At 40.3% G+C, this 143574-nt stretch overlaps 8 protein-coding genes across 11 annotated transcripts in view; 6 read left to right on the top strand and 2 right to left on the bottom strand.

The window, feature by feature from the left end:
• The window catches only part of pou6f1 (POU class 6 homeobox 1), a 9855-nt gene extending 4786 nt beyond the window's left edge, over positions 1-5069 (top strand). For 2 of the 3 annotated variants that reach the window (XM_053317444.1, XM_053317446.1), the window contains 6 exons: positions 269-525; positions 649-777; positions 1352-1633; positions 1794-1950; positions 2036-2204; positions 4003-5069. In XM_053317444.1, coding sequence (XP_053173419.1) covers positions 269-525; positions 649-777; positions 1352-1633; positions 1794-1950; positions 2036-2204; positions 4003-4348 — 1340 coding nt within the window. In that variant the 3' untranslated portion in view covers positions 4349-5069. The remainder of the gene's footprint in view (positions 1-268; positions 526-648; positions 778-1351; positions 1634-1793; positions 1951-2035; positions 2205-4002) is intronic. The other variant, XM_053317445.1, reaches the window with a different exon arrangement.
• A 2208-nt stretch (positions 5070-7277) lies between these two features.
• On the top strand, positions 7278-17215 carry tfcp2 (transcription factor CP2). The gene is made up of 16 exons (XM_053317330.1): positions 7278-7565; positions 7909-8103; positions 9581-9732; positions 10493-10569; positions 10672-10777; positions 11029-11135; positions 11379-11531; positions 11643-11753; positions 12166-12254; positions 12452-12500; positions 13470-13563; positions 13931-14021; positions 14144-14250; positions 15140-15282; positions 15435-15486; positions 15615-17215. Exons 2-16 carry the CDS (start codon positions 7982-7984, stop codon positions 15650-15652), a joined length of 1491 nt encoding a protein of 496 aa, XP_053173305.1. The 5' UTR covers positions 7278-7565; positions 7909-7981; the 3' UTR covers positions 15653-17215.
• Positions 17216-17773: 558 nt separating this feature from the next.
• On the top strand, positions 17774-27479 carry csrnp2 (cysteine-serine-rich nuclear protein 2). Its single transcript, XM_053317329.1, has 6 exons — positions 17774-18568; positions 21123-21295; positions 21436-21698; positions 23448-23744; positions 25172-25322; positions 25404-27479. Exons 2-6 carry the CDS (start codon positions 21136-21138, stop codon positions 26141-26143), a joined length of 1611 nt encoding a protein of 536 aa, XP_053173304.1. The 5' UTR covers positions 17774-18568; positions 21123-21135; the 3' UTR covers positions 26144-27479.
• Positions 27480-59462: 31983 nt separating this feature from the next.
• Positions 59463-97699, top strand: itga5 (integrin, alpha 5 (fibronectin receptor, alpha polypeptide)). Its single transcript, XM_053317337.1, has 30 exons — positions 59463-59851; positions 68603-68733; positions 74034-74128; positions 74665-74788; positions 74928-74989; positions 75083-75128; positions 75241-75366; positions 75453-75497; positions 75739-75782; positions 76019-76075; positions 76682-76734; positions 80404-80612; positions 81070-81261; positions 81346-81391; positions 81701-81814; positions 83123-83178; positions 83568-83725; positions 83963-84100; positions 86589-86656; positions 88141-88291; positions 88402-88494; positions 89335-89414; positions 89546-89626; positions 89731-89836; positions 90217-90375; positions 91057-91164; positions 93375-93488; positions 94145-94246; positions 94563-94685; positions 94813-97699. Exons 1-30 carry the CDS (start codon positions 59643-59645, stop codon positions 94894-94896), a joined length of 3174 nt encoding a protein of 1057 aa, XP_053173312.1. The 5' UTR covers positions 59463-59642; the 3' UTR covers positions 94897-97699.
• A 91-nt stretch (positions 97700-97790) lies between these two features.
• On the bottom strand, positions 97791-120759 carry rapgef3 (Rap guanine nucleotide exchange factor (GEF) 3). 2 transcript variants are annotated; one of them, XM_053317325.1, is made up of 28 exons: positions 120711-120759; positions 118406-118488; positions 113623-113667; positions 109516-109622; positions 109297-109418; positions 108356-108533; positions 107962-108046; positions 107604-107664; positions 107126-107202; positions 106890-107036; positions 106648-106754; positions 105535-105623; positions 105357-105435; positions 104226-104376; positions 102619-102701; positions 102468-102498; positions 102250-102325; positions 101984-102121; positions 101676-101773; positions 101305-101430; positions 100789-100970; positions 99766-99856; positions 99595-99645; positions 99369-99456; positions 99195-99259; positions 99050-99104; positions 98815-98886; positions 97791-98514 (listed from the first exon to the last, which is right to left on the bottom strand). In XM_053317325.1, the coding sequence occupies exons 2-28, from the start codon at positions 118463-118465 to the stop codon at positions 98396-98398; spliced, it is 2583 nt and encodes an 860-aa protein (XP_053173300.1). In that variant the 5' UTR covers positions 118466-118488; positions 120711-120759; the 3' UTR covers positions 97791-98395. The 2 variants fall into 2 exon arrangements, with proteins under 2 accessions (XP_053173300.1, XP_053173299.1); XM_053317324.1 differs by lacking the exons at positions 118406-118488; positions 120711-120759 and adding an exon at positions 116656-117000.
• A 1071-nt stretch (positions 120760-121830) lies between these two features.
• On the top strand, positions 121831-124604 carry slc48a1a (solute carrier family 48 member 1a). Its single transcript, XM_053317336.1, has 3 exons — positions 121831-122277; positions 122939-123106; positions 123222-124604. The coding sequence occupies exons 1-3, from the start codon at positions 122148-122150 to the stop codon at positions 123356-123358; spliced, it is 435 nt and encodes a 144-aa protein (XP_053173311.1). The 5' UTR covers positions 121831-122147; the 3' UTR covers positions 123359-124604.
• Positions 124605-126190: 1586 nt separating this feature from the next.
• Positions 126191-134143, top strand: LOC128357634 (solute carrier family 26 member 9-like). The gene is made up of 21 exons (XM_053318000.1): positions 126191-126315; positions 126532-126671; positions 126837-126947; positions 127102-127277; positions 127366-127530; positions 127630-127782; positions 127907-127989; positions 128089-128236; positions 128320-128433; positions 128568-128645; positions 128763-128858; positions 128956-129062; positions 129176-129245; positions 129337-129429; positions 129536-129679; positions 130609-130848; positions 131370-131424; positions 131646-131782; positions 133524-133583; positions 133871-133946; positions 134076-134143. The coding sequence occupies exons 1-21, from the start codon at positions 126191-126193 to the stop codon at positions 134141-134143; spliced, it is 2439 nt and encodes an 812-aa protein (XP_053173975.1).
• Positions 134144-141190: 7047 nt separating this feature from the next.
• The window catches only part of LOC128357633 (transmembrane and death domain protein 1-like), an 8120-nt gene continuing 5736 nt past the window's right edge, over positions 141191-143574 (bottom strand). The window contains exons 6-9 of the mRNA XM_053317999.1: positions 143394-143574; positions 142978-143097; positions 141949-142101; positions 141191-141480 (exon numbers count right to left, since the gene is read on the bottom strand). The exon at positions 143394-143574 is cut by the window's right edge and continues 11 nt beyond it. Coding sequence (XP_053173974.1) covers positions 141191-141480; positions 141949-142101; positions 142978-143097; positions 143394-143574 — 744 coding nt within the window. The remainder of the gene's footprint in view (positions 141481-141948; positions 142102-142977; positions 143098-143393) is intronic.

Here is a 143574-nt window from a genome sequence, read left to right as displayed (position 1 = left end):
GTGTTTATACTAATGATCACATTTTACAATGCTAACATATTAAACTTAGATGGTGCATATAGAAAACATTATATCTGAGGAATATGCTAAGTTTGAGTATGCTAACATTGTCATTGTGAACGTCACTATGCTAACCTTAGCTCAAAGCACTGAGTCTCAGTACAGCCTCACAGAAGTGCTCATGTGACTTGTCTTGTTAAAATGTTTTCTAACAATGAATAACTGAACAGAACAATAACATGTTGCATACTTTTATATTTTCTCTCAGCTGCAACAGTCCTGAACTCAGTCCAGCCCCAGCTGCAGACAAATGCACAAGTGTTCCAGCCTCAAGCAGCTTCCTTACAGCAAGTGCAGGCTGCTATGCAGCAGGTGACGTCTCAGCCAACACAGGTGACCAATACTCAAGTAACTGCTGCTCAGGTGGCGGCAGCGCAGGCTACACCGATCACCACCCCCGTCTCTCAGTCCAACATATCTATAGCAGCACTTCAGACTGCAGGACTCTCCATCAATCCTGCCATTGTAAGAGTGCCAATTCAAATATTTACTTCTGTTCCTGCAACTCTGCTCTGTGTACATCTAACGTGTGAGTCATGTGTCTTTATTTACCTGTGCTCTATGCTTATGTTGCAATTTTCTGTTCAGATCAATGCGGCTTCCCTGGGAGCGCAGCCCCAGTTCCTCAGTTCCCTCACCTCTACTCCCATCATCACAAGTGCCATGTCCAACATGGCTGGCATCACCAGTCAGATTATCACAAATGCCCAGGGGCAGGTGGGTAACCTTAAATTATTTTATTGTATTGTATTGTATTGTATTGTATTGTATTGTATTGTATTATATAGACTTGACTTATGATCTGCCTCTTTTGCACCACCCATGATTGCCTGCTTTCTCTCTGTATACTTCCAGCTAAAGGAAATGTGCCTTACATAGAATGAAAGATCTGGAAAAATCATCATCCTTGTCCTTGTAGTAGTGTATCATTAGGCCAGAAGTCATAATATTTTCATGCATAGTTTCTGTTTTTCTTAAAACAAGCGCCAGTCTCCAGTGAACATTAATCGGCAGTGCTATTTCAAATCACTGGAGCATAAGACGTTCTCTGTGAAAACTGATTGTCCTCTCCAACAGTTCCATTACTCAATCTTATCATTATTGCAGCTCATTGGGGTTAGTAGTGCTGTGTTTAATCTTGAAAGACATGATTTCCTTCCAAGTTAATTGCTAATAGGATCTACTTATTTCACAGACGCAAAAATACTGCCATGACTGGTCCTTTAGTGTCCTTGAAGTGGGTTTGGTAAATGAATACTATGACGAATTCAAACATTTCATACGTTCATAGGTCATAGGAACCCTCCCGCTCTTGTTGAATCCAGCTTCTCTGGCTGGAGGGGCTGCAACTCCCACCCTCCAGGGTCTCCAGGGTCTCCAGGGTCTTCAGGGTCTTCAGGGTCTCCAGGGTCTCCAGGGTCTCCAGGTTCAGACTGTTGCCCCACAGTTACTTTTCAACACCCAAGGCCAGATAATTGCCACTGTAGGCAACGGACCCGCCACAGTCACAACTTCTGCTTCAGTTCTGACCAAAGCTGCTGCTACGCCAACACTTTCCAAACCAAGCACGCAGGTAGGCAAACAAAATCTATCTGAAATGTCTTTTGAGGTTTAGAAAGCACGCAGCTACACTTGAAAGCTGAAAGAGACAAATAAATTACTCCATGAACTGTAAATAGACACAGCTGGCAGGTAATGAATTCCTGAAGATATTTAATTATTATTATTGTTAGGATTTATTCCTTCCCTTTCAGGCTTCAGTAACGGCTGCCACTCAGTCACCAGTTGTCATCGCCCCACAGCCCTCTGTACTGAAGACAGCCACAACGCTCTCCTCTACAGTACCAATAACCTGTGGAGACATGGCAAAAGTGGGCCAGCTTGTCAACAGTAAGTACACCTGCTTCTCCTACCAAGACATAGATCTATTTTAAGGAGGTAGATATATTTTTAACCAGACTCTTCACAATCATAGAACCCCAGCAGGTAGTCAGCAGCGAGGAAGGCATTAATCTGGAGGAGATTCGAGAGTTTGCCAAGAACTTCAAGATCCGTCGGCTGTCCTTGGGCCTTACGCAGACACAAGTAGGGCAGGCCCTGACTGCAACTGAGGGTCCGGCCTACAGCCAGTCTGCCATTTGCAGGTAAATACAGCCCTTCTCATGTGACCTCTAATTTGAAAGCTTTTCCTCCCTCAGAAATAAACTGTAAAACATATTTATTTATTTCTCTTCATAAAGCATCAGTGTTGCATCAATGACAGGTGTAAAGAGTACATTTGATATTTGCAAATATTAACCATGTTTGCCTATGATAAATTTCCATTGCAATGCAAGTAAAATATTAACTACACTGATTATGTTGGCACAGTCATGCTTAGCGGGTTAAGTGCAATCTCAGTAACATAATTGTAACAGATTATCATATTAAACCCTTAAAGCCATAGCTAGACATTTTAGAAATACGCCTATACTCTTTCAATAAATAGCACTCTCACGTCTCGTTACATATGAGGTTACAGCAAGTAGCCAGTTTGCTTAGCTTAGCATTAAGACTGGAAACAGGAAGAAACAGCTGCCAACCAGCGCTGCCAACGTTTGACCTCAGCTTTGAGTGAGATTTGTTCCCTGGGGTGAAGGGATTGGTCATTCATGGTAAATTGACCCACTTGACCGCTGTCTGGCCTTGTTTAGTGCTGCAATAACTTTATTTAGGCCAGCTCTACCATGTTACACTGACAGATCCTGTCTAACACCCAACAAATTCATATAATTAGACAAATGACCATTTCGTATCTGTCAGGTTAACATGACTGAAATCCACAAGGTCAGTGATTGAAATCCCCACTGCCCACACACACACACACACACACACACACACACACACACACATACACACACATAAAAAAAGACAGCATGTGCAAGCATGGACGCGTGATTACGTGCGCATTAGTTAGATTGAGGGTTCTTTGAAAACCAAAATTGCATTAAAAACAGTTAATCATTGGGTGGATCAGGACAGGAAATATTAGAAGAGTGGATATTTCTTATTTTAAATTATATTTACAAAAACAATATGTAGCCTAAGATGGTAAAAGCTATTATTGGGAATCATGAGAAAGTTTCAGAGTGACAAAGCATCCCTGTTGCCATAGTAACTCACTGTCATTCTTACCTGCATGGTGCAAGAGAAGATGGAGCTGCATGCATTGAAATACATCACAACATAATCTCTCCTGCTTTCTCCCCTCTCCATCTGTAAGCACTTATATACCATTAATGCACATTACTGACTTGGTATCTTTCCCATAGTTTTGGAGAGAGAGCAAGCTCAAATAGTGGTCAAGGCAGATGGCCGCCCACCTAGAGCCCGGTTCTGCTCGAGGTTTCTCCTCATTAAAGTGGAGCTTTTCCTTGACGCCGTTGCCAAGTGCTTGATCATGGGGGAATGTTAGATCTCTTGGAAATGTTAGTGCTATATAAATAAAATTGACTTGAATAGAAATGTGTTTCTCACTTTCCCCCTGGTGGTCTGAATAACTTGCTTCCCTTGTGCTGTGCTGCTCTGTCTGATCGGTCTGTGCGCCACAGTGTTACGGGTTATGGATTTGTTTTTCACTGTGTGAGAAAACAGACATGTGGTGGGAGAGTATGTAAAAAATGCCAATTGTGTGACTCTCACAGTCAATGCGTGAGAGTTTGCAGCCCTATATATATTATACAGAGCAAAGCAGCAGCTGTTAAACTAACTGGCTGCCATTTTTACCACATTTATAAATGCATAAATATGGATGTTATTAGCAAACGTAACAGTAACCTTCAACATTTTCCTTCCTGAGACTTCAGTCTACATAGAAATGAAGTAGTCAGTGAAGATGAAATGAAACAAAATGTCATCCATCATTATATTCAGATTGAACTGGTTTTTCTTTTTGTCTCACAGGTTTGAAAAGCTGGATATCACCCCAAAAAGCGCTCAGAAGTTGAAGCCAGTGTTGGAGAAGTGGCTTGCTGAAGCTGAGCATTGGAACCAGAAAGGCCAACAGAACCTGATGGAGTTTGTTGGCGGTGAACCGTCAAAAAAACGCAAGCGGCGCACCAGTTTCACACCACAGGCAATAGAAGTCCTTAACTCCTACTTTGAGAAGAACGCTCTGCCAACAGGTCAAGAGATTACAGAAATTGCAAGGGAGTTAAACTATGACCGAGAGGTTGTGCGAGTATGGTTCTGCAACCGGCGACAGACGCTGAAAAACACAAGCAAGATCAATGTCTTCCAGGTCCAGTAGCGACCTAGTTCTGAGAGACTCTGCCACAAATCTTTTGTCCTGTAGGGAAGTTGAACTTTGAAGTCTGTCTGTAATACGACTCAAACTCTTATGAGATTGAAAGAAAATCAGAAAATGAAGGAAATAACACATATTTCAAGCCTTATGGAAGAGTACTGAAATAAGTTATTGTGTTTTTAAGGCTGTATATGTGTTCACTACTTGTGTGTGGTGGGTACTAAGTCAAACTGCATGGTCCTCTTATCATAAACAGTGATAATACATTGATAATAACATACACATTTGTTGAACTTTTATACAAGTGGTTTTCTAGGCTAGCCCTCTGGTTTACATTAAGTCATGTTCATTTTAGTTACATAAATGTTACTTTGACACAATGACTGACATCACCCTGATATTTGAATAATGTGCTTTTGCCAGCATGGATGTTTTGAAAATTTGCTGCTCATTTATTTTATATTCACATGACATTTGTACTGCAGGAGCAACGCTCCTAAAATAAACATAGAATATATTAAATTAAGCAGAAATTCTGTAGGCAACATGTAGGCAGTAACCTCTAAGCTAGCTATATTTTAATTAGAATTAGTTGTCTAAGGAACACCAAAAACGTAACTCTCCATGGACTCTTGACTCTGCAATAAGTGTTTTGGGACAATCATCATTTTGATATTTCTTATTGATAATCACAAAGATGAAGTTAAACGTTTTAGTCATCTCATCTTTGTTTGGTTTTGATACTTTGAATGTCATACTTCAGCAGTGTGAAGTGTGTCCATAGAGAGAGTCATTTCTGACGTTCATGGACAATGAGTTCTTTTTAAAATCAAGTTGTAGTTTAGGCTATTGCCTATGATGCCACAAATGTAAACATTTCAATTTTTCTAATATAGTTTGTTTCATTTGTGAGTTACTGACACATACTGTATGTGGGGTGACACAAATGAATGTGAAGTCTCCACAGTCTGTCCTGTTTTTACACATTCTGTTTATTGTGCTTATGATACTCTGAGAGTATTCTGTGTTTTTTCTGTTCGTTGTTGTAACTGTTCCCTTAATGGCCTGCTTCTGCTGCACTTTTCATCCCAAGGTAGATACAGTATATCTTTTAAAATAGGAGCTTAATTGGCCTGGTCAACTTATTATAGTCTTGCATTGCCTCATACATTAGTGCCAGATTTTTTAAATATCCTTAATAAGCCTTATATAAATCAAATTGATTAATTGAATTTACATTTGTTTGAATAACTGTTCAGCCAAGGAAGGGGTATTATGGTTTAACGTGCTATGATTTTCAAGTTGAATGAGTTAGATGGGTGTGTTTGCATGTGCAGTATGGAGTTATTTACTGTAGGAACAATATAATGGTTATTTTTACCTTTGGCAATTCTTCAAGGATTCTTTGCACTTTAGTGACAGCAGGAGGAGTAAAAGGGTTGCAGTGAGTTTGTACAGTTCAAATTTCCAATTATGAATGCAAGAGAATTTAACTTCTGTGTTTCAGTGTTCTTGGACAGCAAAAAGCTTTGCAAAATGTAGCAGTGCTCTCAAATTTGCAATCATCACCATGACAAGCAACATCGATCGTTATGATTAATGTACTTTTTATGCAGATGAAATATAAAACCGCAGATGAAATATTAATGCTAATATGCATAAATCACATCTTTAAAAGACTTTTGGTTGCAGTGACACATTGAATGGTTCATTTTATGTTCAAACTCATATTTGACTTTTGAGAGGGGCTACTTTTCAGTGGACATACACTTAAATGTACGAATACTTAATAATGAAAAGCTCTTTCTTTAACATGTGTCATACTTTCATGCTCAACATGGGAAGACAATATATAATATTGTTTAATAGCCGATACTAAGTTATGAAATAGAGAAAAGATGAGCCAAATTAGAATAATAAGATATCATTTATTAGGCATTTGACTCTGCAAAGCACACACAAAGGTCAGGTCTTTGCAAGATACAGGGGAAAGCAAAAGTTTTCATGTTTTTGTCAAATAATAAAATAAATCCTGTCTTTATTAATTACTCTTTGTTGTCGTGTGTTGATACAACTTTTTTATAACTCTTAGAGTAACTGATAGTAGCCAATTATTATTATAAAATGGAGAAACTGGGGAAAAAAGTTATTAAGACTCAAACCATACACTGTAATCCTTTAGTGAGAAAAAGACCTATGAAAAAATATTGATTAGAAAGGGGGTACATCTGAAGTCAGAAGATTTTGCTCAGGAGGAGGGGTTTCTCTTCATTTTTTAATGTTTCACATGCTACGTAATACATATATTGCTGTTTTTAATTCTTTTAAATCAATATGTTTTTATATTTTGTAAATAAATCATGGCATGCACCTTATTTGGAGCACACAGGCTTAAATGGTGTCACAATACCAATTATACCCATGCCAGACTTTTGACTTTTTTCATAAAATCTACATGAACTAATGAATACATATTCAAATGAGAGATAAATCTTTTTATTTATTTTTTTAGTTTTATAAGAAATGATCTCCCTTATAAATCATGTCAGTATCCATGAAAAACACCTGAATATAGATTTTGGTGCTTAATGGGTACACTTACCCTAACAGCTGAAAACATGTGTTAGAAAATTTGAAAAGTAATCAAAAAGTAATAAAATATAAAGAGTTTGATTAAGTAATTGAAATAGTTACATTACTTATTACATTTTAAATAAGGTAACTAGTAATCTGTAACCTATTACATTTCCAAAGTAACCTTCCCAACTCTGTTATATCTCAGGAACATTCACTAAACTATGGGAATCCCTCATGTTGTATCATGTAGGAGCTGCTGGTGGCGGTAATGAGCCCGCATGTTCATTACTACTACCACAAAATGTCACCAACGAAGAAGACGAAACGGAAATTACGGCAGCTCCTTTTCCTGACGAGGCTACATAAACAAACAAAAGCAAGATATTATATTACATTAATTTCGTAGTCTTAAGATATATTTGACGCTTTAATTTTTTTAAAAACATGTATATCAGGAAGTCATTTGTTCCAGTGAAGCTCTAAAATAACAAAAACTATAAAAAAGCAGGGCTAGCTAAGTTAGCTTGCGGGCTAAAGTAGTGTTTAGCTCGACATGTTTATTTTAGTGCTGGACGAAGGAGCGCGACATGATGGCATGAAACTGTCGCAGTGATAGCAAGTGGCTGCACTTCTTTCACTGAAGGTAAGCTCTATATGTGTATGTACTTTTATAACACAGGGCTTAGCTAAAAAAAATAAAAATAAAGACATGTAATAATAGTGATAATAATATGATTTAATAAGTTGTATGCATGTAATCAGTGCACGGCTGCTTAAAAACGTGAGTACAGACTGTCGCTACAGCTCTGTATTGTTCAGCATGATAACATGCTACTGTCAACCATATAAACTACTAATTTAATCTTTTTTTAAAAATTGTGCATATGTGGGTTAAACACATAGTTATTGCTTTATTTTTAAATGTATTAAAGTTGCAGCTTGATTTCCAATGATGGCACTTTTTATTTCTCTCCACTGACTTGAAGGTTGGTGGGAAAACAGGTGAAACTTGGCTCCAGTTTTTTTTAACCGGAACTGCACTCCCTAAGATCGTAAGCCATGGCGTGGGCTCTGAAGTTGCCCCTCACGGATGAAGTGATTGAGTCCGGACTGGTCCAGGACTTTGATGCCAGTCTGTCGGGCATTGGTCAGGAGCTGGGTGCTGGTGCATACAGCATGAGGTACAGTATGAGTGTAGCCTCTCTGTGTCTGCTGCACATTCATATTTATTGATATCTATATATCTAAATTAAATGCAGTCAAAACTTGTTTGTATATATGTGTGTTTTTTTGGGAGGTGTAAGTTGTAAAAGATAGTGGTAGTAACGTGACCCACAAAGTGACATATGTCCTCCTGTTGTCACTTTCTAAAGTTAGTGAAGCTGTGTCACCGGCTTGACCTTAAATGTCAGCAGTTTGTGTTTTTACTTGACCCCCCCTGAGCTTTAACTTTACAATCTTATGACTTTTGACCTCAACTTGTAGTGTGTCTTCCTCCCCTTTTTTATTTTCAAAGTCATTTGGCAGAATATATTTTTGTAGCGTGCACTTGTTGATCTTTTTTAAAATTTGTGATCAAATTTATATATGTGCTATTTTAATTTGAAGTCACGACTTTTGCTATCAGGGCCTCTCGGTTTTGGAAAGACCTGCCTGAGGAGATAAGGCTAACAGAATCTGTGACTTCTCTTAAATCACTTCTTAAAACCTATTTTTATAGACTTGTTTTATGTGATGTGATCTTTTTATTGCTTTTATTCCTGGTTTTTATTTATATTTATATATTTTAATGTTTTTATTTATTGTCTTTAATCTCTTTTACCATATTTATCTGTCATTGTTTTCTCTCTACTGTGTTTTTGTGTCTTCTTGATTTAACTTTATCATAACTTTACCTACTTTTTGTCTTCCTTTGAGAATCCTGCTTTTGCCTTATCTCTTAAAACACTTTGTAAACAGGCTAGGTTTTGTGTCCACGTCAGCATATTGTTTGAGCTCAGAAATCTCCCTACAGTTTGAATTTGAACATGAAGAGGAGAAAATTGATCACCAAATGGAGATGAATTGCAGAGCAGTACACCTCTTGGAGACAGTCAAATGAAAGATGAAATGTGAATTTGAGCTGTGCCCCCTTTTTAGATGACTCACTCGAGACTTTAATGTCCAAACAAATATTAATGATCCCCGTTGCTTGAGTCCTCCTCATGCAGAGAATGAGAAGTTATGTAAAATGACTTTAAGTTTTGCTGACTTCTCTGCTTGAGAACGATCCCTGCTCTCTTTTGTGTCCCGTTTCTAGCTGGTTAAGTGCTACGTTATATGATACTGTACAAGCTGCAAAGTGCCCACTTGTTCCTGAAATTCTTCTGTTGAGAGGAATGATGAGACGCAGACTCGATACCTTGGTATTTGGTAGTGCTGCCCTAGTTGCCTCCATTATAATTAATGAACTGCAAAGCAGAGGGAACACAATAAGCAGCCATTCAGCCTCGAGTGGTACTTGGTGATAATGGATAGTGTAAGAGTCTCCTTTTGATTAAACGGTATTGAATTGTTAAGATTAATATTGTGTAGAATTGTTTTATGAAAAGGAAAGGGTCAATTTTGTCACAGCTGTGGCATTTTATTAACAGATTTGTTCCTTTGCCTGTTCTCCAGCGATGTACTCGCCCTCCCCATCTTCAAGCAGGAGGAGTCCAACCTTCCGCCAGACTCCGACAACAAGATCCTTCCCTTCCAGTATGTTCTGTGCGCAGCTACCTCGCCAGCCGTTAAACTGCATGATGAAACACTCACCTACCTCAACCAAGGTCAGCATGTGGATCCCAGCCAGAGTGTTCAGTAAATCTTTCAATATCCAAACCAAGTTATAAGCGCTTTGAAGCAGCTGCCCCTTGACCCGGCTTTATGGATAATCTATCACCTTAAAGACTGTGAATGTGTTTTTCATACATTGTCTCCAATATAGCAGCATTTTCTTTTCTGCCAGTCAAGCTTGTAAATAGTTCATGAGATATCTTTTTCTCCTCTGTAACACAGATGTATTATAAATGATAACCTGCTGGCAGTGTACTGTATGGGGTATTATAAAGTTGGCTGTATAGTGATGCCACAGTTACCATGGGCAACATATCATCACGACAGTAGGGTTTTTTTTATAGGTTACTTTGTGGCTCCCAGCTCAAGTGAAATAAATAACCAAGCAAGTTAGCATTACTAACTGGTTAGTTAGACTACCAAGGTTAGATATCAGCTGTGAATATTTGGTGTTTTGTTTCAAGTTTATTTTATTTATATAGCAATTTAAAAAGCAACAGATTTTGCACAAAGTGCTTGACAAAGGCAGGCATATGTACATGCCATCATAAAAGGAGCAAAATTAAAATAAAGCACAAATTAAAAACACAAAGAAATCAGATAACAAAAAAAAGAAAAAAAACAGTTAAAGGCAAGAGAATAAAAGTGAGCCTTTAGATGAATCTTAACAAGACTCATTTGACTCTATTTGGTGTTTTGTGACAACCTTCTATGAATTGAGTTATTTATTCACGTGTGGATTCGTCATTGCAGGGCAGTCCTATGAAATTATAATGCTTGACAATCGGAAAATTGGGGAACTTCCAGAAATCACTGGCAAAATGGTTAAGGTGAGATTCTGACATGACATTACAATATTATAGCACAGGTCCCTGCAGTATTAGCTTCAGTCGCATTAACATCTGCCTTAAATCCTTTCTTCTTAATTTTAGAGCATTATCCGTGTGGTGTTTCATGACAGAAGACTACAGTACACAGAGCACCAGCAGCTGGAAGGCTGGCGCTGGAACAGGCCTGGGGATCGTATTCTTGACCTGGGTGAGCACTGAATGGAAAAATGTCTCATCTACTCTGATTGTTCCTGAAAGTGTGCGCTTCTCATGTATCATATTAAATTAATGTGGAAAGAATGTCGCTGTGCAGCTTTGTATTAACCATCCAATAGCGTTTGGATATTGACTGTTAAACTGTAATGTAAGGTTGAGATGACACTGGTAATATTGTGGAGAAGATGCTGTGCATTTAGAAACTCTTTTGATAACAGCTTGTCTCACATTGATCCATTGCAGATATCCCCATGTCTGTTGGCATAATCGACCCCAGGGCTAACCCTACTCAGCTTAACACTGTGGAGTTCCTTTGGGAACCATCAAAAAGAACCTCAGTTTTTATCCAGGTAGCATGATGGACAACACTGTTCCTGAATTACTTTGATTCATTAAAAGCAATGAAGGTAACCTGAGGCAGTTTAGCGCACTCTGACATTAAACAGCTCAGCTTGTCATTATTAAGTGAAATCATGTCATTCTGCAGGCAAGAATTACTAATACAGTTTGGTACTCGTTTCACTGATCTATATTTGGTTTTGTGTCATCGTTCCTGTATGTATTTCAATTTTATGTCGCTTTTCTTTTTTCAGGTTCACTGCATCAGCACAGAATTCACTATGCGCAAGCACGGGGGGGAAAAGGGTGTTCCTTTTCGCGTCCAGATCGACACATTCAAAGAGAATGAGAGCGGAGAGTACACAGAACATACCCACTCAGCCTCTTGCCAGGTCAAAGTCTTTAAGGTGAGAGCAGGATGACAAAAAACATCTGTATGTACTGCAGTGGAAATATTTGTTTTGATTGTCCTTGATGGTGATGTGCCACTTGCATGACTTCTGCATGACCTGCTTCAGCCTAAAGGTGCAGACAGGAAGCAGAAGACGGACAGGGAGAAGATGGAGAAGAGGGCGCCACAGGAGAAGGAGAAATATCAGCCATCGTATGAAACCACAATCCTTACAGAGGTTAGCATATTATTTAAAGCTTGAAAGGGTCATCCTTATCTACCCAAGTCTACCCCTCAATAAAGATTAAAATGTTAGTATGATAGGCAGTGGGTCAACATCAAAAGTCAATATTCATTCCATCTAGAGCTTCAACTAACAATTATTTTCATTATCAATAGATCGACTATTTACTCCATCTGTGACATGTCAAAACTCCTCAAATTGAGTGTTTGCTTGCTGCTCTGTTGATCAAATCATTGATTAATTGTCTTATTGTTTCAGTTTAACAAATGATTTAAAACTTGAAATAAAAGCAATGAAACACATGAGAATGATACACATACAGGCTGAGGAACAAACTGCAGCTTATAACTATTTCTGAGGTTATTTAAATGTCATAATAATAATTAAAAGTGTTGGTTTTTGGCAGTGCTCTCCTTGGCCTGAGATCACATATGTCAACAACTCCCCATCTCCAGGCTTCAACAGCACACCAAACAGCTTCCCAGTCGCAGAAGGGTGAGTTTCCATCAATGCTTCATGATGAATGCTGGTTGCTAAAGGTTAATGTAATTTACCATAAAACCCACTTTGTGGCTGTAAGCAGTTACTGAGGAAATACACGATGTTTAGTTTCTTCAAATGAACGTAAATGATCATGAGGAGTAGAAACCATTATGATCTCAGTAACATGATCACATTTCCATCCTTTTTAGAAATGGATCACCAAGCCATCAGCCCGAGCCTGTTGTTCAGGTAGCAGACGTGAGTACGAGAGTATTTTCACTTTGTGGATTTATTGCCTGGTTACCTCCCGCCTCACTGAACCACTGAATATTAACAGTCACCAGTACAAAGCTGACATCTTGGTGTTAAACCTCTGCCTCCCTTAAAGATTCACTAAAGCACCAAAGAAAACCTAAAAAGAGCAAAAAAGTAAGCCTGTTCTTGCCTCTAGGTGTGATAACATTTGTTAATGATAAATCACAAATACAAGGGTCATGTTCAACTTCCATGTAAGGCATGCTGCTGGAGCAGTTCTTAATGCGTTAAACTAGCCGATGATTCAAGGCTTCTGGTTTGAAACTGAAAGCAGCTGCCTGACTCATGCTGTTATGTTTTAGCCTGACTTTATTATTAAGCAATGATGGTAAGATGAAATAACACAAGTAGGATGAATAAATGCTTAATTTGTTGCATTATCTTGCCGTAGAAGCAGAGTAGAGGTTTCTGGCACAACTTCACCTACTTCCATGGTGCATGGAGAGGAGAAAAAAGACAAAGCTCCAGCTCCAGCTACACTTGTAGTATATAGAACAACTTTATTTTATTAGATGACCCTGATGAAGGACGCAGGCCGAAACACATTGGTCTAATATTAAAGTTGCTGAAGCTTTGACTTTTTTTGCATTATTTTGCCTACATTATAAATGAAGTCAAGGTTAAATCAGTGGTACAGAGATTGGTTGACAAGTTGAGGCTGATTAATCTACCATCTACCATTTCTGTATTTAAAATAAACCTTATAAAATTGCAGCTGTAGTCAAATCTACTAATCATCTTTGTGCAAAAAAAAAAAAAGAAGTTCAGGACATGTGTGACATAAGGCAGCTGTAAAAACATCCCAGTCATTTCACACGACCTCTGCGAGTAGACTCTTGACATAGATCTTTGAGATTTTTGTTGTTGTTTTGACTCGAATCCTATCTTCTTTTTTTTTTCTTTTTTTCTCAGAATTTGTTACCCACAGCCACACCGCAGGATGCACAACAGTGGCTTCTTAGAAACCGCTTCTCACCTTTCTGTCGTCTCTTCACTAACTTCTCAGGTAAGATGACCTCTGAATACAGAATTATTATTACAAATTCAGCATTTAGCTTGGTGACACTTGAGTGAAGGCCTTATTGGAGCTGCTGGTGCTGTGTAACAGAGCTGAGATAGAGGAGAAATTAGATATTATTTTAGGTGTTAAGGTGTTGTAGATTTGCATAGTGAGGATCAAGGCCTCAACCCTGCATTACTCAAATGATCAATTGTGCTAAAGTGTCCTTCAGCAAGACATTGAATCTATTAGAACTGTTAGTAAACTGCACTCCCTCTAAACAAACTTGTATAATTCAGGCTCACATGTATAAGAAGAGTTTTACCATATCAATGTTGAGCCATGTCTTTTTGTGTGTGTTTGTGTGTACCAGGGGCAGACCTGTTAAAGCTGACCAGGGAGGATGTCATACAGATCTGTGGTCCAGCTGATGGTATTAGACTCTTCAACGCTCTGAAGGGGCGGTGGGTCTTTTTTTGTAACCCTGTCTTAAAACATTTAGCTTACCTCTCATATCAAGCTAGGCTGAATTTATGGGCCATTGACATTTTTATTGTGTGTGTCTCTGTGGTGTCGCCGTGTGCAGGGTGGTACGTCCGAGGCTGACCATCTATGTATGCCAGGAGTCTCAGCAGTCACGCGAACAGCAACCGAAGCATGAAAACGGAGACGGTGCCGCCAACACTTTTTTTGGTGAGCGCATGTTTGGGTAGCAAAGCGAATAAATGAATGTTTGATGGTCAATGAGGCAGAGTGTTTTAGCAGCTAGGAGACACTGTCAGGCATGTCACCACAGTGTCATAAAAAACTGTAAAAGTGGTGATCCACATAAAGTATTTTGAGGATTATGTTAGGTTAAATTTTGGCAGCATCTTTTTGCTGAGATGCAGTAGAGCTGAAAACAATTAGTTAATGATTCCAAGAAGATTCTCACAATTGAGAAGCTGCAAATGGAGAATGTAATAATTATTGTTTTGTGAGTAGATCATTTTGATATACTAAGAGATTAATCTTTTGACATTCTCCAGTCTCAGTTTCTCAATTGTGATAATCTGCTGCTTATTATTTCATAGTAAACTGAATATTTATGGAGATTTGGAAAGTGGAAAGGGAAAGCAAGTGATTTGATGACAGCAACTCAGGCTTATGGTCATTTTCAGTAATTTCTGACACTGTATAATCTAAATGATTAATCAAGTAATAGACATCCAGAAAACCACAAACATATTAAACCAATAAGATATCATGTTATTGTTACCATTTGACAGAACCCGGCTAGCTGTTTTCCCCTCCTTACAGTCTATGCTAACTTATGCTAAGCAGCTTGTTTTTAGTGTACTGACATGGTATCAATCTTTCCCAAATTATGAACTATTACTTTATATTATTATATTATATTAATGTATCTCTAGTGTATCTTTTTATTCAGCTGTGGTTGCTGCTTTTGCTTATGACTCATACCCAGATTATGAATTTACATCAAACAAGTTGCTGTCAGTGTAGTTTTAAAAGTAAAATCTATCACTTGCTGTTCATATTAGGCAAAAAAAATGAATGACCTGTGTCTTCTGCCTGCCTGCAGTATATCACGCCATTTACCTGGAGGACCTCACAGCCGGGGAGTTGACAGAAAAGATCGCTCAGCTCTTCAACATCTCACCCAGACAGATAAACCAGATCTTTAAACAGGGCCCCACTGGCATCCATGTGCTCGTTAGTGATGAGGTAAGATCATCTGCTTTCTGCCTCCATGGAGACGACCCTTTGACATATGAGATGACACTTATAGAGAGGGGTTGTCTTAATACTCTATTTAATGAAATGATTGACTATGTGTTTCCTTTCTGCATTTTTAACATTTGCTCTTTTCTTCATAGATGATTCAAAACTTTCAAGATGAAGTATGTTTTGTTTTGGACACAATGAAAGGTATTTGAACATGATCTGTTTGTATATTTAACACTGAGCCATGATTAACTTTTTTTTAAAAATTGCTTTTCCAATCAAGCTTATTTAAAAAATTCTCTCTGTTTTTTTTTTCTCCCTTTTCTTACCAGACGAGTCAAATGACGGCTACCACATCATCTTGAAGTGAATACTGGACAATAGGACAGTAGCGTAGCCTCGTTCTCCTTAGACCCGATCCAGTCAGCCCCTCTAGAGCTTCATACTCCTCGATGTTCCTGGAATATGTGAAGACGCCCCAAGAAGCCCATTTTCGAGGCTGTTAGGAGGAACATGCGACTGAAGCACCTGGCCTCTTCTCACTTACTGTCTTACGTTTTTGAGGGAGTGACCGTGTTACCACAAGTGAAGTAACATTCTCCTTCTTGCCCCCTTCCCGCCCGCCACCGATCGTCCCCCCCCTCCACCCCCCGTAAATGGTTGCATTTTTCCTCTTGTCGTTTATGTCTCATGATGAAAGAGGTTAGTGGCACCACAGCTGCTATCGCTGGTAGTCTGCTGAGCATCTGGTGTGCCAAAGCTCTGTGCTTTCAGAATCAAGTTTGTTGTCTCTTTTTATAAAAACAACAACCAAAAAAGGGAAAAAAAAAACCAACATATCAAAGCGACGAAATAGAGAGACAGTTACACAGTTCACAGCATTTGGCCTTACTGGGATTTAGGTAAGCCAGTCTGCAAGAAACACGGTTATAGCTCATACAATCACATATTTACATGAAAGCACCACAAGAGGCATCAACAATCAGGACATGAAGCGAAACTGTTAGGAAACTAGCTGTCCTGTGGTTCCTCGAAAAGTTAAGTGTCTTTTTTTTTTTTTTTGTTTTTTCAGACTCCCAAACACTGCTTGTAGTGATCTTGTAGTTAGTGTACTATTGACACTCATGGTTGTTACATATGAATCTTGAATGACGATAAAACACTGCCTATGTTAGCGATCACAATGGCAACACCAGCAAATTGTCCCTTCCTTATCCTCCATATCAGCTTTTTTTTTTAGCACATCAGCATTTCACGACGTTTGTCTTTTGTGGCATTTTTTTAAAAAGTAGATCATCATTTTAAATGTTTGTTTTTTTGCAATGAATCATGCACTATGTTGGCAGATTTTATAATCTTTTTAACATACTTACATTTTCTCTGTCATTGTTTTTTTCTTCTTTTTTTTTTTGGGATATTACCACTTACAAATATTAGTACATGTTAATGGGTTGTCGTCAGGCACACCAGAGCTGCATGTTGAAAAGATATGGTTAGTTTATGTTCAATCCATTGTAACCGCTTACATGAAATCGATAGCTTGACATTTTAGATATCTTTGCCCCATCTCATCAGCCTTATTAAAAATACTTACCCATGTACTGCCCGCCATCTGTTGTCTCTGTCCTCGTAATGTTTGCTAAAAAAATAAAATAAAATGTGGTTTTTAACAACGTCCTAAATGTTATTAAGCCCCTTGGAAAAATGCTTAGAGGTGATATATGATTTCATATACATACAGTAGATTATTTTCCTTTGGTTGACAGATGTGGAGGGTTACTTCTAGGACCTGACCAATACTGGGTTTTTGGGGCCAATGCTGATACCGATATTATGGTGTAAAAAACTTCCAATATGGATATGTCTGCTGATTATTTTACAGATAAAGAATATATACATAAACATACAATATTTTTTTTGCAGTGATCAAACACTTGTGATATCTGAATGGAGGCATGATTTTTTTTTTTTTTTACAGTTTGACAATAAACTTTATTGTATAAAATGACCAATGCACTGAAACAGTAAACTACACTGTGAATGTAATCATTATAAGTAACTATAGTAACTAACTAAATAACAGAAAAAACTATAAACGATATCAGCACATATTGGACAACATACTGGTAGATAATATCGGTCAGACTTAACTTACTACAAACATGCACAGTCATTTTGTTACCATGGAGACCAGCTTTTTACAAGACACAATCGTGATGATAGCTAATAATATCGTGTACTGTATATCAGGTTGAGTGAGGGCGATAATGGTTAGTGTTATCTGATATCTGTGTCGTTAAAATGTATTTTTTAAAATTGTATGCTTTGGTTTTTCTGCAACAACAAAAGAAAAGAGGAAGAAAAAAAAAACCTACATTTCCCAGCATGCTGCGGCACCGGGCATGCCTGTGATGTCACAATAAGTATATATACGGCTACGGGGAAGAATTTCTTCCTCCATTGTTACATTGTAACAAACGGGGCAGGGGGCGAAACAGGGGAGAGAGGCGTCTTCTCGTTTAGATTTAAGTAACAAAAAAACCCTGCAACATTTCTTAACGCCAAACGAAACTAGGGAGGCTAAATCCGCGTTAATGCGAGAAGACACCGAAGTAAAGCCTAGTCGACTGAACCCGCCCCGGTGAGCCAAAAAAAAAAGAAAGAAAGAAAGAAAGAAAAAAAAAAAGAAAAGAAAGGATAAACGAACACAGATGTCAGCGGATTTCTCCATTGCAAGCATTTCAAGGCTCCCATCAGGAAGATAAGACATTCGACTGTTTACATTATTCATGCTGTAACCGAAAATGTTGGGAAATAAATCGCAGCGACTCATATGACGTCCCTCTTTTTTCCTTTTTTTCCCTTTTTTCTCTTCCCCCTTGCCGTCTGTCCTTTTTTTTTAGTAGATAGGCATGCAACATTTAAATGAAACCCGTAGGTCTCACAGAAAGCCCCTGCTCTCTTCGTGATCTCTCTCTCTCCCTCTCTCTCTCTCTTTCTCTGTGTGTGTGTCTCTAGTTGTGCAGAACAATGAGCATGGGAGCTTAAGTAGCCCATTATAGTCAGATAGATGTGTAAGTGTCACAAATTGACAATCAAACGCGAAAAGCTTTCAAGGCGAATCACTTCGGGTTGCAGTGTTGTGGATATACTCGGTTCAGGGATTATTTTTTGGCACAAAAAGGCATCTGATAGGGCGTTAAAAGATTGATGTGCAGCCTGCGTTGGAAAAAAGGGGAAACGACCTACGAGCTGGTTGGAAAAAGGGTCCCTGATTCTGCCCCAGGTAAGAGGGTTTAGTATTTCATTAACCGGGCGGTTTGCCATTGTGTGTGTCTTTCTATGTGTGTGTATGTGTGTGTGTGTAAAAACTAGGCTTTATACTGTAGAGAGAGAGAGAGAAAGAAAGAAAGAGAGAGGGCGGTTGTCTTTGCCTGTCAGCCTGATAAACATCCAACCTCCCCCCACCTCAGTTTGGTCTGGTCAGTTGCTGCATCTGCTAAAGGTGTACCCAGTTAAACAAATACCTCATCCACACTGTGCATGTAAATACCCCATCAAGTCACAATTGTCTGCAAACACCACTGTAGCCTCCCAACAGTCCCAACTACTGTAAGTCCTTAAAGGGACAGCGTTGGACGGTTTGACTCTTGATTTTCATAAGGGAAATAAGCCCACTATCAAAAAACTCAGCCTCTGCTCTATTTTGCTCTATTTATACTGGAGTCCCAGTTTTGCAAAAAAAAAAAAAAAAAAAGATTCATTTTGGGATCAGCAGGAACCTTTTAAGACCAGGCCGGTGTTCGTCACAGCCTCTTCAGTCTTCAGGGGTTAAATTTAGTTCAGGACCTCATTCCAAATGGCAACAAAAAAAGGGGAAAATCCACATTAAAGGTGAATTTCAGTGCTTGGTGTGAACACATAGAGAGCATCTCAGACACAAGACAGCTGCAGCATCTCTCCAAGCATGAAGACATGAATCTGTAAGAGTTGGTTCATTGGATTACTGACACACACACACACACACACACAGGTATTAAATCAGATTTTACTTTTTTTTCCCCTTCCTTCCTTCCTTCCTCCACAGAAACTGTCCTATTATTCCAGTAAAATTACTACGACAGCAGTTGTTTCGTCATTCACTGTCTGACAGAGCAGCTCCAGGATGTGCAGCTCTGTGTGACATCATTGCTACAGTCTTTGCTGTTTAGCTTAAGGACAAACTTCACTACAATACAATATTATAGTAATAACCTTTAATAACCTTTTTTTAAAATAAAGGATATGTCCACAGTTCTTTAAGCCTGTCCTAAAACAGCAGTCAGGCGCCCAAATGAACACTGACGCAGGTTTTCTTTCTTTCTTGCTGTAATCATTCTTCCTTTTCATAATGACCATTAATAGATCCTCTCATGATCCACTTACAATGGAAGTAACGAGAGACAAAATCCACAAGCCTTCTTCCGTGCAAAAATGTGTTTTAAAGTTTATCTGAAGCTAATGTGAAGCTTCGGCTATCCAAATTTAGTCAAATCAAGTCAATATCAAGTCTTTTTAGTGCCAAATATCCTTTTATGATCCTTCCACTGCAGCTGAACAGGAAACACTGTCCTGGAAAACACAAAGAGGGATTTTTTTTTTTTTACTAAAATAACTGTAACTGTGGAATATATCCTCTTTATTTGAATAGCTCATATGACTCAAGTCTCATATTATCTGCAGAGTAACTTTTAAATCCATTTTTTGCTCCAAACGAGGACTGTGGATTTTGGCCCCCATCACTTACATTGTAAGCACATTTTGGAGTGGGATCTTCTACTGGTTGGTATGAAGAGGAGGAATGATTACAGCCAGGAAAACCTCTTTCAATATTCATTTTGGCACCTGACTGTTGTTTTTTTTAAGACAGACTTGGAAAAATTGCTAACCTGTCCTTTAAGGCTGCGTTTTCTCTTCCATGACTGTACCAGAATGGATAACGGAGGCTCGTTTGACATCCCATGTAGGAATGAAGATGTATCATGTGACATGTTAATGCAGGCCTGGTTAAAAATTTGTACAGATATAGTAAATCATTAATTACAGTTAGGGTTAGTCTCTCACTCATCCTCATAAGATAAGCTAAAGGTAAAGTCTTTATGGAGAGTCAGTGTGAGTATTTATTCATTTGCATTGATCATTCTTTAAAATACAAAACTTTGCAAGATGCTTTTTGACCACAAACCTGCAGGACATCACATAACCTAATATATAATATATTCATTCACCTTGTTTGACCTCCCCCCCCCCCTGCTGATATGATTGATTAGCTTTCAGGTTCATTCATATTTACCCCCATAGCGCTTGTTTACAGCTGAATTAAGAGCAAAAAAAAAAAAAAAAAAAGAAATGAATGTGAAGCCATACACATAATTTGCTTCAAGGCTGTTCGCATAAACCGTGCTTGCCTAGTTGCCATGGTGACGTTTCTAGACTTGATGATTTCAAAGTGGGGAGGGAGGGTGAGGGTGAGGGTGGTGTTGGTGGTGGTGGTGGTGGTGGGGGGCACAGAGACAGGAAATGATGGAGCTGGAATACAGATGAAAGCAGACAGGGCCAAAAGCTGTCAAGATGTCACTTCTTTTTTTTTCTTCTTTTTTTTCTGTGTGACCTCAGACAGGAACAGTTTGTGTTTAAGCTGTTCAGTTAGTAAACAAGTAAACACAGTGCCACAAATTAATGTCTACTCAGTTTCTCTCTAATCCAATTAGAATCATCCCTTTATCATCATCTTCGTCATCATTTTGGTTCACATTTATACACTCTTGACGCTGACTGCGGCTCGACTCTGTGCCCCTCAGACACCGAGTTTCCATGGAGGCAAGTTCGTCCCTCAGCCTCAAACGAAGATATGAAGAGGTGGACAACAGCTCTCCATTCTCTACACCTAAGGACTCTGACGATGACATCTCCAGCAGTGACAGCGCTGACAGCTGTGACAGCCTCAACCCTCCTTCCAGTACTGCATTTACCCGTAAGGAACAACAGAAGACACACAAAGCAATATATAACCAGCTCAGAATCAAACAGTTAGCACACATATTTGATATTACTCATGTGTAATATTGCCATCCCAAAATCTCTTCTCCCTTTTTTTTTTCTGCCAAACATCAGCCACTTCCATCCTTAGACAGCACAAGCCGTCACCTGGAGGAAAGCGGGTACGTTTCGACGTTGTGACGGTGTATTACTTCCCCCGGCGGCAGGGCTTCACCAGCGTGCCCAGCCAAGGGGGCAGCTCCCTGGGTATGGCCCGTCATCACTCCTCCATCAGACGTTACACGCTGGGGGAGTTCGCCCGGGAACAGGAAACCAGCCACCGCCACACTTTACGCCAGCACCTGCGCCAAGAGAAGCTCAATGCCCGCAAGATGAAGGTAGACTTAGACATTTCATCTCGTGCCTTTCTTTCTTTGGGTCAAGTATACAGTATATTTGTTGCACGTGATGTCTTACAGAAGGTTTTGTTCTCTTGATTGATCAGAATTTTGATGCCATGTGCCTTGTTTTACCTGCCATGTAGAACATCTTAAAAAAATGAGGGTACATCACTGTTTGTAACTGTAAATAGAGATTTAGTAGGGAATTGGGTCAAGTGTCTTGACAAAACTTGGCCCAATCAGTGGTCTCTTTTGAAAAGCAGATGTTTCCTTTCGCAGTGGTGCAAAGCAGCTAGGCATACTTACTCAACTATAATTTAGGAGATACATTTCAGAGGGGAAGTTTGTACTTTTCATCCCACAACATTTATCTGACAGTTCCACCTTTTGAACTTGGTGGTGTCATGTAAAAAGAGATTAGACTCTCTAATATTTCACAAAAATAACAAAGATTAGAGAAGAATCGAAAAACTGAATACATGCATGTGTGGCAGAACATTTTTCTTCTTTCATACCTCATTAATCATCTCACCACCACTCAGGTTTATCTTTGGAGAGAGCCAAAACCCTACTGAGGAAATACAATACCTACATTTCTATGTAGCAGCAGTAGTAGTAATAGTAAAAGTAGTAGTAATAGTAGTAGTTATAGTAGTAGATGAGGTAGTAATAGTAGTTATAGTAGTAGTAGCAGTAGTAGTAGCAGTGGTAGTAATAGAACTAGTAGAAGTAGTGGTATTAATAGTAGTTATAGTAGAAGCAGCAGCAGTAGCAGTAGTTGTAGCAGTAGTGGTAGTAGTAGTAGTAGTAGTTATAGTAGTAGTATTGGTAGTAGTAGTATTAGTATTAGTAGTAGTTATAGTAGTAGTATTAGTATTAGTAGTAGTATTAGTATTAGTATTAGTAGTAGTAATAGTAGTTATAGTATTAGTAGTAGTAGTATTAGTAGTAGTAGTAGTATTAGTAGTAGTAATAGTAGTTATAGTAGTAGTAGTAGTAGTAGTAGTAGTAGTAGTAGTAGTAGTCATAGCAGTAGTGGTAGTAATAGTAGTACTAGTAGTAGCAGTAGTGGAAGTCGTAGTAGTAGTAGCAGTATTAGTAGTAGTAGTAGTAGTCATAGCAGTAGTGGTAGTAATAGTAGTAGTAGTAGTAGTTATAGTAGTAGTAGCAGTAGTAGTAGCAGTATTAGTATTAGTGGTAGTAGTAGTAGTAGTAGTAGTCATAGCAGTAGTGGTAGTAGTAGTAGTAGTAGTAGTAGTTATAGTAGTAGTAGCAGTAGTAGTAGCAGTATTAGTATTAGTGGTAGTAGTAGTAGTAGTAGTAGTAGTCATAGCAGTAGTGGTAGTAGTAGTAGTATTAGTAGTGCAACTGTAAAATGCTGCTCACATATGAAGGCAACAGTATTAACAATCTTATAATGTAATACACATTTATAATGTGTCAACCAAAGAGGCACATTTCCTGCAGAATAAATATTTTTAAAGTAAATTGTGTTGATAATACTGCTCTACTTTTGTAAGTAGGATTTTGAATGCTGGACTTGTACTTAAAAAGGAGTATTTTTATAAACCAGTATTTGTTCTGAGTAATTGCTCCACCATTGTCTGTTGTTAGTGATTAAGCTGCTCATGAAGCTGTTTTTGAAGTATCAGTATTCAGGATAATTATCAACCACTCGTGCTTTCAATAAGGAATCAGTCTCGTATTGTCTTCAGCTCACACTTCTACACTATCTGTCATCTGCAGCTGACAAGAAACGGCACCGTGGAGTGCGCTCAGGCAGACCTGCTGACTCTGGAGGACGTATCAGACGAGGACCTCGATGTTGACGGGGTGGAGGTGGACGACTGTTTCTTCCTCCAGCCTCTGCCCACTAAACGCCGCAGAGCCCTCCTGCGAGCTTCTGGCATCGCCCGCATTGACGCGCGGGAGAAAGCCGAGCTCAGAGCCATCCGACTCTCACGGGAGGAATGTGGCTGCGACTGCCGTTTGTACTGTGACCCTCGCCACTGTGGCTGCAGCCAGGCTGGCATTAAGTGCCAGGTAAGGATTGCACGGCTTATCTGGTGTGCATGTGCAGGAAGAAGAACGCTGAATGAGTCATTCTTCACTGCTCAATAAAATAGTCCCCTCTGTTTACTGTACTTGAAGTCATTTAAATTTGAAGTCATTTGCACAAACATTTATTTTCCCATTTATTTCATTTGACGAGGAAATGTTTTGGTTGAATTGTAAGCCAGTATTGGATATGCATGAAATAAACACGCTCACTTATTCCATTTTAGACTCTCCGTACTGTTTCAAACGTAACGCGGTGTCGCCTTACAAAGTGGTCGCATAGATCTCCTGCAGTAGTTCATTATAAGTTTGCTAAATTTACACACTGCATATGTTTTATATAGATGACTGTGATATTTTTGGAAGCCGCACACTGCTGCTTGCCGTCAACTGAAATTGTCCAGATCTGTCTCTCTCTCTCTGTCTGCGACTGGCATTGAAATCCAGTTTCCGTGCTGTGGTTTTACCCCTCTGCACATGCACAGAGTAGTCGTGGCAGATTTGACTGTGTGTTATTTTCTTGCTTTTTTCCTTACTTTTTGTCTTCACTTGATAGCAACAGTAGAAGCTACAGACAAGGGATGCATAGGGCCTATTATATTCAAAGCATTTCAAGTATGATACAGGTTTGCTGCCAGATTGATTGACTGAGATTGAAATGCATCCGTTGTTTATTGATCAGTGCAGTGAGCTCGGAAGTAAAGCATTTCTAAATCAATGCACGGATGTATGGAATCCATCATCAATCTATTTATTAACCTCGTCTCTCTTATTACAGTACAGTGTTCTTCACTGAAATAAAAAATTATGAATAAAACTGCAAGACAAGACAGTGTTGATACACTACAGTCAGAATATTAAGATAATTTAACCTTTTGTTGTGTGTAAATTTATGAAGGATCAGAGTTGCTGTATAATTTGGTTCCTTCTCCCACACAATATGAATTAATACAGTGTGTGATCGTGTGTGTATGAAATAAAAATATACATAATATTGCCTTGCCTTGCCTAAAAAGAAAGAGTAAAGTATTAATAAAGGCAGTGTTTGTGTTTGGTTCCCCGGGTTACGACATACCAGGAAATATTTTGCCTGAGCTTTTACTTCTCCAGTTAGTTTGATTAGCCATGTGTTTAACTTTTAACTTCATGAATGGCCCTGTTCTTAGTTGGTTGGGTTTTCAGTTATTAGTAGAAAGGTGCACCTCTGTTTCATTCTCACTTATTACACAGTAACCAGATTATCTCTCACTTTCATTGATTTTTCTTTAACACAGCATGCACTGTGTCATCTATCAGGCTGCTCAACAGTAAACACTTATACAACCTACATAACACTTAAGTTATAAGTCAATAAGTATTTGCTGATGAATTAAAACACAAGTAAAGCTGAAATAACTTCTTTTTTTCTCTAGGTGGATCGAATGTCTTTCCCATGTGGCTGCTCGAGGGACGGCTGTGGTAACATAGCGGGCCGCATTGAGTTCAACCCCCTCCGTGTCAGAACTCACTACCTGCACACCATCATGAAGCTGGACCTGGAGAAGAGGAGGATGCTGATACAAGGTACTGGGGACCAATATGCTGAATCTGACCCAACATCCTCTCCTTCTTCTACTTGCCCCACATCCCCGGACCTATCCTCAGTCACTGGCCTGGACTCTGAGCTGGAGGAGAGCGAGGTGCAGACGGTCATGGAGGTACAGGATCTCCTGGCAGAGCAGGACATACTGGAGCGAGAGAACGAGACAGCTGTGTTGCACCTGCAGAGTGCCGAGGAGCAGGAGAGAAGGGAGAGGGAGGAGGCCGAAGGGGAAGCGGTGCAGCAGGAGCTGGGCACTGGAGGCCTCACGGAGCAGCCTCTCTGCCTTCTGCCTGCTGCTTTGGGAGGGGAGCTGCCCGAGCAGACGGAGGTGCCAGGTGTAGATCAGGTTCTCCTGCAGGGGCCATTCCCCACAGGGGCCACAGTGCTCTGCATCACTGACAACCAGGAGGAGAGCCCCTCTGACCTCCTTAAAGACTCCTCTTCTTTGCTCTACTACCAGCTCAGTCCCATAGAGCCTGTAGCCTTTGAAACCCTGCCCAGAGCAGTGGAGGTGGAACAGGAGGAGCGCTTGGTGAGAGAACAAGATGCGAATGGAGGAGGAGGCGAGAGTGTGGAGAGCAAACTAGAAAAAGGAGAGAAGTTGAAGGATGAAAGTCCTGAAGAGGTCAACTGCAAGCAGAGTTTGGGCAAGTCTTTGACCAATGTGATTCTGCGCTCAGAGCAATGTGAGGAAGTAGTGGAGGAGAAGCCCTTGAGTCTGCAGCAGAGCCTCCCCGAAGAGCAGTGCCGTGTGGAGTCCTGCTTGGAGGGAGAAGGTGATCCACTGCCTCCTGAAGTTTAGTACTAGCGACTCTGCAGATATTTTGCACAATAGCTTCATCTAAGATGAATAAATTACACATTTCACATTTATTACTGCTATCATCAAGAATGATTACAGGTTGCAATCTCTAATAGTGACTGTCATTGAGTTAAGCGGAGAATGAATATTACAATACATGAGGGAGGGGGGATGCTGAAAGCACATGGAGATCACTCCCCAGAGGTAAAATGGATGCAGTTACAGGGCAACGTTGTATGTTATTCTGTCGGGGGTGATGAATGCGGCCTTAATGGAAAAAAATAAAACACTCGTGTGTAGGAGTCATTTGTCGACGAGAACGTACAGCTTTGTTAATTTCCAACGCAGCAAACAGAAAACACAGTGTGTGAATGCTGACATAAGCCTTTAGTTTGGTGATGTATAAAGCTATCAACACTAAACACAAATTGTTTTGCAGTGTGCAAGAAGCTGAAGTAGTTAGATACTTACTGGCTCACTTTCCATTACAGCCAACTTGTGTGCTGTAGTCAAGCCAAATGAAGGCCTCTGATAGTATCCTCTGCTGAAAATAGACCTAATAATCCTGGAAATACTTGTTTTTGTGTACTGTATATGCATTTACAATGTGCAAGACAGAGCCGAGGTTGCTGCTTTTTTGATCTGTATGCACATTGTGAACAGAGGGCAGCGAGTGTTGTGGCTCTGCTGCAGTGAGACATGAAGGTAAACCCAAACAGAGCAGCAGACGAGCACTGGCCTTAGCTGATGCAGTCGATTTGTCAGAAAGAAAAAAAAAACCTAGTTTACCTGTTATAGTTGCAATGCCTATGATATTACTTATTATTTCTTTTGAGTAACGTGTCTTTTTGTGGATTAGATACTGTTGGTTTTGAGCAAACTGAGGTCCTCGCAGTCTTTGCTTTTATTATTATTTTTGAGTGAAAGGAAAGGTGATTACTTTAATTCCTCTAGACTGTAACACCATGTAGTCAGTCATGTCATGTTATGGTGAAATGCCAGAATAGATCTTCCTTCGTCTTCACCTCTTTTAATGAGTTGTGCTGAAAGGAAGAGCTTATTCTGAACCAAGTCAAATTCCTTATGAAGACAACAGCATTTAAAGAGTCAAAGATAATTGTGAAAGTAGTTCTACGAAATGATGTGACGTAACTAATTTATGGAGCAGATTGACAACACCCTGAATTTGTATATTTTTTGTTCAATCTGTATGTGTGTGCGAATGTGTGTGCGTGTGTGTGTGTGTGTGTATGTGTGTGTGTGTGTGCGTGTGTGTGTGTGTGTGTGCCTGTATGAGAGAGAAAGATGTGTATGCATCTGTGTGTGCATGTACATGTGTATGTACTGTATTAGGGGGAATGGGAGGGGGGAGTATATTAGTGAGGATACATATTTTATTCCTGAAAGGTGCTGATGTTACAGATTTACAATTCACTGACTTTTCTCCCTACCATCAAGAGAAATATGATATGAATAGGAGATGTTTCTCGATGACTGACATTAAGAAGTGAAAGAGTTGGAGAACCTCTCCTAGGAACGCAATAGCTACTGCACTGCAAATCATTAATGTGGTGATTATGGAATGAGGTGTTTTGTCATTGAGTATGTAAATGCAATCGTATAACATTTCTGGTCTTTTAAATGTCTTTTTTAAGCTATGTCTGATTAATACTGATCTGCGTAAGTGTGCCGACTCTTCTTACACAAAATCAGTCCTTTGTTTTGTTGCCTATAATTACAGCTGTCGCTTTTTTTTGCAATGGCTTGCCTAACACGGGATGTGCTGCTGTGTATGAGATGTCTGATGTTTTTTTTTTTTGTCTTTTTTTATTGTCTTAATATAAACCCGCTTAAGAGTTGCACCAAAGCAGTGGTTTCAAACCTAATGAAACAATGCATTCATCCATCACATTTTAACAAAGCAGTCTCCTGTTGTTGTTGTGAGGCTGTAGATTGTGGCCCTTTGTGTTCGCGTGACTTGCCTTGACATAGTACCATCTTTGAAGTGATGATGATTACAAGCTGCCTACCGTTGAGCTATTGTCCTTTGCTTTCTACTAATAGACTTAGGTTTGGGATCACTGCATCAAAATTAACTCCAGTACACTATGTGATTGTGTGTTTCTCTGTGTGAAAGGGGTGTGTGTGTGCGATTGTTGAAAGGACTGATACGTTTAGACTTCATCTAAAAGCTGTGGGAAGTACTCTCATGCTAACTGTTGCCTAAAGTGGACAAAAAGGTTTTTATACAAAATAAAAACAATAAAGTACTCATTTCAAAAAGGAAAAAAAAGATTCATGTGTGTGGTGTTGATTTCAGTTGGTGCTAAATCTTCATTTCTGAGTGAGCACAGGACTGAAAGGTTACAGGGATATGCTGCCTTTGATCACCTTTTGCTATGACCTGGATTTGGCAGGGTTACAAATACACAGAAGTAACTGACTATAAGTAAAACTCAATATTATATGTTAGATAAAGTGCGCAGGTTATGATATATAAAGTGTATTTCCATAATGATTATCTATTTTTGTGATTTTACCGTTCTCAATATACCACACTAACAGCGGTCTTTGAATCTAATAATTTTCCAGATAGCATGTGGCTAATGTGCATAGTCAATCAAATGAAAGACTTTTTCCAATACAAATATCCTTTCATATACTAGATACATATTTTTATATACTGTCTATATACTATTAATAATAAGGCTTAATGTTGTTGTTGCTGGCATAATGTTTGTTTTTATCGTCATTACAATAACTGGAAGTGACACGATTGACCTAATAATGTCTCAGATCTGTAAGTTAATTTTAGTACCACTAAAGGGAAAATAGAAATGAAAAGCCTTTGTCCTCATTCAGACACTGGAGGTCATGACAATGACTGTCTGTCAGGTGCAGCACCGTTATAGACCACTAGATGGCAGCATAAACTCAGTAAATCCCTGCCAAGTACAACCTGCTCTCTGGGTGTAGCTGCATGTTGTGTTCATTCATTCCAGTTGTTCTTCTGAAATCTGAGGCTCTATGTTATCCATGCCACTGAATTATAGTGCTACTGGAGATATGCACATAGCCAGCAATAGGCCTTTAAAGTGTCTCCTTTACCTATGTGATGCAAACATTCTCCTCTTTCACAACACAGTTTTCCACTCTCATTAGCCTGCCTGTAATTCTTCAAAATGATTAGTGCCTGTAAGTAAACTTTTTTTTTTTAGTGCCACCCCTGAACAAGCAGACCACCAAGAGGAGCCTCTCGCTTTTCACTGGGTACAACAACTGATTGCAGAAGCCAAAATATTTGCTCTCTCTTTCTCCTCAATTGCAGGAAGTTGCTAGCTGGGTAAAGTGACACAATGCCTCCCTCTCTCTTACCCACGCTCACAAGCCAGAAGTGACTTCCTATGGACGGCCTTCTGCCAGTTTACCACACGGCTGTGAAGTTTCTGCTCTTGGATGCAGGATGCAGACTCACTGACTTCCTTTCAACTAGGTTTGCAAAACAAATAGATAACCTAGTACAAATAACATAAACACCAGTGATTTTGGGGCTTCCTGAGAGATTGCTATTATCTTAAAGAGGATGCTCTTATTGTTTTATTAAAGGCAACTGCACTGACTTTACTCATGAAGTTCAGTTTATTTGCCCTAAGTATTACTCAGCCTGTAAAAACAGTTGTATAATGTCTTCTGTGGCTCTGGAGGAGCTTTCTAAAGTCTGATAAAATAATCCTGATGACCTCATTATTATTGATGTCATCAGGTTATCTTAATTTGGGGTTATCTTAGTTTTGAAAATCCACATATTTTTAAGAGAAACCTCTTTTACAAGCTGGGAATGAGGAAGCTGTGGGTTTTTTCTCTCAGGGTCTAACTAAATATGCTACTGACTTGCATTATGGGAAATGCAGGACCAGGTCAGCATATCTCAGCCTGTTTCCCAATATTATGGCATTGCAACACTAAATTTCTGGACGAAGTAAACCTTTAAGTGTTATGGTTAAAATTTACCATCTCTGACTCTCTTTTCAAGTGTGTTTGTGTTTGTGTGGTCACCATTATTCAGTTATCCACTGAGAATAGGCTTACACAAACACACACACACACACACAAACAAATACCACAAACACGCCGAAACAAATTACCTCTGGAACCTCTGGAACAATTGTGGCAGCGGTCCACAGCTCTGAGAACCATGCATCATCTGTTTAACCTTTCCGGCCTCTAGCTTTCTATTGTTGTACCTTCCCAATGGCCGGAAGAAGTGAGGCGGGTCCGATAGCTTCACAGCTGATGACAGAGCCCATCATGAGACTGTGGAAAGAGTCTGAGAAGACATTAAAAAAACATCATAATTAGGGGAGAGAATTGCTCCCACAGTCATTTTAAAGCTGACCAGAAGTCCCGGTGCTGACAGATGTGCAAAATCACCAGCTCTATCTGGGCTTTAGTTTTACTGTTGTGACTGGACAGAGACACAGAGAGCAACTGGGCATTAGGAGTGACGTATGTGAAATGGAAAGTTGCCAGACCACCTCACTCCAGTCTACCAGTCTGAAAGTGCTGCTCCAGCGCCTGGAAAGAATGCTCTTTCTTTCCCTCTCACTCTGTGACGCCAGCACTATGGCATCATTAAGTCTTCACCGAAACCAGTCGCTTTTAAATGGCACTATTCATAAAACTGACCCCTGGTATTTTCACTAGTCTGCGTTGCTCCTCACATGCTGGCTGAACTGAGGAGGGAAATCCAGACCCTCCAGCACAAAGTTCACTCTGTGTGCTCAGGAGAGAGGATCCAAATATTCTCCTGAAACCAGGAAGAAGGAAACAATGAGGGCAGTAAAGGTCAGTAAAACAAAACCTGTAGCTGCTGAAACTTTCTCTCTGGCAATAAATACCCTTAAGCTTCTGAACATATTTGATGCTTCTATTATGCTAAAATATACTAAAGTAAATGCTTTTACAGTCTCATTTCTCTAATACAATACCAGTAAAAGGTTTGCACAGCTCTCACAGAAAATGTGTCTGGTAAAGTGTCACATTTGACTGGAACTGCTGATTATATGCACTGTTTATTGTAAAGAGCCTTAAAGCAGTGGTTCTCAACCTTTTTAGCTCAACCCCAAGCTAAACTGAGTCATTTTTAGGCCTGAAGAGGTGAAATGATTCAGTACTTCACAAGAAAAAAACCAAAAACTTGCAGAAAAATATGAATATATGATATATGATCTAATGATCTGTGAGATTTGTCTTGCAGCCCCTTGTGAAGGCATTGACCCCCAATCTTGGGAACCGTTTCCGTGAAGAATTGGTTCACAGATGCAGATAGTTTTATTCGTCCAAGATTTAAATGAATGGATTTTTCCCTTTTTTCCTGTTTTTGCAGTACAGAGGATTACAGATGTCATGACAATGTTACAGAGCATTATATGAATTGATTTATAATTGGAGAATAAAACAGGATTTAATAATAAGAGAAAAAAAAGAATGAAAATAATTTACATATAAATATATAAATCTATCCATCAACAGGTCCTGTATGAGAAACTACATTTTAAAAGGAGAAATAAATAGCTGAATTCACAAACTGAATTAGGGTCATCAGGTCATCAGTGGTTGCAGGTGGGCATGTGGTGCAGAAGACCTGTATTACTGTTATAATACAGGTCTTCTTACTATTATTATTGTGGTGATCTGCCTGCAGAAGAGTGTTTCCCCTGCAAGTTTTTTTTCTTTTTCTTTTTTTTTTAACAGATTGGAGCCGTCTCTCCCCCTGCATGCCTGTTACAGGTGCGTGGTTAGATGTTACATTTTCTGTTTCATGTGTGTTCAACTATGTGACATAAAGAGTTTTGCTGATCAACTTTTTTCTTGCTTCGATTTTTAATTGAAGTATTTATTCATTGTTTTTTGTGTATAAACCCCCTTAATTTGATCAATTCATTCATTTATTAATATAATAGTTTGTATATTAATAATATAATAGCCTTCTTATTGAATAGTTGTTTTTATACATTGTTTCCAATTTCAGCAACTCATGATTTAGAAGAATTTGTAACAGAAAAGGCAAACAAAACAATTCAATTAGGATTTCAATGTGCCTCTATAAGATGGCACTGCCAGAACAAGTAAAAAAAAAATAAAAGAAAGCAAAACACAACAGCACAGGCGAGTGACTCCCAGCCGAACCAGAAAAACAGCTGTGTGTCCACAGCTGCTTGAAATATGGTGTGTCTCGCTCTGCCTTCTGGTCTCCAAGGACATGTCCGTCATGCTACATCCGAGTTCCCTAACAACAGCAACAGCTCTACTCTACTCTACTGCGGACGAATATGTTGCTGAATATCTGACCACTTCCTGTAATTACCATGTACGCTCAGGCATATATATCTGTATATGAGGAAACATGCACATATTTATATATAGCCTATATGTAAATCTATTTAATGTAGCTTGCATAACTGTGTAGAGTATCTGTGTAGACTAACCCTAACCCTAACAACAAAAAAGACAACGACTCTAAAGCACGGTACACCCGAGAAGTTACTGTAAAAAAAAGTCTGCATGTAGTCTCTGTTCTGTGTGTGTTTTTCTAAATGTTGCACGTTCTTTCTTTCTTTCTTTCAGTACTGTAATAAAAACCATCCCATTAGCTAAGCAACTGGCTGTGTGCCCAGCTTTCCTCGAGGTGGAAGCTTAAATATCTATATGCTTACATAGCCTCTTAACAACAACCAGTGGATAACCTCATCTGAATGTTTTCTATCTTACCCGTGGAGAGAAAAGAAGTGACTTCATATCAGAGGCATCTGGAGAAAGAGGAATCCGCATATATTGCCTAACCTAACCCTCGAAGTTTTGAGGATGCTTTTAATCTATGTAAACACAAAAACAGTCTTTACAAATTGGCGCTTTTGAATTTGGTGAAAGTAGGGTGTAATTATGGTCTTTGCCTGTTTAAGGATTTGTTCATGGTTACCTCTGTTTTTTTAAGGTCACAGACGGCACGTCAACAGTCACAGTGAATGACGTTAAACGTGATAAAAATGCCTGGAGGTTCAGGGACTGATGTATGGAACATGATATCATCCCTCCAGTATGTCATTAAAATAATGTTGTTGCAATATTATATGACAATACTGTTCATGCTCTTACACCCCAAACCACACTTTAGTTACACTAGCAGTGAGGCTCTAGAGATGGAAATGTCGTTAAGTCAGTCAGTCAACCAAAGTTTAAACTTTTTCAATGAACTATCTCCACATATACTAATTGGAGAGCCACAATATTTGGTACATTTGGATTATGTTGGTGATCCCTCGACTTTTCCTCTAGAGCAACCATTAGACTGACATATGTGGTTTTGAGTGAAATGTCTTGACAGCTATTGCACGGATTGCCATCAAACTCAAGCTCCCCTCAAGATGAATTGTAATAACTTTGGATATCTAGATTCTTATTTGTCTAATACTTTGATTAATGATCAAATACATCAGCCACAGCTGTACTTTGTGTTCAGTGTTAATTTGCAAATGTTAGCACACTAGCTAACACATTAAACTAAGATGGTAAATATTAGGTAATGTTAGTATGCAGATGTTAGCATTTAGCTCAAAGCACTGCTGTGTTTAGCCCCAGCTTGTGCCTCTCATGTACTAGAATTAGTGTTATATTGAAATTACAGAGCTAAGCATCTGTTCCTCTTATAAACAAATTACCAATGTTGTTTGAAAAATCTTTATCTGTAAGAGGAATTAATGTTCAGTGCTGTGATGTGAGTGTAACATAATAAATGACAAGTCCAAACTAGGGCTTAAGAACAGCCTCATACAGCTGTTAGTGTGGCTGTGTACTCTTGTTTTTACAGAAATTCCCTAAAAACACTGAAGTCTGAAGATGTGAAACAATGTGTTGATATTGTGTTTCAACAGATGAGCCTTTGTCTAAATGCACTTTCTAACAATGCTGTTGTAGCTGTGTTTTGCTGCTGTCGCCTCGGGCTCACGTGATCAATCGCATGTTTGTGGGGGTCAGACTTTGTGTTGAGGAAACGATGGGAATAAGTGGGATATGTGTTTGTGCAAATCTGGGAAAGGAAGTAGAATCACTTCCTGTCCATGTGTCGTATTCCCTAATGGACAATTAAGTGAATCATGTAAAAGTCCCTGCTTGTGGCAAATGTCTAACCCCCATCACAGCGGGCAAATCGCTCTTTAATTAATGCCATATTCCTACAGTAGGCTACTTTTTGTGTCTCCCATGGTGCAAAACTGGCAGTCATAGTCACTCTCAGCAAGAGGTCAGACTGTGCTGATGTTTATGGTAGCTCAGGTTTCAGTAGCGGTCGTGTATATTGATTGTTTTATCCAAATAACCTCATTTCCTGATACAAAGGGGTTCACTGATCTACCTGTAAAAACAATACTTTGCCCTGTCGTCTCTGCGGTTAAGAGTTTCCACACTGTGTACACTGGGCTACGACTGTTTTTCCCTCTCATTGCCTGTGGTGTCATGGAAACATGTATGCAGGAGCAGGCAGTGGCGTGTGTGTATGTGTGTGTGTGTGTGTGTGTGTGTGTGTGTGTGTGTGTGTGTGTGTGTGTGTGTGTGTGTGTGGGCTTTCCATTTGTGGAATAATCTGAAAGGGTGGAGTTTATGCAGGAAACGTGACGCTTAAGGTTACAGGTGCAGTTAAGTTTGAAGCTGATAACAAATCTTGTATTTTGGCTGGCTGACTCTTATTCCTTTCAAAGCAGTGATTATGGTGATTAAAGCGTGTGTGATAAAATATAAACTTTAATCACAGATTTCTGGTAAACCCTAAGTAAGTTTGCTGAACTAATCCTAATTGCAGAGCCCTGTTACACGCTGGCTTGTTTATGGAGTACTGCCACATGCTTCCTGCTTTGGGGAATTTATGTTTTTGTGGTGAAAGTTTGCATTGGTCATGTGGTGTAATGGTACTCCGTAGCTCAAAATATGCATTAAACGCAGAGGATTTTATATAATGAAAATATTTCATGAGTTTCTCACGACATATTTTAGTAATAGAGGGTAATTATTGCATATTAAGGCCTTTTAAATATGAAGTGCATATGTGTGTGTTGATCTGTGAAGATTCTGCTGCTTGTGTCTTGTTTTTATATAACATTATATTGTACATACCACTCAGGGAACATACTAAATTCATTGTACAGTGCTGAAATGATAATAAAGACATTTTATTCTATTTTATTCTACTCTGTATTTAAAATATATGTTTTATGTCCTTAATGTAAGGATACGCTGTCATACACTAAATCTATTTTTTACTTGCTGTCTCATTGGTGTCGAATTGTGCTGGGTGGGAATCAGGGCCTGCGCTCAGGTTACTGCTGGAAAAACAGGCGTAGCGTGAGGCCAACAGGTGATGGGTTTGATGGAGGGGCTTGTCATAACACTGCAGCGCTTCATCGGTAGGGAACTACTGCTGGAAATTAATTACACATCAGGGATGACTTCAGAAGATTATTTATAGCCTCTCTCTAGGGTTTTAGTGGAAAGGGGATCCCCTCTGAGAGAATGGAAGTATCACAGGCCTCTCTACGGAGAAAAAAATTGCTCATCCGGACACTGAGCGATGTCCCTTCGACTTGTGTGCTAAAAAAAGTAATGCGAGGTCATTTGGAGTTTGGATGTTTAAAGATCTGCAATGCATCTGTGAGCTGATGTCAAGTTTTAAGTGTTGGCAATCAGTAACAGATAACAGATCGGTTCGACCAAATGAACGTGAGGTTAAGCTCTCGAATGCTTTGGAATGCTGAGTTGGTTTCTGTTTACACTGCTTCTCCATTCCTCTGAATCATTTTTAACATTAAGGTTCAGAAATAAATCATTGAAAACTTAACCAGGCGCAACATAAAGACTACAGATTAGAAAAATCCTATTTCTCTGCTACACAGTGTGCTTTGCTCAAAAAACGACCTGCTCTAGAAGAAGAAGTTGCAAGTGTCCATGTCTGCAGGATTCAAAAGATAGCAGCGCTGGCATACAGAGTCACCTGAGCTGGTTATAGTGGTAAAGAGGGGAGATTATACAGCGGCAAGAGGGTAAAGTAACAGGGTCATGACACTGCTGAATGTCAATTTGATCTCCTTCTTCTCTTTGACCAGACACACCCAGCTGCTCCCAGAGAAAAACGTCATGGTTCATGGCTTTCCCACCAAGCCTCAAAGGGAATCAAAAAAGAAATCTGGTTACTGAAGATCATCATTTGTCTGGGTTTTTTAAAGAGTTAACAGAGACTGACGAGGCGTTCCTGAAAAACATCTCAGGATTCTTTCTGTGATCTTGCTACAGATTTACTTGACTCCCATGTCAGACAGCATCCTGTGAACTGATAAAATATTTCAATAGAAACCCAAAACGCCCTCCCTGAGATTAAACTCCAGTGGAGAGAGAGAGAGAGAGAGAGAGAGAGAGAGAGAGGGAGAGAGAGAGAGAGAGGGAGAGAGAGAGAGAGAGAGAGAGAGAGGGGAGGAGGAGAGAGAGAGACCTGAGGAGTTAAAACTGCCATAAATTCTTGGAGACATAATGTGAACTGGTTAATGATTAGAATATGTCCTGATCCGCCTCATTTCACCCTGTGCTGTTGTTTCCCACGGGCCTCCACTTTTTCCATCATGTTGTAGCTTGAGCACTGAAAAGACATTGTTCGGTGTGGCACAAAGACTTAAAAATAGGTGCAATTAGCGTTCTCCCCCTGGACAGATGAAGCACTCACGTGAAAAATTTGCTTGTGTAGACTCTGTGTTGCAGGATCTTGGGAATGTGGATCTTTAGGGGTGGGCGCAGACTTCTTAGGGATGTTTTGACTATGTGAATGGATACACTTAAATTTATACTCACCCTTTTCTGAGCCGACAATATGGCTTACATCCCAGTGAGAAATGGGTAATCCCCATATTTCATGTCCTTAGCTGAATTCTTTTTTTCCCCTACTGAGCCACTATTAAAGTACTTTCCCTCTGTAACAGGTTTCCGTGTGATTTAACTTTTGTGCCTTTTCAAGGTTTGGTTGACTCAAATTACGAAAGCATATTTTTTCACTTACCTCGAGAGCTATACCCATGCATAAAGTAGTTACTCTACAACTGAGCAAACTCTACTGATGAAGATCATGTTGTATAATTGGATGAAATGGACCTAGAGATGAAATTGCTTTTGCCAACAAACAGTTTTGGTTTTATTTGTTCAGAGATTTTCATCAAGAGCAGCACGAGGGTCGAGGGAAGTGAGTGAAATTCTATTTTTGGTGTTGATAACACTGAAAAATTACCAAATCAAAAGCAACATTTCTTTCCTTAAACAGCTTACTTTAATTGGTGCTTTCTCTCTACCCACTAAGAACTTTTAAAGGGGACATAATGTGTTTTTCTGGTTTCTCTTATTTATGTACGGTTATTACGTCAAATGTCGTCGTTAAACATGGTCAAAGTTCCCAAATTTGAGGCAAGTGTATGTAGAAATACTCCCTGCAAAGTCAAACTCCAGGGCGTGAACCTGTGCTGAACCCTTCGTTTGTGAAGGTTTTTTTTACCTTGTAATTGAGCTGATGTCAACTTGTCACACATGCCCATAAGTTACCCTCTGTTCCTTTATCTTGGTTGCTAAAATTGTTGCTACAGCTCTGACTGTTATTTATGTGTTTTTCTGGGTAAAGAAATTGTTCAAGCTCATAGTGTAACCCACCAAAAAACTACTATTTGTTATTATTACTATTATAATGCTTTTTTATTTATGGATGCCTTTCAATGAACCCAAGGACACCTCACAAGACACACATAAAAACAATAACAGTGCATCACACATAATAAAATCAGCAGCCAGTGTGAGCCAGAATATGCCAATCGGAATAAGTGTGTTTTCAAGCGGAATTTAAAGGTGGAGACAGAATCAGAAGTGCGAATGATCGGCTGAAGGCTCTTGACCCCCGAGGTGTTTAAGCTGGCAGATGGATGGCAGAACGCTGGATGGCAGAAAAAGGATCGAAGAGTGCAGGAGGGTGTAAAGATAAGAACAAGTACAGAGAGATATGATGATGCCAGGTTGTGAAGGACTGTAAAAGTGAGGAGCAGAATCTTAAAATCAATACATGATTTCACAGGGAGCCAATGAAGTTGCGGCAGGGCAGGAGTGATGTCTTCTATAGAGGGAGATCTGGTGATGATAATACTAGGCTAAGCTAAATCCCTGCTGGCTCTAACTTGGTATTTAACTGACAGTCAGTAAGGTCTCATTTAACTCACAGCAAGAATGTGAAAAAGCTCATTTATCCTTTAACAGTCTGTGTTGTGGCTGAACAAGAGTAGTATGTATACTGTGTTTGAAAAGTTGCTGTAATTGTTTTAACTGATTTTTTGCAATGCTGTGAGCACTATATACAGAATACTATTCACATCTATTTTATTTGGACTGGAGGCAAAAATCTGAGACCGATATCTCAAAATCTGGACCAATAAAACTAAAACTATCTCAATGGCCAGATGCCACTGGAGTGAGAGAGAATTTTTTTTTTTTTTTTTTTTTTAAGTTTAAAGAACCCTTCGGCTGAATCATATGTTCACATACGCACACACACAAACACGTGTCTGGTCCTCTGTGCCCTGTGTTTGGTGTCACCAGATTAGAGGTTTCTGTAGTTACTCACTGACATCAGACTCTGACCCTGCAGGCATTTCTGTGCATTCAGGCCCCTTCATTAGGCTCCTGCAGAGTGTGGCCAATCACCCAGGGAGGAGAGGTCATCTCTCAGCCTTTACTAATCACAACCTCCCCTCCTGTGCAGCCAGACCCCCTCACCCGCAGCTGGCAGGTGAATCAACGAACTCTTTGTCGAATCACCTGAAGGTCTGCTTTCTACCCGACTTTTTTTTCTTTCTTTCTTTCTGTCTGTCTTTCTTTCTTCCTTTTTTTTGCTGATTACGGGGTAAAAGCCGGTGAGTCAGAGAAGTACCACTGTTGAGTTTGAACTAACAGCTGCTCCTCATTCATTACCTTAATGTTTCCTTTCTTTTGTGGCCATCTATGCTTGCATGCTTAGAGTCAGACCGAGCAATAAAGACAAGATTTCTCTCTGTCTGTGTAATCTGTAATTTATGCCTCACAAATCGACGTATGGAAGAAAAGTTAAGGCAGACTGGAAAATAATGAGTCATACAATATAGAGGAGAGGGATAAAGGAGGAATGGTGAAGTTGAGGGAGGGGGAAGCAGGAGGAAGGAGAGTGATAAGAGGTCAGAAGGAGGAGAGGTGATATATGAATGTGGAAGGTTTAGCAACCCTGGCCGTTAATGCTTGGCTTTAAATCACTGTTGGAGCAGGGTGTGTCACTATTACAGAATAAGGGAAGTTGGAGCCCCATGCTGTGTTAATGAAGGTACCCGGTGCCTTAACCCCAGCATGGGTGCTACTGCATGAGGAGGGGGTTGCGGGAAAATTGAGCTGTAGAGTGAGAAAATGTACAGGATATGGGCAGGGATCATTTCTTTACCAGAAACACTGAGAGAAATGTTCCACGCTCTTATAGAAAGTCAACATAAGGACACTTTGATCTGGTCAGCAAACAGTATTTATGGACATTAAAAACTTAATTTGTTAAAGAAGTGGTCCAACATTTTGGGGAAAATGATTCATACGCTTCACAACTATGAATTTGAAGATTCAGCCAGGGTAACTTAGCGCGAAGACTGAAAACAGGAGGAAACAACTAGTCAGGCTTGGTTAGAGAGTAACACATTTCTCAATCAGCACCTTTCAAACTGTTCTGACCCTTGATTTCTTCAGCTACTCTGTGTGTACATATATAGAGTATATACACTGTAGGAGACCTGAGGAAAACTGGCGTCATACATTAGTCTGCGTTCTTACAATAGCACACTTAAGATAAGCATGATTGCATCTTGGTTTACAGAGCCTTTAGTATAGTGCATTAAATCTGTGTAAGTCTCCTTTATCCCTTGAAAGGAAAATAAAGACATGGACTTAAAATGAAGACAGCACTCTCTTAAAGACTTGAAGAAGTCCTGGCAAGAGAAAAAAAACACCTTTCTGATTTAATAATGCTGCTTTACAGCTTTTACTTTACATAATAATTCAAATTGTGTATCTTTATAAATAAAACTGGGTGTTAAATGGAAGTTACCAGCAACATAACATAACATAGGCTATTTACTGACTGATGCAAATGACTGTGTCAAAAGTGGCAACCACATAGATATGATCATAGATGTGTTAATGAAAAACAGGAAGAAACACACCCTAAATTCTATCTTTGCTTGGTGTTGCTGTGTTTGAAACAGTCTTGATGTGACAGTACATCAGGTTTTTAGTCTTTCTCTTGATTTTCATCCATCTACCAGATTAAATTACATTGCTATGAAGTTGGTTCAAAAAGTGCATAAAATATCTAAAATATGTACAATATAACATTCTTTGTAAAATAGGTAATCTTTTTTTCCCACATTTTGGGAAATCCTTTAATCACATGTTGAGAGTTAGATGAAAAGATTGATCCTGCTCTCATGTCTGTTATAAATGAAGCTGGAGTCAGGAGAAGTCTAGTTTACCACAAAGACTTGAGATAGTTGGGTCCTATTCAGAATTTACTAATCCACCTACCAGTACCTCTAAAGGTCATTATTTAATTAAATGTATTTTGTTTGTTTAATACACAGGAGTATGCCGTCTACACTGGTTGCCTGGCAACCTCACAGCGACAACAAGACTCCAGGAAGTCTCTGTGCCCTGCAGATATTTAGAGCGTAATGTAACTCCCCGAAAAACCACAACTTGTCGTTTTTACATATTTGTACAGATTAATCAAACAGGACGCTGAAATTAAATTTCCCAAAATGATCTACTATTCCCGTAACATTTTTTTAAAGGCTTCCCATTATAATTATCTCTAATTAACTATTTTTTCAGAGAGAATAGATGATCTTTGGGGCTCTAATGTTGTTTATTTATTTCATTATTTATGACCCTGCCAGGTTTCTATTTCGGGAACTGTGAAATCGCTCTCTCTCAACACTCTGTGAGCAAGCAAGTCAACAAATGTACAGCTATTCTGTTATTCAGTCTGTCAAGTGTGTTTGAAAAGCAACCACAGACAGAGTCAGCACAGTACGTCTTTGTGTTGCGTAACTAGTGACGAACAGACGTCTCTTGAGTTCAGATCTCAGACGGTGGAAGTGAGTAGGAGCAGAGTCACAGACTGAGGATACAGATGAGGGTCTTATATCAACAGTTTCTCATCTGTTAGACTCTCTCAGTGGCCAAACCCCTTTTAACATTATACTAAATTGTGTTATTAACAGATGATCTGAGTGTTTTTTATGTGGTAAACACTGGCAAAGAAAGTAGAGCCACCCTCAGATCTGTGGTAATGTGGTGAATGAAGAAACTCCAGATTCTTGGAGTAGGGAACAATTGGTTGCTGTTCTCATGAAGTTACTGTTACAACTTGTTTCTCTGTGATGTGGGATGAAAAATAGGTTGGTATCAGTTAATTAATTCAGTCGTCAGTGCCTTTTCTTTTTTGATCCTCAAGAAGGGAGCATATGTTTGTCCTGGTGTCACCTTAAATCTGCTCTTTATCAAAGGGCATCTTCAGAGAAATGGGAACACCTGGCAGACGGAGGACCAGATCTCACCTGTTGATGGAATTCAGCCTCCTCACCTGCTGTCAGGGTGCGGAGCGTCCAAACACCTGGATACAGTCTGGACTCTGAGTTCATTCTGACAGCCTGTCTGTCTGTGGTTTTATCAGCTGGACATGTGTCGATAAGTTAAAAAAAAAACTTCAGAAGCTTCTGCACATTTCCACGGATCAAAAAGACTTTAACTAGAAGCATAATACTAAAGACACTCTTTTCAATGTGTTTCAAATCTGAATATCTCCACGTCACATCTGAAGATCTCTCCCAAAAAAACTTGAAGGTTTTCATCTGCTGAATTTACCTCATTCCTCCTTTGCTAAGCGTGTGGTAACTTTAATTGGCTGTAGGAGGTTGCGGTTGAAGACGTGAGGACGCCTACGACATGACTGCCACGGAAATAGCACGTTCTGAGGAAAGGAAAGCCTTACTCATACAGCACACACAGACAGGTCTGCATAGCCGTGTCATCAATGTGCAGGACTCTCAGCTGAGAGAATGGGCTCTCCACAGCCAGCAAATGACCCCACCCAGCTGGGTTCTGCTGTCCTCATCCAAAACCTCCCCTCTCCACCTCTCACTAACATCATCAGCATGGCCTGCACCACAACTGAGAGACATGGAAGCAATTATAGCAGCATGCACGGGAACATACAGTATAAGCAGGGTGAAGACAAATCTGAGCGAGTTAAGAAAATCATCAGGAAGAGTGGTGTTATGAGAAGAGAAACTTACTTTTTTCTTAATGTCCTAAATCAGAAAATGAGGAGATTTGAGCATATGTTAGTTGTTAGTTAGCAGCTATTTTCCTCATGAGGTTCAGTTTATTTATCACACAGAATAATCAGCCTGTGAAAACTTGTATAATCTTCTGTGGAAAAGCTTTGAAAAGTTTGATAAAAATAACCCTGGTGATGAAATCTAAGTGATCTCAACTTGGGCTTGGTGACTTTCAGTTTTTCAAAAGGAAAATTACATTACAAACTGGGGTGTGGAGTTTTAAAGACATGGGCATTTACCAGACAGGGAGGTATAATGAAAGATGCTATCAAGTTACATTTTGGGTAAGTGTAGTTTACAGAGTACAGGTCATGATATCTCTGCCTCTGCTGCACTGATTTTCTTCTTATAAAAAAAAAAAAAATGTATGTACTTCAAAAAACTTACCAAACATGGACATCATGTTTGTTTCCTTATCCCCAAACCTGGCCCTTCCCCTGGAGAGGTGCAATACAAACACTTATGAAACACACAAACAACACAGTAGAAAGAAAAATAATCACATAAATAATAAAAAGCTATAAGACCAACAGCAAAGGACAAAGTTATCGCCCATTAATTCCGTATGTGAAAGAGGTTCAAAGAGTGTTCAAAGGTTATGATGAATTGGGTCAAGGGAGATGCAACTTGAAGTTTAATTCAGTGAGATTGTAGTTGGGTATTTGTATTTTAATTGTTATACATTATACATGATCTTGCAGCTAAAAGTGAAATATCATTACATTTCTTTTAAAATCTCATCCCAAGCATCTTTCACTTGTTTGTGCAGAGTAAGTGACAGGTGAAACTAAATAAAACAGAACTCCAAAAGGGTTGTTTAAAAAGTGCAGGGCGATGACATATGAGGAAAAATATGCTTCTGCTTTTTATAACTCACACTTAAAAGTTAATTCTAGGGAATTTTTCCTGTTGTGTAATATATATTCTTTGTACAGTTTTGAGTTGAGAGAGTTCACACCTAACTTTATATTATAGGAACAATCCTGAGTATTTAAACAGAAAAAGACCAGTCCTTGTTACTTAAGGTCTAAGTTTCTTTCCTACTTTTGTTTTACAGCATCTGTGTCTGCTGCATTGATTTTGACACATATTTTATAAATGTAAATGTTTCTTTCAAGTCTCCAAATTGTATGAAAATCTACATATCTGTATTTTTCTGTAATTTTTCTATGTTTTATCCCATGAACTACAAACTACTTTACATCACCTTCAATACTTTACATTTGTAGATTGACTCTTATTCATTCTAGTACAATATGTATATCAGACAACAAAGAATGTAAACTTGAGATTTATGTATTCATAAAAAAAAAAAAACACATGGAGAATATTCCAGTGTCCAAAATGATAGATGAAAGATTTGTCTTCCTTTTTTAATGCCAAATTAACACGATCTTCTTCGTAGGCGGTGTCCATGTTTCATTGTTTATCTCTTCTTGGCTTGATTTCCCAATAAAACATATGCAATGTGCAGCTGATTCTCATTTTTAGATGTCAGAGACAGCCAAGACCTTTTAAAACTGTCCCCTCTATTATTTTCAGTGCCATACAACAATATTTTAACATTGACATAATTACAGCAGCTGAAAATGATTGAATACCCAAATCTAATTCATACTGTAATGACTTGATGAAGGCATTTAAAATCAGGAATTTATGTTATGCTTTGAAAATGGTCAGCAGTAATGTCAAGTATATGCAATTTGTTCTTAATGGGCTTAAAAAAATGCAGGACCAATGATATGGTCCTTGAAATCACTATTTGTTTCTTGGATTCACACCAGCGGCTTTGATTCTCACACAGTCCGTGTAATCATTTCCGAATCCAGGCGATAATTTTTACTCACCACTGACTTCTGACAGGCTCATCTAACATTTTCTCTGATCCTCCCATCATATCATTACTATTTTTTTCCTCCCAGGCAGAGGTCATTATCGTTCACATCACATGGAGAATTATAAAAAAAAAAAAAAAGGTATTTCTTCCAAGACTAACCCAACTCCTCAGTGGCTGTGTTTTGGCCAGATCATGACGAATTGAGGAGGGTCTGTCCAAAAAAGCTGGACGCACCCATGACAGCAGCTCTTCGGGGAGTCCACCCCTCCTTGTTTCCAATGGAAACCAATGCACACACGTTTTGTGGGAGACTCAGATGTTCCATGTTGTTCCTGTCCACTGGTGCAGGGTTGGGACAGTGTGTGTGTGTAGGGGGGGCAACTGTGGATTTACACTTCATATACACTGCATGTGCATATATATGTGTGTGTGAGAGACAAACTGACTGAAGGATAGGGGCTGTGTTGTAAAAGGGAAATTTCTGCCTTAACAGCTCCCGTACCTAGGCAGAACGCACGCAGAGGCCTTTCGCCAAATCACTAATAGAAACCAGACGCATGAGGAGTGAGGCTTTCAATACACAGCTCCAGAGGGAACCACTGGAGGAGTGACGGAAGAGAGGAGGAGGAGTAGGTGGGAAGGGTAAGTCAAGGAGGCAAAGAAAGAAAGAGAGAAAGAAAGAAAGAACCTGAACCAGATAACAAACTTTAAACCATGACTTGCCCCCGGAGGTTGGCTGAGATGGGAGTTTTAACTCCCTTTCATACATCAGAGATTTCTTCATCCTCTTGCAAGATGAGCACTATTGACTGATAAGAAGGAAGCCAGCACAGCACTTAACCGAGATAATTCTTTAAAACTAAGCCCACTGAATATGTGAGAAAATACTCCTCTGCTTGACATCTTTTTGATTCGGCCTAACAGATAAATCACCTAAACTACAACCACATGCACACACATACACACACACACACACACAGATAACCACCGAGCTTCAACTTTGAACTTACTGACAGAATATTGAAATGTAGCCAACAGTATGATGGAAGACAAACACTGACTGAGAAAATGTGTAGTTGAGTATGGTGTAATTGTGCTTTTTCATGAAATGAGCTAATCTATATCTGATATGGGAATAGAGGGGGAAGAATTTAAGCACTTGTGTAATTTGGGACATTGGGAGGTCAGATCAGATGACTCATCATCACAATTTTGTGAATTAGATGCTTTCTCAAGACCATCAGACCTTTACCCTCCTTATAGCAGCTCCTCTCCTCTCCTCTCCTCTTCATTCTACCATATAAAACAGGCTTTCACTTCATATTTTGTGCTATCTTCCCTCTCTCTCTCTCTCTCTTTGCCTCCTGGAGAAGCTCCATGGTGGTCATGTGTGAGCCATCCGCTGTGCAAGAACAGAGGCCCCACTTCAGTCTTTTTCTGCCTGCTTGTACTGTTAGTCAGGTCATAAGCAGGGACAGTGAGTACTAGTGAGTGGGGAACGTGCTGATAAACCGAGAAGTACACTGCCTTATTTAGAATCACAGTTGGATGGCGGTTTGAGTCACAAGGCATCGGCAGCATAATCTCTCCCAAGGGAATTCATTAGGCAGAATGAATCAGCATTTTAGGACAAACATGAGGTGTTGGTGTTTATGCTCTGCATACTCTACGTGATATGTTTATGACCATGAATGGTCAATTCTTCCCGGGAGTGAGACTTTTAGTCTCCAGGTGGCGGAGATGAATCAGCATCCAGAGCAATGCTGTCATTTCCTGAATGAGTCTTAAAAACTGGAAACCTAATGGTGATATATTATTTCACTTTTGTTTTAAAAAGTCTGCAATGTAGTGGTGATGACAAGAGGAGCTTTAAGTTGCTCATAAATACTTTACTGTGTCAATGGCATCCATTCAAGATGATGTGTCATGTTCATTTCTATTTTGGGGGATCTACTGGTATATCTTTGGATGATTTACAGCTGAAACAGCTCACAGCTTACTTATCGTTTACTGTCTCTGGATGCAGCTCCTCAGATCAGTCTCTGTCTGAAACAGACAGTTTCAGCTCCTGTCTCATTAGCTCTCTGGTCCGGAGGCTACATAAATAAACAATAATATAATAATAATTCACTTCATTTTCTTGTTCTTTATTCAAAATATAAACTTCCCAAATACATCTGTACATGTTCAAGCCTGAATCTGACCTAAAATATACAAGTGAACAATGTGAACAACCGGTAGAACAATATTAGAATTAAATGCTACTTAATGGACGGCTGTTTATAGCCTGCATTGAAAATCTGACATCATCACAAGAGGAGAGGTAACTTTGCACATGAAGTGTTCAAAGCAGGCTGAAGCCCTGACTTTTGGCTGTCAAGCAGCATTTATACTTTGACTGTGTTAAAATAGACATCATATGTAAATGATGAATGTAAAAAAAAATAACCTGGTAAGAGAGATAGAAAATAATTTCTATAGATATCCCAAAAAATGTAATTCAATACTTTTTGGCACATCACAGTCTTATTGTTTGGTTTTATCTGATCTTAATGAATAATAGGTCAAATAAACCTTCCGTCTCCTGTTGTAGTTTTACAGGAAATGATCTACTGGCAGGATGATGCTTTCCTGTTGTTGTCTACCTGGGTGTTCCATGATTGAAATTTGTTTTGAGGGAAATAAGAGGAGGCTTTGTTGTTGAAAATGCATATTTTGATATTTTAAAGACGCCACTGTAGCTCCAGTGTGTAGGTGGTCCTTTACTAAGCCTTAAACCATGTTATATTACATTACCAATTATACCCGTTATACTATTTGCGGTCAGGAAAATGCATTTTGTAAATGCTATAACCATAATGCATTTAATACAATTACAGCAGTATTGCATTCACGGCAGATTAAAGTTAAGTGGGTGAGATCGTCATGTTTAGATGTTATGGACTCAGAAAAAGCAGTCACACATACAGATGTCAATATTTTTGTCCTGAACAACATGTGATATCAAATAAACTGTGAAATTAGTCTCTTTTCCTTTGAAGGGCAGACGATTCCCCAGCAGCAAAACATTCCTGAACACAAACACAGGAAATCTTGGATTGTTTAACCGCAGTACTGAGCTGTGGCACAGGGTACCTCCCTGATGATGCAGCATGTATTCCTTGATGAAATCAGGGCTAAACAGAGGTGAACAGGACTTCTCTCTTTGCTTGGGCTGCTAGTTTGGATACCTTTACTGAGCAAAATATAAGGCAAGATGGATAAGCTATTTTTAGTCCACAGCAGGCTGTTTGAATTATGGATTTCTTAAAGCCAGGAGAGCAGTCGTACAAGCTGTAGCAGATTCAGAATTAACGACTGTCCCAAAAGCAAACGGCCTACTAAAAAGATTTTCCATGGAGATGTGCCAGAGCTCGATTCAGCAACAATAAAAATACCTGCCTGTTCTCCCTGTTGGCTATCGTTAGAAGAATTTCAACAATGAATTTATGTTCATCTTTTCTCCTCTGTGCATATGGTGCCGCAACACTGCATAAAAGAACAGATGATGTTTTTTTGGAACTGGAAAACTTTAAAAAAAAGAGATGCTGACATGGTCAGCAAAAAAGATTGTGTTATATTAATGAAACAGGCAAAAATGAAGTAATGAGTAATTCTACAAATGTAAATCAAGCTAAAAGAAAAAAAAGACCTCAACAACATTTACAGCATCACAGAAAACTGCCACCCACCCTCTATTCCCTTACTCATCCCTTACTGACCAGTGACTTGCATTTTATCTTCTCAGCCAACAGGGATGTACCATCTTCTCAGGTTACCACTGGTGGAGGGAGCAAAACTAATACTTTCTAAATGCTTTACAGTGCTCACCGACTTGCTGCTTTGGGCACTTAATGATCCACACCTGTTACCACTATCACTGATTTAGCAGACGCTCCACGCTATCATCACACAACACTGAAAAAAAGAAACACATCGCCCCGAAACTGAAGCCCTTCCACAAAAAACTGACACTGTGAAAGACAAATTACTCAACTGAAGCTTGTATGTGTTATTTGTGCAGCATAACTGATAAATGAATAGATTAACTGAGATATTGGACTGAAATGTGTGATTTAACACACACACACACACACACACACACACACACACACACACACACACACACACGCATACACAAAAGCATTAGTCATGTTACACACATAGAGCTTTAGTAATGTTGGGAACCAGAGCCCTGTGAATGGGAGAGGAGCAGCCTTTTCACAATATATATCATACTGTTGAACAAATAAATTCTTGGAGTTAAACCAAAAAGTGGGCTCAGAGAACAGGTGGAGATTTATAGATACTTAGTGCATGAACCTGGGGGATGTTTCAGATTACAAGTGGAGGAAAAAAAACTGGAGTTACACTATAATAATGCTACTGACCTCACACTCTTTCATTAGTGAGGACACTTCACTTCCCCTCTGTGCTGTTTGCTTGTGTGTGCATGCTTTTGTTTGTTTTGGGATGTAACCCTATCCAAGCAGAGGACACGCTATACATGCCAAGTCTGCTGACTCCCTCATTCATCTGAGACCCCACAAAAACTGGTATTATCATGCCAATCATATCCCAGGACCCCTTGGTGGGTGCTAAGGGGGCGAAGGACTTGTACAAGGGAAGTGTATGAGCTCTTTCTAAACAGCTTTACCAGACCACCACTGTGTGACCTCGCTGTGACTTATACATTAGCAAAGTGACAGAATACCCTCCTGCATGTTGGTTCACACCAGCTGATATGACTAATGCACTGATCATAAACCCCTGATGGCTTCTATATAAGGCTGTGCAAATGTGCATGACACCTTGGTGGTCTGGACAGCATTAACATCAACATTGACTTATAAGGAGGAGCAAGACAGATTAAGGGGAGTCAGGGGGGTAGGTGTAACATTTTAACGGCCATTGTGACTCACCATCCTAAACATTGTTTTTTAATGTTTACAGTAGGTGACAAAGCTGAAATAGGGAGCATTCTTTCGAGACCTCGGCTGTGCGTAGTCTGAACAGGACACACCACACAATAGATCAGGAAGTAGTCAGATGAAAGATAATGGAAAAATGATTGAAATTTCTAAGCTATGAGTCCCCAGAACATGATGTTCAAGGTTTTGGATTCTGTTTTTCTACATGAATCAAAAAGGGAAACAGTGAAATACCGTATATAAGCATTTGGCAGACTGTGTTGAATAATTCGTCAATACACAACTGCCTGAGAAAAAAATCAAAGTGATAAATATGAACTTCCACCACAGGAAGGAAGATACAAATTGAATGTGTTAAACAGAAACATTCAGGAAACTGAAGTCTAATCTGTTATAATGTTCAGGTGGATGATACATGCCGATAATAAATATAAAGACAGGAACTTGCTCTATTGTCCAACTGTCTTATTGCAAACACGTGGAGGAGCCATTATGGAGAGCTTTTGTTTCTGCCGTCATTGTTGTTACATAAGTCTCACCTAGAAATGTCTCCATCAGTGGAGGAAAAACAACTGAGTCAAAGTCAGGAACATGTTGTTGTGCCTACTGGTGCCATCAATAATTCATTATGATGAGATTTCTCAAGTAAGTAAGTAAATGAGTAAACTACACAGAAAACCACAATACCATAGAATATGAGAACATTCAGGGAGTGATAAAACATTGAGAAATGAAATAAAATTGAAAAGAATTGAAGCAAACATTATAAAGATGTCACGTGGGGTTTTTTGAAAGATTTTTCCTTAAATGAGGCACAAACTCCGCTGATCTAATACTGAGGGGGAGTTTGTTCCACACAAGTGTAAATGAATGATCCCTGTTTGTTTCAAGCCTGGAACTTCAAGCAACATTTCTGATCTGAGGGGTCTTGGTCTCGGTTTAACCACTTAACGCACGCTGTTCCGTCTACGGAACGGGACGGATGTTAGGAGGTAGCCACAAGTTCTTCTGAATGTTTTAAACACCAACCCTTAAACATATATATTCATGCCGTACATCGTTGGAAAGCTTAGATTGTACTGATTCATTCAAGACCACTCACGACTTATATGGTTGCTCACAGCCGTAATAGTATTAGCGATTAGCTTGGCTAGCCACTCAGCTAAGTAAGAAAAGCTATAATGCCTACATACCTTCAAAGTCTTCCCTTTATCCACAACGTTCATCTTATGACACAGGACTTTATGTACAGCTCGCCAAGTATCAATTCTGCTGAAATATGAAATCCGTTTCCATAAAACCGAAATACTTTCCTCAATGTGTTCATGTATTTAGTCCAAGACGTAACGTAATAACACAAATAACAAACCATATACGGTCCGTTTACGCCATTTCCTGACCTGCGCGTCCATCTCAGAGTACACGTGACTATGTTTACGACCGTGAGCCTCTTCTGCTTCTGACGACACCACACACAAGCCAATCGGTGTTTAGGATTAGGCAGTACATGTCTCCAAAGCCAATGAGGACATGTGACCGACAACAATGACGACATGGCTTTGATTGACTGCTGTTCTAGCCTATGGAAATATTCGGTGAAATGACGTTGATAACCTTTTAGCCAATAGTCAGAGGTTTCCAACGGCGTATGACACTAAGCTATTAAGTTTGGCTGTCCATAAACAAACTCCAAGCGTAACCAGCGTGCGCCCTGTGCGTAAAAGAGTTGAACCATATATCATTACGCACACGGCATTTTGGTACACGGTTGGTTCTTCTTCGACTTAACATATGACTTATACCAAAATAAACAGATAGATAGATAGATAGATATGGCCAAACAAAAAATATGGTTATATGTAATAATAATAATAATAATAATAATAATAATAATAATGATAATAATAATAATAATAATAATAATATGGCGTCAGCTTTCATTAGAGACCAAGATTTTGATTGTAGGCAAAGGGGTTGTGAAGTTATAGGTGTTTGATTGCGGTTATACAGCTTTGGTAACCAAGTGTCCATTTGGAGTCTCCAAAAAGGACCTGAGGAAAACGCATGGACATACCTGTTGAAAAATAATAAAATTCATCTTTTGGTCTTTTGACTCCAAATTTGGACTTCATGAAGCCAAGACTTGTGGCTGTGGCCTCATTGTGTCTATATCCTGCTGAGAGGTCCCTGAATGTCTGTACACATGTCATTGTAAAGGCAAACCTATGGGCGAGTAAACAACCCATCATTGTAACCTCTGCCACTCTTTGTCAGTAAGTCACAGAATCACACAGACACTTTTACAAGAATCCTGAGAGTGTTTCCTTTCCAATGATACCAGACACATCTCTGAGTCTCAAACTATGTGGGATCTGTGCTGCTCACAACTTGGGCATGTCATTTAGGCTAACAGCATAAAAAACAGGGGCGTGTGTTAAGTGGTTAAAAGAAATGAATAAAATTGAATTGAATCATGAAACAATTATACAGCCAATGCAATTCGGCCACGACTGGAGAAGTATGTTCTCTATGTCTAGTGTTTGTATCAACTGTAGGCAGGCAACTGTTTCACACAAGTAAATAACGAATTGCATTGGTCTAGGCAAGAGGACATGATGGTGCGGAAGATGTTCAACTATAGTCTTTTTTTGAGAACATGTTTTTGTTTTGGCGATTGTTGTCTAGTCACAATACAAAGGTCTTTTTAAGGTTGTTGTGTCCTCTTCAATCTTATATCTACAAATACACATGTGCGTGAGTCTGTCTTTGTAGAACGAGGCTCTAAAAATGAGGAACTGGACATGTTTATGTTTATGTCTGTGAATATAAGAAGAAGCAGTAGCTATACTTATCTATTTTCACTTTTAGTGCGGCTTGTTTTTGTCATGGGAAGCCGGGTGCGACTGTTTCCATATGCATTGTGTCAGACATGTTTGGCCAAGAGTGTGGGTGTGGGAAAGCAACAGCAGCAAATTGGAGGGAATGTGTGAATGGTTATACGTGCGTGTGTGGGTATATTTGCGTGTGAAACAATACCCCGAGGCACTCCAGTGATCACACTGATTCACTGCCCTCTCCTGCTGTACCCCCAGATACACACATTTTATAGCCGCATTCCTGCACTCCGTGGCCTGTCGGCGGCCCTGCGGCATGGCCGCTCCAATAGGAAAACACAGGAGGGGGTCAGGGGGCACACCATTACTCTAAGAGACAAATAGGCCATCCAAATAAAACATGACACCCTGAACATGGGACCTGAATGCGAAACTGCACGGCAGGCTGTGCACACGTCGTGTTCATCGCTATCTTCCAGGTCAAACATTCCTGTTTGAGTTTTCACTACGATGGGGGTTTGACCTGGTTTTGGAATCCTTGTGGTTTATTTCGTGGTTTCGTTATGATAACCTTCAAATATTGAAGGCTGTGATCCAGTTTCACGTTTCACTGTTTATTCTGGCATTTAAAAGGATTTTCTCACAAGCCAACCTTGTAGCGTATTTTGCAGCCAAGCTCCTGCATCTAGTCTCGGTTTGCCACTCTGCCTCAGTGACCTCTCATTAAACGATGTCAAGCATTTTATACAACCTCTTAAAAAGTTGTGTTTTTAAGCAAACAAGTTCAGTGAGGTATAAGACAGAGACTGAACACTGCATGAAGTGCATCGCCGGCAGTAAATGTTGACTGTTTCGGAACACTTGTGTCTGTTATGGGCTGTAGGATGAGGCTGGAGGCGCTGGTAGCAGGGTCGTTTCCCCCCCCAGCAGCTCGCATGCTGCTGCTTTACTGCTCCGTTCCCTCAGACTGATTAGCAGATGTGCATAAAAAACACAACTGCTCATTTCCAAGCGTTTTGTGGCCGTTTTAACAAGGCCACTAAACAATGGACGCTGTTTGGATCATCTTGCTCCCCACACACGTTGTCTCAATTTGTTTGGATTGACAGTAAAAGCTCACAAGAGGAAACCATAATGCAGAAGGGCGGGTGATCTTCGCCTTGTAAGGAGCCTCCTGGATGATTTCTCTGTCTAAAACAATCATATGATTCACTCAGCCACTACGTTGCTAAGAGCTTGTATTGAAAACAATGGACCGTCCACTCAGCAACACTGGCCAGCTCAGGACTTCCACCCCTTCATGACAAATCTGTCATCCAGTATGAAATGTCTCAGACTAGCTGGAGTAATCAGCAACACCTCACCACCCTTTCCTCCTTGTATATGGGGAATGTTACAGGACACAGAGGAGGATAAGAGTTGTTAGCGTATGTAAGTGTGTGTGTGTGTGTGTGTGTGTGTGTGTGTGTGTGTTTGTGTATGTGTGAGTGTAACAGAGACGCAAAGAGTAGGAGCTCGTTGAAACAGGAAGCCCAGGCTGCCTTTTACATTGGAGGAATTTCCTGCCTGTAAGATGTGTATCACAGCGTTTCTACAGTTGAAGAGAGACGAGGAGAGAGGAAGAAGGAGGAGGAAGGAGGAGGAAGGAAAAACCCTCTCTGTGTGTTTGAAAGACATTTCAATACAGGTTTCTGGCTTAAGATTTAGATCAAGAGCAGGTTTGAATCTAAGCCACAGTAGCCCATTCTTCCTAAAGATTTATATGATTAAGAGCTGACTTCCGTTCATCACAACAATATAGCCCTCTGTTTGCCACACATTTTCATTCATTCATCATTACCCCCAACTTCCAGTGCATCCGAAAGGAGCTGGTAAACTGCTTAAAGGAACAAACAGAAGTGAAATCCTCCCAATTGTTGTGACTAGTGACTTGTGCGTACAAACTACTGAGTTGCCTGTTATGGTCTTTATTTGCTGTCTGTTCCCGAGTGGTAAAATGGTGTTTATTCTGTGACTTAAAAGGCTAACAGTTGCCTAATGGCAGCCATCAGGGTGTCTCTTCACCCCCGCCCCCCCATGCATCCGTTTGTGCCAGAAAGAGAAATGGGATGATGGGGTGTAGGCTGTGGCCTCAAGGGATTACCATCATTTTAAAGTGGTGGATAAATGTGGTGACTGTTTATTGAAGGCTTGAGTCATAAAACTTCCGCTTAAGTAATAATTCAACATTTTGGGCTCCACTAAAATGCCTCTTAGTGCCTTTATCTTCACACAGTTACATCAAGATATGGAGGTGCCAGCCCTGCGTTTAAACAGCTGCTTACAAATCTGAATGAGATGAGTGAATATAACAGATTTGGCTAAACATGAAAAGAAATGTCACTTATCACCAGTCTGCTATCTACTTTTTAAAGGAACAGTTCATAACTTTTTGGAAAACTTGTCTGCATGTCTGTGTTTGTGCTTGTTTTGCATGTGTTTGTTTTTTGCTTTTTAATTTCCTCCTTGTAAACCACTTTTTATTAGCTCATCTTGCAGAGTTAGATGAGAAGACTGATATAGATCATAGCTGTTTGTTTGTTTGGTAGTGAAAAACTATACATCACATAAACGCCTATAAAACCACAACTTGTTTTTGCACTTTGGGTTTTGTGCAGATTAAATGAAATGAAATGTGTTAATTAGTGGACTTTAAAGCTGCAGATTTTGTTACCTTTTTTATAGTTTATCTGTTTCCCCCCTGTCTCCAAGTCTCTTATAGGTCCAGCGTCATATTTACCAAACACATATGAGAGTGGTATCAATCTCTCTCATTTAAGCCCCCTGCAAAAAAGCAAAGTGTACTTCTTTCAAATGCATTTCTTTAAATGATATTGCAGATGACAGACACGTGACGATTATGTTTCCTTTGCTTTGGGGGACAAAAAGTGTTCTGTCATGCTATGTAAAGAACTGAGAAGTAAAAGAATAAAAATAAGAATAAAATACTGAGAAGTAGTTCCATGACAACAATGACTCCGCACCCTCATATCTTGATACAACTGTGTAAAGACAATGTCATCGTAAGTGGCCCTCTGCTAGTTCTAATAATAATTAGTCTCACTTTATGTGAAAACGTATGCTCGGTTACCAGAGAGGATGAATGTCATGTGAATGTGTGTGTTCATGACTGTGTGTGTCTGTGTGCACGTATGTATAATATATATATGCGCCTGGCCTTGCACAAGTGCCAATGTGTCAGGTCTATATTTAAAATAGTTGGCCAGCTGTGTAGAGTCCTATGAAATGTTCCATAAGTGTTTTGCTGCACTTCAGATCTGTTGCCATAGCGGCCAAGAGGTGATGTCAAAGCTGAGGCACTGGAATAAAAACCACACCCCCTTTTTTCAACGGAAATCACAGTTGGAGCGAGATGGAAAATACTGTTCACTTAGCCAGACTCAATTACGAATCACCAAAGAGCAGAACAGGCTTTGGCTTCACACACAAAATATGCAAACCGTTGGAAAACAATTTTATATACACTGGCTTGTAGGTTAAGTTGCTACTGAATGACACACAGACACACACACACACACACAGGGGGTAAAACACTTCAAAGGAATATTTCTCTTGTCAAATCACAATGCTTTAAAGGGTCAAATAAGATAATTGTGTGTGTAGATAACACAAGAGCTGTGCAGTACAAGGCAGACAGTTGATACCAGTATTATCTGTTTCCAAAGTATTTGCTTGTCCCCTCTGACTGACCTCATACATGAGGTCATGGTACTCTGTGTACATGACTATGTAGGCCGCCTATGGCTTCAGACCTCCAGCATATCCAGAAACACAAATCAAATTGACATGAGGTGACTAACTTACTATTTTAAATTCATCAGTGTGTTTGTGGGAGATGCACAAACATCTTCTCATGCTTAGTCTGAAACACCAAATCATGGTTCCAGTGGGAAAGTTTGAACTGATTTCGATGACTTCAAACCACGCCTTGAAGTCCGGCTCTACTTCATCTTCATCATTTAGACCTAAAAACAGAGTGAGAGAATGAGACCACTCTAGGATTAGGGCTTTGAACCATCAAGTGGCCCCAACAGCTGTGGACTGCCACCCCCTTCCCTTCTACCCCCCAGACACTCAGGATTACCCCCACCAGGCTGTATGTTCCCTGTGTCGGGGTGCTTCAGTTTAGTTATAAATACGAGCAGCACTTGACAGAGAGTTCATGTTGCTACTGCCACACAGCCAAATTTGGCCCCTGTGTTCAATCCCTGAGGCTTCCAGTGAATCAGCTAAACCAACAGTCACTAATTCCAGCCTGCCTGGATAGGTTTATTAAAGGTCCCATTTCAGTGAGTAGTTGCTTCTCGCAGCCTAACCACTTTCCTCGCTCTCGTGTGACTCAGAACCAGGAATACGAAATCTTCCCACATACCCCTCACAGCATCAGAAAAAATCATACGCCTAAATCAGAACTGTGCTGTAATTAGATAGAAATGCATATGGATCACACATTCACTTGCAAGGGTGTGTGGTAAAGGTATAATTAGTGTGGGGCTGTGCTAATTAGTTATTACTTGAACATTTTGGGAAGTTTACGTGACTAGTGGAGCCTTGGGTGTGTTTATTTATCAAAAAGATACACACTTAAAGAAACTGTTACATAATGTTTGCTAAATACAACATTGCTAAATAAAGTTTGGGTTTAAGAGAGATGAAGTGATGCTTCATAACAGCATTGCTGTCTTATCTGTGAAAACCTCAATAGATAAAGATTAAAGAGATTATCATGTAATAGGGAGCAGACACATGTCACTAGCAGACCATATATTAGTTGGACATTTGAAGTTTCATTGACCTTTCCATCACCTATCAGGTTGTCTTGTCTGACAGCAACTTCAGCCTCAAAAGGTGAAGATAACTCTGAGATAAAGTCAAGAAGAAGGGTTTTTGATCCATTGTTCTTTTGGTTAATTAGTGTCGTTGATAAGAAAGTCTCAGGCGCAAAATTGCAAAAGTGACCGCATTTTTACCACACTGGTAAACAAATAATTCGAGATAGGTTGTGGATGAGAGGAGCCCTGTCCAAAGTGTTTCTTTTGGGGAATCACAGGCTCCTCCTCTTCCAAAACTTTAGTCACTGCTGTGGGAACTCCCTGCTCTATGGCTGTGTCTCAATTTGGACCCAACTGCGAGGCTGCATCCTCGAAGGACGCGGCCTTTGCGGCCTTCGAAGGATGCATCCTTGAGGAACCTCCGAAGGACGCATCAACCGTTGTGAAATGAGACGGTCTAGCCTTCGAGGCATTTCCTGGTTGCGTCACCAGCTGTTCCCGCCCATAAGACGAGAAAGACGTCTCGACCGAAAAGACGGAGAAAAAGCTGACAAAATTATAAGAGAGAAGAAAGGAGAAGAATAAAGGAAAGGAGAAGAAAGAAGGAAAACACACAAGAAAGAAAGAAAGAAAGAAAGAAAGAAAGAAGGAAAACACACAAGAGAAAGAGTAATAAAATAATAATAATCTCTAAATAGTTATTTCTGATGTAATTTTTGTAAATAGTGAAATGTTTCATCACTTGATAATAAAAGAAAATATTTAATCCCTTGTTCTTCCTGAACAGTAGCACTTTATGCAACCCTGTTATAAATTGTACTGAAGTTGTAAATACTAAATGGAATAGACGTGTAACAATGAACAATATTTTTTATTTAATAACAACATAAAACATCAAAATCTTCACAATCAAATAAAAAATAAAGAAAAATCATAAATAAACACAGTTCATAAATAAAATCAAATTAAACACATCTATATAGATGTATATTTATTTTTCTATTACTTTTCCAGGAGAGAGAAGAGCCTCTTCATCCTGTCTTTCCCCTCCTGCTCCCTCCTCTCCTCTGCCTCATTTTGCCTTCTCATGTCCTCCTTTATGAGGTCAAGGAGGTCATCCTCCCTCCTCCTCTTCCTCCTGGGCCCTGGCTGGTCCCCCTCCTCCTCCTCCTCCTCCTCCTCCTCCTCTTCACTCTCCTGCTCACCCACTGCGGCACTTGGCCCTGGTGTGTCCTCACGGATGGAGGCAATGAGGACAGGGGGGGCAATAGATGGCCTCTGCCCCAGTACCTCATCCATGAGGACAAACCACGGCCAAGTGCCAGCAGTGGACTTGCCGCTGGCCCCCTCCCCTGTCCCTGGATATTTGCAATCCTAAGGCAGTGGAAATCAATCATGTCAGCAATTTTCAGCAAAAGTATTTAGTAACAGTAAAACTAATCCAAACCTGTAGGCTACTTTATATATATTTTTTTAAATTGTCCCATTTTTTTTTGGCCTGGTAGGGCTGGACCTTCCCCTCCAGCCCAGTCTTTCCCAGTATTGCTCTAAACACAGAGGGAAGCAAGAGAAAAGGTAAACACAAGATCACATCAACACAGGGATGCAAAGATGTACAAAAATGGACATCAGCCTTGCCTCCATCCCGCCGTGGCGGAGTTTTTGCCCCCCGTGAATAGATGGTCATTTTCCCCTCTTTGTTTAATCAGGAGCTCGGTTTGCTCCTTGCTCCCTAAAACAAAAATAAAACAAAATGTAATGTAAAACATGTTTTTTCTTTACTATGTCAACAGACAAAAGGGTTCTAATATAGCAAAAAATTATCATAATAATGATAATAATGAAGTATAACATATAATAGTGATAATCCCAAACGTAGCTCTTTATTAAAATCTAAATTTGTTCATCTTAGTCCATTTATATATATATAAATAAAGATATAAGTCAAGTAATAAAATATAAGTAATTAGTAAAAGTATAAAAGTATTAGTAGTAATAAGTACAAATAATTAAATAAAACAAACCAATACATACACTTGAATGAAAAGTCTTCACCTGTTGGTGTCGCCATTGTTGTGTTTTCGCGGCACTGAACAGCGCCGCGCAAAGGATCTTGGGATTTGGGAGGCCGCGAAGGATAGTAGCGATGCATCCTCGAAAAAGAGGGAAAAGAAGGCCGCATTTCAAGGCTGCATTTGAAGGACTCTTCGAATTGGGACAGCCTTCGCGCGGCGTTGTGACGTAATCGGCCTCGAAATGCGCACTTCGAGGATGCAGCCTCGCAATTTGGACCAAATTGGGACACAGCCTATGTATCATGATTAGGTGAGCAGAGAAGGCGTGGGCCTGGAGAGAGTCACAGAGAGGAGCGAGGACGCACAGAGAGGCTGACGGAGCATTAATGAGATACTGGCCGGTTAGAGTTACAGGGATGCAGTTTTAGCCATATTCCAGCACTGTCTTTACGTTTACTCTGTGGACTTGAAATCACGAACATTGGGACGATTTCGCCATTGAAAAGAAACTTTCGTGGACTTATTTATTCGTAAAAATGGGCTTGGAACGATTTCGCGCAAAGACGCCGGGGACAGTAGCCCTTCTCGCCCGTTCACTCCTTTGTATTCTCGGGCTATTACTCACTTTTTCCCAGCCTGTCTGCGAGGCGTTCAACTTGGACGTGGAGAACCCAGCTGTTTACAGCGGACCTAATGGGAGCTACTTCGGATATGCGGTTGACTTTTATTTGGCAGATTCTGCCAGGTGAGTTTCATTAAGAGATTAATAATCAATTTTTCCTAATTTCTCATCGTAAAAAAGGAAAGAGAATGGTCTTTTCACCATTAAACAACATTTGTTTATAATTGTATCTGGGCACTGGGCAAATCTCAGTTGTACACAAATATGTTGCGCGCAGCGTGTAAACTTTCCATTGCACTTTATCGGAGATTTTTGCCAAAGTTCAGAACATTTACAACTCCCCTGGTAAAGTTACACAGTGCGTTTCCAATAGGAGAAAGACACGAATTTCATTTGTGGGATGTTGTTTTGCCTCAGACGTTAAATCGAGTTTTTTCTGTATATACTGTGCTCTCTGGGCACATGCTTTACGCACAGCGCGTCACTTTAAGTCACAGTAATTGAATTTACCAGGAAATTGCATTTGTGCTCTAAATGACTCTTATATGTTAAAACCCGATTGGTACCATCATAAAAGTGGTTATTTCATCATAAAAAATCATTGGAATCACCCTCAAATCCTAATCTTATTGTCCTACAAAATTGCATTTAATTCTGACCTTTTAATCTGCCCTGCTTTTAAATGCCAGAAAAAGCCTGTTAACTGCTTAGCCATCACATCATATTGGTCTGAAATGCTGCAGCTGATTGTGATGCTTCCTGGCTCAGTGGGGATGTGATCTCTGTGACACTCAGCATGCTGCCACTGTCTCAGCATTCTTCCACAGGAGCCTTTGGCATCAGTCATAGTGAGGGAGATAAACTCATGCAAGAGATGCCTGTGGTTGAGTCTAGTCTGTGGAGAATATATTATAATCTTGTGCCATCCTGATTGTCCTATAGGAACATAAGAGTCTTTGTATCAACAGGGATGAATGAAAAAAAACAAGGCATGGGTTAATCCAGTTGCTGACAGATCTACATTTGAGTTGCTAAGCCTTCAGTACATTCTGGTGAATCTAGTACCCAACCCTGTAATCGTAATAATCATTAACAAAAGGTTGTGCAGATGTAGTCAAGGTTTCACTCAGACATAATCAGACTTCCTGGCTGAGTCTGTGTCTGCTGAGCACCAGCAGTGTCTCGGCCGAATGTTCAACCAGCCAGTGTGCTGGGATTTAAGAAAGGGCTTTGTGCCGAGTGGGCCGCCCGCAGCAGCTCTAGTTTCCCTGTTTCTCCTCCCAACTTCCCTGGACGGCAGACAGTCAGACAAGGGGAGATTTCCCCCCTTCCCCTCCCAACCCTCTCTTTAAAAGCCTGCCGCTATTGGTCTTTATTTCTCTGTCTGCATGAGAAGCAGGGGCTTCAACAGAGCGGTATGATTTAGGACGTGAAGCTTGTATGCACGGACAAGGTCTCTCTCCAACATCCCCCTCCTTACTTCCTCCAGTGCTGATGTCATTCTGCAGGGCTTTTTAATTCATCCATCCCCTAGACCTTCCCCCATCGTCTAGCCTCTCTCCCCATCATCTCTCCTTGTCTCATTAAGTATGAGACAGAGTAGACGTCATCTTACTGATGACTTAATCTGAATCTTTCTCCAGTTGGGATACCATGTTTATGGTGGAGGAGATGAGATGATAGTTTGAATTTGCAGAGCAGGAATAATATTTAAGTGTAGCTTCCTACAACCTCACTGCCCTGTAATTTTCCTTTGGCTAAGTGTTGACAGGTCAAATGTCAAGCAAAATAAAGTATGAGAGAGCAGATTTAAGATCACGAGTCAGATCCATGTTCATCTGCAAACCACATATATCTGCCACTAGTCTCTTAGAAGTTGACACATTTAAAATATATCAGTAAAGCTGTGAATTAAGTTTCTGTTATCTCTTGTGCTTTGCCATCACGTCATCATCGCCAATGCTGTGGAGACACGGTGAGTGGGGGAGTAAGCTGGAATCTCGGGGTGAGGTCAGTTGAGGGTTGAATGGGGAGTTTTTTCTTGTCAGGATGAGATGAACAAAGCTTAGCTCGGAACTTGTGAGTAAAATTATTGCTGCTTTTGAAAAACATTGCCAAATGGTGTTCATCACTCCAGGACTACAGTGGTGTATTGGTAGAAAATGAAAATTATGACAAATTTAGATGCAGCGACAGGGGAGGAAGATGCTGTCAGGCCTACCAACAAACACAAAGGCTTACTTTCTCCCAATGTGACGCTGATCCTTTGACAATGAGTTTATATATGCGGGTCTGTCATGCCCTTCGGCCTGGCGTAATAAAATTAAGTTTGGACACTGGCAGGCGGCCCACCATGGAAGAACGCCTGAGGATAATGTCTGTGAACTGTGTTTGACAGCTTTTGCCAGATACACACAGGAAGGGCAAGAGGATATATGGTCCCCTGTTGTGTGTGTATGTTATTCCATGTTGAGTTAAGTTGAACTCTTCAAAGTCTGCTGCAGTGTGTGTATGTCATACCCCATGCTCACCCACCTCTACATCATGGGAAGGACCTCTTAGGGATGACTCTCTCCTCCAACACTTAATAATCAAACACAAACTGACTCTTCGTTGACTTTCTCTGGTGCCAGGCGGAGATGAGGGAGTGGATCATACTGAGATAGAAAGAGTCAAAGGTCAGGGGCTGTAAATAATAACAGACCCGACCTGGAGTGTGTGAAAGGGAGCCTCTGATGCCTTTCCACAAGTGAAGGCAGTGACTGTTAAATAAGAAATATCTCAAGATAGACTTTTTTGATAGCACTGAGTGAGATAAGTGTCATACGAAAGCTATGTCAGTGCTCAATGATGGAAGACTCTCTGATGGAGACCGTAATATGTTCCAGTCCATACATATGCTTCATTGGCGTGTCGGTGATGTGCATTAGCTCACGGATGGTTTGGCCATGACGAGCACATGCAGAGGTCAGCCGGTCCATGTAGGTCACTCTCCTGGAGTTTACCCCCTCAAACAGGGTAAGAGTTGAACTAATATTGACATTGGATTGGGGTTCTCTTGTGGCCACTAAAGCAGCTATGTTTTCTCTGTGTCTACGCCAATGTCCCTCTCCATATATGATCAGTCTAATTTCTGTTAATGTTTTCACTGGTGTCCTTTTCTATGGACCTGTTGCTAAATCAAGCCAGTGTTTCATTTGCAGGAACACAGCTTGTATATTTGGGCTGCCAAGCTTTTCGTCATCCAGGTTCTTCATCAGATGCAGACAATAGGACTCTTTGTCTGACAACAGAATTTGTTTACTGTTTTCCATCGGGGGAACTATAACTATGATTCATATCTTTCTTAATTTATTGGCCCGCTAAAATTTTGTACACACCTAAAACAATCAGGGCAGTAGGTTGGGAACGTCATTGTCTGTGGCTCTAAAAGTCAATTGGGATATACTTACCCTGGCTATACAGCAGTCTGACTCAAACAAAAAGTGTCTGTCTAGATTTTAGTCAGTGGGGATAATATAATGAGCCTGTGTGTTTCACTGATAAATGATGTTGGTGTAAATGGTTATGATGTCAAGGGTTTCAGACATAAAGCAGTTTTAAATCCATATAATACTTAATTCAATACATTGTACACACTTCTTCCTGGACACTTTTTGTTGCTTTAATCCCTGCTTTAAACACTAAGGTTGGGAATGCCCCCAGGACGTCATGTCTTCTTTGGAGTTGGCTGCTGTTCAGGGTCGTCCTGACTCATACTTGACTAGATTTAATCTCTGACTGCCTACGGGCCTGGTTTGTTTTAACCCTTAGGTCACAAAATGATTTACATCTATGGTAACTTGATAAAGACAATCCTTTATATAGCAATGAGTAAATGATGCCATCTTACAACAATCTACTTGATGAAATTCAAATTAGCATCAGTTCTCATATTTGACATGGAAATTAGATGTAATCTATGGCCTTTACTGTCTATGGATGTGTGTGTGTGTGTGTGTAAGCATGTGTGGGTGCATCTGCGTTGGGGGTGTACAGACAAAGTGTTTCAACAGCTGCTCCACCCCCCCCATCCACACGTTTAATACAACAGCCTCTCTATCCCGAGGTGAGAGGACTGGACCCCCTGACGTGGGCATTGTGGAGAGGTGTGAAGCACCAGCAGTTAAACTCTCTGCAGGAGGATTTTAGGGCAGTTGGGCTGTGGTAGTAAGAGGTGGTGTGTATTTGGGGGTGGGGTTGGGAAACAGTTTGCAATCACAAAATGCATAGGCTTGACCACAAGTCATTTTGATGTTTTTTTAAATGGCAGGGTGTCTCAAATTTCTTGCTTGCCACAACTGTTTTCTCACTGACTTTACATGGTTGGTGGTTTTGACACAACAGCTGCTGGTTTTTACACATTAACTGTAAAAACACTCATAAGAATGGAAGAATATGGTTTAAGAATGATTACTGCTTGTTGAAAGGTCGGAAATAAAAACAATGATTGCTAAATCAGCTTGGTGTCAACTTGCTGATTCAGTTTCCAGACTTTTAACTCCTACCCATCGGCAAAATGAAATCCTAAACTGTGATCTCCGGTTGCCTTAGCATGTCCACGCAATTTTTTGTATGACAATAAACAACATTTTTTGGCTACTTTGGCTATCAGTACATGATATTTGTAGTCCACCTGTCGCCCAATACTATTATCCTTTTGTGGATAGTGAGGAAATGGTTGTGGTGATGGTGAGATCAGATCCTTGACAGACTGGACTGTTTATCTTATCAACATTGCTTGGTGCGGGTTAAGATCTCAATGGCTCTGTTTCAAGTTCATCCTGGGATGTGGAGTTGTCTATGAATTGCTATAAAAGACATGTCTTTCTCCAGGCTTGTTGAGTAAGATACAGATCCTTTATCTGTGACTTACAGTACCATCTGACCATTTGCAAAAAAAAGTGGCTTCAGGAAAGCACAGTAGACTCTCTGTACTCACACGCCATCCCAGCAGGCACTGCTACTCTCATCATCTGCAAGCTCCTGGATAGCAGCACTGAGAACACGTGTGTATGTTGTGTGTGCGCCTGTGTGTGTGTGTGAATAGACCATCGTCCATATGGCAGCCGTAAGGATTCAAACAGCTACTGTCTGGCCTTGGCTAGGACGTGAGACTATTTGTATGGCTCCATGTGGTCTAGAATAAGTCATCACACACTTCTTGTGCTTCTCCTTTTTTTGTCATTCAATTGATGTAACTCACCCACGCATTCTTTGGAAAGTCAAAATTGATGTTGTGTGACATCATACAATTATTCACTTCATTTGCTGATCATGAGCCGCCCCCGCTCTATATTTCTGTCTCTGTCGTTCCAGATGTAATTTAATGTTGGTGAGATGATTCTTCAGAGTGGGAGGGAGAGAGATGTTTGTTGTATTTTGGCATGCTACATTTCTCCACTGCAGGAATGTGAGCAGAGAAGGTCAAGAGCTGCCACCGGCTCAGATCAGGTCACTGCTTGAGTTCTTTTACTGATATGAACCTCACTCCAGTGTTTAAGCATGTGTTGATAGCTCAGTGCGTAAACTCCATGGTTCACTGTTCATGTTTTGCTCAGGTGTTGCTGAAGCTTGTGAAGACCAGCTCCTTTTTCTCGCTCCACCCGCTCCCCGGGCATCTTTGCCATAGCGCTCGTTGAGCCGTGTTTATGACTGCAGATGGTGACTACAGCCAGCACTAGCAGGCTTAACAAATGGTCTACTTCTCTCTTGCTTAAATCTGTTATAATAGCGTTCAAGTGACATCAGTTTTGCAGCTGTGTAGAAGACAATTAAATGTGGAATGGGGGGGAAATGTTTGGGCTGGGGAGGAGAGAGCAGTAGAGGAATTTGCCCTCTGACAACGTCCTTCTATAACCTCATCATAAAATGCATTAGCCATGGCTACGCATGATAGTGTCACATCAGCAAGTTCCAGCACTTTGCATTGCCCCTAATTTCTCAACCCCACATAAAATAGTGGTTACAGTCTGGCAATTATGGTATGTTGAGATTTTTTTGTAGAACGTCCTCAGATTGCTTGGGCTTCAAATGAGACAAACCCTGTCCTTGGTTACAGTGAAGTTGTTGTTTATGCATTCCTCACTTGCAGCCAGAGTCACTTACAGTAGTTTAATTAACGCTTAATTGTCAACTTAGAGGTGGAGGTCATTAGTGGCTGCTGTATTGCAGCTGGTGGGGTTGACTATGCTAGACATGGTGAAGCTGCCAGCTCCTTATTCACCTACTCCCCCACAAGGGCATTTCTCAACTCTTTCAATTATGAAATGGATTTTGTGTTTTTCCCATTGCAACTTGAAGCTGACAAAAGAGCAAATTAAGATTGGCTTATTTCTCCAGTAGCCAAAACAGTTCAGTGAGTGTCACTAAAGGCTGGTCATGGCTCTTTAAATGCATGCTGAGATACATCTGTCAGCATGCTGTGATCCCTATCAAACGTGTGATGGTGCTGATTTCAATCCCACAAAGAACAGTCTAGACGAACTTCATTCACTGTTGCTCAAAACAGAAAGAGCATGTCTGCTGAACAGCTGATGGTCACTTGCCCTCAACCAATTACATACATTTGCATACCCATCCCAAGAGCCGGTAAACACTCCCCTACCTTCACAAAGAAATGTATTATGCAACAACAAGCCGGTCGCAGATAGAGCTTCATTAAATGCTAATGCTACAAAATCTTCACCTTTCGAGCACATAGCAGATAAGGTTTAGGGGCGGGGAAATGCTAGTTAGAAGTAGACTGATCCTTGCCAGATAAAGACCCATTAAATGCTAATTCCTCCTCATTTACAGTACTTTCAGATCACTATCAATCTGTGTTTGTGTGAAAATGTATGTCCACACACACATGTGTGTGTGTCTGTGCAAGGTAGTGAAAACACGCCTCAGCTGCCAAAATGCTGATTAAAGCGCGATCTGCCTGTTTTGTTATTTCCTGTATTTTTCCCTTTGAAAAGCAGCCACGAGCGATGATGGCGGGTCTCTGTTCAAATCTGATTCAACAAAAGATGCTGCTGCTTCCAATTTCCTTGGCCTTTTTTATTGTGTATATGCTCCTCCAGTGGTGTCGTTTATAGCATGCATGTGCTTGCATTCAGATTATTTCTAAAAGGTTTTTGCCATTGAAACATCAGTTGAACTCTACTTTTCTGCCTGCTAGGAAAGTTTTACTGCCTTGTTGCCTAGGGGAATTTGTCTTAAAAGTAAGTTTATCTTTTAAAATGTATGTTCCTCAATATGACTTGCAGGACTTGCAGGTGACAGGCGTACTGACTCCTTGATGAATGTTGAAGTGTTGTCCTTTTGTGTTACATATTTACTGACTGCTTGCATATTTTTGTGAGTGTAAAGACAGGGAGATCCTCAGCTGTCTCAAAATCTGTAACCAGGAAGGCTCTGTGATTTAGATTATTGTACAGGTGGAGCTCTGCTGCTCTAGTGGGATATTCCTGTGTCTGCACATGTGGTCAGAAATAAAGGGGGGCACAATTTCTTGTTCTCCAAGTTGAATTGGTTTGTTTCTTTTTCTCTCGTCCAACACAAACTGGGAATTTCTGCTCCACATTTGGAATTGGCGATGTACTGTACCTCTTCTGAGATATTAAGACCCGGTAATGCTGAAATATTAAACTGAGTGTGTGTGTGTGTGTGTGTGTGACCTTCCCTTTCTTCTACCACAGTTGAGTGTTTTCAAAACCATAGCTTTGTACTGACCACCAACACACCCTGCTGGCTCACTTCTGAGTTTTTCCATAAGCTATCCCATAACTTTCATCTGAGGTAATAGATAGGTTTAATGGGATTAATTAGCAAGGATTACGAGACCTTGGAATATTGCACGGTTAAACTGCTTTTTGACTCATACTGGAACTTCCGTCTTCCTCTAGACCTTGCTGAGTAGTTATCCTTGGGGGCAGGATGCTAACTTTAGACAAAATGTAAACGTTCATGCACTATTGGGAGATCTAGGGCAGGAAAGGGTGCGCTCTTCCTGTTTTGGACCCCCCTAGGCACCGTCTGCCCTCAGTGGTCTCATGCCCCCTTTACCCACATCAATGTCGGCAAACTATCTGTGATGCTTGTCAGGTCAAGTGTGTCCAGAATGAGGTAATGGGTTAGCCATCCACTTAAGACACATTATCTATTTTTCCCCCCAACCTAAACATGACAATTTCTTGGTTTTCGTCATTGATGTGTCATCGTCTCTGTCTTTTCTCCCTCTCTTTCATCTCTGTTCGTCGTGTTCTTAGCTGGAGTCACCTGCAAACTCAGTGATTCTTAATGTCTGTTGAAGTGGTCGGCTACCCCTCCTGTAGTTGTACGATGTAACTTCAAGGACATGAATGTTTGGTGTCACAGCTGTGGAAACAAGAGTGTGACTCCACTTAGCCTGTCTGCTTTCTTGTTTTCCAATTGAATGTGCCCCACAGGGATGCATGTGTGACCGTGCAAGTGTTTCTCCTTGTGAGTCTGACTGCACACAAGCACATAAGTGAGTGTGTCCCAGAACATCACGTGTACACATGCATGCCATAGCAGCAATTTCCCCTGGTTGTAGAGGATTATGTAAAACTGTGCTGCAACCTGTTAAAATGTTTTGCTCCTGAGTCAGAATACAGCCTGCTAAGCGGTAAAATGTGCACACTGCATCGTTTTTAAAGCTGTCGAGTGGGAGGTCTAGAATGCAATTTTTAATTGAGGCCAGGCTAAGAGCTAAAGATTACAAACCTTTACAGCACTTTGGTGAAGAAACTCAGGTTTCACCTATAAGGATTCTGACCTATCTTTGACTTACAGCAAGTTGTCTCTCTTTCTGTCTTTCCTTTGCAGTGCAAGTGTGGTGATAGGAGCTCCCAAGGCCAACACAAACCAGGTCAATGTTAAAGAGGGAGGTTCTGTCTTCTACTGTCCATGGGGCCTCAGCCAATCAGATTGTCACGCAATTGAGTTTGATACCGAAGGTAAGCCTTATGACTGACACAAATACAGACTTGGCCAAAATTAATGGTATCCTTGCATTTTATTAAAATAATGCACCATTCACCCTAAAGAGTGTTTAAATTAAAAGATATTTTATTATCAGTGCATGTCTGTTTTTAGTTTGCTGTGAAACAAAACAAAAAGATGTGTGTTTTCAGTCTTAAAATCACGCAGTCAGTTAAAAAGGAGAAAATTACTCACTCTGCTGTGTGCATCACACTGAACATGGAAAACAGAAGAAAAACTCGAGCATGGTCTACAGACATTAGAAAAAAAGGTAATAGCCAAGCATGTCAACATAAAGGTTACAAGAACATCTTCAAAGAGCTTGATGTTCCTATGACCACTGTTGCCAGTATCATTAAGAAGTTTAAGGTCCGTGGAACTGTAGCCAACATCTCTGGACGTGGTCGTAAGAGGAAAATTGGCCAGAGGATTGCTCAAATGGTTGAGCAAGAACCAAGGAAAACTTCAATACATATCCAAGCTGATGTTCAAGGTACATTAGTTTCAAGTCTCATCATCTGTCGTTGTCTGAATGAAAATGGGCTCCATAATAGAAGACCCAGGAAGACCTCACTTCTAAGAGGAAGACGCAAAAAAGCCAGACTGGACTTTGCCACAATGCATGGTGAGAAGCCACAGTCCCTCTGCTAGAATGTGCTTTAGACAGATGAAACAAAATTAGAGCTTTTTGGTAAATCACACCAACCCTATATTTATTGAAGAAAAAAACGAAGCTTTCAAAGAAAATAACACCATGCCTACAGAGAAACATGAAGGAGGCTCAGTGGTGTTTTGGGGTCACTTTGCTGCCTCAGGCACTGGGTGCTTTGGATTTATGCAGGTCACAATGAAATCACAAGACTATTGAGCCATTTGGGAGAAAAATATCCAGACCAGCATCACAATGCTGTCTTAGTTGTGGACCATTGGTCTTCCAGCAGGATAATGACCCCAAACATATATCAAAAATCCCTCAAGAGTGGATGAGAAGAAAACGTTGGACCGTTCTGAAGTGGCTGGCTATGAGTCCTGATCTGAATCCCATTAAACAGTTGTGGAAAGAGCTGAAACATGCAGTTGGAAAACTGCACACATCAAACCTGAGAGAACAAGATGAGTGGGCCAAACTATCAGTGGAGAAGTGTTGAAAACCTCAGAGTTACAGAAAGTTGCATCCAAAGGCTGTGCTACAAAATATTAAGTATACCAATATTTTTGGCCAAGCTATTTTCATTGTTTTTATTGTGTTAAATATGTTAAGTTGTAAATCAAAAGCAAAGTTTCAGTTATATTTAATGTGAAATTAAGACTGATGGATACCTTTTTATACGTCTGTCAGTTTCATCTTAATACAGAAAAAAGGTGCAAAGGTACCAATATTTTCATCCATGTCTGTACAGGTGTTGTGTTCACATGCTGTTTGGAAGGCTGGAGATCTGGGACTTTTAATTAGCTGCCAAAGAAAAATGTGTTCACCTATTATTTTGCTTGAGGTGAAATGCTAAACAAATACTCTGTAAATTTTAACTGTGCCGATTTACCAATACTGCCCTTTGTCTTACTGCATGGTTGTCTGAGAAGTTGAGTAACCGTTTGCTGTTTAAGCTTCTCAGTCCCCTTTTCAAGCCAGCAGAGCATTTCCTTTCTGCTTCTGTTGTCAGCATTACGTCTGGATCAGGCGTCAGCGTTCCACTCCACTGAACTGTTGTTGGCTACGTTGGTTCCTGGACACGGGATGAGCCCTTTTTTCCTGTTTGTGTCCTCTCTTTGGGGATGAAAAGGATAATGGGGTGTTGAAGAGGTTTTTGAAGGATAGTCCTTCCTTCCTCCAGGTCGTGTTTGTGTTGCCCTGCCCCAGGAGCTATAGGGAGATAAGAAACCAATAAACAAATAGGTCAGACAAAGAAATCTTCTGTTTGTATTACAGGTAAAGTAGACACCATCAGTCGTGACAAAAGGTCTCCAGTTATTAGGTAAAGTGGTTTGGGAGAACATAAGGAAGTCCATGAAGTCGTCTAATGAATGGATTCATGTTTCGGTGTGCTGACAGAATAGCCACCAGCCTTTTTTACACAATGGAGACACAGCAAAGTGAGGAAAGGGACAGCTGGACTAAAAAGAGTGTGTAATTAAAAAGCTTTTAGATTAAACCTTTCAAACACACACAAACAGTATGAATCACACATGTAGAAGGACTGTTACCACAACACTTTTGGCTTCTTTCCTGAGAAATCAAAGCTCAGCACTGCGAGCCAGCCTAAATTTACCGTCCATAATGCACAATAGGGAGAAATATTCCACTGAGTGTTTCACAAGCCCGTTTTAACAACATTGTTTTATTGGACCCCGCTGCTTGGTACCCTTTTCTCTACTATTTTTACACTGTTTTTCTTGCAACATAAAATGTGTTGCACATCCCGGGTGCTGGCTGGAGGCCACGGCGAGTGATGTCATGTGCAAGCAGCGAGGCTTCACAGTGAAGGTTAGTCCCCTGGGCTGTCAGTGAGTGTCCTTCATATTTTGACAGGGGCTTTGAAGGCGTGCCAGAGCCGGTTCCGACACATCTGGATCACAGCAGAGTCGTCATATAGTGGAGGATTACTCGATACATGGACATCTGTATGCAGAGGTGTCTGTGCCAAACAGCTGTTACATAGATGACATTTATTGTTGCAATTAATATATTGTAGCTACGACTGTGTTTTCTTTGCCAGTTCTGATAGTAAAGGCTACAGCGAGTCAATGGTGACGCTGCCAATCAGAACCTTCTTTTTAAAGACTTTCACTAGGAATGCTTGAATGAAGGACCACTACTATATTATATTTTATCTTCCACTAGAAAATTGGTACCTTGTGTACTCTTATAACAAAGTGGTGTCAGTGGGTCTCCTCTGTCTCTTGGTGCATTTGAGCCCTGACCCACAGGCCAAAGATCTTCTTAATTAGCCTAACTAATTGGGTCAAAGTGTCCAGAGGCACCCTCCCATCCACTTCCTCTTCCATTGAGATAAGAGCTCTATGGAGTCTGTGGATCTGAGAGGAGGAGAGGGGAGCAAGGGCAGCAGGAGAGGGTGTGATAGGGGCACATGCAGGATGGGAGGAAGGGAGGGGAGGTGAGGAGGCCAGAGGGAGTGAGGCGACAGAGGGAAGCGGGAGAAACCAGAGCTCTGTTCCTCCGCTCTGTCCCCCTCTGTTCTCCTGCTGTCGGTACTCCCACAGGGACAGCTGATGTGATGAGTGAATTTGGCCATTTGTCTTCTACCCCACTGACACACACAAAAATACACACACACACACATACACATACACTCTCACAGTAAGAGGCCATAGCCCCACTAATGGCTGTCCTCTCACACACAGTTCAAAGGCACAAACGAGTCTATGGACGCACTCCAGACCCCCACGCTCCTCTGCTGGTCCCAGGAGAGACTGGGCCGGTCACATAGCGCTAACCAGCCTCCCAGGGGGACTTCAGTCAGATGACATGTTGTTTTGTCCCGTCTCTGGGTTTCCCTTTATCGCCCCTCTGAATCTCCCCTATTTTCATCTGAGAGCATTTCACGTGACTCCAGCTGGCTGCCTTCAGCCGCCTCGCAGACAACAAACAACTTTTCATTACTCATTATAGTGACACAGAACTAATGCTGGAGCGAATGCTGCCATGTGAGAACTTTGCTTAGCATGTGAAAACTTTATTTACTGCTTCTTAAAGCTGTGACGTTGATGTACTTCCTCGTTTTTTTTTGTATGCCCAGATAACTGATTGAAATGATGTGCTATGAGTCACAAGAGGACTTTTTTTTGCTCCTAATCCTGGTTGCCTTGGTAACATGACTCAAACATACACAATCCTGCTCAGCTACTACCGTCTCCGTTGTGGTTTTGCGTTTGCCTTATCCAAACAGAGACCCCTGAGTTATGAAAATATTAAGGTGTATCCTTTAAAAGAAAAGGACCATGCAGCTAAGGCAGATTAGTTAAAGTAACAATCTCATAAGTAGCTGTTTGAAGAGTGGGTCATGTTATTGCCTGTATGGCTAAAGCACTTCTTTTCACACATAGAATCCTGCACACTTAACACAGTGGGGCCAGGGTTGCATGCTGTTGGCCCATGATGAATGATGTTAGCAGGAAAGCCCAGTGATCGAGATTAAGCAGAAATACAGTTGGGTTATTAAAAACTCTAATCTCTATGCTTCCAGTCTTGGGTGAGGGGAGGCAGCACTCCCTGTAAGCAAAGGGTGGAAAGGGCTGTATAGACATGGAGACTTGGATGAGATAGTGTAAAGAAAAAATGAATAGGAAGATGGAGATAATATTGAAAATGAAAACAGAGAAACTGAGAGAGAAGTGTGTGCCTAAACAGAGATGATTGGGAGGTTGCTATGAGGAAGCTGGGCTAGAGTGTGTATGTTTTCCTTGGACCCCGGCCCCTTCGCTGTTTCCACAAAGACACAGAGCAGGCCTTCACCCCCAGCTCCAGGCTGCCTAGTTGGCTGGGAAGAAGGAGTAGAGGCGGACAGGCATGGATAGAGAGGCTGACATACAGCCTACTTTCTTCACATCCGCATAGGTCATAATCTCTTGCATTATCAATCATTCCTGGAGAGACGTTGCTTTGCTCTTTTGCAACATGCTGTGGTTTGACACAGTATAAAGGGGAAATGAATCTGAAAACTGTAAGGGAGTTAGGGTGGAGTGGTTCTTCAGCTTACATTTGCACTTCCGTTACAGATGTCAGCTCTTACATACCAGAATGTCAGCCTTCTGTGTGTGAACTAAAGGATGGTGCTGTGACTTCCTTGCCTAATCGATTTGTTTGCATTTCATTCTCCATCGCAGCACAGATGTAACATCTGTCTCACAATAAAGTTGTGTTTAAATCTGACTCCCTGGACCATCTGTCATGTCACCTGCTGCTGTCAAAGTGTTGAAGTGGGAGATCAGCGCTAGTAGCCAGGTGGCCAAACAGAGCCAAGGGTCAATGAGGTTAAGCTAGGCCAGACTAGTCCATACCCGGCCAAGCTAAGAGAACTGCTATCTCCTGATCCCCTGAACAGTGGCCGTATAGCACATACCATTCTCTTCAAATTCTCACCCTGATCGTCTTTGCATGAAAAATAGTGTAACTGGAGTCCTAAAGCCTGCTGTTTGCCAGTTGTCCAGATGTTTCCAAGGACCTGGGAGGGGAAGGCTACTTGAGGTCCAGCTGAAGGAATTAATGTTTGTCATACTGCTATCACTCAGTGTCATTTTCCTTTGTTTTTTTCTCCAGGGGAACGCACTTCCTCGGTCAACAACGAACAGATTGATTTCAAGTCCCACCAATGGTTCGGTGCCACTGTGCGATCTCATGGTGATGCAATTCTGGTAAGGTGACCTCTTAAAGGTGATTTTGGGGGTTGGGCAGGGAAGGACTAGAGTTTCAGCTCTGCTTCTCTCCATTTGTGCTCTCCACTGTTATGATTAGGGCTTTCAGTGAAGCTTGTTCTGGCCACATGGCTGTGAGAAACTTTCTTCTTCTAGTGATGTCTCACTCAGGGGGAATGTGTATATTCTTTGGTAGAAATTTGTCTTCCAGATTACTGGCCATTAAGTTGTTGTCATTCAGATCCAATTTTCACCTCCATTCTCGACACAACGTAAAGAAATGTTTTGTGCCCCTCCTATGACATCAAAGTTGAGCCGCCTGTTGTTTGGTCTGATAGTACGGGTTGTGACCTGGGTTGAGTTACGTGGTTACGCTGCTCCAGATGTACCGCTGACCTCAGCCTGGGTCTCCCCCTGAGTTCACCCAGGTGTTGTTGCAACTGGAAAAACATCTCCCAACCTAAAAGCTCACCCCATTCATCACCACATCTCCTCCCCACCAATCCCCATCTTTCTTTACCTCCTCTCTATACCAGGCTTGCGCCCCTCTCTACTCCTGGCGTACTGAAAAGGAAGTTGCCCATTCTGACCCTACAGGAAGCTGCTACCTCTCACTTCAGAATTTCACCAAATTTGTGGAGTATGCACCCTGCCGCACAGGTAACCGTCACCTCTGTGGGAGTTACACAAGTGTTAAAGTTTATTTTCCCATGATTTTCATTGAATGTTAGTTGAATATTAATAGTTATAACATTAAATCATTCATGATGCACCACTCCACTTCTGTCTTCTGTTTCAGAGCTCAGTGATGCAGTAGGACAAGGCTACTGTCAGGGAGGATTTAGTGCTGACTTCACCACGGTAATAACTATGTTCCCATCAGTGAACAACCAGAGATTTATGGGCTAATTTTTTCTTTTTTCATTGTAGTAATTCGCAGGTTTTATCTTTCAGGATGGCAAAGTGGTGTTGGGAGGGCCAGGCAGCTACTATTGGCAAGGTATGTAGGACATATCAACCAAGCATGTATAAAATCCTAAAAAAAACACAAGCCTCAAAATGTCCTTCCAAGTTAATCTACATTACCGTTTTTCTCTATGCTTTTACTTTAGGTCAGGTGATCTCTGCAACTAAGGAGGAGATTATTAAAGCGCACAACCCAGACTATCATATACAGGCTGTGGCTGGCCAGATCCAGACGAAACAGGACACAACTAAACATGATGACAGCTATCAGGGTAATAGAGGCTGACTAAAATGTGAACTCTTAATTTGTGTGCCATGCAAGCTGAAGCTAATGTCTGTACTCCTGTGTTGCCTATAGGGTACTCTGTTGCTGTTGGGGAATTCAGTGGTGATCAAGTGGAAGGTAAGTTATCAAATATGTACCCACGTGGCCAATGTTTGGTGAGGCGTGAAGTAAAACCCATAAGGGCAGACACAGAAATGCCAATGCTACAGCTGAAGTGAACATACATTCATGTCAGCTACAATATTTTACATGATTATTGAGCTGGAAACCTCATCAATACTGAAATCCTCCTGCTGTGCTTGTCCTGCATATTTTCCCTTAACTAAATCTTTGCTTCATTTCTCTATGCACCTCTTAGATTTTGTGACGGGTGTTCCAAAAGGACTCATGCTTTATGGTTTGGTAAGAAAGCTTAATCATCACTCTCATTTTGGCTCCTGTTTTGTTGCTTTGAGAATGAGAGGACTGGGCTTTGGACTTGGGACTAACACAGGAAAATAAAGGGGGAAAAAAATAAAACAGCTTACGCGATACTGTCCCAACAGGGATAGTTTTTTTTAGTGAATACCATACCAGAGACTGTGCTCATATTATACTGCATAAAAAGATGTTCACCATATGTGACTGCTGTGTTGCAGGTGTCTATTCTCAATGGTACAGATCTGAAGGCCCTGATTAACTACACTGGCGAGCAGGTGAGTCAGACAGATCCTATCTCTGCCCTCATACATACAAAAAGCTTCTTCATGCTCCAGTTCCTCTGTGTGTTCATGGCTTGGCTCCTCATGAGAGCTCTTAATTTGTTGAGTCAGTGTAAGCAAAAATAATTTCCTTTCCAACGTTCTCTTTACTAGATTTTGGTCTCTTTCGTGGTTTGCTGTAAAGCTCAATTATTGAGGGGAAAGTGCAGTGGCAATTTGTGCAAATGGTTCTGGGAATAAAAGAGCACTGAGCTTGATTAAAGTGATGATTGACTCAGCTGAGTAAATAAAATCACAAGTGAATTTGCTTACACTCTGGCAATTCAGACCATATCGTCAAACGGAGCTTCATGACAGCAAATTCAGGAAATTAAACAGAGCTGGAACAATAATGGAGCTAAACTAAGCCTATCATGCAACAAATCTGTAAAACCCATCAAGCCGTCAGGTTTCCTTCAGGCCTTCCTTTACTCTAACAATGCTGAAAGAAAATCTGACTTTTTATTATTAACCAAGAAACGACCAAAACTTGATGATGTTAATAACTTTTAACAATGAGATTTTCACTGGCCAAAGTAATGGACACACTTTTGTTCACAGATGGGATCATATTATGGTTATTCAGTGGCGACGACTGACATCAATAGTGATGGGTGAGTAGTAGCTTTGTCCCTGTCTGTTTTCCTCTGTTTCTCTTACTTGTTCAGTAATAGTAAGTAAGTAAATAAGTATGTAAAGTTTATTTAATATAGCATCTTTCACAGAACAGGCCACAAACTGCTTCATAAGAGTGTGAAATTGGTAAAGAAATAAAGAAATAATCATAAAAATAGTACAATTTAAAATACTATAAAAGAAACAAACAATTAAACATGCGCAGGGTGCAGATCATGTGTCCATAGCAAGAGTATTCCACAGTGTTGGAGCCACCACTTTAAAGGCACAATCACCCTTTGTGTTCAGTCGAGCGTGAGGGGCAACCAGTTAGCCCCGGTCAAAAGACTTAAGTCACCTACTGGTCAGAGCAGGTCAGACATGTACAAAGGTGCCTGACAATGCAGGGTTATATGTGATTGCAAGAATCTTAAACTTGATGGGAAGCCAATGTAAAGATGATCAAATGGGTTTGACAGTTGTGCAAAACAGTCACATTGAGTTTAAAAAAGACATACTGATGGATATGGATGAGATAGCTTTAAATGTGCTAATTTTATGACTTGAGTGAAGCATACACAGAGCAAATAGTGTAGGACCCAAGACACAATCCTGGGGCACACCACAGGAAAGAGCAGCAGTTTCAGACATGTAGGGACCAAGCCACACAGAAAAACTCTTAAAAATAGAAAGAAAACCAATCCAGGGCACATCCAGAGACACCCTCCTACAGCCAAAATGTTTCAATCAGGACATCGTGATCTACAGTATCATAAGCTGCACTGGGATCCAGCAGCACCAAAAACACAGAGCATTCACTCACACCAGAAGACATCATTATGTCATTGGAGACCCTGAGAAGAGCTGTTTCAGAGGAATGCTTCTGACAGAAACCAGAGTGGAATTTGTCTGAAATGTTGTGGTCCGTCAAGACAGCAGTGAGCTGTTGGGGAACAATTTTCTCCAAAACTTATGAAGTAAAAGTCAGCTTAGATATTGGCCTGTAGTTTTTCGTGAAGGGATGGGTCAAGGTTGGTGTTTTTTCAGAACAACTGCATGTTTTAAAATAGGATGAGATAGAACCAGATTGCAAGGAGCTATTTATAATAGAGACCAGGCATGGACCTATACAGCCAAGTAATTTTTAAGCATGTATGTTGGTAAATATTTACAGGGCTGGATTAAGGTTTCATGCTGCCCACCAGATCAGTGAAATCTTGCTGGGAAACAGAAGAGAAGCAGTCCAAAAGAAGAGCCAAGTTGGATAGGAATAAAAGGGGATAGAGTAGGGGGATGATGCTAGCCCTGAAATCTCTAATCTTATCCACAAAGAAAGAGAGAAAGTTGCCACAATCCTTATCTGAAAAAGACAAGAGGTGCAGGACTAACATTGCTGTTGATGGTATCAAACAGCAGTTAATGGTTGCGCTTACTGGAGGAAATTAAGTTAACAAAGTAGGAAGCTCTTGCATATTTAATCAAGTTGTTAAACTCAGTTAAAGGTAGAATATGTAGAATGAGCAGAACAACGCCATCTAATGTCTCGAGATCGTAGTCGCAACAACCAAAAAGTAATTCCAGCAGTCGGGTTGCCAGGTCCGGTGCCGGATTTTATTTTAGCTCTAACTCTGTAAATATACCACTTTATCCACATATCTAACCTTTTTAGGCGAGAAAGTAGCCCTTTAGATCAACAATGTGACGCTAATTTGTCCAAATAACATCTGCTTAAAGTTTTGTTCCTGCGAATTCGGAGCCACTCAAGTTAGCCGTAGCGAGTAACGCACTTCCGGTCATTTTCACAAAATAAAACACCCGTTACCTTTTATTATTAAGAAAACCATAACGATAGAGTTGGTGCTTTTATTTTGAAAACAGGAAGCGAACATACCCTCGCTGTAACTGACTTGAAACCACCGAGGTACATTACATTGTAACACGCCAGTGGGAGTAGCAGCAATGTCTCTGCATGTACTGCCTAATCCTAAACACCGATTGGCTTGTGTGTGGTGTCGTCAGAAGCAGAAGAGGCTCACGGTCGTAAACATCTAGTCACGTGTACTCTGAGATGGACGCGCAGGTCAGGAAATGACGTATATGGTTTGTAATTTGTGTTATTACATTAGGTGTTGGACTAAATGTATGGATGTATGGACAATGTATGGAAAATATTCCGGTTTTATGGAAACGGATTTCATATTTCACAAGAATGGATACTTGGCGAGCTGTACATAAAGTCCTGTGTCATAAGATGATCGTTGTGGATAAAGGGAAGACTTTGAAGGTATGTAGGCATTATAGCTTTTCTCACTTAGCTGAGTGGCTAGCCAAGCTAATCGCTAATACTATTACGGCTGTGAGCAACCATATAAGTCGTGAGTGGTCTTGAATGAACCAGGGCAATCTAAGCTTTCCAACAATGTACGGCATGAGTATCTATGTTTAAGGGTTGGTGTTTAAAACATTCAGAAGAACGTGTGGCTACCTCCTAACATCCGTCCCGTCCCTTGAACGGAACAGCGTGCCTTAAGAGGTTAATGATCAAATATCAAAATCCGAATAGCGTCAGAAAGTCAACCCACTCTCCACATTTCCATTGCTACCGTTTTGACACTTCATGGTACACAAACAAATAGCATCTCATATGAAAGCTAAGACCCTGGCGAGTTCAACAGTACCACTATTATTGCGCTAAAAACTCAGTGAACCAGCAGCATACAAAGTTAAACAACCACTTATTTACAGCGACTAACAGATATTCTGTCTTACCTTCGAAGTTTTGTGATGAAAAGTTGTACTTGAGAGCAAAAAACGCTGGTTTTAGTAAGTCCAACACGGCCGTGTTTGTTTACAACTCCATTTCACCCAGTGCCAGCCTACAGTAGCTGCACCGGAACAACAGACAACCCTGGCAACCCGCAATTCCGGCCGCTAAATGGCTGGTACAATGTACACAGAACGTGTCAGAACGTCATTGTCGAACCCGTCAAAAAAAATTTAAAAATATTAATTCAGACTAAATATATTTTTTTTTATGGAAAAGCAATACTTTCATTCTGTACCCCTCAAAACGCCCCGTGGCTGTATTATTTTAAAAAAAATATAGCTTTTAATAAATATTCTACATATTCAACCTTTTAAAGGTTCTATGTAGGGAGGCGGTGTACATGGATTTTGGTGGATTTCCACAGTTGCTGTACCTGCCAGCATTTACACCAGAGACAAGGAATATTGGGATGAACTGACAAAGGGAACAATTCTCACTTTACTAGGTGCCACTTTATCCAAAATGGTGGAGCAAGGTGTGTTAAAGGAATGGTCCAGTTGAGTAATGTCATCATGAGAAGAGAACACTAGGGTCAAAAGCTGCAGAAAACTCCTCAGCCGAGAGGTCATTGACGATGTGAAAGCACTTTACAAGTTCATCGACAGGGAATGTAAATAAAAGACAGGTTGAACAAAACACATTTATGGTCAGTAACATGCAGCTCCTCAGAGAATGGGATCAATATTTAAACCAAGTGTAAAAACCAGGTCCAGAGTATGAGCCCTAATAGCTGGGAATAATCTAGATTGGACTCCACCAATAAGCCATTATAGCAAGAACCTCAGGCGTCAATGTGTCTGAGCTTAAATGAGGTTGTGTGATCTTCCTTTGTTGTCTGCAGGATGGTCGACCTGCTAGTGGGAGCTCCCATGTTCATGGTCCGAGGCTCCGATGGCCGTCTGGAAGAGATGGGCCGGGTTTATGTTTACTTGCAGCGCAGCCCTCTAAACCTGGAGCTCAGCCTACCTCACCTTACAGGCACTCAGGTGTTTGGGAGATTTGGCAGCACCGTTGCACCATTGGGAGATCTGAACCAGGATGGATTCAATGGTAAGAATGGAGTTTGCGGAGGGGGAATTATAAACATCATGATTCATTATTGCCTCTACTCCTAACTCACATGAACATGAAACATCAGAGTACAAACTAAGAAACAAAAAAGGCAAAGAAAGAAATCTGAAAACAGCCCTTCCAATGAGTTCCTTTTTCCATTTCATTCTATTAGACAGCAACAGTATAGACCAACACAATTAGTTTAATTTTAGAGGGTCAATTACACTGACTATAAATCCATTTTCTACTCAAATGAATGTTACAATTGTTGCAATGAAAGCTATTCCCCCTGTTACCCAATGTTTTTCTGGGCTACCATGGCAACAGCCTAATAAACAATATTGTTGTATAAAATAATTTATGCACAATGTGCCAAATATAATCAAACCAAAGATCTCTATGTTTTATAGATAATGTAAGATCATTCTTTTCTTGACCTTTTGCTCCTTGGCAGATGTGGCTATCAGCTGTCCATTTGGAGGGGAGGAGCAGCAGGGACTGGTTTACATCTATAATGGATACTCAGAAGGACTCAGGGAAAAGCCATCTCAAATTATCACTGGCCAGTGGGCTGCTGGGGCCATACCTGCTAGCTTTGGATTTGGCCTCAGAGGTGCTAAAGACCTGGACATGAATGGATACCCAGGTGGGCGAGGTTAAAATTATTGTTGTCATTAGCATAAATATGTATTATAGTATGTTTTCTAATCCTCTTTCTTTACTTTTTCAGATCTCATTGTTGGCGCCTTTGGTGTTGATAAAGCAGTCCTCTATAGGTATGTTGTCTCAAATAGTATACTGTATCTAATTATGCAGTTTGTTTGTTTAAAGGCAAAGTGTAGCAATTTGGGAAACATCTATATTCATTTTCTTTTGAGTTAGATGAGAAGAATGATACTACTCATGTGTGTAGAATAATAATGAAACTGGAGCCAGGAGACAGTTAGCTTAGCTTAGCATAACAACTGTAAACAGAAGGGAACCATTAGCCTGGCTCTGGAGAAGCAAATATGTGTATTTCCCAAAATGTTGTAAAAGTGGAAATTTATTGAGTCATGAAATGACTTTCTTTTCGTCACTCACAGATCCCGCCCAATAGTAAACACCATTGCAACCCTGACAGTTTACCCCACCATGATCAACCCTGAAGAGAAAAACTGCATCATCACTAATGGAAACTCCAGCATTCCTGTTTCCTGGTGAGTTTTCAGTTGTTGCACTACCAACACTCAGCTTCCTTCGACCTCTCTTCTGGTATTTGTTTGACCCAACTGCAGAAAGATGGGCTTCCCCGCTCCCCTGCGTGCATAAACGCTCCTATCCTGGCAGGAAGTTCTGATAAGAAATATCCTTTCTATCAGCAGTCACGGTATTAATTTGAACCGGGCGCTGCTGTTCTGTGACCTATATTCAAAATGTCTTCATATCACACTGCTTCTGCTGAGGAACAGAAAAATAACATGTTGAATAGCAGCATTGTTAGCCATTTTTGGCCTCCTCCAAAAGTGCACAGTATTCAGTTCCAGAAAAGGGGAGAGGAAACAGACGACGGTTGCTCGCTGCTCGACATGGTTGACATTGCGCTCATGTGTCTGCTTTTCCCCCCTCTCCAGATCCCGATCCATAAAGGAAACTCTTGTATACACATGTGTCTTGATTACGCTACGTTGCCTAGTGATGAGGAGTTTTTTTGTGGGGGTTAAGGGAGTGCAGAGGGGATAATGGGAAGGCGGGTGGGAGGGGAGGGGCTGGAAGGTTTTTGCAGTTGCTTTGAATGAGATATTGTTTGCTGGTGGAACACAGCTGGGAAACATCAGGACACGTAGACTCCCGTGACCGTGCACACACAGTCGTGCAGAAACAGTCAGACACAGGAGCGTATACATGAAGTTACCCCTCGAAAGAAGTCCTTGTTTTCTGTCTCTTTCTGTCTCATTTTTCACTTCTCTCCCCTTTCCTGTGTTTTTTTTTCACAAGACTCCGTTTTCCTTTCTCAGTTTCTGCTCCGTGGCTCTACTGTGGGTTTACTAGTAAAAGGATTGGGGGTTTTGGGGTTGCAGACTTTTTGGACAGCAGCAGCATGTTGTGCGGCTGATGTCATGAGACAGAGCAACAGGCTTATATAGACAGCCATTGACTGGTCAGCACTGAAACCTGAGTCGTTGCCCAATTTCACCCTTCTTAACTCTGCTATTCCTTTGTGTGTGGGGGGGCTGAGGGTGGAAACGGAGACATACCGATTTATCAGCCTGGCTGGTGAAAGCGGTCAATGCCAGAATGTCTCCAAACATTTGGGATTTTTTTCATATTATTCATTGTATTCCCATTACGCCCCGTTCCTTGTAACGTGAACCATGTAAGGAGCTGACACAAGAAAAGTGGGCCATGAGAGAAAATGAGAGAACAAGTGAGGGTGAATCTTCTGTGTACGGTATATTTATACTGAATGTCTGCCATAAAAGAATATGCTTCCCTCATCATGTCCTTGTCCCTTCTGTCCAAAACAGTGTCAACCTGAGTTTCTGTATATCCGCTGATGGGAAGCATCTACCAGGCATCTTAGGTGAGCCAATTTTCCACATCTGCACTTTATTACAAGTGAGGAAATTGTCAGATAGTCACCAATGGTAATGTTTTAAATCCATAACAGCCTGTAGGTTTTGTCAGATGATTTTGTTATGACAAAAAAGGAAATGCAGTGTGCCAAATACTCAATATATCAAACTTCTTCTATACTCAGTGCCTTTGCCTATCAACCCCTAGTTATTATCTTTAATGAGTCCTTTCTCTATATACACGTGTTCTCTCTGCCATCATGTTTAGGTTACATTGACTACATTGTGTGTGCTTCAGAGTATTTATGGAAGTCTATTTTAAACCTGTCATTACGTGACTAAAGAACATTCATCATGCCATGAATGCTCATTTGTGTGTATGTGTTATGTGTTCCAGATTTCCAGGTGGAGGTGCAGCTCGATAGTCATAAGCACAAGCAGAAAGGTGCAGTGAAGAGGGCTCTGTTCTTAGATTCCCAGCTGCCCTCGCTCCAGCAGAGTGTGAGAGTGCGCCGTGGCGAGCGCATATGCAACCATACAACGATCTACTTAAGAGTACGTCCCCTTTCTCTCTAATTAAAAAGAAAACCTCTATAACTGTGATGTAACTTAAACCTTTGCAGCCATTCGTAATCAACTGCGTCAACAAAATACGAAGAAAGAAGAAAATATAAAAGCAATAACCGCGATTATGATACAAATTAAGCCATGTGACATTTTTGAAAAACAAATTCTTACTTTCTGTACAAATTTAATCAAGAAAAAAACCCTGGTATGTGTTTTTGACTGCAGGCTGAGAAAGAATTCAGAGACAAACTCTCCTCCATTTACGTGGCCTTGAACTACAGCTTGGATCCCAAAGCTGCAGCTGACTCCCACGGCCTGCGGCCCATCCTCAACTATCATGCCGCCAGTGTCATTGAACAGAAGGTAAAGTGACATGTACTACACTTTCCTGACCTCTTATTCAGCTCAGTTAATTAACCCTGGAGTGATCTACAGGTCTTCAAACATCAATATATAGTAAAGCAATGTTCAATAATAATGTAAATCTGGTTCCAAGACTACTTAGACTCATTCTCTCTTCTCTGAGCTGATGATAAGAATATCCGCCACATTGAGTAATTATTCTCCTTTTCACGGACCAGCTACTTTCTGACTCTCCTGTCCTTGGTAAAAGAGTGAGTCTGTTCTTTTTAATGTACATTATAAACTACTCTGCTGGGATGAAGTCCAATGTGTCTGGAAAATGAAAATGTGAGGCACATGTACAGCAGAGTGTTTCGCTGTCCCCACAGGAATAACTCCTTAGCTTACTTGGCTGCCTTAAGGTACATAGGTGACTTGTTCCAGAGCTGCACAAGCACAGAGGGTTTGTAGATACTTCAGGGTGGGGCACTGCTGGGCTATTTGCCCATCTGGTTGAAATCTCTCAGCATTTTGCCAGTTTTCCTCTGGCAGCGTGTAGAGTTGGCTCAACATGTTAACAGTTGTGCATCATTTCAGCTGTGGCACAGCGTGCACCATATGTGTGCTCAGCAATAGCCACCAGATTGGAGCATTCGGGGAGTGGCAAGGAGTGTAGTTTTATTTCCCTTTCTTTTTTAATATCTATCTATCCTGGTCTGTATCTTTTCCCCATTGGATCAGGACTGAACCCTATCATTAATGTCCTTACTAGATCTCTAATAGATGTGGTATATTGCTCAACCAAAACCTTGAGACATGCCTGAGCTAAAAAAAATTAACCTTAAACCTGAAAAATCTCCTTTTTGCCAAACACCCAAAGAGGGCAAACCTGATATGTATATGTATGTGTAAAATGGGAGTTGGAGTTGTGTCAAACTGCCAAACATATTTCATTAATCTTGCTTTAGCCTGTGAATACAACAGTGTATAAACAGTGAAGAATGACTATTATACTGCAGCCTTGGCCTTGATCAGACACATGATGCCCTATTTATTTCACATATGCTTTGAGAATGTGTGGCAGGCTATGCAACATTTCACCGACTCTGCCAAGAACTTGCTCTTCTCAAGCTTGAGTGAGAAAGAGAAACGGTTGATGGGCTCGGCACAGTCTCACCCTCGCTCTCATCTTTAACATATTCCACATGTTTCTGCAAAGATTTATGGCATCATGTCGGATCTATTAATTGATATTATTCTCAGATTGCATATGAAGGCATACATTTATACAAAATCTGGAAAGATCAGTTGTTTTCATCTTTTTAGAAATAGAAAATGGATGAAATGGTGCATCAATGCCCTCAATGTTCTTACAATAATATAAAATAACATCTGAACCAAGTGATGACTTTGATAAATGGACTCCATTCAGGTCCATTTAGTTTTGACTTTACAGCCCGATGCCTGCCCCCATTATGTCACATGCTGATGTCAGTGTTGTTGTTGTTAAACTACAAATGTCGTTTTCCCGACTTACAAAGACATACAAGCCCAGGAGCACATGTGGCCAAGTTACCATGGTGGTTACTATGGTGTCCATAATTAGAGCCCCTGGATGGTGTAATGACAAAGGGGATGCTTTGCTCTCTGTAATCTCCTCATCCATTTCTATTTATTATCCTCGTCGTCATGAGCATCATCACACTGTTGCAGTCTCAGTGGGATGCAATTTAGCAATCCGCAAGGCTTTCCCTGCCGCTGCCCTGCCACACGTTCAGCGGTCATCCACTTATCCAGCAGGGTGTCTGTTCCTTTCTTCTCTTTCCCTCCACTGTAATCTCTCAACCTCCACTTCTGCTTCTCAGTTCAACAGAGGTATCCTATGTCTCAGTAAGTTCTAGGTCTTAGGCTCCTCCCTGTCCATATGATCATATAGCCTACTGCTGCGGTTCGCTGGGTGGCATAGCATGTGGTGAAAGCGTGGTTAGCCACATAGGGCTGTGATGTGGGACGCTGGCAAGAGCTGGGAGCTGGCAGCTTTGTGTTCAGCTCTGCAGGAGTATCTCCTCTGGCACAGTCTCTCTGGGCTGGACTCTCCTCTCCCGTTCATCATTTCCTCCTATTACGTCGCAAACAGAAAGCATGTGTGTGCCAGGACAGCTGGTTCGGGGAGTGTGTCTGTGCCTGTCATGAGTTCACTGAGTCAGCCATTGTCCCCCTGAGCCACAACATGATGTGCAGTGATGATGCCTTGTAAATAAGGGGGATTACAGTCCAGGTGTGTGTGTAAGGTAGTGGTTGGGATGCAGAGGTGGAAGGTATTAGTCATACCACATGTTGCATCTTGCTACATTCATCCTGTTGTCCCCCTTAAACAGATATGTGATTTATCTTGTATGCCTAATTCACTTCACGTGTAAAAGACTTTTTTGTCGGAACCTACTGTATGATCACCATGGGACCGCAGCCCCTATTAAAACTTTTATCACCCCCTTTGTGCATCCTTTAGGCTCAGATTCTGTTGGACTGTGGCGAGGACAACATCTGCGTTCCTGACTTGAAGCTGGCAGTCCATGGGTGAGTCTCTTCATTTCCTTTTATATTTCTAAAGAAGTCCCAGAGCACAAGGAATTCATGAAATAATACAAAAATGCAGTGGAGAATACTTGGTAAACTGTGAACAGGGTCATAGACACTGAACTCTTCACCTCCACAATGCAAATGCAACCTTGGATTTGAGTACAAAAGCATAAATACAGCTGTTTTTGCTGCTTCGCCACTTTGTTTAGTTTAGCATACCAGAGAGGGGCTGTTAATAGCCACAGTGTTGCAGTAGAGCTGAGGTACACCATCCTCTGAAAACAGGAAGCAGTTCTGTTCTACAGGTGCTATGACAAGCAGTTAAGGGGAAAAGACAGGGGAGATGAAAGGGAGCTGTTTGGAAAGTATGGGAGCTGTGCGCCAAAGTCCCGACCTCGCCTCGCTTCTGAAGCTGTCAGGAGCGCCCTGCTTGCCACACTTTGATTCAAGAAATCTGTTAGCATTTTTCTCAAAAATAACAGCCTCCCCGATACTCCCTACTCCGCTCTGTCATTTTGATTTCACATTCCTATATTTATCTACCATCTGCCTCCATTTTTTTTTTCAATGTATGGCTGATCCATCACATATGGAATAACCTGCTGTGAGTGCGTGTTAGTGCCGTACTCCATCTAAGTGCAACTCCAGAAATTGAGCCATAGAAAGTGTGATTAGTGCAATTAAAATAATAGCTTGATGTTTTTTGTCTGCTCTATAGTAAATTATGGAAGCCTAATAGTAGTTGGGGTTAACGGGATGGCCATGATTTGATGGAATTTTAGAAAAATAGTATCCATCATTCCTGCTGTGTTGTTTCTTTTATTCCACTGCCAAAAGCACATAACCTGTTAAACCAAGGGTCCCCCTGGGCGACTTTAAGATTTTGTGGTGTTTTCTGATTTTGAGCTTTTGTTTGGTTTAAAAAGTGCAATGCCAGTTATAATCAGGCTATAGTTGACTTGCAGGCAGGCAGAGGATCAAGCTCCAGAAATCTTCTCTCTCTTTTGCTCTCCTGCTTTGCTTTATGAGAGCTGCTTGTAATTAAAAACGTCTGTGTGGCCCTCCATATGGTATTTCTCATTGTTCTTCACTGTGGAGTGGCATGTGGAGAGAGAGCAGGGGAGGGGGAGCTGTTTTACAGTCCTATGCTCTGTTGTACAGCATGTATGACTTTATTACCACATCGGAAAACTCTTCATTTAATGGTGGGGGGGGGGTTTCGTGAGATTAATTTTCTTTTTTGGGGGTGGGGGCTGACTCTAAAGAAAGATAAAATATATATAGTGTTAATATTTATTAGTTAAAGTAACAACAGTATTTTGCTCACTCTGTTTTGCCACCAACCACAAGGTTTGCTATTTTTTACTTACCACATCCTAACATAACTTTACACATGTTCATTTGTCTAAGGGGTTCTGACACCAGTTAACCTGACTGTTGAACCTATTAGTTATCCATTTTTCTTCGGTTGGGTCCTTTAGGGACAGGAAGGAAGTCTACCTGGGTGATGACAACTCGCTGACCTTGACTTTCAACGCCAGGAATGAGGGTGAGGGAGGGGCGTACGAGTCAGAGCTGTATGTGGTGCTGCCCCCTGAAGCTGATTACAGCGGTATTGCCCGCAATAATGAGGTGAGTAGGGATTCAAAACATACAACTTCCCAGGAGCTAATATGTCTCTTAGGACATGATTAGAGTTTTCCTTTGCTGTGGTTTGACCAATCTGTCCTCTTATTTATTAGAGCCTGACCCAGCTGACCTGCAGCTATGACACGGAGAACCAGACCAGATACCTCATCTGTGATTTGGGAAACCCGATGAAGTCTGGTACTAATGTAAGGGCACCCCTGTCTTTTGGCTGGCTTTCTTCATGATGACTTTCAAGGTTGTAGGATAAGGCAGATGCTTGTTTGGTAGTAGCAAACAGTTGACACAGCATTATGGTTTCCTGCTCTATGCAGGAAGTGGTCATATGTCATCTCCAAATTGTGTGTGAAGAGCACTGGAAAAGTCAGTGAGTGTTAGGAAATCTTTTCACAGGAAGTACAGACTTCATCTGTGCCCTCAAGGCCCTGCTGGGCAGAGTTCCCTTTTTTAATGGCTGACTCACAAGCTGGCATGTTTTAATAGGTCTGCGGAGGAAGACTGTCATCTACACGTTAATTGTGAGAGATCAGCAGACGTCTCTGTTTAAAAAACCTGGTTGTCAAGTTGTCATAGAATCTGCTTAATTGTTCTTTCTAAAGGCCGTGGATCATAACATTAATGATCTGATGTAAAAGAGATGTATTTTATTAAAAGGTAGAAGCAGATTTAATGTGCCAGTCTGAGAAAAAAACCTGAAATTATAAAGAAAGAAAGGGCAGAGCAAAAACTCTCAGCCACGTTGTGGTTCTACCCAGCTGCATTGCTGAATATCACATTTATATCATATGATGAGATAAGTAGAGTGGAGATATGAGGCATGTCTGCCTGAGAATGATTTACAGTTTTGCAAATTGAGTACATAAACCTCACACAGACATTCTAAAGTTTTAGGGGGCAAGATCTCCTGCAGACTTAATTCTTCTCTGTTAGTTGTTAGGCAGTAATGGAAAATATGTTCTGTTTTGGAAACTATTGTTCTAAAATGAAAGTGATGATGACACATGATGAATTAATCTTATTCTTTGCAGCTTTGGGCAGGTCTGCGCTTCACAGTGCCACGATTGAAGGACACGCACAAAACTGTTCAGTTTGAGCTGCAGATTCGCAGGTACAACTTGATGTGAACACACAACTGAGACACCGTTCATGGAAAATGTTCTGAATCTGATTTAGCAACACTTGTCTCCACAGCTCTCAAATGACATCAGCTAATCAGAATCTATTTCTTTTTGTCTCCAGTAAAAATGAGAATAATTCCGACAGTGAGGTTGTGCCTTATAAGCTGGAAGTGGTTGTTCAGGCTGTCGTCATTCTACAAGGGTGAGTTAAATTACAATTCTCTCATTTGAACTTTTTGGAGCGTCATTAAGTTTCTTCTGAGTCCCCACACATGTTCTCACTCCTGTTTTTTTTGACAATTTCAGCGTGTCTCGACCAGATAAGGTCTTCTTCCCGCCAGTCAACTGGAAGGTTACCAAAAACCTCGGGGTGGAGCAAGACGTCGGGCCTTCCGTGGAACACATCTATGAGGTAACCAACCATAGCTGTGCAGACTCACTGTGGCTGAGCAGATTGGGTTGGAAAGCAGATCTTACTGTTCATAAAACGAGGCGACTCCCCAGGGCAGCAATGAGGGGGGAAAAAAACAAAGAAACATACCCCAGATTACACAGTGTGATTTATTCTCAGGCTGTGCAGATCCACTTTCACGTGGGTGAGATTCAACAGTGCTCTACTTTCGGTGGCCTATTTGTAGATTAAAAAATATGTCAGACTCAGCATGAGAAAAATCTGTTTCAACCTCACAGCTACACGGCAACTACAGCTAAAATATGACACGATCAAGCTGCTTGTGAAGTTTTCTAATACTTCACATACTAACGTTTCCTATTTCATTTCCCTTTTTCCAGCTGGTGAATAACGGGCCCAGCCGGATCAGCCAAACCTTGCTTGAGCTGCGCTGCCCCCTCAGTATCCAGAGCCACAATCTCCTTTATCCACTGGAGTTCTCCACAGAAGGCCCCATCAACTGCACCGCTGACAAAAACATGAACCACCTGCACCTAAAAGTGAGTGACTCTAGTTTCACACAGATGCATACCTTTCAGGGCCAAATGAGGCAGAATCAGAATGCTCTTCCAGAAAGATCAGAAAGATCTTCCACTGATTCCCACTCAGATGTATGATTAACAGTTGGATCGTCCCGCACGCTGGCCAACACCCACCTTCTCCTCCCATCTTCTCAGCCCCACCCAGGACACTTACCCCACCACCACTTTGAAGTTCAAGCTCTTCCCTATGCTCAGCACAGCTTGATGAACTACCTCACCCAGCAATATACTCACTCATCATCGACATCCTGCGACGAACGACCCCCCCCCCCCCCCCTTCCCCTCTATACCACGTTATAGCTTAGATAGATAGATAGATTTTGTGGGCAAAACATTTCAGTGCAGTTGTTTGTGTTTACATTTGAAGCTTGACAGATGTTCAGCAGGGCTTTAAGTGGTCATCTGTCTTAGCTGCTGTGATCTAATGTTTTTTTTCCCCTGGTGAATTGCTAAGTACGGTATATTTCCACAGGAATCCATGTGGAGTAGAGCTCACATGCTTCTGATTAATGACAAAAAGCCCAGGGTCATGCTAACATTAGGGCGTATATTGATGGTGTGCTCTCCTGCATAGTGAGGTCAGTGTCTTTGTTGTCCTAATGGGTGGTGTTTGTATTTGTGCTCTCTCTCTTCCCTTAGCTCCAGCGCACATCCACAGAACCACCTCTCCTGGCACTAAAGGCCCATGAGCACCATGTTGAGAGGAGGGACGTTCACAAGAATCAACTCGCTCATTTGACTAACCTGGTAAGAAGCTTTGATCAAAATTGGCACTTTCTATAAATACAACACGTTGCATGTATGAATGGACATCGTCAGGCCAAAAGGTGAAGACTAATGTAATAGGTGACGGATTGGTGACATGAAAGTGAGAGAATGAGGAGCTTGAGCTCACAGTTTAGGGTAAATGAGGTTACACAGTTAAAACCTTTTTGCGTCACTTACACAGCAGGTCAAGACTAAAACTTCAGGCTCAATCAAAAGGTTGATACAACATATTTCATAGCATTGTAAAGTGTGTTGGTCTGGATCTATTTTGTTGACACTGGCCCTGCTTTTACATGAGGCTCCTGGGATTGGGTAATTCGTTTATGATGTCGTTAAAAGGGAGGGGTCAGAGGGCACAGGCTAGTCCTGTTGTGGTGATTAACATTAAAGAGTCTTAAGTAGTGGTGGAGGGTTGGGTAGGCTGAGAAGACGTGGGACATGTGAGGCTTTTTATCAGTGATGCACTGGTTGCTTCAAATACTGCTCTGTAAATTTCGGCTCATGGTGTTGTGAGGCCCCCCGAGTGCCCTCCGACACTGGCCCCATTTACCGACCCAGCTGCAGGTAGCTGATCTATCTGCCTCCATCGGCGGGTACCTGCCTAAACCAAAGAGGTCTTTGTCTGTGCGCCTGTCGCTCCTAACCATGCTCGTTTATCAAGCATGTTCAATGACACGTTAGTATGAAGGACCCCATTCTCCCATTTCCCTTGTATCTGCACTTTTGTTTTTTATGCTCAGGAGGACAGACATCTCTGTTCAAAGTGTCTCTTGATGAAAGTGTGTTAGTGTTTAGCAATGCTTGGATGAAGATGTCAGCCTAGGTCATAGTGTGAGAATTTAAAATGACCTGCTTCATCTTTGAAGAACTGAGCTATGCATAAAGAACAAAAGATTGGCTGTAATTGCACTAATAATCAAGAAAAAAGAAAAGGCATTTCATAATTACTTGGATACTTGAAGTATATATAATTTTTAAAGGGAGCAGTTAACAGTATTGTGAATCTTATTATTTTAGTCCCAAAATACTTGCATTACTAATAATAATACTAATAATACTGCAGTATATGTGCTATGCATTTTCTCACAATGTAATTTAGAAACAGGGCTGTAACTTATGATTATTTTGTCCAACCAACACTCAAAATCTTAATGTGAGTAAATTTGAAATTGCATAGAACATGAATATACACAGATTTGAGAGTCTTGGTCCAGCAACCATATGGCATTTTTTCTTGATACGTCACTCTTACCAGATTTTCTGCATACACATTTTTTTGTTGATCAGCAAATTGATTAATAGACTTAAAATGTCAAACTATGCAGGGCCCATTCATTCAGCAGCTGTGCAGTCAAGCCAGACTGTTATTTTATGAAGTTGTGGGAACAGCCTTCGTGCCCCAAGCTCCAGATCTTGACCACATAATCCCACCAGGGAGGATATGTGGGACTTGGGTCTGAGGCATCTTTGGCACTGGACCATGCTCATGTCATTTTCACAAACCTTTGTAGCCCCTCTGCCCTGGGGCATCAAGGAGGTCTACCAGGAGGAAGTGGACTGATATGCTCTCTGTCTGTCTGAATACCCTCATTAAATCTGTCTAAGATTGAGCCTGAAGGAACTAGGCGGGTACTCTCTTCTCCTGTGTTTGCCCTACTTGGTGTAATAAGTAAACTAATGCGCTCCCGCAGGAAACCGCCGAAACCTCTCCGTCTGGGGGTGGTCTGGCTACGGGCTCAGCTCTAAAAAAACCAGTGTGTGCACGTTTTAAAATGTTAAATGTGCTAAGCTGCATTATGGGGGTGTAATTAAGATGGTGTATTCTACAGTCTTGAGAAAAATGGGCTGGTTTTTAGTGGTTGGGCAATAATGTGGAGAGTGGTGCATGCAGCATTTTTACAGTCTCATGACATTCCTTCAATCTAATTCGAAGCAGACGTGGAATAGGAATCATAACATTGGGCTCTTTGTTATATTTATTGGACCTGCAGCATTAATGTGGATGATATTTGTCTCTCATATCTGTTCCACCAATTTTCACTTTTGCCTGTATGATGACCTTCACCTGCATTTAATTTAGCTATAATTTGGGGAAAGAATATTTTTGTTGATGCTATCTATGTACAAGAACAAAACTTATGTAGCATTTAATCAACATCATCCTAACTCCTTTCTTTCTGCCTCTCTAGTCCTGCTCTAATGCTGAGTGCTGGACGGTCAAGTGCAATGTGGGTCTTCTGGAGAAGGGGACTACTGCTATCCTGAAAGTGCGCTCCCGCGTTTGGGCTGAGACCTTCATTGAGGTTTGTGGGCGAACCTTGCCTTACATACTCACTAGACATACACTGTACATGAACTTGTCTCCACTAGCTGACAAAGGCATGGCAGAGGAAAAGGCTGTGCACTATAGATTAGTCTTTTCCCACTGGTGCCTGGCTATTTTCTCATGTCAAGCTTTGGCAGGAAATATGCAGTCATTATTCATTAAAGCATCAAAAAAGAAAATATTGGACTTTAAATGTATGGCTGGCAAAGATGCATAGCCACAGTAGTGCGTCTCATATTTGTTTGTGTTGAGAAGGTATCAGCTTTGGTTCTGGATCACTTCTTAAGGCTGTCAATATGTGCAGTCTAACATATTTGCCTCAACAAATGGAACAACAGTTGTTAGTTGAGTATGTAGATTGCTCCAGACTGGCTGCAGTTTCTAACAGTGTACTAGCTGTTTCTCTCTACCTGCCATGACAGAGCTACACACAGACTATTTATCATCCCCTGCATGCTGTAACGCAAAGCATATGTGTGAATGTATTGAAAATGTATTATCTGGAAGTCACATTTATCATAGCATTGGTATGCAAAAAGGATTTTCTTTGGAAGATACACACGGTCTATGTCGCCATCTAGTGTACAAGTAGTGTATTGCATGCATTTTAACTTCTGATGTTTCTCCCTTCAGAGAGCTTATAAGCAGCATGTGCTGGAGTGCCTGGCCAGATACCGTGTGGAGAAAATGCCCTACGCCATCCTTCCCAAACATTCTCCCAGTGGACACAAGAAGGTATTTAAAATTTCATTTCACCTGGCCCTCTGTATGCATAGTATCGTCTCAGTTTTCTTTGTTGAATTTAACTAAGTTGAAGACAAATAGAGCTGCAACAATTAATCAATTAGTTGACTTGTTAAGTAGTTGCTTGTCTTAGTCTTACATTACTCTACATTTTATATTTTTGAGTGGTTTTGGACTGTTTGTCAGACAATACAAACCATCTGAGGACTTCACCTTGGACTCCAGGATGTGACTTTTTTCCTCATGTTTCATTGGTCAAATTATTGTTAGTTGCAACCCTAAAGACAATCTGTGCCCTCATTCTCAGGTGGTGACCCCAGTGGTGTGGCACAAGCCAGATATTGAGAACTCTGTTCCTCTGTGGATCATCATCTTGGCCATTCTGGCTGGTTTACTTCTTCTGGCTCTACTCATCTATGTCCTGTACAAGGTCAGTGCTGCCATTTAACAAAGCATTTAAACAAAGTAGTGTACTGGTGATGGGTTAAAGAAAGAACATGAGAGTAAACTGATTAAGTGGTCAATTCTAATTTCTGCTTTTTCGTCGTTTCTTGCAGTTTGGCTTCTTTAAACGATCTTTACCTTACGGCACTGCCATGGAGAAAGCACAACTCAAACCACAGGCTGCTTCTGAGGCTTAGACCAGAGCTTCCAAAACCACCGTACCTGGCCATATGATTGCAACGGAGAAACCCAATGGAACATGTAGAGTGGATCAGAAAGCAGTTGAAGAGTTCAGCAAAAGAGAGACCACTGGAACTCCACTGTGCTGCACTAGAGGAAGACAAAAATCCAAAGATCTCCACGCCAAATGAATGTTATTTTTTTTTCTTCTTTTAATTTATGTCTTGTTTGTTGGCAGGTTGGGATTGTTACCCAATAGAACTTTTCTTAATGCCTCGAGGCTAACATCAGATTGAACTACAGGAAAGTGACTGCAGAAATCGCAGGCCTTCAACCTGTCGATGCAGCAAGATGCCTGTTGGGTTTCCTTTTGTGGATTCTTGTGATGGAGAAGTTGTGTAACACCCCTTTTACTGCCTTATTTTGGTGCTAATAATCTGTTGTGTTCACTGCCTCTAAAGGATAAGGTCATATGTTGCTTTTGGCAGCCAGGAAGTATCAATCATGCTGCCTGTCAGGGGAGAGTATTCTTCTCATATCTCCTGAACACATGGTTTTATTGACAGTAGATCAGTTAACAGGTTTCAGGTGAAAACATTAACCTGACTATAGCGGAGGTAAACTTAAATCTGCTCAGCAGCTCAATCTTTTATCACAGAAGTTAAATATTTTATATGATTTGAGCCCTGACCTGTACAGGGTGATCCCCTGATTCTTGCCAAATGCATGCTGGGATAGGCTCCGGCACCCCGCAAGCCTGAACATAATAAGCGGGTATAGAAAATGCATGGATGGATGTTTGTAAACTGTTCATGAAAATGATCTCTCTCTGCCTCAGGTTGGTGGACAGTGCTGGGTTGAGTTGTTTTTGCACTCAAAGGAAATCTACTGATTTTAATTCCAAAGACGCCAAAGACTGACTGACCTTCCTTTGAGTTCTGATTTTGACTCCTACTGATCACTTTGTTTAAATCCTGTTTGTTCGTATTCAGAGTTACCAATGCTGGCATCGTCATTGTTATTGTAGTCGACTGGGATGGGACTGGAACCACCACCGACCTGAAACCTCACATTGGGCTTGAAGCAGTATTGTGCTTCTGTTTTAAAAACAAAAAAGAAAAGAAAAAAAGTGGTGTTCTCCTGAAGAGCATTTTTACTTTCTTTACTCCTGCTTGGTTTGTGTTGGGCTTATTTTGCACTGAAATTGCATGCAAGCAAATGACGCCTAATGTAAACCACAGAGGTAATGGCCATGCCATAATGATGTCTTGAACCAAAGACATGACAATCAGCAATGTTGTAGCCTTCACAGAGACTTTTACTCTGAAACCAGGAAGGATCATCTCTCATTTTGAGTGTGAAGGATCCATTTTCAGCTTACAGTGTGTGTTACTGTGATATACTGTATTTTTGATTGTCTATTTGAGTAAAAGATGCCCATGTTAGAAAGAGAAGTGGCTGAAGTCATCCCACTACCAAAAGGCTACAGGGACAGAATATTAAAATGCTTAGTGTTGGTTTCTTTTGTCTTGTACATAGATTGTATGTGCCTTAAATGTAAATACTTAATGTCTGAGTTGGAATAGTGTGTGCGCTTGCATGTATACATGTGTTACTTCATGCATACATGCATTTGTGTGAATGGTGTATTTATGAATGTTTGTTTTTGTGTATGAATTGGTTATTACCTTTCCCACTGCTTAGTCCACGTTATCCCTATCACCTCTGTAGCTTAAAATCACTGAGGTAAAGGCATTCTGCAATTCTATTGATTAGGATCGCATAAATGCAGCCACTGTCCGGGATGACTTTTATTAACAGCACAGCAGCAATTAAAATACTTGCAACCTCAGTGGAAATCCACCCGAAAGACTAAGTCTACCGTCTGGATATTGGCATCCTACAGGATGTCTTGTACCTCTGACAAAGGGATGACAAACTAGGCACTGGGAACTAAATGTTTGGAAGTGCAATATTTATATCCACTCTTTTTTTATATATTACAGTGCTTTCTTTTATTTTATGTTTTATTTGTGACTGCATTGTGATAAACCAGAACTTTGTAACACGTAGTGATGTGTGTAAGTATGTGATAAGCACATAGACTAAATCCTTTGTCAGGCTCTGGCTTTTCACCTTCACTTGCTTTCTCACTAAGCATACTTCAAGTGTGTTTCTACTTCAGATGTACTCACCACTTCATTGCTGGACCACTTTTCTGATTGTACTGATTTTTTACGCCACAGACTGACAGAAACTCCAACCACAAGAACATATCCGAGTTGAACTTTGGTATGTTGACATAGTTTGATGAATTATGTGCTGTATAGTTGCACCTGTCCAAACACCACCGTTACACTTAACCATATGTGTTACATTTGTTTGCCTCATTTCAGATGCCCCCTCTCATTGGAGTGATTTACTATTTGTCAAATGTCTAAAAAATCCCCATTGGTAATAGATTTCAAACCTTTGACATTGCCTACTAGAAAGTTCTTTACTGAACATGTCAACGCATAATTTATGACAGGGGATGATTTTACTACTTCCTCCATGCTTACATCAGGAGAAGGCACCCCCACCCCCTCTTTTTTATCATGTCTTAGCCCATTTTCACTCTCCAGGACTTTCAAAAAGGAGTTGTATATATTTATGACAAGGAGAGTATTTTGGAATTAAAATGATAACTGATTTGTTGTGATTTTCTCTCACCCCATATTGGGGAGAACATTTTTGTTAACAGGGAAGGAAAGGGGGGGCTCTTTGGAGGTCATTTTTTTGCCTGTTATGGTTTGTACTTTGAATAAAATATTTCCCTTTTTACAAGTTTTTGTGCTTTCATTGAATACACATTACTGAGAAAATAATTTATTTAGAAAACAACATTGTATGAAATTATATGCATGTCAGTCAGTGGCCTTGTTTTAAAATACTAGTGCACAACAACAACTGACCTAAAGTGATTGGCTATGGCAAAGATCTGTGTTCTTATGGCCCTTTGTGAAACCATCAACGTTATTCAATTCCACAGACAGCAGTATATAAAATGTCACATAAATGACTTTTGACACAAGACACATGCATATTTTGCTTAACTGTACATGTTGTAACATTGTGTGGCTTATTGTGTGGCATTACCACTGGATCAGTTCCAACTGTGACACACACACACCAAAATGTATGCACACCAGTGTGTTGTAAGGCTTTCTGGATAAAAAGCATCCCCCTAAAGTCTCATGGACACAGAACTGGACTCTGTGGTTCAGTATTAGACGTCATCACTGTGCAAACTGCTTATCTTCTCCCTCATCGCCGTGCAGGAAGTCTCTCCATGAATGTCCAAGCCTCCTTTGATGAGACTGAATATCTATGGCGCTCAGTCACTCAAGCAACACCTCCAGAGGTCCATCATATTTAGATGAGTGTGGAAGTTTTGCTCATCCTGCTACAATCCACTCTCCAGTTCAGATGTTTTGCTACAGTTCTACAGTCTTTGTACATTTGCAGGTTGATGTCCTAGCATTCTGTTGTTCTTGATAGCTGTGTTAGCTTGCGCTGGTTGTCGATCACCTTTAGGTTCTGAATGTAGTGTCGGATGTTGCTGGGATTACGCAAAGGCAGGGCGTGGTCTGAGTCTGAATGAGAGGGATAAAACATTTAAGTGTTTGTACTGGCAAATCTTCCTATTACTTCTTTTTTTATTTTGTTTTTTGAGGATAATGAGGTGGCAGACAGGAAACAAGGGGAAAGATATGGGTACAGCATGCAACAAGGGTCATTGACTGAATCAAGTCAGAGATGTTATGGTTACGTGACATGCACAGTAACCATTTGACTACCATGGCTAAGTGATTATCTTAGGTTAAATTCCTCATCCTCCAGACAATACAACTGAACTGGTCACAGCAATTAATGATATAGTAAATGTAGCTTACATGTAGATATGCGAGTAGCAGGACCTTCCAGAAACATCCGATCTGCCAGGCCCCTCTGTGGAGATGAAGGCACTGCAGAGAAGAAAGATTACCTACATGATATATACTGCATGCATTATCCATTTACTTCAACATGCATGTGTAATTGTTTGACCTTTCTGAATATATATCTATGTCCGTGGTAAAGAGTCTACAAGGCTGCTAATTCCAAGACAAGTTCAACTGGATCATTTACCGTAAGGCTGGCTTCTGCATCCTCTTACAATCTTCACTGTCTTGGCAATCATGCGCTGTTATAATGAGAGAAAAAGGACTCAATTCAGGTCAATGTCATAATGAGAATAAGATATGCGAGGAGAATAGTCGAGTAACTGTCTTACCATCTTCTCAAAATTGACCAATTTGTCTACATAGTTTGGGTTTCCCTCATGGATGAATGTCATGTCTGGGCATAGATTGGAACAGAAAACATGTCAGTAATTAGTATCCTGGTGATTTTAGTCAATTATGTCATTGATTAGCTACAATTACACAACACTGCTGGTTATTGTCACCTTTGAGCAGCAGTGGCATGAAGGGGATGTATGGAGGACTGAGTTTGGCCACAGCCAATCTGTAGGCCCTGTGGTTGCGGGAAGGATCCTAAAAGGAGCAGAGAATAGAGTAACACTTTATGTAAGTACACAAAAATAACAGGAGATGCTGTAAGCTGCCTTTGAATGTGAAGAAGCAGAAAACAGTACAGAAAGAACGCTGGAACATTTATGAAATTTAACTTACCATCAATCTCTCATATGCACAGTAAACTCTTTTTGTTTTGCTGGGTATTCTCTGTAACAGATAAAGACAAGCCAAATGCTGTATGAGTCATTTCCACAGTTATTGTTCAGTAAATGTTGGCACAACATTTATTATTATTATGGCTGTTGTTGCAAAGAGGGGGTTTCTCACCTCCCAGGTCTTGTAGAGCCTTTGTACTGCACTGTTGCTCAATCCAAACATCACAGCGAAGAATGAATTGAGATTCTTTTGCTCCTTTAATCTGTGACAAAGAGGAAAAATAGCAATAAACAAATGTGTCCCAGAGTGGCAAAATGCTGTTCCTAAAAAGAGTTTTGATGAGTACTGGTTTAAAAAATGGTTTATATGGAAACAAGAGTGTACAGCTTGTGTAGGTACAGCAGTGCTTTTACCTAAATGTTAACATTAGCACACTGATAACACACCATAACAATCCTAACATGCTGACATCAGCCAGATTTAATGTTAGCCATGTTTACCATCTTAGTGTATACATGCTAAGATTTATTTTGCACTGAACATAAAGTACAGCTGAGGCTGATGATAATGGCATCAGTCCAAGTTAATGGACAAAGTAAAATTTTGACTCGATGATGGTGGAAAAGTCAGAGGATCAAGTAAGTAAGTACAACTCATCCTGTGGGGAACATGTATGTTTGTTTCAAATGTCATGGTAATCTATCCAATAGTTTTTGAGACATTTCACCAGAACCACAAATGTGAACAGGAATGGTCAGGAGATCACCAAAGTCATAATGATTCATCGTCTGAGCACCATGGATTTCTGTACCAAATTTTATGCCATTTTTCATTGACTAAATGAAAACTAACATCGTGGTGGTGCTAGTGGAAAAGCCAGAGAACCACCACAGTAAGTCCAACTCATCCTGTGTGGAACATCAAAGTTTTTACCAAATTAGATAGCAATCCATCAAATAGATTTTGAGGCATTTCACCAAATACCAGACATGCCAACGTCATGGAGACGAAAAGGTCAGACCACATGTGGGTCAAAAGGTCAGCCAAAATCAGTCCTTTGGGGACCATGACTGCCTACAAAATTTTATGGCAATCTATCAAACAGACAGATATTTGAGTTTGTACCAACTGGTGGGCCAACTGACTGACCTTGCGATCAAAACATGGTTAAGGTTTTATGTAATTAACTCTTACACTGCAGCAATCTTGATGAACTTCTTGAGCAGAATGGCTCGTTTCACCAGATCTTCGCAGAGACACATCTCAGTCACCACCCAGTACTGCACCTCATTGAAGCGGCGCACAAACCGTTCCAGGTTAGCTGTGATAGTACCTGGAAATTTATGACGGCCGAATATGTAGTAGATGAGCTCTGCCTGGAGAAATGAGTCACAAACAATTGACATAAATGACACATGCTATGAAAAGAAACTGTAAAAATCAAAGAGAGGCCAACGGGTGACTTAATGGACATGATATGTCTCTGAAACATGACAAGCATGCAGGAAGTATGTCAGTATCAGCAGTCTAGATGATCTAATGGAAAATCTGTGTGTGCTGTGTAGTGTGGTGTTTAGCAGTATGACTCAGATACATTTTCACTTAAGAGATCATCAGCCTTTGTTGACATGAGGAAATCTCTGAGAGCTGGTTTCGACTAGAAATGAATATTACTTTATATGCTGTAGTCAGATGTAAAATGTCAGTTACCTCATGCATTGCAGTGAACAGTTCCCAGTCATAGTTGGCGAGTTCAATGGCGATGTCTTTAGAGCCCATTTGTTCAAGGATGTCAGTTGTTCCTCGCTCTGGGCCCTGCTGCTCCTTCAGGGGCGTCTAGGATACAGATAACGAGAGCGACAGACAGCCAGAGAAAGAAAATAAGCAGAGAGAAGGTGTTAGTGTGTATGGTTGATGGCTTTCTGGGCTGATAAGCTGCTTTGAACAAATACAGCATGTGAAACTAAACTGTATGCACCATAATAAATAATAAACATAATGAATATATGTCTGATGTGATGAGATTTCATCTTTTCTTTCACAAATACATAAAAACAGTTTGGAGAGCACATATTCCTCACCAGTTGTTCCACTTGGCTGCTTGTGCAGATGAACAGTCTCTCATTGAGTCCCATGGCAGTGTATACTGCAGTCGCATCCAGCTTTAACTGAGCTCTTTCTGTGCACATTTAATACATCAAAAACTCATTTTCAGCATAATGAACTGACAAAGAACAGTAGAGAAAATCTATGAGCAAGAATCACACTAGATCAGAAACTGATTTAATATGCAGCTTTAGATGGGCAATTTTAAAGGAACTGCCAGTTTAAATGAGAAATATCTTTGTACACTTTAAAAAAAACAGAATGATCAATAGCTGACTCCTACCTCCTGTAGAGTTCATTTTGACCAGGACGTGATCCCCGCCAGGTTTGACTATTGCTGACATCACATCCTGCACAGATGTGTTGACTGGGAGCATCAGGGTGAGTGGTTTGCTGTCTGGTCTGTAGATCTCATACAACACTGCATCATGAAAGGAAAGAAGCCAAGATGTCAATATATGCTGATACCTGATGTCCTGATGTAAGTAATGATCTGTGTTAATATAAATTACTCATAAGCAACATGACCTAGATCAAAGTCTTACACACCTTTATCTTGTGCTCTGATTGGCTGTAACCTCCCCACTGGCTCCTCACAGTTAGAAAACCAGTCAAACTGCTGATTCTGTTGATAGCATTGAAGTGACTCAGCAAACTTAGCAACATTAAACTGATAAATGACAACAACATGACATTTAAACTGTTTTCTCATTAAAATGTAATTTGTGCTCTGTTGTCATCTGCAAAAGCTACGTGAAGATGCTTACCCTGCTCAGGGACTGATATCCATTCTCCAAACTGTTGAGGTATTAAAAGAAAAAATGAAAAACTGTTAGATAATAAGCTGCCATAGTTATGACTTGTGACTTTAAATTTAATAGAAATAGCCGATTTAATAAGATAATATAGACAAATTACACTTTTGTTCTCCTCCTGTCCCTAAGATGTTCTTTCAGCACTCCGCACAGACGGAAATCACCCGCAACCTCCTTCTTCAGCTTCTGTTTCACCCCAAACGTGGAGATTGAGAAAGCAATGACACAATTATTGATTCATTTCATAAACAAACTCTACGGTATAATGCTTCTGCAAATTCAATGCCAATTAAAGCTGCAAGCAGCGTTGGGCGAGACCTCGCACCCTTGCGCACGTCGGGCCGTGGCGAAGCAGAAAGGTTTCCGTTAGGGGCATTTAGATGCCTTCAGACCAAGGCTTTTATTAGACACTGCAATAAGTAGATATACATTACACACACACAGACACACACACACATACACACAAACACACACACTCACACACACAAACTCACACATTCACACATATACACAAACACACACAAAACACACTCACACATACACACACACACATACACACACTCACACTCTCTCTCTCTCTCTCTCTCTGTCTGTGTAGACATTTAGACTGAACAACTGAAATTAACTGCCAACACTTTGATAGAGGAACTTATTTCCAGTGAAACCTGTAGATATGTTTGTAGGTCATGCAATGTCACTGAAAATAGTTGACAGACTGCACAGATATCTAAAAACATAATACAGTCAATAAACTTGAACTAGAAACAGAAAACTGAGACACCTGAATCAGGATGACTGCACAGCACAAATGAGCCAGCTGCACACACACACACACACACACACACACACACACACACACACACACACACACACACACACACACACACACACACACACACAGTCGTTGCCATGGTAGTTAACGACTGGACAGCATGAGGACAGAGCATGCACAGACAGTATGGAGATTTGAATGGGAGAGGAACAAGGTGCACATGTGGATCCGCAGATAAAAAAAAGTATAAAACATAGCCAGACCAAATTACACACATCTATAGATGAGACTTGTGGCTACATTTTGAATGGAGTCTGTAGCTGAAAGTATGCAGGAATAATGTATATATTTTGAAATGCCTGAAAAATAGTCAAAAATCATACATTTAAAAGGCAAAATGTGCACTTCCTGTTGGATTTAGGTCAGGGGTGTCAGTGTGCGATTTGTAGGTCTTGATAAGACAAACAATTTAGTATTGGTTTGATCTTCCTAGGCATAGTGGCGGTTTTAGTGTTTCTAGGTGGTGCTAGAGAGCCCATTTTGGCACTTTTGGGGTTAATTTTTCCATTTTATCAAATCAATGGGCAGGCCTCATGTGCTTGGTGAATTTGGTCTGTCCTGGAGAATGTTTAGGTGGTCAAATTTAGGGTCAAAGTGGCATTAGACTCTCCTCCCATTCATTGTCTATGGGAGCGTTTTGGTGCGTTTTGGCGAGGGTTTTTGGGCACATGACCTTTGAGGGCTTCTAAAATCCAAACCAGACGAGTAATGACAAAGTTGTTCAGAAATTTTGTGCAACACTCCTCTGGAGTCCTGCCCTTGCCTGGGCAAGGGAGTCCTCACTCTCTTGCCTTTCGGCTTGGTCCCTAAATATTCCAATACACAGCGTAGAAAGAAAAATGAGCATGAATGGTATTAACTTGAGCCTGCAACCTCACCTCAAGAAAGTCGAAAGCAATGGGGTCTTCTTTCAGCAGATGGCCACACAGAGCCACCCACTGGCCAATCACCTTCACTACCTTCTGCTTGGTGTTGAGAGCGTAGACAAGTTTCTCCTGATCTGAGCCCTCAGAAAGCTCTGCCCAATAGGTGCAATGATCGTTAAGGAATTAACAGCCTAACAAGCTTTATAAACAAAGAATCTGTGACTATTACAAGACAAAAATTCAACTGAATATTATGATTATGTACTTGTGCCTATCAGAGAAGAAAATACACATTATATTACCATTACGCATTTTAATTGCCGTCATCATCATCATAACTAGCAGAAGCAGCAGCAGTGGTATTACACACTGTCCTTTATAATTGAAGGGATGCATTTATACACACATCACATGGCTTTTTAAACAGCTCCAACAGAAAAAGAGTAATGCCTGTACACTTACTCAAAGGACACAGGTCAAAATGTGTTTTTCCTCGTGCTGCAATAAGTGTGCAGGAGTTACTCCAAGTTATCCAATTAGTACACGCTATCCTCATCATTAGCATCATCTTCACTTATATTAGTTCAATCGGGAGGGACATAGTGAATGAAGTGAAGGTAATTGTTTATTAGTACAGATGATGTAGTGGTAATTAAGTCTTGGTTCAGCAAGTGGCACTTAGACTCTACAGGGAGATTTTTTAATTGAGGGGCATCAGGCCTTAGCATCAGCATAAATAAATACCCCTCCACACACACCCTCATGGAGTCCAGACACTGGTGGTGGTGGTAACGGCTGATGACTTTTGCTGAGTCTTATAAGGCTGATGAGTTTGATGAAGTGATGACACTGAATGCACTAAAAGCAGAGAGAGAGTCATATTTATAAAGACAGCAGCAAAGATGATGGACTAACAATTGGAGGTTTGTTGCTGTGCTATTGGATAGATCTGAACAGCGGATGTGAGCAGCTGCCAGCTCAGTTGACAGCTTCTTATAATGACAGCAAGCGAAATTATGATTGAGCATGTGTGTGAGATGTGAATGGCAGGATATAATGAGAAATATAGCTGCAGGCCTGTGCATTCAAAATATAATCTTCCTGACTGAATTTTCACTAAAGCTTCATTACTATTCAGGATATTGGTGCTGTAGAGCAGAACACAGTTGACTGGAGGGCATGAAGACTTTGTAGGTGAGCAGAAAGTCACTCATACAGGGAGCTGCAGGGAGACAAACATCAAAACAACATATAGTTCATTAACTAGCTGACTAGGTCATCTGCAGTCATTACTCAGTAGAAAAGGCCTGCAGGCTCTCACCCATAGCATCATTTCCATTAGAGTCCAGCTTTACTGTTTCCAGTAGGTGTTCCAGTATTTTCTCAGGTGTTCCTGACATTACTGTGTACCTGCACAGAGCATTGCAGAAGAAGAGAAAGAAGAACAGATCATTTACACAAGCATTAATATTTGCTGTGTATTGCTCTGCATGCACTCATTGACCCTATGTGTTAATGTGTATTAATGCCTGTTGATGTAGTGTTATGTTCCTTTTCCTGTAATTGTGCATGCTCATATCATATTTCAATAGCTGCTAATCTAAAGTCCTTAAGGGCAACTACATAACTGTCCAGGGACTATAGATAACAACAATATTTTGGCAAACTCTAGCACATTACATAAATAAATATATCATTAGAATTGTCTTATCAGGTTTACTGGATGTCCGTTTGCATGACTACATGAATCGAAAACACCTCCAAAAAAGCAGATGCAGAAAAAAGGCCATTATGTAATCACTGCATGGTTCAGTGTTTATAGTACTTGGCAGAAGTAGTTGGCAGAAGCATATCACACCTGAGAGTACAACAGTATTGGTTGGGTCAGTTACTTACCATAAGTTTGCTGTTTAATTATAAAAAGCCACATACTGTATCTACGTCATAACCCTTTCATAACCAAATTTGAGGAATCTTTGTTGAATGGTATCAGGCCCAAAAGTCCAATACTTGTTGGGTTCCTCAGATAATACAGTTTGTGAAAAGCAGAACAAGAAAGGATGGATGTATTGTGCGTAGGTGTGGAAGTAAAGAGAGAAGGGAAAAGCTAAAGGGAGGTCATGATAAAGTTTGATTCACTTTGTTTGCTAAAACACTTCAAGGCTGATAACAACTCATTAAACAAGGCAGGGTTGAAGTCCATTCCTTTTCTGGCTGTCAGATATAGAAATATTAATACGATTTTAACCACATTTGACAAAAAGTCCCTCATTATGTATGCTTTGATGACTAACGACAGCACGTGTGTTGTTTGAATGATACAGTATCTGCACACACCCAGGTAAACTGTCTGGCAAGAGTTTTAATGAATGTAAACCTGCTTGTGAAGTGACAGTTTTTTCCTGAGAAGTGGGTGTGTAAAAGAGTTTCTCACTTGCTGTTGTTCCCTGCTCCTCCCTGCTCTGCCGAGTCGGCACTCTTTTCCAGCACCAGCACAGTTTTCCCGTGCTCCTCCAGTCGCACCGTATTAGCCTCCACATCCTAAAGGATACAGAGATGGAGATCTACAGTTATTATAGAGTCACATATGGCCTTAAAATGCATGGCAACACATTTTTGATGCCCGACAAAAAAGCCATTGAGCTGCAGATATGGTGATTAGGTGATTAGAAGTACCTTGAGAATGCGTATGAAGTCCTGTTTATCAACACGGAGGAAATGACAGTTATCTTCTCTCAAGATGATGGTGGCGGCACGAGGTGCATCGTTCAGCAGTGCCAGCTGCCCAAAGTCCTCACCTTCATGTAGCGTAGTTACCAGGCCCTGTTTGCACACAGTTCATTCTTCATTAACTCACTAGTGAAAAGTCAAGATGGCATTTATTAGTGACAATTTGGAGTTATTAGATTTACCTTTCCATGTGTGATCACATTTACAGAGCCTTTCCAGATGATGTACCAGGAAGTGCCTTTGTCCCCCTGACTGAACACTACATGACAAAAAAGACAATTGATAACAACATTGCATGACTATCAATTTTACAGGGAACTCTTCATACAATGGGCTTGATTATGTATGTATGATATCTACATTCAAGACTAAAGGGAAAGAGTGAGAAATGACAAGAGTATAAAGGACATGATTACTTTTACTGTAGCAATGAATCAATTATGACATGAGAATATTTCTGATAATTTACATGATATAGTAGAGATCATATATCTGAATGGCATGTTGTATAGAATAGGATATTAGTGCACATCAGAACATCAGTATATTGAAGTTCAGTTCTACAATAAAACTGTATATATGTCTATATGTGTCCATGTGTGTATGTAACAAGGCTCTCTACCACCCAAGCTCAAACTTCAGCAAAGCTGTCACACTCACAGACTGTTCCAGCCTTGGCATGTGATTCAAAGACCAACACAGCTGCCAGCTCCTTCCGCACCTACAGGCACAACAAAGCAAGAAATGAGACTGATCTCCATTGAATGCACCAGTGTTTTTTTGTGTTCTTTTTTATCAAAGTATTTCAAAAATCAGAGGCAAGTAGATTAATGATTTTGTTGTTAAATTTAATGTATACTATAATGTCTGAACTGCAGTTTCATAGCAAGACTCTCAATTTTTACTAACAAAAACATGAGCCATGAGAATACTTTGAAAGACTTAATAGTCCTGTTTTACATAGTGGTTTTAATCACAAAGACACTGATGTCAAGAGCAGGCATTAATAGTGACTTACAGAGGTGGAGAGATGAGCGGCAGCCTTGACATGGAGCAGTTCCTCATAGATGACCTCAAAGTCCTCAGCACTCCTCTGACTGGGGCTAAAAACAGGGGGGGGGGGGCAACATGTGTAATCAGCCATAGAAACAACTGACAAAGACATAAAACAAACTGTACTAGTTCCTTTGAGTGGTTGTATGAACTTTCTATGACTTTCATACATGCTATACTGTACATAAGAAAAAGGATCTTACTAAGTAGGTAATGCTACAGTACAGATACAACAGTTACAGAAGCATTGGGCAAGTTTTAGATAATAAGTCTAATATCTCTATAACATCATCATCATCATCATATAGTCTGCTACTGTTTTCATGCATATAGTTATTGTATAGGCTTAACATACTGACCATTTCCGCAGAATCATAGTGAGCAAAGCGTCGGGACCCAGCTGAGACAGCAGCGACAGACTTTCCTGCAGCTCGTCTTCTGAGTCTTTCTCATTTGTCACATGGTTCAGGCTGAGTTCAGAGTCCTGGAAGCGATAGAACTGGGTGTCCTTGTCGTGAAAGTTCAACTCATGTTTCACTAAATTGAGACAGAGCACAAAAAAGGAAACACTTTAATGAAATTTTAATGTAACTAAGAGTGAAGACCTTTTGAAATATGGTGATTACATAAAGATGTTATTCATAGATCCCCTCCAGACATATCTTGATTTGACTTTTAAAAACACTCCACTTTGGATAATTTTGAGTGGATTGAAAACACAGCTCTTTCATACACAGATTAAAAACTCAACAAAAAGAAAGACAAATGAGTACATTTTGTCCTCAGAAGACATTTTGTTGTTGCATAGTAACTTTACAATACTCCAGAATGACAAGATAAATGGAAATAAGTGCAAATCTATTCTAAATGACTCCCTTCATTTGATGATATAGCATTTCTATCCTGATTGGAGAGGTCTCTTCCTGAAAGACAATATCCCATCCAGAGAGCATAAGTGATGATTGAGTACTTGACTGAGTGGGAAACACATTGTAAAACATGCCCTGGCAGACTCAGTCACCAGATTTCAAGCCACTCAAGTGCTGAGGGGAAATTTTTGAGTGCTGCTTGAGACATATCATTATCAGGATGTATTTTAAAATGAAAGTCTTTTTATAGTCTTCTACACTCTTCGCCAAGGTGTGACCTCATGCCATATTATTTTACCACTGTTTATTTTGGTTGTCAGTCAAATGTTGCTAAGGGTTAGGGTTAGGGTTGTCTGGTGTCATATGCATACAGACAAGATGAGTTTAGTACTCTCATCAATCAACACATGATGTAATTCTTCACTTCTTACCATGAACAAGGATTCCTTCATCCACTAACACCTGCCACATCCCAACAGCCTGGCTTCTTGATTGAAGACATTCATTTTGTTTCATCAGCCAATCAACAAGCTCCTTACCAGAACAACATTGTCTGTAAGAGTAATTTCACATGTTAATTTGCATGTGATCAGCAGAGATTGACACTTTTTTTAAAAAATGTAACATCGAAAAATACACAGCGTGGGCACCTGTATGATTTGAGGTGATACTTTCGGTCTCGGATCATTTCAGGGTTCTTTGCGATCATAAAGCTGTACACTGACCTCGCTGCTTTCACAACACGATCTGAAAGAAACTTGATAAACATAAAAAAAATAAATTATAGAGCGGTTAAGCCAATAGCATCTTTAAACCATATAAATAAAGCTGCCAAGACTCAGTTATGCTCTCTTTTATGATGTGATAAAATAAAATGAGAAAGAGTGAGAGCGCTCTATGTCCATAAAAAGTCAGGATATACAACACAGACGGTCTTGTTTACTTAGATAGAGATTAGCAAAAGAAACAAGTGTTCATCATGTGCATGTCTGCGAGAGAGATATAGAGCCTGAAAGAAAGAGCAACAAATTTCTTTGCATTTCCCCTCATCATGGAGATCATGTTTGACAGCAAGTACGTCAACAGCATGAGTGGAGATTTCTGTGTGGGGGTCGTGGATTAATGTGGTGTGTATGTGTGTGGGTTGCAGTGATGTGAGAATGTGTTAAAAATGGCTATGTTCAACTCTCCCACACCTCGTTGAGCTCCCGGCCCCTACTACTCACTCTGTGGCTGGCACACAGCGACAACAAACTTTCCCCTCTGACCACCCTCAGTGCTCTATATTTCCTTTGAAGTCTCGATTTATTTCCTCCTCACTCCCCCTCACATACACATGGCTCACACGGGTTTAGGTCTAAAAGCAAAAAAGACTGCAGACAGGGTGCAAAACCTGTCAGCCACTGATGCAGAAGCAAGGGTTATATAACAAGAATGTGCTGTAATGCGGCTGCCCTAATTCAGGCTTTTTCACGCTTACTGCTTGGCTTCTGTTTCATAAACAAACTGAATCAAACTACCACCCAACAATATTTACAATCTAAATGATTGACAGAAGTAGACTTTGTTATTCGCTTTATTCCTGTTTAACTTCCCCTCTTGTTTCTGCTGCACCCAGTCTTGTGATTCGACAAGTGACTCAGACAGTTATTTGTTTGTTCTGTGGATTCTCCTTTAGGCCCTGCTATTTGCTAAAGGTGGTGGTCTTGAGATGCACACAGAACCCAACAATGACCATTTCCTATATCAGTGTTTTCTTGTTGAGTGGAGTTGTGCCAATATGAGGAAGCCTGGGACAGAAAATACCCACATCTTTGCTTCCTTCTTGTCTTTTGCAACATGCGTAGGATATACAAAAACACTACTGAACCCCATGCCTCGATGACGCCGACGCGACCTTTGCTCTTTCACCTGGGCTGGGGGCCATGACACATATTTGTTAAGTCCAAGTTCACACAGGCTTGCTAATTATGATGTACGACTATAACGGTACTGTGGGTAATACTGTACAGTATCAACCTATCATGCCCACATCGGCCTGTTCCCAGACCTGGCATCTTCAGAGTAAATGTGCCCTGAGACGTCTGCTGTGCCCCAGTGAAGTCATGTTGTCTAGAGGTCACCAGTATTCCCAGGAGCTATTTTCTCCCCATGGGAATGCAAGAGTCACATTCTCAGGCATGTCAACTCTGAAACTTATTTTCTTGACGAGGCAACTTTCCATTACCTAAGTCAGCCTTTAATAAAAACATTATCAAAAGCCATATTTCACTGAGGGAGTCTTGCCCTCGCTACTGAACTTGACAATCATGTAAACATGCGAAAAAAGTGAATAATTTCTTCCGTGCAATGCTTTCTAATAGTGCAAGTCATTCTGGCGTTGTCTCTCTGTGGCCGTTTGTGCATTGTTTATTGCGTGTATGTAGGCTATCTAACCATGTTATCTAGGAACTATAACTGTGTTGCGTAGATACATGTTTCCCACAGGTGCCCCAGTCAATGACACAGAGTACAGTGGTGTGCGGTGACCGACATTGACATATATACGGGCCACCTGTAAAGTTTGAGAAGGCAGCCCTGACCCATTTCATGACTTGGGTCCAAATTGCTGTTGACATAATTTTACAGTCAAGGCCATATATACAAAAAGTGTCTCAAGACCAACTTGATATTGGTGTACTTTTAAACTGTCAAGCTTCTGTGATCTCTATTTTTGATATTAAATTACTACACCTACGTTTTTTGCAGGACTAGCTACAGTTTGCTCAAACACTCTTGGGTGAGGCAGATGCTTGGGCGTGAACAGTCATTTGGTTGGAGGAATGTTGTAATTATCTTTATCACCACATAATCATACAACTTCTGTTTATTGTCTGTATTAATATAATCTGTTTATGGCTGATAGTCACTCACTTTCATGTGTGTAGTGTATGATTTGGTTGTATACATTTGTCTTGGTGGTTGGAACTATGATGGGTACAGTTATCCACTGTGTGTCACCTCTGTAGGCGAGACATTTCTCTGTTTCTTACTCTCTCCATGACCTTGGTGGGCGGTGATGTGTGAGAAGCAGCTGCAGATGAACACTGTTTGTTGAAAAGGATTTAATGCTGCTGTGTGAACTGTGGATACCTGACTTATTCCCGTTCTCTCTCTGAGTGAGAAACACACGACCACACGTCTAAGGGATACTTTCCATCCTGCAATACCCCCTCAGAATATGGGTAAATTATTTTCATGACCTCTGACAAAGCCATTTGTCATCAGTCTTCAGATCTATCAAGTTGTATTTGCAGTTTATGTCACCTCTCACCTACACTAGTCATGTTGCACAAACACAGATACTACTGTGAATAACTTTCAACCTACAAAGTCCTCTACCTGCAGAGCAGCACCACCTCAACCACACAAACGTGTGAAAAGTTTTGGAAACAAATATAACACACCTTCCGGTGGCTGCTGGGAACATGTTAAACATTTTAGCCATTCTAGTGTAGGTTCAGGGATTGCAACGTTGATCTGTTGTTCTGTTGATCCACCACTTTGATCTAAAATATCTCAACAGCTATAGGATAGATTGCCATTAAAATCTTAACAGACATTTATGGTCACCAGAGGATGAAGCCTATGACTGAACGTACCCCAGACTTTTCTTGTGGTGCTGCTATAAGGTTAATGTTTTAGTTTTTTACCTAAATATCCCAAATACTGAATAGATTGCTATGCAATTTATCATCAGGCAAAAATGTCAATTTGTTTGATACTTTGGTTTATCGCTCCAACAGAGTTACCTATCTTACAGTTTCTTTACAATGAGAAACAGTTTCATGGGGCCACTTGCTAAGCAACACCTGCCTCCTACAGACTCTCTGCAGATAACCTCTCTACCTTTTCTTTCCCACACAAAAACAAATTCAGAGGCTTTGATTCTTTTGGTGTTGAAAGATGCTGTTTCTCTTCCGCTCTCTCACACTGACAACTTCTTCTATCTTGGGGAGACCACCATAATTCCCTTTCCGTGTCAAACCTTCTTATCAGTGTTTTAAAGGCTCTCTCCTTGGCATGCTGTTGAAGAAGATGAGATAACGCAGAGTGAGGGGCCTAGGATGGGTGAGGTAGGGCTCATAAGGGTGGGGAAGGTCAATTAACTGTGGGCTCTGGAGTGCCCTTTAGACTCCTTGTGACTACTCGGCCCACTAGGAATGTGTTTTTTAAGATGCGCTTGAGCAGTAATGCAGGATAATATAACAACAAAAAAACATGTTCAGCAGTTTGAGAGGATGCAAGCACTGCAAATCCAGATGATAGCAGAGGTCAGTGCAACTTAAAGTCACCAGGAGAGTGAAATACAGACTGCTGATCATTTTAGGACTCATATTCAAGCACTATGCCAACCAAAGTAATTAACAGCTACCAGCTAATAAGTAAAGTGACAGATAGAGATGTTGAGCAGCCTTATATATGCTTACAAACCTGATTATGAAACTGAAGGATATGATATGACTTTTTAAAGACTATAAATATTAATCACCCTCGATGTCAAAAGAAAAATATAAATTTCTAAAGTCACTTTTGTTGAAATTTTCCATTTAGTTATCTTAAGAGCAAAAACATGATGAAATCACACTTCTCTCCTGTCACTGTGTCGCTCCTTATGTTCAGCAAGAGTTCGAAAACACTGGTGAGAACATTAGATTAGTGGTAGCTGTGAGTAGGTGATGTACCAAACTATAGGTCACCATTTCAAGCATACATACCTGCTTCATGGTGTCCTTTGAATTCAGGGCCTCTGGCAGTGGAGTCTAAGACAAAGAGGGAGAGACGTTATCACCACTGAGCCATTTCTCCATATCTAAAACCTCTGAAATAAAGCAGATAACTTGCTCTGGAACGGCATTCCACAGGCAGGAACTAGCTGGTCGTTGATGATAATCTTACTGTGGTTTAAACAAATAAACAACTATAACCAAGCTGGCCTCTCCAGATAGAAAGAATCATTATTTTCCTTTCATTGGGGTGAAGGTCAACACAAATACATTATCTAAACCTTTACTTAGTTACTATTGTCTCCACTGTAGTGTGGGTGGGTATCAAGTGTGTGTAATGAAGTGGGAGGAAAGTACATAGACATGAACCAAGGAAAGTACACAGCCTGTTGCCACGCATTTTGTTAAGTGAAAAGGTTGCTTTTAACCATGGACTATCCCGTCTTATGAAAAGGCTTTTGAGAACCCTAACCATTTAAAGATTGAATGTACAGCAGCAGTTGCCATATATATATATATATATGCGTAATTACATATTAAACAGTGACTCACTTTACTAGAACTTGCTCTCATGAGAGTCAGAGTAACCTTAACCTAAACCTGCTGCCATGTACAATTATTCAGCATTGCCATGTCTGTACTTCGGCCTAAGTTTGACTTCCTCTATGCTTCTTGGTTTTTATGTTTTTATGATAGCCTTGTGGTGTACCTGTATTCCAAAGGCAATTGCGTATGCTTTTAATTTAAGTGTCAGAGCTGTATGAAGGCCATTATAGCGATCACATTATCCTTCCAGATCTGATAACTTGTGGGTACTTAGAGCTATGTCTGCACGCACACTAAATAAAGGAAAACTGATTTACAGGCACCACATTTCACTTAGTCTCAGTACAAGGTTGAAAGGTTACAAGCATACCTTACCTATTTGTGCTGATGCATCATGTGTATACATTTAAAAAAAAAAGTGTAACACATGCAAAATAATCACATGACATGATGACTGACATTTACACATGAACTAAAGGTGACATGATTGTTTAGGGAGCTGTGATCAGCTGTCCACATCACTGATACACATCTGTTAAATGTCTCCACTCCTTCTGCTGACAGACATTGTGGCATGTTTTGTCTGGTGTGCTGTGCAGCCAGCTACGGTACGTCACATGATTGTCTGACTGGCATACTGCATACTTGAAAAAATTCAATGGCTCATTAGCCCCCACTGCGAGTCAGTTACTGTGGCATATAAAAGCTTGAAAAACATACTTTTTCACTTATCATGCTTTTGCTTCTAAAGAATTTTTGCTTGACTTTTTCACCCCATCAAAGTGAAACATCAAAAAAATGTGGATGAACCACTGCTCTTCCAGGTCTGTCAGGCAGATACCATTAGGAACCTTCATGAATGTGAGGCATTTTGTTCTGCTTTGTCCCTATGTGTCAGCACTGGTATGCAAGAGCAGGAAAGACAGGAGGGATGATGCTCTAGCATCTCTTAACGATGACAGCAAAATGAGCTCAATTTTGTCCCTGTTAAAGGTGACGTGCTCAGGAAAGGAATTAGCTAATGCCTTAAGTGCTAGTTAAATTGAGCTCATTGTTGATAGCACACATCAGCGAGCAACTAAAGGTCCTGGATATCAGTTTGGGAAAAAAATGAATGCTGCTGATACTGAGCGTAAGATGGAGTTCACAGTTATAAAATGAATATTGTTGATGAGGCAGATGTCACTGCCTTTGTGCCAGTTTATTGCAAACAATATTCCCATAGAAAAGATATTAATGTGTTTAATGTGAAGTTTATATGTAATATATGATTTGGGTGCTTTTAGTATGTTGTCAACCTGACCTTTACTCTTGTGTGTAAATCTTTTTTAAAGTGGCCTGGTGAGGACATCTCTGTGAAAGTGTTCATGTGTAATTTATTACATGTAAGATAACCTAAATAAGCTCCACTGCTTCAGTGAATACAAAGTGAACCACTCCTTGACATCTGAGAATATGTGTAACATGTTGCACTGAGTGACTATTATGTTTAGGGTGTCGGATGTCAAACTGGTACATCACAGACCCAAACATAATTGTTAGTTATAATGAATCTTTTGAGTTACATACAATATGACTTTGATATTTGGCTGGGAACAGCAGGAAGTCCAGTCAGTAGAGATTTACAGTTGTCTTTGACCTATTGATGCTTAAAAGTCAAGTAAATTTAGAACATAAGAGCCTCTCTGCTATTCTGTGTCTTCCTGTGACCTGGAAACAAAAACTTCCCCTTTGTATAATCTTCTCCAATCTCTCATGTAAACTGAGCAGGGGTGTAGTGGTGAACCTGGACAATAAACAATACACTATTTATAAACCCAGTTTAATAAAAACTTTGTGCTTTGTTACCTTCCTGTGTCCCTACACCCGAGCGGCTTACACAATAGACAAATCTGCCTCTGTCTACTGGAGGCATTCTTGAAATATCTGCAAACCAGTTAAAGGGTCTTGAGGACCCTTTAATGGTGTTACAGTAAGGGTAAGACCTCTTTGAATAGTGCTGATATCACTTTATCCACATCTCCTACTACTTTTTCCACAGTTTCAGCACAAAACTATCTGCATTTTGATAGCTGGAGGGTGGACCACCTAGTGGACCACTAGGACTTTTTTAGGCCATTCAGCCCGAAACACAGTAATTATGATTACGATTATGATTGTACCAATCTTTCAGAAGCTATTTATTTTCTCCAGAAGTAAATACACCACTGCTATCTTGACTAATTGTAGACATTTCTAGAAAAAAGGAGTTGTTGTTTTGTGTTACAGGCAAGATTTGCAAAGTCACATCCCATTAGACATCATTTATCTTATTGCTTTAAAATGCAACACGAGACAATTCAGGAAGACAGTGTGGACCATCATCTCTCATTCTCCTCTCCTCATCTTTATGTACCAACATCTAATTAGGCTGTTGTCTGCGATCCATAAACTATACTCCTCAGTTTCCCCCTGAAGAAATCATTAAAAGCAGCATACCCAGCTGATGCCCCTTATGGTCGTTGTTTCCCCTGAGTAGCGATCCGGGAACACTTGGTAATTGTAACTCCGAAACAGATGCATCTTGTCTCAGACCCAAACAACCGACACGCAACTTTCCCAGACAGAAGAACTGCAGACGGACTCAAGCACCTTCAGACATTATTCACAGCACAGTCGATCAGCTGTTCGTTACTGTACACGCAGCGCAGCGGCATTATTGCCACTTCAGGACTCCTCATTTTGAATCCAGGCAGGATTCAGTTTGTCGTCCCGGTTGCATCCAAATTGGCACTGGTTACCTCGTTATAAGTATCTGCCTCAGTGAGGTCGGGCTGTGTGATATTCAGCCATCCCTAGCAGCACAGGCGCACTTTGTTGCAGAGTTGAGTAGGGGCGCTCTCTGGCTGGAAGCACACATGAGAGAGAGAGGGAGAGAGAGAGAGAGAGAGAGAGAGAGAGAGAGAGACGGCCTCTTCTGGCACCTCACCGACTAGTTAATGGCGTTTGATTTATTACGCCTGACTACGACGTACTGTACTGAGTGTGAACGTGGGCAGGTGCAGACATTACATTTTGTACCTTATTTAACATTTTTATCATAAAGCAGGAAATTAAATGTTTCTGTTTCACTAGGTTCATATTGTATCTGCAGTACAGAGGTGGCACAGATGAAATTATAAAAGGCTGTAAATTGAACTTATATTTTATATTATTATCAATGCATGTAAAGTATGAGAGAGGGTAGGATGAGAAAAGCTCTAAACTTATTATTACCCCTTTTGAACATGATTAGTATTGAGTTGCTTGGTTGTTGCTCATGTGTTCCTGATGATTTTGTTTGTTTCTTGATTCATTTTAACATGTTAAATAAATTAAATGGATTCATTTTAAATGTTTTTTTTTTAAAAAAAAGCTAATTGCAAACACAACCCATAATTTGAAAAAAAAGAGGTTGTTATTGTTATTTATTTACATCCTTCACTTAACTATAAGAACAGAGATGACATAGATGCAATGTATAAAGGTGAAAAAAGCCCTAACCTGTAAGGTGGTGAACAGAATGACTGATCGAAAAAAAAGTGGCAACCCCCACCCCCCCAAAAAAAACCAACAAAACCCCCAGCAAAAAACCTCATTACTGTTTGTTATAACTTGACATCCTTAACTCTCTTGAACATAAACCATGCCCCTGTGATGAAAATATAAACGCACAAAGACTTGTTAACTGTCCGTTCAGCTGTTCACCTCATACTGTAGGTTCAAGAGACTGAGTCAAGGGTAAATTAAAGGAGGCACAATGTTCCAGGCAGGCACTGCATGGTCTAGTTTGTTCAGTGCAGTCGCTCAGAGAGCAGCCCACATGAGCTGCAGAACACTGCTTACACACTTATCAGGTTGTCCAGCTGTCTGGCTCAACTGGGTCTGCAGGCGCGTGGACATGCAGATAAACTGTTTCAAGGGCAGAAAGCGGTTTATATTGTAGAACAGCACTCAATGACTCTCATCAGTAGTTTTGCGCAGTTCAGGCTCACAGGTGTTTGCCCTTTGAACAGGTGTTAAACTGTTACATAACCATGGTTTATGGGTTCATAAAACTTAAATCTACTGTAGTTTTCAGCTGTGCATGCATCCTGTCACATCTTGTCTATCTAACCACATTATTGTTTGTGTGCCTGTGGTTCAGACTCAAAGTATGTGGTTCAAAGTTTCTCTCATTTGTGTTGTAGGATAGAAGCAGATTACTTACTTCTCCGATCTCCGGTGTACGCCGTCGAGGTGAACAGATTGATTTGACCAAGTTCTCCATGGAGAAGATGGCTTGAACTATATCTATGTGAAACACAGAGAAACAGGATAATCATTCGTCTCTTTAATAGCCAGGAAAAAAACATAAGAATACATTGTCAAGCTTGTCTTCTTATGAGCTGTTAGTTGAAGCAAAGCAAAGAAGAAATTATGTCAATCTGCAGACTGTCAAACAAGAACAAGGGGATCTTCTAACTTGACTGCCTTATGCGCCTCTTATTATAACTGGATCATGGTCAACTGTGTCCTGAAGGCTGGACAAGTTATGTAAGACTTGTTTAAATCCCAGCTATTGTTTCAGTGCCGGGCTGCCCTTCCTGTACTGACCTCACTGACTGAATCAGTTTGCCATGGCTTTCCACAAGCTCTCCACAAGATATACACTCACAGGAACATCTACTGTACTCTAGCTGTACTTTGGAAAGCTTTTAAGAGGGAAGTGTATTAAAACAATTTCTTTTAAAAGTTATTATTAAAACTCCCGCACCTGTTGCTCTGGCATGCTACCTCTGTTTAGACATTACTGCTTCTTTCTTGAGGCCCCCGCTCTATTAGTGTGTGTGGTGAGTGAATGATGGATCACAAAGCCCAGAGAAACTCGCAAGTGAGTCACAACCTCTCCCAGCTCAACTGCACAACAGAGGTTATGTTTGCCAGTCCCTGTTCCTCTAAGCTACCACAAAGTCTATCTATCACAGTCTCTCAGAAACACAACAGTAACAAATCAAAGACGGTAATTCACTTCTTACCGACGATAGACCTCCGTGGAGTCATGAGGATGCTCCAATCACAGCCGTCCCAAAAGCCAGTTTTAAAAGTAAGCAAGAGAAGTAATGCTTTAAGAGCGGCGGCTAAGTTGTCTGTGCTCTTGCTTAACTTCTATGACTGTGTCTCTTTCAAATGCCTCCAAGGGACTCAAAGATGCCAAATTAAGAATGCTCACAATGAAAGAATCCAGTTGTGCCTCTTATGACCTCCTGAGGGACAGGATAGTTTAGTTGATAAGGAAAAAGCACATTGCTACGTTCTGATAGTATCTGACAAAGTCACTGTGATTGTCTTGTGTGCACAGAACAGGAACACATCATAGGGTAAATATGCGTAGGGTACTGTTGTTGTTTTGATGGATTTATGGTAGTTTTGTACGTACTTTCAAAAGGCTTCACCCACAAAGAAAGGAACAAACTGCTTTCTCAATGTCTGATCTATCACTACGTTATGAAAAGTAAAGACAGAAAAAAATTCAAGGACGGTAATTGCTTTGTGGCCCTGGGACTGCAGTGTTGGATGACCTTGTTAGGTTCAGGTCAGTTATAACGAACGTAAAGCTTCATCTCACAGGAGAGATTCAATTTGGGCCGTTGTGACCTTGTACTCCTCGGTTACACAGGTCTTTGTTAGCCTTGCATGCCAGGTTTTTTGAAAATAAATGCTACCCTCTATTGAAAACTCTGATGCCCTGCAACCTGAATCAAGAGTAAAGCCATACTGGCCTCAGACCTCAAAATGAAGCAGTGAGAGTATATTTTAGACCCAGAAACTCAAGTGATGAAAGAATCTGTATAAATATAAAAGAAATATATTATTCTACGTATAAAGTGCAGGATATTTATGCCTTTATATTCACTAACACTTGACAAATTGTGTTGTTATCTGTTTGTCGTTCTTTCTTTTTCTGGATTTATTTATGTGTTCATCTGTGTCTATTTAGGTCCCCCGGGAATGGGAGTGGGATTTCCTGCAACAAATCTACGCCCATGGAATGTGTACTTTGCCAACTGTCCTTGTTGTGTCTCTCTGATGGTGTACACACACGCACACACACACACACACACACACCAACGGCCAATGGTCAAACAAGGACTGAAGCAGAAACTGAAGAAGAGAGTAACTCATTAAAATAGATGATGACCATTATTCTAAATCTCACAACACCTCATATTTGTTGAGCATCGTTCTCACATCTCATCTACCCTCGTGCTGTCAGTCACATGGTGGCATTTACAACAGGTTTTTAGGTTATAAATCCTGAAAAGCAACAAATAACTTTGACATATAATAACTTTCTATATCTCTCAAAATTTGGAATAATGTGATTTAATGTCAAAAACTTCTTCTTAGACATATAATCATACACGTCGCATACCAATTTTTCATTTGAAGACATCAACTAATTATAAATTAACATAATAAACTAAACAGTCTTTCGGTTAAAACACTGGTTTGATAATTGATCATTAACTTACCATAGACACGTTCTCTTGAGATTTTTTAATCTGATGGCTTCCACGCGTTCCTTTTTCAGATTTGCTCCTGTCATATATCAGAGGATGAGTTCTCAGTCTGGGAAGTTATGGGAGTTGTTGGGAGTGTATCTGGACACAGCTTCCTATATCTCTCTGATTGGTCATGAAGAAGGCGCCCCAGGGCATGGGCTACAGCAGTGAGAGTGTGAGTGTGTGTGAGAATACAGGATCACTATATAGGGTCTTTGCTTTCCATTCACTAGCAAACTGTGGTTTTCTACCCTACTTGCTTTGCAGCAGCATATAACCACCGGAAACCTTTGAAGCTGCAGCACAGATTTCATTGCTTTGCATTATGTGCATTTATATTATTCACAGACAGACAAATAAACTGACACTGAAAAAATACATTTCACAGAGTAAATAACTTGTGATTTAATGTTTCCTGCAGGGAAAGTCACTTTCCTTGTAAATGTCTTCTTTGTAGATGCAACCTTATTTTATTTTTGCTTTACAAATTCGTTATTATGTTTATTTGTTAACCATTGCTTTATAGCTGACAGTTTGCAATAACAATGACCACATGATTATGTGGTGGCCTGTGCCTGCATGTCCTCATGACTGCAACTTTGTTTGACTGATCAAAAAACAAACAAAAAAACAATGACACGACTTCACAATGAGCTCTCAATTGTCTTTATTTAACTAACAATGTATGCTCTTATCTAATCTTCATTTTACAGCTCAAAGTATCACATGATCATAACAGCTTTAGCAGAGGCTCTAAAGTATAGAATAGCTATCCCTCTTTTCTCCACTAGAGGCGCTGTGTCAGTGAGCTGGAGGTTTCCTCGCTACAAAGATATCTCATGTACAAGTGATAGATGACTTTTCGGCAAGTTGTTAAACTAACACCCGAAATATTAGTTTTTTACTGACAGAAACACCCAACATTTTGTATTTCTGGTGTTGTGTAACAGTGAAGCTCACGTAGAGATAAATAACACCGGGATAATTCAGATCTCTCCGATATGTTTCCACATCAGCTGAAGCCTCTTGCCTCGATGGTTGCATCATCTCGGTTATAACATATCATCTTTGCGGTGCTTACCAGATAAACAGTCGGTGTTTTTTTTGTTGCTGCTTTTTTAAAGCTAGAAATCGAAATTGTGTCGTCGGTGTTTGTCAGTTGGAGCAGTCACACCAAACAACCGAGTAATTAGCTATTTCTAAAGCAGGTTTTACTAACACTGAAGGGCGTCGTTCTCCTGGTTGTCCAGTCGAGGGGACATTTATGTTTTCGTCTGTCTGCTGTTTGTGTTAAGGATATTACATAATATGGTGCTAAGCTGGTGATGTAGCTTAGTCCCTGTTCTTAAAAAACACACCTTTATCTCTTAACACCTATTACTAAAGTTGAAGTAGTCGTATTTTACAATGGGGATCAGCAGGATATCCATTAGCATAGGATATGCTACCTTTGGCTCGCTGGTGGGACTCTCGGCTTTCTTGGTCTGGAATATAGCTTATAAACAACCATGGACAGCAGCTATGGGAGGCCTGTCAGGTATGTTAACACACCTTTATATTAACTATGAATATTAATTAGTGTTATGATGTGTAGCTTCTTTTTTCTCCCCCACATGATACACATGTAGCATTTAATCTAAGGCTGCCTAATCCAAGTGCAGACAGGCCTTCACATGCAAACGACACCACAACATCATAAACATGTTTGTTCTGTGTCTAGTTAGTTTATTTATGCTCAGTCTTGCCTTTTTTTTTCTTTTTTACAGTACATTATTAAGAGTCACAATTAAATATTAATGATGTTTTGTTTCATGTGAGCTCGTTAAATACTCTTAATAAAAGTCACACTTGTGCATATGACTAGATTTATAGCTTATCCCCTACCTCAGCATGGTATTTAGGCATTGGTGAATGCCACTGACTTTTATCATGTATTTATTTCATATACTTTTAATTGTGGTCTTCCATTTATTTGTATGCATTCTCTGCGTTTACATATAAGTTAAAAAAGTGACTTTATTATATTTTATACTTACCAGCAGGATTATAGACCAATTGTCAGTATAACAGTTACTATACAGTAGCTATAGATTACTGTGAGTGTGGCATCTTCTGCTGTATTTAAAACATTTAAACTCATTTTTATTTAGCCACCTTACATACTTATTAAAGATTTGTTTGCTTGTCTTTTTTGACAGGAGTGTTGGCACTCTGGGCTCTTGTTACACACATCATGTACCTGCAGGACTACTGGCGTACCTGGCTCAAAGGCCTCAAGTTCTTCATCGCTGTTGGTGTCTTCTTCTCAGTTTTGGCGGTGGCTTCATTCATTACCTTCCTAACTCTGGCCATCACACAGAAACAATGTAATCCTCCTTCTACTCTTACTTCTGCTACTACTTAATAGTGTTTTATATGTGTCACAATGAAATATAATGCTGCTGCTGCAAGTAATAAATACCCTGCCTTTCTGTCCCACAGCTCCAACTGACCCAAGGAGCCTCTACCTCTCCTGTGTGTGGAGCTTCCTGACTCTTAAATGGTCCTTCCTCCTGGCCTTGTACTCGTACAGGTACCGCCAGGAGTTTGCAGACATCAGCATCCTCAGCGATTTCTAGTCTGTACTGATTTTATAGACTACGATGGACTTTGAGGGGTTTAGGCTGCCAGCAGGAGCTGGTCAAAGAGCTTTTGCAACAAAGAGGAGGAAAAGCAGACATGTTTAGATTAAAAAGTCATCTGACTTTTAACACATGGAGTTGCACTTGCTGCACTTGCTTAACAAGCTCTGTATTTGTATTGTAACCTGCTCTCCTACTTTTAATGACCCACATATTATATCCCTGTAAGTAGTCATGAGTCTAAATCTCAGAAGACTGGAACTGCTTTTGAAAAGTTTGCTCAAGGACATTAATGAAGAAAGGTGCAGGTGGTTTCCAGACAGGTTTTATCTTGGGATTGTTTAAATCTTAAAACAACTAACATACATCTGGAAATCCCCACCTTCATGATCATTTTTTAAAGTGAAAGTGAAAATACTCGCCTAGCTGAAATCCTGTGAACCAAAACTAAAACCTTTTACCGGAAGCCACTCTGCTAATACTAGGCTGATGGTGTTTGTTGAAGTGCTTGATTGTTTTATCCCCCCAAATGAGCTTTTACCTAGTAATTCTGAACCACAGAATATTCATATCTCTAGACAGTTGCTGTCTTAGTGTCCACATAGTCACTCTGTTAGCTCCTTTCATTATCAGTGATGCAGTTTGAGGAAATATTTGAAAAAAATTAAAGCAGATTTAAATAGTTGCACTCATTTAAAAACATTTTTTAAAAAGAGAACATTTAATGTACATGGAGAAGATCACTCTAGTCATACTTTTGTTTTCGTAAAAAGTGATTGAATTGTCTATCGTGCTTGAAGAAAAGGCAGTCCTGTGGAATTTGTGCTGTTCATAATTTGTTCCACCAGGTGGAGACTTGCTTTGACTGTCAAGAGTCTAAAAATTGCAACATTCCTCTTTAAAGAAAAACACAAATGGATTTGATAAATATTTGCACTTTAGTCTTTGATATTGACGCCATTGTTTTGCACACTAATCCCAATACAATGGGGGTAAAATAAAAATCATGTTCTCACCCTTTTTAATGTTGAAATACACTATTGATATGTATCATGTTTTAGCCAATATGATTTGTGTGAGTCAGGTTTAACTAGACTTTGTAAGTGGTTTTGTTTCAGCTGTAGCTTATGTCGACCTTTTGCCATAAAACATGTTAAAATGTATTTTTGTTGACGAAAGAATGAAAGTGAGGATGTTACATGTATATAGAAAGTGAACCCATTAAAGATACATTTATTGTTAATTACATCACTTTGTCTTCTTGGTCTGAAACACACAAACACAGTCGCACTCTAATAAATAAGTCATTAAAGTGATTCCACTGTGTTTCCCAGCAAAGCTGCATGTGCCAAAGTTGTTCAAAAGACAAAGATTTTCAGTTTGTTAAGCTCCACCCAGAAGGTGTAGAGGGTCCCTCTGTCGAGCTTTGCTTGATAAGTAATCAAACAAGTGGGCAATGCACACATCTGAGCTAAAGGCCTGCAGACGTGCTCCAACAATAAGGTACAGTACCATTTTTGTGACTTAAACTGAGTTGCTGTGATAACGTTAACTAATACAAAGTCAGTACTTTTAAACAAATAATGCTGACTTTGGAGTTTATGTGTTCAATTTTTGACCAGTTCAGAACTTTTGCACATTGTTGACTGAGTGTGAAAATATGTGATATATTCTCAGCAGGTGTTCTTTTGTTACTGAAGTTACATCTTTGTTACTCTAGCTTTATAGCCACTTATTTGTTCTTGTGTCCTGCCTTCAGTCTTAACAATATAAAAAACACTTTTTTCTTGCTATAGTTGCTACCAGACACCATGTCTCACACTGAGATACTAGTTTGATCATTTGGTCACTCTACAGTAAAATTCCTGTGTTTTTCACCTCTAGTATTATACTGTTGTTATAAATGTTGTATGTGGTAGATTTACATGAACAGTATTGTCAGTTTCTTTTCTACTGCATCCACACTTCACGACTACTGAGGACAAAGTGAACTTGTGTGTGTGCTGTTGTTTATCTGGTGCTATTCAAATATTTTAGCAGTCCACCTACCTGTTGGCTGATCCTTCATCCTCCAAGGTTAGATTAGGATCTTGAACTTGAAGTATAGTACCAGTCAAAGGTTTGCACACACCTTCCTATTCCCTTGAATGAGAAAGTGTCTCAAAATTTTCGACTGGTACTGTATGTCACTTCAATGTAAAACAGTAAGTGCAACCTTTAAGATCCCCTTTTTTCCATGACTTGAAAAAAAAAGTAAATTCACATGGGCTTGAATTTAATATCAAGGTGAAACATCAAATTTGCAGACTTGTTTCAAGCATGCTGTTGAACTAGCATAACATTGATTCTGCTCTGACTTGATCCTTCATCCTCCAAGGTTAGATTAGGACCTTGCACCCTTGCGTTTGACGTGCAGCATTGGGCCATAGTTTGGACAAATCTTCCTATTCTCTTGTAGGAGGAAATTGTTTGACTGGTGCTGTATGTCACACAAATGTAAAACAATAAGCATAATCTTTAAGGTCCCCTTGTTTCCATGACATAAAAAAGTAAAATCACATGGGCTTGGAATTAATTTTAAAATCTTGCTTTGTATGAAGGTGAAACATCCAGTTTGCAGATTTGTTTTAAGTGTTCTTTTAAAGTAAGATGATACTGATTCTGCCTTGACTTGATTAGCAAGTGTTTTAATATAAAAGATGATACTCATGCCTTAGACTGATGGATACGGATGGATTGTCATTTTATGTACATGTTATTCCTTAAATTGCATCTTTAGGACAAGAGATAATTTCTTATGGCCTTAATATGTTTCAATATGCTATAGCCATGCATCAGGACCGCCCACGTTATGTGACTGACAGGCCGGCATATAACCTCTCAGACTTCGACAAGGAGTTTGACAAAAAGAGTCGACAGTTCCCAGTTGGAGAGAAAGTAAAGAAATTCTTCAGGTAAAGAATTACAATCTCGCCACACAGTCAACACGAACTACATGTCTTCCTATCACACAGAGTCTACCTTTGACAAGCTTTGTGTTGTGATCAAACAGCGGAGAACCTTGTAGCTATGACTCAATACAAAGTTTGAACATGTGTTATGGACTTTCTCAAAGGAACAACAAGAAAAACTGAGCTCTACAAAGACTTACTCTCTTTTGTTTCTGTCAGATGCTCTGCGCCGAGACTGAAGGGCTTGTTATTTAGACATCTACCTGTACTGCGCTGGCTTCCCAAGTACAAAGTGAAAGAAAACCTGCTGTGTGATGTCATCAGCGGGGTCAGCGCTGGCACCATTCAGGTTCCCCAAGGTCAGCCAATCCTCTCCCCTCTCTCTGATCCTTCTTTATATTACCCTCTGACTGATGCTAGCTCCTGTAGTGTTGGCTCTAACATGTTTTTTTTGTATTCTGTATTTATGCCAAATGCTAATATGATTTATTTGACAGCTAAATAAAGGTTTCTCTTCTTTCCAGGCATGGCGTTCGCCCTCCTGGCAAACCTCCCGCCTGTCAACGGTCTCTATTCCTCTTTCTTCCCTCTCATTCCATATTTTCTCATGGGCACTGCTCACCAGATGGTTCCAGGTAAATCAGAGTGATTTATCTACAGCGATTTTGTATGATGACAGTGATAAGTTGCCAGAGCTACACAGTGCAGATCAGCAGCACTGAGCTTGACTCTGCCCAGTTTGCAATATGGCAAATAAAATAGATGTGATGTACTATTTGCTGTGTGCAGGTACTTTCGCTGTCCTCAGCATTATGGTGGGAATCGTGTGTCTTAGGCTGGCCCCAGAGACGGACTTCAGTCATTTCAATGCCACTCTTAATGCTACAGTAGTGGACATTGACAGGATGAATGGGGTTCGCCTGGACATTTCTGCAACCCTGGCCTGCCTCACTGCAATCATTCAGGTTCTCGTAACACTAAATTTGAGTCTTTTCAAGTAAAATTTGAAAGAAATGTCTATTTTATGACATTTTCTTACTTATGTCTGTGCAGATTGGATTTGGGTTCATGCAGTTTGGGTTTGTAGCTATTTATCTGTCAGAATCCTTCGTCAGAGGCTTCATGACGGCTGCAGGATTGCAGATCCTCATCTCAGTGCTCAAATACATCTTTGGCATTAAAGTGCCCCCTTACAGTGGTCCACTGGCTGTCATATATGTAAGTGACTCTTTCATATTGTAATAAAAAAAACAACATCAAAAGAATTTGATAATATTGTTTGCCCATTAAATGTGTAACTTTGATCCTTTGGTACAGACTCTTGTAGATATTATATGTGGCCTTCCTGATACCAACATAGCCTCGTTAGTATTTGCCCTGGTCAGCAGTGTGGTTCTGATTATCGTGAAGGAGCTGAGTGCCCGCTATCGCCACAAGCTGCCCTTCCCTATACCTATGGAGATCATCATTGTAAGTGACAGCAGAAAATAACAAAAGAAGGCAAATTATTTTTTTTTAGCTATTACTTTTGTTGATTACTCCTGTCAACTAATGTACAAAGTCAACACAACTGAATGATTCCTGTTCTGAACAGGTGGTGGCGGCCACAGCCATATCAGGCCCTCTGCATCTTCCTGAGCGCTATCATATGGACATAGTAGGACATATCCCTTTGGGGTAAAGCATACATCAGTGCATTGAGAATTGGTGGCTTTATTCATTTAAATTACTCATGCAGTGCATTTTTTAGTATTTAATTTAGTCTCTATTTTCCAGATTCCCAGTACCAGTCCTACCAACAGTGAGTCAGTGGGATGATATGTTGAGCACAGCTTTCTCCTTGGCAATAGTGGGGTATGTCATTAACTTGGCCATGGGCAGGACACTGGCGGCCAAGCATGGCTATGATGTGGATCCCAACCAGGTAGAAAAACTGAGTCTCTTTTGAAAGTTAAAAATATGTATTTGACTCTCTTTTGTAAACTTTGTATGCATATTCTTGCACAGGAAATGTTGGCTCTTGGCTGCAGCAATTTCCTCGGGTCCTTTTTTAAGATCCATGTGATCTGCTGTGCCCTGTCTGTAACCCTGGCTGTTGATAGTGCTGGGGGTACGTCACAGGTGAGTGCTGTGTTACGTTTCCAAGTTACTTTAACTGTAACACTGAGATCCAATTGTGCGTATAATGTCATGAAGAAAAGAAAAGAAAACCTCAAACTGATAACTGCTGCACCTCTGTTGCTGCCCTCTCATAGTTTGCCAGTCTATGTGTGATGCTGGTTGTCATGGTTACCATGCTGGCACTGGGAGCCTTCCTGAAACCGCTGCCCAAAGTACGTGGACAAACATGCATGCAACGAGCATCTTGAAAAATTATACAAAACATTGAAGTAGATGTAATAGAAAAATCTAGGTATGATTAATAACATATATTGTCTTTGTTTCTCTAGTCAGTGCTCGGAGCCTTGATTGCAGTCAACCTGAAGAACACTCTCCTGCAGCTATCTGATCCCTATTACTTATGGAAGAAGAGCAAATTGGACTGTGTAAGTCAGAGCCATGCCTTGGATGCAATATTGCTGCACATTATAATTTCTTTTGTCCATATTCTATTCCCTTATTTTATTATACTTTCTCTTCCAGTGTGTGTGGGTTGTGTCATTCTTGGCCACATTCTTTCTTAGCTTGCCATATGGAGTTGCTATAGGAGTGGGCTTTTCTATCCTGGTTGTGATATTCAAGACACAATTGTAAGTAAAATCCATGTAGAACGTTTCTATTGGGAACAAAAAAAACCCCAATGCAGCAGAGTTGTAAGGTATATATTAATGTATTACTCATTATTATAATGTGTCCCACATAGTCGCAATGGTTCGGAAATGGTTCAGATCATGGACACAGATATCTACAAAAACCCCAAGGTCTACAGTAAGGTATGAAAACTAAAACTTTTTTGTGTATTTTTCTTCTCATTACACCTAAAATGAAAGGGAACTGCATCTCATCTTTGTAATAACCCCACAGGTCAAATCAGTAACTGGTGTGAAAATAGTGAACTACTGCTCACCACTTTACTTTGCGAATGCTGAAATATTTCGCCAGAAGGTCATCAAAAAGGTACCGTGAACAAATGACCTCTTCTATCACCAGTCAAGATTATCCAGGTGTGAATGAATGTTTTCATGTGCCGTGCGAGTGTTTACACAGTGGCATTTGTGTCTAGACCGGGCTGGACCCTGGCAAACTAATCCTGGCCAGGCGGAAGTTCTTAGAGAAAGAACAGAAGGAAAAAGCGAAAGAGGAGAAGAAGAAGGACAAGGAGACAAGGAGGAGGAAACCCAGCTCTTTGTTTCACATGAAGGCTCAGGTGGGATCACAGGTAGCCATTCATTTACAGGCTCTTAACTATGTAGTCATGTGAAGAAATGACTGAAAATGAATCCAGAATAAAAAGGAAAGAAATCAAAGCATAATTAAACAACAGCATCAACAATAAAAACAGAAATTATGATGATATTTTTGGTACCTACCCTGTCTTCTTATAATATTTACATAAAATGTACTTATTTCAAAGATCATGGGAAAGTAATACAGCAAAGGAAAAGGTAACTATGGGTTAACTATGCTAATATTTCTAGCAGTCGCCACAACAACCATTTGTTTTGGGGAAATATCTATTGTGGTGACTACCACACCTCTTGGTTTATTATAAGGTGACGAATGTGGAAATGACAAAGATGTTGGTTTAGTACACTAAGAATAGGCTACTTGGCTACATTACAGGGACTGCGGCTGTTACATAGCAACAACAACAATGACATGCTGAATATTAAAATGAAACCATACAACTAAGGGGATTACCTGTTAAAAACGCCAACAAGTTATTCAAATGGAAAATCCTCAGCAATTAGCAATACTTATGCCAGGTCCTCCAGTACAATATACATAATAAACAACCTGCCTGACCCTGTACCTGTGAGGACTATGTATACCACTTATTAACTATTACCATAAAACTACCAGTCAAACCAAAACCCTGCTTCAATTTTACTCAATAATTACCTGATCATTTACAGTAATATCCAGTCAACAACCACTTGCCATTTCATCAATTTCACTTGAGCAATTTCTTCACAACACAACATAGTTAACCTGTGAATAAAAGGATCACTCATAATTCCAACTGTCAATATTTGTTATTAATTTATAGAGCTCAAACATTTCCTGATATTCAACTTGTGACCTTTTCTGTAAACCTTCGTTATGTATTTCCTCTGAATCTAGACCATATCACAGCTTGAACTGCAAAATGACTTTGATATGAACGATGGCAGTGCCAACAAAACTGAACCTCCCACCAGCTATGTCAACTTCCACTGTAGTGACACTGAGTTGGGCAAGCAGGCACCTGACCAAGAGCCACCCAGCCCCACTGCTGTCACACTGGAGTCCCAGCCCGTGCCCTTCCACACCCTCATCCTGGACCTGGCAGGGGTTTGCTTCATAGACCTTATGAGCATCAAAGTATTGACAAAGGTTATAAGCTTATTTACAGATCGCTGTTGAAACAAATGAATATATCTTGAACTTTAAATACATCAATATAGAACCATTTTACAGGGCTCCTTACAAGCATCAAGAAGCAGCATTTCTCTGGTTATCTAAGAAACAAAGACAGAGATACTGTTCAAAATAAGAAAGCTAAACTAAAACTGAGCCACATTAACAGAAAAGTGAAAATTTGTTTAGTACTACACAACATTTATAGGCTATAATTTAGGCTAGGCTATGTTTTCTTGTTTCATTCTCGTCATTTTAATAATTTTCAGTGACATGTGTAAGCTAATAGTAAAATGAGCTAAAACCCACATACCAGCTTCATTGGCTTACCTGAATGGCTAATGTTAGCTGGCGTTAAAATAAGCCAAGCTTTTTTGATTAGGGTTTATTTGATTTCAGTTTGAATCCAAGGGTTTGATCCTTTAGGCGTATATGAGAGAATTGGATGTATATATTCACAGTTTTTCCAACATGTCTTTCCTTAATTTCTCACACAGATGAACTCAAACTACGCAATGCTGGGCATTAAACTATACCTGGCTAATGTTCAAGGTAAAACATTGACTTTAGTGCATTTTATACTTGTTGGGTATCGTAAACCCAAGGCATGGCAACAGAGACCATAAGGTCTGTGAAGGATGCTGGGAGAATGAGAGTACATATAGAGTCATAGTATGTGTTGATTTTTCATTTCCCAGTGAGACAAAATGGTAATCTGGTAAAATGACTGTGTACATGCTCTTGTGTGATATTTGTTGTCTTGTCGCCTGCAGCCCAGGTGTATGAGGAACTGGAAACTGGAGGAGCTTTTGATGATGGCAATATTGCCCGCAGCAATCTCTTCCTCTCTGTCCACGATGCTGTTCTGTTTGCTCAGCAGACCTCTGGAGAGAGGGGAGCGGCCACAAAGGTAGGCCCCACTGTTTAAAATAATGTTATCATACTGATCCTTTTCTTAACATCACATACGAACCTGCTGTTTAAAGGTTTTAAGGTCAGGGATATAGGGAGAGATTAAGAGGAGTAGAAAAGCAAGATTTACTTTCTGAGTAATAAATTCCTCTTTTTACCACAGTTTTTGTCACCCTGTCTGGTTCAAGAAGGGTAAACAGAAATATTATACAGTTTTTTGTGACACAGTAAACAACCAACACCAAAAGGTCATTATTTGTATTTCATGCTGTGTGTCTGACTTTGGTCTTTTTGTCTTTTGTTATTCTGCTTATTCACTGCCTAATGAGCATGGTTAACTTTTTCAGGCATCAGAGAGGATAGAGAGTGTCTTCAATAGGAGTTTGTAACAATTAATAGGTTCAGGGTAAACTGACCATCATTAAAAAAATATAGATTCACCCTTTTACAAGTCTGTTTTAAAAAATAGACAGGTTCCTATCATTCCTCCTGTCCATATGGCCATTACAAGGTCCCTTTAAATGCAGTTGCAATGCAAATAATGGGGGATTAAATTCAAAGTATTTTTTCTGTGTAAAAACAGACTTTAGCTGAGGCAGTTGATGAGCCTTCAGCAATCTGAGTTAGTCAAATCAATTCAATGTCTATTTTTTTTTAGACATTCCCTTTTGAGTTACTGTCCTTCCACAGCAACTCAGAGCAGACACACTGTGGGTAAACATAAAGAGGGGATTGTGTACTAAGAAGGCTGTTACTTTGGAGGATCCTCACTTAATTTAATAAACTCAGAGTGCCGAAGCTTCATACAGCTTAGCCTCAAGTACGTATGACAGCTTTAATAAATAAACTTTAAACTTCAGCTTCAGTAAATAAGAAATGTTGGGAAAGTATCTCTGTATGTCAGTATGAACAGGAGGAAGGATTGCAACAAGTAAAATATATATATATATAAGGGATAGTTCAGATTTTTTGAAGTGGGATTGTATGAGATAGTTACACATAGTCAGAGAATTATCTGCAGTAGATTTGGGTTGGCACCAACCCCCAGTTTGGAGAAGCAGACAGCTGTTAGGGTCAGAAAGTGCTGCTGTGGCATGTATAGGAATGTAAAGTTTTATGGTTGAGAGAATGTGATGCCAAAGAAAAAGGCTGTCTGGTGGCAAAGTAAAGCACTGAAAATTCTAAGTATAGGATACACTTAAAGTGATTTTTTTAGGTGGACCTTTTTTAAAATAGATTTTTTCATTTTGCTGCTGGCCCCATCCACAGCAGTGCATTGCTTAGCTTCAGTGCTGGTACTCCATGTGCTTTCAACCAAACTGGCAGGATGCTACCCCAAATCTACAGCAGATAATACACTGACTGTGGATGAGTACTTCATACAACACTTAACACTTAAAAAATCTGAACTATCACTTTAAAGGCACAAATGGATGTCTGACTATTGTTTTAAATGTCTAATCTGCATGTGACTTTAAGGCATGTTGTGTATGTGTCAAATGGGAAATAAAGCTGCACTTTAACATTTGATGGATACTCTATCCTCCAGGACATGATTATTTTAAAGCTCACTTTAGAGTTGCCTTACCTATGGACTGCTTCTAACATCTTGCAGACAAAACAGAAAGTTCTCTACTAACACTGTCTTTATTATATAGGGAGCAAAATCATGTCAGTGTTAATAACATCACATTGTGTACATGCATGTTTGACTCACTCATTCACTTTGTTGGCTGCAGGAAGAGATAGCAAAGCAGGAACTCGCCTTCAACATTAATGAGGAGAAGGATCTGGAACAGGTGCACACAAGTTTATCTTTACAATCTAACACAAAATGTTTCTTACTAACCTATATTTATCATGAAACCATTCGTACATATCTAAGAGTAGTTTTACTTTTACAGGAAATGTTTTGAACGGCAGCTGTTGAAGTGAAGACGGGCAGAAGAGACATGCCGAAGATACAAACAATAATCTTCAGTGTCATTGTAATTTAGTGAAATATGTTGTAGTAAAAAATGGCTTGATATTGAATCTCTTTGCTAACTATCAATTATCCAAATGCATGTTTTACTTTGTGTTTGAGCACAGTAATCAGTACTTGACTCCACTGACAGGGGGTGTTACATACCAGCACAAACGACCCCAACAACAAGTCAGAAGTGAGTAGATAATGAGGGTAACTCTGAGGCCGTTTGCCCACCCCTCGCAGTAACTGTGAAGTGAACCTGCTGACTGCGCAGTCATACAGAAGTGGTCCTGTAATTAACTGAGAGTGTGCATGGCCACAGCTGTGAGGTACAGCCAGCTGAGCAGTCTGGCTATGTCCCTGTGGAGGCAAGACACTGAGATAGGCTAAACTCGAATGAAAGGAGGAATACGTAGCATCAGCAGTTTCATAGCATTGTTTTCATGCAAACTCCATTAACGACCAGTGTTTCAATCATTTTCCATGAGGCAGAATAAAGCTACAATAACCAAAATAACAACTCTAATTGTTGCCAGTTGTACGTGACTGTGACAAAGGGAAATATGTGGGCCAACTAACTTGTGTGAATTGTAGCAGGTGCTTAAAGGCCTGCGGTGTGTAGCCTAGCAGCAGGCTGACAGTCGTGTTGTTATGCCTGTGATGCATGAATGGATTTATGATGCTATTAAGAAATCATCCTAAGGTATTCTGGCACACATCTGCTCCTCTGCTCTCCTTCCTCTCTGCAGCAATTTGGCACCACAAGTGATTACAAGGTTTCTATGGCCATCAGCTTTAATTTGGAGCTCGGGGAGAGTCTCTCATCACTTAATGTGTATGTGTGTACGTTTGTGTTTGTGTGTATCTGTGTGTTTGTTTTTAATTTTCATCACCTGCAACTCTCATCTTTCTTGTTTTCAGGCTGATTTTAGCAGTTATTTGCTCAGTCCTATATTTAATAAATTTTAAATTGAACAAAAAAGACCTTAACCACCATTTGTCACATAGGCATAAGGCATTATATCACTCTGCCCTGCTTTTCTTGTCTTTAATTGTTTGAATGTATAAAAAAAATGAACTTGAGTTGTTTTTTTTTTTTAAAGTATGCTCTTGATGTCCACTATAAGCCCAAAATGCAATATACAGAAAATACAGGAGCTTAAATTATTAATAATACATAAATTGCAGAAAAGTCCAAAACTGCAGTGTAGATCAATCAATCGGCATACGTATTATATCCCTACCATGTTACTACAAAATTGTTAAGTATGTTGATTTTCTCTCATTATAACTGCAAAAGTGCAGATAATTAGATACATTGAACATACTGTATATAATTAGTATGTAGTAGACACACACTATGGTTAGGGTTAGGGTTAGGGTTAGGTTTAGCAGGTTGAAGCACTTTTTAAATTGTGCAGTTGTTTTACTCAATGGCACTTTTTCAGAGACTGCACCTTTAATTGCAGGCTCACATCTGGAATACACCCACTCATGAGTGATCAGTGGCGTTTTTTGTTACTACCCTGCCTCTTTACCTCTCCCTGCACTCAATACATTTAAAGTTATGGTATTGCTTTGACTCTTTTCACTAATCCAAATCTATCATAAACTTTGGCCTATTATGCTTTTTAATTTGACCGTCTTTTATTTATTTATTTACTTTTTACCTTTATGATATTGTGCCATATAATTATCTCTTATCAGTGATGCTATAGGTAGAAAAAATGCTAACCTTTCTGGAGGTCAAATGAAGATTACATTGAGCTATGAAATGAAATGCTTCTAGCTAAATCCTCTTTCAAATGAGATACTTTTATAATGGACTAGCTTCTCAATCCCTGTAATTACAAGTTCACATAAAAATTAATTTTACACCCCTTGCACATTCATTGACCATGATGGTTTAATTAACAAGGTCCCTTTTAGAAATTTGAGACGGAGAGATTTATGTATTAAATTTGTTTACACGCCCACTGGTTTCATACTATTGAGACTAATTGCATGGTGTCAGAGGGTATCTCCTCCTTGAGTCATGGGACCTTGTCATTTAGCGCTCGCCTGCTTTTATGAAGAGCCTTCCTGAAAAAGTATTCAGCTCTGACCTTTCTGAACCAAGATTTAAATTTGCAGCAATTTAATAAAGATGCAGGAAGCCAATTTTGATTAAAAGGCTGTTGCTTTAATAAGCTGAAGGTTTGTCAAATGAGGGAATGACAGAGCAACCAAAAAAAAGAAAAAAATAACTATTTGACATTGATCAAGAGACAGCAGTTGCTGCTTTGCATATGCATTTTAGAGACCTATGTTTGGGAATGCATTCTGCTTCATTAACAAACCACTTTGCATCCAGGGATTCATAAATCTTGATTGTGCACTGTCAGCAAATTGTCTTTGGACAGGGTTTGTTTACAGAGTTGCTGAGGGCAAATCTGACCACTGATAGCTAGTATTAATTAATGTTGTGTATTGTCTCATTCCAGTAGTTCAACACAATTAAATGCACCAACAATGGAACATTCTCTGGTGATTAATTATGGCATAAAATTATTGAGTCTGCATCTCTGACTGGGGGACGGTTAATTATTTATAGTTAAATTAAGCCACAACACCATGTCTGATGGAAAATACTGCCCAACCTGCTTGCCATTTTAGTTTTTTTCTCTCTTTAGCAACCTGTACAAATAATAAGCTCTTTCATTTCACAGAACCATAATTGCATTAAAAGTAATCAGTGTGTTAATTATTTCAAAAGACATTGACCTTCATGGAAATATACAAACAGCAGAGTCTGAAATTGAGGCCGCAGAAAAACCTGAAAGTATTCCAGATATCGTTTTTTTCTTTTTAGATACATTTTTTGTAAAGAAAGGAAGGAATTAATTTAACATTCATAAACAGTATCACAAGTCGAAGCTGAGGCAAGAAGATAAAGCAGTAATTAGAATAAACAAATTTGACCTTCCTGTAAAATATCCCATCAAGACGAAGACAGATTTGCAGCTATCGCGTTGGACAAATATGCAAGTGAGTGCCATCAGTGCAAGGTTTTATCATCCTATCAACTCATTAAACCGAGCGGCAGGTACTATTTGCTCTCGTGTCTCTTATTAGATAAATACCACAGTGTGATAACTACAGATCCTAGCTCCTTACTGAGCCGTTCAGTATCAGTGGGGAAATTAGACAAGACAATGCAAAACAACGCAGTGTGGTGCAATGCTAGGGGAACTCATTAGAACACTAAAGCATGGGGAGAAGCCCCATGATGCTTTGCAACAAGTCACCAGGAGTGTTGTAGGTGTTATTATGCAATCATAATTTGATAGCTTGTGCACAATTACTTCATTAAATTTGAGAATCTTGCATGATAAACTCACAGGGCAAGAAAAGTTTGTATTTTGAATTATCATATTGAGGGGGTGGGGGTAATGCCATTTCATTTTGCTTGGGTTTTTTTCTTCCTTGCATCAGTGTTTAACTTAATTTATGACTCTATTTATAATGACGGGGTGTCCATATAGCTGTGAGTATACAAGTACATATCCACAGCAAGCCTGTTTGTATGTTGGACCACTTAAAATGGCCATCAGTTACACTTCAGTTCCGTCTTTACATGTTGACATAATGTAATAAAGTCAGGCTTGAAGAATTGAATTGTCATGAGTGTGGCTCAGCCTGACACTTGAGTTTAGAAACAAGGGACAGCCATGTCTGAGTGTCTACAAATGTCTGTCATACAAAGCAGATGGAGACCATTAGCCACACATGCACTACACATGCTTCAACTGCATAATACAGTATGTCAGAATCATTAACACAAACGTGCAAATAAGCTTTTGAGTGAGCTCTATGTGGAAATGTCCCATTGAGCTTTCCATATAGTACTCATTAACCTCAAAACACAGTGCTTACAAACATAATAAAGGAAAAATGGAGATGGGAGACACATCACATTGGGTTTAAACTTCTTACTAAAAATGTGGTTCAGGCTTGTTTGTTTTGCTCTCTTATTGTCTGGTGTCCCTTGGGAAGCTCTTTCCATCTCCGGTGCAGAGAAAACACACCTGTCTGAAGCTCAGGGGAGAAACGTCCTGCTTTTATCTCAATAAATAGACAGGCTAGGCAGCCATTACCCAAAGTCCTGTACAGCTGCTGTTCTGCTTTTTGCTCCCTCTCTGTCTCTCTTAATCAATTAACATTGGTTGTGATGAATTAACTATTTTAAATGAGGAGTTCATTAAATTCATGCACTGGATGCATGCAGTTTGATGAGAGACTTAGAACAGCAGCTATTATAAAACATGATATTGATCAGTCATTAATGACTTGTTTCTCTTTTAGAGTCATCAAATGTATTTAAACACACTCAATACAATATACTATGCAGCCATGCAGTAGAACAATCCTGTCAGACGTACAGTTTATTTTCACTTCAAGTGAATTGCAACAAAATCATCAAAAATATGACACTGATTTGCCCCAGAAGTTTCATATGCAAGCATGTATCCAAGACATTATACCTACAGCTTTAGCCATTTAACATGTTTAGGCTTATGAGGCATTCCCCATTATTGTGACAACAAAGCTGCTAAGTGATTTAGTGTGCCTACTCTCTAAAACCAGCTGTCTAACTGCAACACATAATGACCATCTTCTCACCTCTCTCTTGCATCTTAATGGTCTACCACTGCAAGTCTTCATGGTGTTATTGCTTCTTCACAGCTGCTTTTAGAGGATAAGCAATAAAGACAACATATAGTATTGTATATCAATTCTGGAAGTTATTTGTGCAAAAGTAAAAATGCTACTCTTTAAGTATATTTTGTAGCAGAAATAATAAAAGAGAATATTTTAAGTGTATCACATTTATGGTGATTGTTTGCTGTAATGACTCATCATAACCACGAGGTGGCACTGTGGCTTTATCTGTAAAGCCATAGAGCTGCTCTTGTCTGATCAGCACTAAAAACTTTGAAGAAGTCTCAGATTACCCCAAGGAAACCATGAAAGAACGAAGTTGTGAAAGCCGGAGCTGAGGCGATTAAAAAAAAAGTATGACTTTAAAAGAGCTGTAGTTGTGATCTTGTTTTCTGTGATCCATTTATATTGAGCAAAGGGAGAGTGATGGTTGAGTGGGGACTGCAGCACCTCAGTGGTCTAGCAGATGAATGAAGATGCAAATGGAGGGAGGGGGAAGTTAAAGCCTTTAGTGACACTAAGCACACCCCAGAGGCCCTAGTGCATAACGCTCAGCCTCAGCACATCAAGGACACAGCCTTTCTGAGCGTTGTTTGGCATGCATCACGTCCCGTCCATCTACATTTTCATCCAGACAAACACTTGACTCCTAATGGCAAGCTGAGCCAATGACAAGAGACAGATGTGTCCTCCTCAGAGAATCCAGTTTGATAAAGCCCTGCTCCACAAACTATTAAATTACCCAAAAGAAATCACAAGAATAAAAAAAAAAGAAAAGGAAAAACCCTATTTTACATGAGAATGAATATGCCTGAAAACCGTACCCGCACACGTTGGCTGCGCCTCGCCTGTAAATGTCAATTTCATGTCAGATTCTTTCTCTATTCATCCATGACGTTGGTGATTGCTTTATCCCTTTGCATGAGAATGGCTTGAATTGCACGTTGGCCTATTCTGGTGCTCAGACTTCTGTGAATAAAATGCATCTTAAAGGAACAGGTTGCACACAATCACATGATGAAGCTCTGCTTTATAGAATATGAAACTGGGGACTGTGCTGTATATTTCTACAGTTATGCAGCATGCCGCAATGGGCTTAAGGTGTTTCTATAGTTTACTTGATACACTAAGAGCAACTTCTTGGTGGTGGGCTATGCTAAGGAGTGTCACAACCATGATGCAGGCCCCATGTGGCATGTTGTTTCTGTGAGTCATTCAGGCATACGATACTCTGGCTTTCCTCTCCACTGGTTACAGAAATACAGGTGAGCCCGCAGCAGGTGAACCTGTCATAGTCAGCACCTGCAGGATCCCAACAGTTAGCAGGGGAAAACTGAAGGACAGAGGAAGTTTTGTTGTGAAGAGTGCTGCTGTGCCACCTGGGAAGCTCAGTGATGAAGGTGAAACGTATTGTTGTCGATAAGACACATGGTGAGAAACACGATCCATCATTACTTTTGGTTTTACTTTTTCTACACTTCACTTTTTTTTTCTTTTTTTACAATTTGCTTTGTTAAAAATCTTCAGAACTCAAACCAAGTATTGCATTCAGTATAATGTGAATATTAAAGAAGAACATACAGTGTGTGTCAGATTATTGAAGTCATTATTTTGGTCAAAACTCCAATCCATGCCCTTTTGGCCTTTTAGTGCGTTGCTCATACAGTTCTGCTTAGCACTATAATTTGTTTAAATGGTGATTTATGAACTAATTGTCTGTAATTGCTGCTTAGTGCCACTGTTAATCCAAGCTGTCTGCCTCCTGAAGCACATTAGGCCAGATTTGTATAATGAAGTAATTAGTTCAATTACGAAGAAGAAAGTAGGGCTAGCATAAGAAACTGTGAACAAGAAGCTAGAAAACACTAAAGTGTCATGAGTGAATTTCCTGCCTTGTTATCATGAAACTATTTACTTCAGCAGAGTATGTGAGAATTGCCTTGTTGTGAGCAAATTTATAAATCTTTTACACATTTTTTATTCTGTGAGGTTTCAGAGGCCAGCTTTTGGACTTACTTTGCTATAGCATCTCATATATCAAGTTATTCCATGTTGCTAACAATCCTCACTACTTCACACCTTCAAAAAAAATATAGCGCTGTGTTTTCTGCTTGGCTTCTGTCATACGCCAGAAGCTGCCATCACAACCAATGGAGTGCTCCATTGTCTGCTAGCATTGTTATTGTTATTAGTCTTTTGGATTGCCTGTGGAGGTATCGGCAGGCTCCGGGGAAGCAGGCGCCAGGCTGGATAATTAGTTGTTCTTCGATGCCAGACGGGCACATTGCCGTCACTTGGAGGGGAAATGGAAAGTGGCATCACTATCACAGTAACACCGGAACAACCTTTGGTGTGAGGGCTGGGTTCCAGCGCATCTGTCACACCACTAGTCATCTACCCACTGGCAAGACAATAATGCTTACCAGTCTAGCAATACACAGCATGGATAATTACTTTATCTAAAATGGCATTATTCTTGTCATATTTATCACAATTAGTTGTGGTGTCCTGGAATCGATATTGAGTTGCATTATTTGTTCTGCCAATCTACATGGACCAAAAAATTGTGGCATCATAAACCTTCCATAAAAAAAAATATCTAAAAAACAAACAGAAAGAGGACAAAATCACTTATTTTGCCTTTATTTATGTATGTATGTATATATGTATTAAATGTTGGAGGTGATGCTTCATTTATTTCTATGACTTCCTGGACAACATAAACCCATTAACTGTTTATTTTTCAGCCTCTGACCTCCCAGAAACATCATCTTCCAACATCACATTTTCCACCTGGATCTTATGGCTAGAGCTGCTGGTGACCCTGGGGTTATGGCTCTTCTGTTTTTTTCGGGAGATGTGGATGATGATGAGGAGTATAGAGACGCCTGCAAGCAAAGTGCCTCCGAAGCCCACCAAGATGCCATACAACAGGGGAAGAAGTACATCTGAAGGCCCCTTCTGGTACAGCGGAACAGGAGCCCGCTCCACAATGAGATCCAGGTCCCGCCATGTCAGATCCCTTACTGACACACACATACACACACAGCACAAACAGGACAGACACACTTACCATCTCAAAGGACTATGGGAGCATTTTAGTCAAGCTTTAGCTTGAATGAATCTCCTTGGAGAGTTACAAAAATGGACAGGTGATAATTACATTTTTGAATTTCTAGGTGTCCTGGGAAATACTGCTCATAAAGTGTGAGTGTTGATGCTGAGGAGTAATGAGTTGGAAGCATGCCCACGGCCACCAAATCTAATCTGGCATCTCATCTAAACACTTAATAGATTTGGGGTTCAGTGAAACATTATATCATTTGTTATTCAGACCGTCTCAAAAGGATAACCCAAAAATCTCCAGCTTGACATCAATATTTCAAGATATTTGGGCTTCAATGTGACCATACATGGCAAGTTCTCCATCATTAATTCTATTTTATATTGTACCAAACTACAGTAACTCTCTGTTTTAGGACACATTTTCATACCTTTTCTTTTTCTGACCCTCCGTCCTGCATGCTGGTGGTCTTTTGCATCTGGTTGGAACGATGGGAAGTTTAAAGAGCTGACATATTTGTGATAGTCTTCAACGTAGCGTTTCAGGTTCAAGGCTTTTTCCTGGTTGATGTTCTTCCCCACTTCTGTGGAAACACAAGCATGAGGCCAATCAAAAGTATTTCTCTGTCGACTCAAGTACCAAAAGTGCAGGTATGGCATCCTTCAAAAGGCTGTAACTATGAATTTAATTGTTGTTTTCTTGCCCTGAACATAATGAGCTCTGGCAGGAGAGCAACTGCTGTCCTTCACTTCAGAATAAAACTAAATGAAAACATTCAAATTTCTACACGTGAGTAGATCTCTTCAGAACTGCAATCAAGTGTGCGATAATTGCTGCATTCTGCATCCACACAGTCTTTTTCATCAAAGCCAACACTGCCCCCCCTTCATGTCTTATAACTCATCTCTTCCCATCCTCTCCTTGTCTTTTTTTTTTTTTGACTCCAAAGCTGCTGATGAAAGGAGCAGATGGTTTGTTCTGTGGCTGGTGTCAGCTCCACTGAGTCCTCTGTCAGATCATTTACACCTCCTTCTATCCAACGCCACTCGGCTGTGGAGTTGTGTGCACACTGGACTGCAACACATGCCAGAGACTGGCAGTGTGCAAAATATGCCACTTTTGAAGTTCCAATTAAAAACGTATCTCAAAGTAATGAAGCAATTATGCGCTGTTGTTAAAGTCTTGAGGAGGACTTCTTGACCGAAATAAACCAATTTTGAAAATACACTGCCATGTACCCAAATGAGGCTTTGTTCCAATTTCCTTTTGTCAAGGGACATGCTGTGATGTCTGCTCATGAGAACAACACGTACTGTACATACAAATTTAACCATTTTAATTTGAAACCCATTACATTAATAGAACAACACAAATGTATTCTACTTAAAAAAGAAATAATTTATTGCTACTGCAGGGAGTATCACGTCATGTGTTCCCACTGTCTGCATTTTTTTCTCACCGATGGCAATGTCTGTTCTACCGATGTGCTGCAAGGCGCGAGAAAGCCTGTCGTAGTAGGTCTCCTCACCGTACCTCATCAGCCAGTCTGTCAGGGCCGTCCGGCACTGAGTCTCGCCATCTAGTAAACACAAAACATATGGTCCTCAGACAGACAGGTCTGTGACAGTCAGCTTGCTGCCAGAAACTCCCCAAGCTGAGCTGGACGTGTGAGAAACAGACAGGTCTCAGGGTGGGCTTTTGTTCATTTCCTTATTATAGCTCATAGCAGGATTGTACCTTCTGTGAAATTTTGTATTTGTGTAGTTAAAATTTAGCCTTTAACTCTTGATGCATACATTAAGCATCTATTATATCTGTGCTCTAAAGTACAAAAGGTCTCGGGTAAGTGTGTTTCAGATGATGGTGAGTGCTAACCATCATCAGAAGAAGTGTCTCTCTTGGCTCGGGGCTTGAGATCAAGTTGATTTTTTTCTGGTGAGAGGCGTTCAAGATGTTGGAAGATGTTCTCCTCTGGGTGAGAGAGGGCAGACAGAAGCTCCTCGCACTCCTGAGATGTCAACAGCTCTATTAAACGCTCCAACTGATGGACACCAAT

This window comes from Scomber japonicus, chromosome 4 (assembly GCF_027409825.1).
Source record: "Scomber japonicus isolate fScoJap1 chromosome 4, fScoJap1.pri, whole genome shotgun sequence".
Lineage (NCBI taxonomy): Eukaryota > Metazoa > Chordata > Actinopteri > Scombriformes > Scombridae > Scomber > Scomber japonicus.
Note: the sequence above shows the minus strand (reverse complement) of the source record. Positions and strands in the feature narration are given on the sequence as shown.

Coding starts and splice junctions, on each gene's coding strand:
- tfcp2 (XM_053317330.1), top strand. CDS start 7,982: ATGGCGTGGGCTCTGAAGTTGCCCCTCACGGATGAAGTGATTGAGTCC. Junction 8,104..9,580: donor GCTGGTGCATACAGCATGAG/GTACAGTATGAG, acceptor CCTGTTCTCCAG/CGATGTACTCGCCCTCCCCA. Junction 10,570..10,671: donor TCACTGGCAAAATGGTTAAG/GTGAGATTCTGA, acceptor TCTTAATTTTAG/AGCATTATCCGTGTGGTGTT.
- csrnp2 (XM_053317329.1), top strand. CDS start 21,136: ATGGAGGCAAGTTCGTCCCTCAGCCTCAAACGAAGATATGAAGAGGTG. Junction 21,296..21,435: donor TTCCAGTACTGCATTTACCC/GTAAGGAACAAC, acceptor GCCAAACATCAG/CCACTTCCATCCTTAGACAG. Junction 23,745..25,171: donor AGGCTGGCATTAAGTGCCAG/GTAAGGATTGCA, acceptor TTTTTTCTCTAG/GTGGATCGAATGTCTTTCCC.
- itga5 (XM_053317337.1), top strand. CDS start 59,643: ATGGGCTTGGAACGATTTCGCGCAAAGACGCCGGGGACAGTAGCCCTT. Junction 86,657..88,140: donor TTGAAGCTGGCAGTCCATGG/GTGAGTCTCTTC, acceptor TGGGTCCTTTAG/GGACAGGAAGGAAGTCTACC. Junction 93,489..94,144: donor GGGCTGAGACCTTCATTGAG/GTTTGTGGGCGA, acceptor TTCTCCCTTCAG/AGAGCTTATAAGCAGCATGT.
- rapgef3 (XM_053317324.1), bottom strand. CDS start 116,739: ATGCATCTGTTTCGGAGTTACAATTACCAAGTGTTCCCGGATCGCTAC. Junction 104,377..105,356: donor TGTTCTGCTCTACAGCACCA/ATATCCTGAATA, acceptor CGATCATTGCAC/CTATTGGGCAGAGCTTTCTG. Junction 99,646..99,765: donor GGCTCTACAAGACCTGGGAG/GTGAGAAACCCC, acceptor TATCTGTTACAG/AGAATACCCAGCAAAACAAA.
- slc48a1a (XM_053317336.1), top strand. CDS start 122,148: ATGGGGATCAGCAGGATATCCATTAGCATAGGATATGCTACCTTTGGC. Junction 122,278..122,938: donor AGCTATGGGAGGCCTGTCAG/GTATGTTAACAC, acceptor CTTTTTTGACAG/GAGTGTTGGCACTCTGGGCT. Junction 123,107..123,221: donor GGCCATCACACAGAAACAAT/GTAATCCTCCTT, acceptor TCTGTCCCACAG/CTCCAACTGACCCAAGGAGC.
- LOC128357634 (XM_053318000.1), top strand. CDS start 126,191: ATGCATCAGGACCGCCCACGTTATGTGACTGACAGGCCGGCATATAAC. Junction 127,278..127,365: donor GCCTCACTGCAATCATTCAG/GTTCTCGTAACA, acceptor ATGTCTGTGCAG/ATTGGATTTGGGTTCATGCA. Junction 128,646..128,762: donor TCCTGAAACCGCTGCCCAAA/GTACGTGGACAA, acceptor TTGTTTCTCTAG/TCAGTGCTCGGAGCCTTGAT.